Source organism: Triticum urartu, chromosome 2A, assembly GCF_056163025.1.
Source record: "Triticum urartu cultivar PI428250 chromosome 2A, HENAU_Tu73, whole genome shotgun sequence".
NCBI classification, from domain to species: domain Eukaryota; kingdom Viridiplantae; phylum Streptophyta; class Magnoliopsida; order Poales; family Poaceae; genus Triticum; species Triticum urartu.
The window spans coordinates 688,044,319-688,188,497 of record NC_141874.1 but is presented as its reverse complement, the minus strand read 5'-3'; the positions used below and the strand labels follow the sequence as shown (position 1 = coordinate 688,188,497).

At 45.3% G+C, this 144,179-nt stretch overlaps 3 protein-coding genes, 1 long non-coding RNA gene and 1 pseudogene across 9 annotated transcripts; 3 read left to right on the top strand and 2 right to left on the bottom strand.

Moving 5' to 3' along the window:
- Positions 1–14,730: 14,730 nt before the first annotated feature.
- On the top strand, positions 14,731–17,515 carry LOC147986747 (uncharacterized). Its single transcript, XM_087544943.1, has 8 exons — positions 14,731–14,965; positions 15,068–15,124; positions 15,217–15,292; positions 15,383–15,462; positions 15,553–15,602; positions 15,700–15,784; positions 15,920–16,018; positions 16,668–17,515. The coding sequence occupies exons 1-8, from the start codon at positions 14,807–14,809 to the stop codon at positions 16,917–16,919; spliced, it is 858 nt and encodes a 285-aa protein (XP_087401069.1). The 5' UTR covers positions 14,731–14,806; the 3' UTR covers positions 16,920–17,515.
- A 1,542-nt stretch (positions 17,516–19,057) lies between these two features.
- On the top strand, positions 19,058–20,185 carry LOC147986746 (uncharacterized). Its single transcript, XM_087544942.1, has 2 exons — positions 19,058–19,244; positions 19,387–20,185. The coding sequence occupies exons 1-2, from the start codon at positions 19,151–19,153 to the stop codon at positions 19,860–19,862; spliced, it is 570 nt and encodes a 189-aa protein (XP_087401068.1). The 5' UTR covers positions 19,058–19,150; the 3' UTR covers positions 19,863–20,185.
- A 9,909-nt stretch (positions 20,186–30,094) lies between these two features.
- On the bottom strand, positions 30,095–76,861 carry LOC125537889 (uncharacterized; annotated as a pseudogene). Its single transcript, XR_015617404.1, has 5 exons — positions 76,412–76,861; positions 74,979–75,334; positions 71,824–74,415; positions 70,940–71,743; positions 30,095–31,330 (listed from the first exon to the last, which is right to left on the bottom strand). The product of XR_015617404.1 is annotated as an uncharacterized LOC125537889 (transcript).
- A 98-nt stretch (positions 76,862–76,959) lies between these two features.
- Positions 76,960–86,141, bottom strand: LOC125539745 (uncharacterized). Of its 3 annotated transcripts, none has more exons than XM_048703249.2 (8): positions 85,780–86,141; positions 84,367–84,714; positions 81,224–83,810; positions 79,158–81,144; positions 78,813–79,075; positions 78,074–78,259; positions 77,473–77,786; positions 76,960–77,363 (listed from the first exon to the last, which is right to left on the bottom strand). In XM_048703249.2, exons 1-4 carry the CDS (start codon positions 85,973–85,975, stop codon positions 79,179–79,181), a joined length of 5,097 nt encoding a protein of 1,698 aa, XP_048559206.1. In that variant the 5' UTR covers positions 85,976–86,141; the 3' UTR covers positions 76,960–77,363; positions 77,473–77,786; positions 78,074–78,259; positions 78,813–79,075; positions 79,158–79,178. The 3 variants fall into 3 exon arrangements, with proteins under 3 accessions (XP_048559206.1, XP_048559207.1, XP_048559208.1); XM_048703250.2 differs by having other exon boundaries at positions 78,110–78,259; XM_048703251.2 differs by lacking the exon at positions 85,780–86,141 and adding an exon at positions 84,895–85,026.
- Positions 86,142–94,869: 8,728 nt separating this feature from the next.
- On the top strand, positions 94,870–97,717 carry LOC125539744 (uncharacterized). Of its 3 annotated transcripts, none has more exons than XR_015617407.1 (5): positions 94,874–95,150; positions 95,284–95,457; positions 96,444–96,541; positions 96,638–96,997; positions 97,343–97,695. It is a non-coding gene; the product is annotated as an uncharacterized LOC125539744 (long non-coding RNA). The 3 variants fall into 3 exon arrangements; XR_007297006.2 differs by having other exon boundaries at positions 94,875–95,150; positions 96,456–96,541; positions 97,343–97,694; XR_007297005.2 differs by having other exon boundaries at positions 94,870–95,150; positions 95,284–96,541; positions 97,343–97,717.
- Positions 97,718–144,179: the final 46,462 nt, after the last annotated feature.

Genomic DNA, 144,179 nt, shown 5'->3' with positions numbered 1-144,179 from the left:
ATTATCCTGAAACTATTACATTGCCTTCTCCTTCTTTGTTTAATTTTGTAGGACCCTACCTCGTTACGTGGGCTGCCGTGCAAGCTTACAAGAATCCTGCACCAGCCTCGGAACAGGAACCACAAGATGAGCCTCCACGACAATCTGTTTATTCTTGGGATCCAGAGATGACTGTCAGCCAGTGGCAGTCAGAGTCTTCTTCTTCATCAAAGTATGATCCCAACTATTCTTCGTCGCAGTACGACCCCAGCTACACCTATGGGTATCCGCCAGGCTATCCCTGGCAATAGACCAACTTAGGCCAAAAGCCTAAGCTTGGGGGAGTATGTATTCCTCACCGACATTACATTTATGTTCACACACACTCGTTGCTAGATGTCGGTGCTCATACTCTTTCACTGTAATATCCATGCTAGTTTATTTTCTTTTTCCTGCTTTCTTCTTGTGTGTTTGTTAAACCTTAAGAACCAAAAAATTAGTTGTAGCTTTTAATTAATTTACTTTCCATGCTTGTATTAGTAATTAAAAAAAAGAAAACCCAACAATATTTCCCGTTCTTCTTTTGCTTGTTGGGAGCTTTCCCATGTAAATAGTTTTATTTCTTTTCTTTTCTTTGGGGTCACTAGGAGAAGACCATAACTAAATTGTTGAAGTGGCTCTCATAAGCATTATTGTTGATTTAACCAAGAGCCCATATTGCCTTGTCTGATCCTATTTATTGAATGCTCGCAGATTCCAGCTTAGTCCAATGCACGTACACTCTTATTATTATTCACACCGTTCGGTCGTGCAAGTGAAAGGCAATTATGATGATATATGATGGACTGACTGAGATGAGAAAAGCTGGTATGAACTTGACCTCTTTTGTTTTTGTAAATATGATGAGCCCCTCGTTCTTGATTCAGCTTATTATGAATAAACATGTTTGCAATGACAATTAGAGATCATAGTTGCGTGTGCCATGCTTGATTAGCTATGAGTTATAATGATTTACCTTGTGTGCCAACATGCTATTGCGATGATTATGATGTGGTATGATGGGGTGGTATCCTCCTTTAAATGATTTAAGTGACTTGACTTGGCACATGTTCACGCATGTAGTTGAAACAAAATCAACATAGCCTTCACGATATTTATGTTCATGGTGGATTATATCCTACTCATGCTTGCATCCAATGTTTATTAATTTTAATGCATGTACATGCCTGTTGTCGCTCTCTAGTTGGTCGCTTCCCAGTCTTTTGCTAGCCTTCACCTGTACTAAGCGAGAATACTACTTGTGCATCCAATCCCTTAAACCCTAAAGTTATTCCAGATGAGTCCACCATACCTTCCTATATGCGGTATCTACCTGCCATTCCAAGTAAATTTGTATGTGAAAAACTCTAAACCTTCAAATAAACATTCTGTTTTGTATGCTCGAATAGCTAATGTATCAACCAAGGTTGTCCTTATCTTCCGTGTTAGGCGGGTTATTCTCAAGAGGAGTGGACTCCGCTCCTCACTCATGAGAAAATGGCTGGTCACCGGGATGCCCAGTCCCATGCTTTATGCAAACTAAATCAAAATTAATTGCAAACAAAACTCCCCCTGGGACCTGATGTATGTTGGAGACACTCGTTGTTTCGAGCAAGTCATGGATTGATGCTTGTTGGTGGAGGGGGAGTATAAACTTTACCATTCTGTTTGGGAACCGCCTATAATGTGTTTAGCATGGAAGATATCGCCATCTCTTAGTTGCTACGTTGACAATGAAAGTATACCGCTCAAAATACAATTTATCTCTATTTCAAAACGGAGCTCTGGCACCTCTACAAATCCCTGCTTCCCTCTGCGAAGGGCCTATCCATTTACTTTTATGTTGAGTCATCGCCCTCTTATTAAAAAGCACTAGCTGGAGAGCACAGCTATCATTTGCATTCATCACTATTAATTTATATTGGGTGTGACTATGATTGGATCTCTTTTACCATGAATTACAATGTCTAGTCAGTCCTTGATCTTTAAAGGTGCTCTGCATTTATGTTTTGCGGTCTCAGAAAGGGCTAGCAAGATACCATCTTGTTATATCATATTATGATTGTTTTGAGAAAGTGTTGTCATCCGGGATTTATTATTATGACTTGCTAGTTGATTATGCTATTGATATGAGTAATTATGAGACCTGAGAATTATTGCAAATGTGATTAGTTATGATCTATGCTGAAAACTTGAATGCTGGCTTGACATAGTTACAACAACAAGAGCAAACAGAGTTTGTAACAGTTTTTCTTTCTTTCAGTTTGCCAACTAAATTGCTTGAGGACAAGCAAGGGTTTAAGCTTGGGGGAGTTGATACGTCTCCGTCGTATCTACTTTTCCAAACAATTTTGCCCTTATTTTGGACTCTAACTTGTATGATTTGAATGGAACTAACCCGGAATGACGCTGTTTTCAGCAGAATTACCATGGTGTTGTTTTATGTGTAGAAAACAAATATTCTCGGAATGACCTGAAACTCCACGGAACATCTTAGAAAAAACAATAAAAAATCCTCACCAAAGATGAAGACCAGGGGGCCCAAACCCTGTCCACGAGGGTGCCCCCCCTCTAGGGCGCGCCCCCCTACCTCGTGGGCCCCCTGGATGCCCTCCAACGCCAACTCCAACTCTATATATTTGCTTTCGGAGAGAGAAAAATAAGAGAGAAGAAATCATCGCGTTTTACGATACGGAGCCGCCGCCAAGCCCTAAAACATCTTGGGAGGGCTGATCTGGAGTCCGTTCAGGGCTCCGGAGAGGGGGATTCGTCGCCGTCGTCATCATCAACCATCCTCCATCACCAATTTCATGATGCTCACCGCCGTGCGTGAGTAATTCCATCGTAGGCTTGCTGGACGGTGATGGGTTGGATGAGATTTATCATGTAATTGAGTTAGTTTTGTTAGGGTTTGATCCCTAGTATCCATTATGTTCTGAGATTGATGTTGCTATGACTTTGCTATGCTTAATGCTTGTCACTAGGGCCCGAGTGTCATGATTTCAGATCTGAACCTACTATGTTTTCATGAAAATATATGCGAGTTCTTGATCCTATCTTGCAAGTCTATAGTCACCTACTATGTGTTATGATCCGGCAACCCCGAAATGACAATAATCGGGACCACTCCCGGTGATGACCATAGTTTGAGGAGTTCATGTATTCACTATGTGCTAATGCTTTGTTCTGGTTCTCTATTAAAAGGAGGCCTTAATATCCCTTAGTTTCCAATAGGACCCCGCTGCCACGGGAGGGTAGGACAAAAGATGTCATGCAAGTTCTTTTCCATAAGCACGTATGACTATATACGGAATACATGCCTACATTATATTGATGAATTGGAGCTAGTTCTGTGTCACCCTATGTTATGACTGATACATGATGAACCACATCCGGCATAATTATCCATCACTGATCCGGTGCCTACGAGTTTTCCATATACTAGTTTATGCTTATTTACTTTCTCGCTGCTACTGTTACAATCACTACAAAATACCAAAAACATTACTTTTGCTGCCTTTACTTTTGTTGCTGCTACCACCACTATCATATTACTGTGCTACTAAACACTTTGCTGCAGATACTAAGTTTCCATGTGTGGTTGAATTGACAATTCAACTGCTAATACTTGAGAATATTCCTTGGCTCCCCTTGTGTCAAATCAATAAATTTGGGTTGAATACTCTACCCTTGAAAGCTGTTGCGTTCCCCTATACTTGTGGGTTATTAGCTTCCAGATCCTCCCAACAGCTAATGGACTCTGCTGGCAAGCTATTGAGCCAATGTCAAGCTGGTCCTTTGAGCTTGAGTGGGAGGTATTTAATGGTGTGTAGATCATCACCGCGGGCCATGTGGATATGCAGGAAGAAATCCTCTATCCATACCGCAGGATCTGTTGTGCCGTCGTATGATTCTATATTTACGGGTTTGAAACCCTCTGGGATTTGATGTTCCATTACTTCGTCTGTGGAGCATAGGGGGTGTGCGGCGCCTCTGTACTGGGCTATGTCGCGATGCAGCTCGAATGAGTCTTGCCCGCTGTGTTCAGCCCGGCCGGACTTACTTTTATTGTATCCGGCGTGACGATTATCGTCTCGCATAGTGGCGCGCCCTCGTGATCCGTAGATCGATCTTGCATGTTTTGCTTTGTCCTCCAATACGTCTCGCAGGTCTGGCGTATTTCCCCATGCCTTTTTATTTGAATGGCGTCGGGGTGCGGGCTGAGCTTTTGGCTGGAATGCCTCTCTGTCGCGGCCACGAGGTGGCCGATCAGCCTCGTCATACGCCGGGGATGTAGGTTTCGGTGCTTCCTCCTCCAGTCGGGGTAGCAACCTGCACTTTGGGTAACTCTTGGAGGGGTGTTCGAGTTTATATTCCTCGGCTGCTAGGACTTCAGTCCATCTGCCAGCTAGCAAATCTTGATCAGCTTAAAGCTGCTGCTACTTTTTCTTAAGGCTATTTGTCGTGGCTATAAGCCGGCGCTTGAAGCGCTCTTGTTCGAGGGGATCCTCTGGCACGACGAATTCGTCATCGTCGAGGCTTGCCTCGTCTTCGGAGGGAGGCATGTAATTATCATCCTCCACCTCTCCATCTGCCGCTCTCTCAGGAGGGTTGGCTCCTCCATCCTTCTGCTCTAAATCTTGCTGGAGGGGATTGTTGTTGTCTTCGGCAGTGTCCGGAGTGCTATTATCTCCAGTGCCGGTATCACCACTTTTGCCTTGGCGGGACTTAGAGCGGCGCCGCTGACGCTGGCGCTTGGGTTGCTTTTTGGAGGGGTCATCCTCCGTTGTCTCGTCGCCATTGCCTTCTTTGGGTGTGTTCATCATGTATATATCATATGATGAGGTGGCTGTCCAGTGCCCTGTGGGCAGTGGTTCCTCTTTGTCTCCTGCATCGTCGTCCATACCGTTGATGTCTTCGGAGTCGAAGTCGAGCATGTCGGTTAAGTCGTCGATAGTGGCTACTAAGTGGGTGGTGGGTGGGCGGCGAATTTCTTCGTCATCCACATCCCAATCCTGCCGGACGTAGTTCGGCCAGGACTCTCCTGACAAGGAGAGAGACCTTAATGAGTTCAGTATGTCGCCAAAGGGCGAGTGCTGAAAAATATCCGCAGAGGTAAACTCCATGATCGGAGCCCAATCGGATTCGACAGGAACGGGCGCAGGTGGTTCGGAGTCCGTGGCCGGAGAAGGATCTGGCAGTTTGGCAACACGGCTCTCATGAAGGGTAAGGTCGATATTCGGCTCGATCGCCGCTGAGGATACGGCCTCCGTGACGGGGTCTATCCACCCGTCCATGGATGGCGCAACTGGCTCCGAATTGAGGCTCGGAGCGGCTGCCGGTGTGATCTCCTGAATACGGTCCGATGGTAGAGCTAAATCGTACTCATCGTGACCGCGTGGCGCACAAGGCAGGGGTTCGAATCCATCGAAGATCAAGTCTCCGCGGATATCGGGCGTGTAGTTTAAGCTTCCAAACCTGACCTGGTGGCCAGGGCGTAACTTTTGATCTGCTCCAGATGGCCAAGCGAGTTGGCCCGCAGTGCGAAGCCGCCGAACACAAAGATCTGTCCGGGGAGAAAAGTCTCACCCTGGACTGCATCGCTATCGATGATCGTAGGAGCCATCAAGCCTAACGGCGACGACACAAAGGAACTCTCAATGAAAGCACCAATGTCGGTGTCAAAACCGGCGGATCTCGGGTAGGGGGTCCCGAACTGTGCGTCTAAGGTAGATGGTAACAGGAGGCAGGGAACACGATGTTTTACCCAGGTTCGGGCCCTCTTGATGGAGGTAAAACCCTACGTCCTTCTTGATTTATTCTTGATGATATGAGTATTACAAGAGTTGATCTACCACGAGATCGGAGAGGCTAAATCCTAGAAGCTAGCCTATGGTATGATTGTATGTTGTCCTACGGACTAAAACCCTCCGGTTTATATAGACACCGGAGGGGGTTAGGGTTACACAAGGTCGGTTACAAAGGAGGAGATATCCATATCCGTACTGCCTAGCTTGCCTTCCACGCCAAGTAGAGTCCCATCCGGAAACGAGACGAAGTCTTCAATCTTGTATCTTCATAGTCCAACAGTCCGGCCAAAGGATATAGTCCGACTGTCCGGAGACCCCCTAATCCAGGACTCCCTCAGGCAATATGCAGCGCTAGGGGTGCTCTAACGTAGTACTACGCGATACCGGCGAAGGGGGAAAACATTCGGGAAAGTTTTACCGAGTCCGGCATTTTCGGACAGATAAAACAGAGGGGAAAAGTTACAGGTTCGTTATGCTAGGGGCGTGTGGCAGACGATCGGACCGTGTATTCTCGTCTCGTCGTTTTGAGCAACTTTCATGTACAAAGTATTTTCATCCGAGTTACGGTTTATTTTATATGATTACTCAAAGACTTAAGTAATTTCTAAAATTAATAGAAAAATCTAAAAGGAGATATTGCATTAACATGACGTCATCATGACATGAACAGTCAACTGTGCAGTTGACTTGGTCAAACTGACAACCAAAGCCCGCCCGTCATTGCCTCACTGTCCTATCTCATTTTTAACAGGATATCTAAGGGGAGGGACCCACTGTCATAGCCATTTTAATGTAATCCTAGTGGTTAATTAAGTTATTTAATTAAATTACTAATTAATTAATTATTTTTACAACTCTTTATTTTTTTTCTTTTACGTTTCTCCAGGGGCGGGACCCACTCGTCATGGACCCATGGGAGGGCACACATGTCTGGCCTCATAGAGGAGGCCGACGACGTTCACGGCGGTTCGGGGTCACAGCAAAAAAAGGGCGGCGTCGAAGCGGTGCCGCGGCGAGGAGAGTGGCAGCGCCTAGCAGCGAGGCAGCAGCAGCATCATGCAGCGGTGGAGCGCGATGGAAGGAGGCAGCGGCAACGTCAATCAGCGGCAGCAGCAGGCAAGGCACGCGCGCGGGGTGTGAGCAGGCGCGCTGCGAGCACGCGGCACGTCCGGGTACGGCACAGCGGACGACATCTACGATAGGGGGGATTAGAAGGCGAGGCGAGGGTTGCTCACCCCCGTTGCAGTGGATTGAGGGCCGGCGAGGCTTGTGGGAGTCCGGCAAAGGAGAGTCGGGGACGGGGCAGTCCGGCGATGATGGGCGGCGCCGGCGACGGCAAACGACGTCGAGCGACGGGGGCACCGGCTGCTATCGGGGCAGAGGCGAGGGCCGTCGCGGCGGTGTCGTGGAGGCGGGGTCAGGGCGACGTGGATAGCCCAGATCCAGCAGGGAGAGGGGGGAGTGGAGGAAGGCGAGGCGTCCGGCAAGGGGAGGGGGATTCTTTGGGCGGCGAGCGGCGTTCGACGGGGCTGGGGCAACTACCCCGATCCAAATCCTAGACGGGATCGGGTGAGGGAGGGGGAGTGGGGAACGAGGAGGAGTGGAGGGTCGTGCGGGGGGTTAGGGTTACGGGGAGGGAGTGGCCTAATAGGCCAGGGGAGCGAGAGAGTGGGTCGGCCTGTGGGGTGGCCGACTGGGCCGACGGGGTCGAGGCCCAGTGGGGAAAATGGGGGGGTTCCTTTTCTCTATTTTTATTTCTTTTATTATTATTTTTAAAAGGATAGGTTACTATTTTGCAACTATTCCGAGCACCATATGACTCTTGTAAAATGTGCCACATGCCACAATAAATACTTTGCAATATTGTGAAGTTGCACAAAATTGTTTTGAGCATTTGGAAATGTTTAAGAACTTTTAGAAATTGAAAAGGCCAATTTAATTGTTGTTGGACCACTCAAATAATTTCTAGGAGCATTTTTGGAATCCAACAGAGGTAGGTTTCATCATGAAAAATACTTAGAGAATATTTGCCATAGTGTGAACTATTTTTCTGGCTCATTTGAAGATGCAAATAATTGGCTTGCAATTTGAATTGAATTGGACTTGATTTTTGGACAAGTGGCATTTTGGCTTAGGAAAGCATGATAACAAGGCATTATTAGGGGGGATTAGTGTAGCATGATACTAGGGGTGTTACAAGTAACATGACTTCTTGAATAGGATTACCGTACCACTCTGGTGCGGATCTCACTCTGGTTGACCTACGAGGTTCGGTAGTAACTTAATCAGAAGTTTCATGATCATCATCATTAGCTTCCTCACTTACTGATGTAGGAATCACTGGAACTGATTGCAGTGATGAACTACTTTCCAATAAGGGAGCGGGTACAATTACCTCATCAAGTTCTACTTTCCTCCCACTCACTTTTTTCGAGAGAAACTCCTTCTCTAGAAAGGATCCATTCTTAGCAACAGATATCTTGCCTTCGGATATGTGATAGGTGTACCCAACAATCTCCTTTGGGTATCCTATGAAGACACATTTCTTCGATTTGGGTTCGAGCTTATCAGTTTGAAGCTTTTTCACATAAGCATCGCAGCCCCAAACTTTAAGAAACGACAACTTGGGTTTCTTGCCAAACCACAGTTCATAAGGTGTCATCTCAACGGATTAAGATGGTGCCCTATTTAACATGAATGCAGTCGTCTCTAAAGCGTAACCCCAAAACGATAGCGGTAAATCAGTAAGAGACATCATAGATCGCACCATATCTAGTAAAGTATGTTTACGACGTTCGGACGCACCATTACGCTGTGGTGTTCCGGGTGGCGTGAGTTGCGAAACTATTCCGCATTGTTTCAAATGAAAACCAAACTCGTAAATCAAATATTCTCCTCCACGATCAGATCGTAGAAACTTTATTTTGTTGTTACGATGATTTTCCACTTCACTCTGAAATTCTTTGAACTTTTCAAATGTTGCAGACCTATGTTTCATTAAGTAGATATACCCATATCTGCTCAAATCATCTGTGAAGGTGAGAAAATAACGATATCCGCCGCGAGCCTCAATGTTCATTGGCCCACATACATCAGTATGTATGATTTCCAATAACTCTGTTGCTCACTCCATTGTTCCGGAGAACGGAGTTTTAGTCATCTTGCCCATGAGGCATGGTTCACAAGTACCAAGTGATTCATAATCAAGTGATTCCAGAAGTCCATCAGAATGGAGTTTCTTCATGCGCTTTATACCAATATGACCCAAACGGCAGTGCCACAAATAAGTTGCACTATCATTATCAACTCTGCATGTTTTGGCTTCAATACTATGAACATGTGTATCACTACTATCAAGATTTAGTAAAAATAGACCACTCATCAAGGGTGCATGACCATAAAAGATATTACTCATATAAATAGAACAATCATTATTCTCCGATTTAAATGAATAACCATCTCGCATCAAACAAGATCCAGATATAGTGTTCATGCTCAATGCTGGCACCAAATAACGATTATTTAGGTCTAAAACTAATCCCGGAGGTAGATGTAGAGGTAGCGTGTCGACGGCGATCACATCGACTTTGGAACCATTTCACACGCGCATCGTCACCTCGTCCTTAGCCAATCTTCGCTTAATCTGTAGCCCCTATTTCGAGTTGCAAATATTAGCAACAGAACCAGTATCAAATACCCAGGCGCTACTGCGAGCATTAATAAGGTACACATCAATAACATGTATATCAAATATACCTTTCACTTTGCCATCCTTCTTCTCCGCCAAATACTTAGGGCAGTTCTGCTTCTAGTGACCAGTCCCTTTGCAGTAGAAGCACTCAGTCTCAGGCTTAGGTCCAAACTTGGGTTTCTTCACTTGAGCAGCAACTGGCTTGTTGTTCTTCTTGAAGTTCCCCTTCTTCCCTTTACCCTTTTTCTTGAAACTGGTGGTCTTGTTGACCATCAACACTTGATGCTCCTTCTTGATTTCTACCTCCGCAGCCTTTAGCATTGCGAAGAGCTCAGGAATTGTCTTATCCATCCCTTGCATATTATAGTTCATCACGAAGCTCTTGTAGCTTGGTGGCAGTGATTGAAGAACTCTGTCAATGACACTATCATCAGGAAGATTAACTCCCAGCTGAGTCAAGTGGTTGTGGTACCCAGATATTCTGAGTATATGTTCACTGACAGAACTATTCTACTCCATCTTGCAACTGTAGAACTTATTGGAGACTTCATATCTCTCAGTCCAGACATTTGCTTGAAATATAAACTTCAACTCCTGGAACATCTCATATGCTCCATGACGTTCAAAACGTCGTTGAAGTCCCGGTTCTAAGCCGTAAAGCATGGCACACTGAACTATCGAGTAGTCATCAGCTTTGCTCTGCCAGGTGTTCACAACATCTGGCGTTGCTCCTACAGCGGGTTTGTCACCTAGCGGTGCTTCCAGAACGTAATTCTTCTATGCAGCAATGAGGATAATCCTCAAGTTACGGACCCAGTCCGTGTAATTTCTACCATCATCTTTCAACTTAGCTTTCTCTAGGAACGCATTAAAATTCAATGGAACAACAACACGGGCCATCTATCTACAACAACATAGACATGCAAAATACTATCAGGTACTAAGTTCATGATAAATTAAAGTTCAATTGATCAAATTACTTAAGAACTCCCACTTAGATAGACATCCCTCTAATCATCTAAGTGATCACGTGATCCATATAACCTAAACCATGTCCGATCATCACGTGAGATGGAGTAGTTTTCAATGGTGAACATCACTATGTTGATCATATCTACTATATGATTCACGCTCGACCTTTCGGTCTCAGTGTTCCGAGGCCATATCTGCATATGATAGGCTTGTCAAGTTTAACCCGAGTATTCTGCGTGTGCAAAACTAGCTTGCACTCGTTGTATGTGAATGTAGAGCTTATCACATCTGATCATCACGTGGTGTCTCGGCACGACGAACTTTAGCAACGGTGCATACTCAGGGAGAACACTTATACCCTGAAATTTAGTGAGAGATCGTCTTGTAATGCTACCGCCGAACTAAGCAAAATAAGATGCATAACGGATAAATATCACATGCAATCAATATAAGTGATATGATATGGCCATCATCATGTTGTGCCTTTGATATCCATCTCCAAAGCACCATCATGATCACCATCGTAACCGGCTTGACACCTTGATCTCCATCGAAGCATCGTTGTCGTCTCGCCAACTATTGCTTCTATGACTATCGCTACCGCTTAGAGATAAAGTAAAGCAATTACATGGCGGTTGCATTTCATACAATAAAGCGACAACCATATGGCTCCTGCCAGTTGTCGATAACTATGTTACAAAACATGATAATCTCATACAATAAAATTTAGCATCATGTCTTGACCATATCACATCACAACATGCCCTGCAAAAACAAGTTAGACGTCCTCTACTTTGTTGTTGCAAGTTTTACGTGGCTGCTACAGGCTGAGCAAGAACCATTCTTACCTACGCATCAAAACTACAATGCGGTATAGTGATTGCTTTTTTATCTTTAGAAAGAACCCCGTTCATTGAATCCGATTCAACTAAAGTTGGAGAAACTGACACCCACCAGCCACCTGTGTGCGAAGCACGTCGGTAGAACCACTCTCACGTAAGCGTACGCGTAATGTCGGTCTGGGCCGCTTCATCCAACAATACCGCCGAATCAAGAATCCACTAGTGACGACAAGCAATATGTATATACCCACGCCCACAACTCCTTTGTGTTCTACTCGTGCATATAACATCTACGCATAGACCTGGCTCGGATGCCACTGGTGGTGAACGCAGTAATTTCAAAATTTTCCTACGCACACGCAAGATCTATCATGGTGATGCATAGCTACGAGAGGGAAGAGTGTTGTCCACGTACCCTCATAGACCGTAAGCGGAAGCGTTATGACAAGGCGGTTGATGTAGTCGTACGTCTTCACGATCCGATCGATCCTAGTACCGAAAGTACGGCACCTCCACGATCTGCACACGTTCAGCTCGGTGACGTCCCACAAACTCTTGATCCAGCTGAGTGTCGAGGGAGAGCTTCGTCAACACGACGGCGTGATGACGATGATGATGAAGCTACCGGTGCAGGGCTTCGCCTAAGCACTACGACGATATGACCAAGGTGGATTATGGTGGAGGGGGGCACCGCACATGGCTAAGACAATGATCAACTTATGTGTCTATGGGGTGCCCCCTCCCCCCTATATAAAGGAGTGGGGGGGAGGGCCGGCCCTTTATGGCGCGCCCTAGGGGAGTCCTACTCCCACCGGGAGTAGGATTCCTCCCTTCCAAGTAGTAGGAGTAGGAGAGAAGGAAGGGGAGGAGAGGGGGGAGGAAAGGGGGCGGCCCCCACCCAATTCAGATTGGGCTAGGGGGCGCGCCTCCCACCTTTTCCCTTCCTCTCCTCTATTCCACTAAGGCCCAATAAGGCCCATATACTCCCCGGAGGGTTCCGGTAACCTCCCGGTACTCCGAAAAATGCCCGAACTCATACGGAACCATTTCGATGTCCAAACATAGGCTTCCAATATATCGATCTTTACGTCTCGACCATTTCGAGACTCCTCGTCATGTCCGTGATCATATCCGGGCTCCGAACTACCTTCGGTACATCAAAACACATAAACTCATAATACCGATTGTCACCGAACGTTAAGCGTGCGGACCCTACGGGTTTGAGAACTATGTAGACATGACCGAGACTCATCTCCGGTCAATAACCAATAACGGAACATGGATGCTCTTATTGGTTCCTACATATTCTACGAAGATCTTCATCGGTAAAACCGCACAACAATATACGTTGTTCCCTTTGTCATCGGTATGTTACTTGCCCGAGATTCGATCGTCGGTATCTCAATACCTAGTTCAATCTCGTTACCGGCAAGTCTCTTTACCCGTTCTATAATGCATCACCCCGCAACTAACTCATTAGTCACATTGCTTGCAAGGCTTATAGTGATGTGCATTACCGAGAGGGCGCAGAGATACCTCTCCGATACTCGGAGTGACAAATCCTAATCTCGATCTATGCCAACTCAACAAACACCATCGGAGACACCTATAGAGCATCTTTATAGTCACCCAGTTACGTTGTGACGTTTGATAGCACACTAAGTGTTCCTCCGGTATTCGGGAGTTGCATGATCTCATAGTCATAGGAACATGTATAAGTTATGGAGAAAGCAATAGCAACAAACTAAACGATCATCGTGCTAAGCTAACAGATGGGTCAAGTCAATCACATCATTCTCTAATGATGTGATCCTGTTAATCAAATGACAACTCATGTCTATGGTCAGGAAACATAACCATCATTGATTCAACGAGCTAGTCAAGTAGGGGCATACTAGTGACACTTTGTTTGTTTATGTGTTCACACATGTACTAAGTTTTTGGTTAATACAATTCTAGCATGAATAACAAACATTTATCATGATATAAGGAAATATAAATAACAACTTTATTATTGCCTTTAGGGCATATTTCCTTCACTATCATCTGTGTGTGTGTGTGAACTTATGTTGAACTTTGTGCCTGTGGTGGTTTGCTTTATATATAAAGTGGGGTGAAAGCCTTTTTCGGTATGGCACAAGAATGACATCAAATCCCCTATTGGTCCAAAGTCCTTTTTTCATGACTTTCTCTCATTTCCTTAGGCAAGACAATTGCATTTGGGTCTGTCCAGGACACATGTAAGCTGATGTCCACTCTGTTTGTGGTTTTTTTTTGTCCTAGTTTTTTTTTCTTGTTGCTGCATTATATATTTGTGGGAGCTTAGATGTGTTATCCTTAAAAAACATGTAGATGTGAATTAGACAAACCGATTGCATTTTGTATAGATTTTCATCCAATGACCTGAGTTGGAGTGAGATCCCATGCCAATCACATGTTTTTATATAATCATAATTTACTATACTCTTCATCTGTGTTTACTCGTGCAATAGCTAGCCAACGAGTTGCTTCTGTCGGTGATGGTTCTTCCGACTCGAAAACGACATCATCAAGGTCCTCATCAGCCAAGCCAAGCACCTGCATCATCGCTTACAAACGTCATGATCTTTCATACCGAATTCAATGGTTATGTCGCCATGATCCCTATCCTCAGAACAAAATACGGGGAAACCCTAACCCACACGAGCCCTAAACCAAGGCTGGGCAGCACTACAAGAGTGCCCCTTGTTCACCCCGAGTGAAGGGACAACCGTGGGATTGGAGGAGGGAGACTCAACGCGGCGTCGATGAAGGGCACCGAGAGGATAGGGGTCCTAGCGAGAGGAGAAACTAGAATAGCAGAATTGTTATTAGCAGCTTCGAGAGTTGTGTTGTGAGGAAGATTGATAGCATACCAAAGATTCAAAGGATTATGGTTTTTTCTAGGGTAATAAATTCTAAGTTCTAAAATTCAAGCGAAGATTTTTTTTCAAAAGATTAGATTCATAGTATAGTATAGAAAAGGATATGCAAAACAAAGGGGATTGGGATTCCATTGGATGAATTTTTAAAGAAGATGCGGCACAGAGGAAACAAAAGGCTAAACTAAGCGCTTTTGTTTGAAAAAAAAAAGCAATGGAGGGCACACGTTTTGGGAGCTCACGCCAGAAAACTTGAAGATTCTTTCCTTTTGGCAGGTGCGCCGACTAGTATTTTTCATGTACACCATTTGTATTGAAATATAAGACGTTTCGTTAGATTTAAATATTTTGGTTCGGAGGTAGTAGTTGACAAAAAATGTCCTTCTAGTGTGAGTAGTAACAATAGCTCTTATACGCGATAAAAAAAAAGCTCCCTGTTTTCCCTAAAACGAATTTCCTCGAACATTTCCACCCCTTGATAACCCCTTCGCCAACTAAAAAAAAAAAAGATAACCCCTTTGGTGTCGAACAGGCAGCGCCGCCGCTGAAGCACCAGCTGGAGCCGACGCCAGAATGGCTTGGACGGCCGCGGCCTCCCTGTGCTGCCGCCTCGTCCGCGCGGCCCCCGTCCGTCGCCGCGCTCGGCGCCGGACCTTGTGCTCCGCCGCGCGGAGCACCGACGCGGTGGACAGGGAGTACGCGGACCTCAATCTCCGCCCCCTCTACCCCAATGTCCGCCCCAACCCCATCTATCCTCCCCGTCTTCAACCTCCGTCTCTTTTTCGAAATAGCGTACCAGCCTGACCGCCCACCAATCTGTTTTGGTGTATGCAGCGGGGCCATCACCTTCGCATCCGGCAGCACGTGAATCCGCTCAGCGCCTTGTTCGTCGTAAGCCTGTACCACAATCTTCAAGATCCCGACGGCGAACGCCGGCGCGGCCTCCTCCCCTTCCGTCGATTCTTACTCTGTTCTGCCTGCAGGAACCCACGGAGCCGCCTGAATGGACGGAGGTGTTCGAGGACCCCCTGCTGCCCCTCATGGTCGACATCGGCTGCGGTGGGCATACGTCTCCTTCCATTGCATCCCCATTGTGCTGATAGATTTCCTTGAGCCTCAGTTATTAGGGGATTTTTTTTTCATGTGCAGGGAGTGGGAGATTCTTGGTTTGGTTAGCAAAGAACTCCGGTGAAAGGCGGAATTACCTCGGACTGGAAATCCGGCAGAAGGTTCTTGTGCTTCTATGGTTTGTTTAATCATGGTTCTCAATGTGTGATTTTTGGTGTGGTCATAATGCTCTGCTTGTTTTGCTTGTCTAGTTGGTCGAGCGGACACAGTTCTGGGTAACAGAATTGGGGCTTAGAAATGTGTAAGCTACACCTCAGATCTTTCTCACATATGGACATTTGAGGGCTTCGTGCTATCAGAACAATTTAATAGTGTTTGAAATTGCTCCCTTGGCACAGTTACTTTATGTTTGCAAATGCAACGGTGTCTTTCGAGCAAATTGTGTTATCATACCCTGGTCCCCTATCGCTTGTTTCAATACTGGTGAGTGTAGCTGAGCACAGTTCCACAAATGTTCTAAGTTGTATACGATATGTCCTTGTGCTTATGCTGGCTTAGTTTTTTGTTTTAGTTGATGTTATGGAATTGACAGCTGAGGTGCAATCATCTTTTCTGCAGTGTCCTGATCCTCACTTTAAGAAAAGGCATCACAAGAGAAGAGTTCTACAGACACCATTGGTGGATTCGATCACAAAGAACCTTTGTCTGGGTGGGCGGGTATGACAATTCTCTACCATTTTCATGCAAAGTATTCTCTGTTAAACTAACAATCTGCATGGGGTCAGGGTCCTTCTGTATGCATCAGATTTGTCCAATGACTGTTTAGCTTTGGCCAGTCACTGTTTTGTTAGTTCTAGCTGTATGATGGTATGATGGATGTTTTATTGACTGAACCCTGAAAAAGTGTCCTAGAAAAAAGTGGTAAAGCATGTTGCAGGCTTGAAACATCTATCATTTAAAAATAGTCCTAATTACAGAATAATGTTCTTGAGGGATCCTAAAGTACATCAATTGAGGATATATTAACCATATATATCTGGCTTAATTTCAACATCTCTATGAGATGCCATGTATTATCCACTCGATTTGTATGTTTAAAGCTTACTCTTGCCTTCATGTTGTCAGTTGGACCACATATATTCTTAGTTATTATTGCTTCTCTGATAATAATTTCCCAGCCTCTATGCATTATATAGGTCATAGAGTGATACAAGTTAATATGCTCCAGTGCAAAATTACTATTCAGACATTCCCTTTTCTTTATCTTCGACAAAGGCTAGTGTTGATTATGTAGGGAGTTTAACATTCAAAGGCAGGTCAAGTACTCTTTGGCAAGTTGACATCTCACTTTATTTCATTGATATAGGTGCTTGTACAATCAGATGTGCTTGATGTAGCTACAGACATGAGAGAAAGGTTTGATGGATACGCGGATGTGTTTGAGCATGCTGATCGTATTGATAAAGATCTTCAGTGTGACGACGAAGGTTGGCTTCTGGACAACCCTATGGGAATACGGACAGAGAGGGAAATCCATGCTGAGCTGGAAGGAGCGACCATATACAGGAGGATGTACCAAAAGACGAGATGTTTCTCACCAGATTACTCCATCAGTTAAGTGGATGCCTGCGTGGCCAGGTAGTGCTGGGCTAATGGCTGGTTTCTCTCTGCTTGATTCGCTAACCTTGAGCACCAACTTTCACATTCCCTGGCATGTCCCAAAGCAAATTCTTAGTGAATGAATTGGGCCTTGTGCTTGTGAGGGGTTAAACTGGTCAAGGCTTGGCATCTCTCCAGTGGTTGATATTTTTCAATATGAGATCATCGTTCTGCTTGAGGAAGAAAGATCACAGTGCAGTTGATTTCAGTGTTAACCATACACGAGGATGTTTGACATCTGCAATTTGTATCCAGGGCTGCGTTGGCCATCTTAGTTATGATGAAAGGCAAGCAAGTTATGTTGTTGGCAATTAAGAGCATTGTCTTTTGCCCTTCTAAAAAAAAGAGCATTGCTGTTTGATCTATGACTAGATGTAACGAAACTTTGCTCTCAGTGGCCAGAAACGATGGATGGGCGATTTCATTTCGCACTGGTTCTTGTAAGAGATTGATACTTCTCTGCGCGCGAAAAATGTTTACATCTGCAAATTCATATCAACCTAATATGAAAATATACTCCATGATTGATCTAGTGATATTGATTTGGTTGATATTGCACCACAGCCTCCTCTCCCTGGTGTACCATCTGGAGACACCTAACTGACTTCACCTTCTGTCTTTTTTACTGAAACCTTTGCTGAACTAAACATGTGTGTAGACTGTTACGCCAGTAGTACTTCCTGTCCTGTTTCCATGCCTGCTTTTTTTTAGGGCTAAAGCAGCTCTATTAAATCTCAACAGATAAAGGGATACAAACTATGTCAGGTCTTTCCGTTAGCCAAAGATGGCGTCCCGGGGCGAAGGAAGTTGCAGCTTTAGCAAGAGAATGAGCTTCCTTATTACAGCCATGAGTTTCATGAATTAAGTCTGAAGAATTGAACGTCAAGAGCTTGGACTTGATCTCCTCCACCACCACCATACTAGCGCCCAGGTAGTGCTCCTTAATGTGTTTGACAGTAGCCAGGCAGTCCGTTGATATCAGCACCTTTTGAAAATTGAGGTCAAGAGCTAAAGAGAGCCCCAGAGATTCTTGAGGCAATGGCAAGCAACGTTTCCGTGCCTGCTGAGGTCTTCGTTCCGAACGGGGCTCACTTTGCTGTCAATTTGGGCCATTTTTGGGCATTGCTTCAGTTTCGGCCTTCAGCTCGCTCTTGTAGTCATTGCTAGGTGGTACATGAGCATGTTTGTATTTTTTTTTATTACCTCGGGTATTCTCTATGCTGCCATGATTGATTATGAATAGACCAAAAGCATTTCCCATAAAAAAAGTGCTCCAACAGATTCCGTAAACATGTTTTTACGGGATTTCGTATAATCTGTCCAATTTCTTGTACATTTAGGGGAAGAGGCCCTTCCCGTAAAAGTGTCATGTCAGCGCGTCATCTCCATACCCATTGAGCCGCCGCTGCCGCCGACCACCACCGGCGCCCGTTGTCCGGCGCCACTGTTGCAAAAATATCACTTTAATTTAGGGGGAATATGTATTGAGAAATCACCTCATTTCCCTAAGTTATGGGCATCTCGTAAAACCATTTTTACTGGGAGTTTTGTTGGAGATGCTCTAAGCGAAGATAGCTTACGTGGGAACGTTCAGCAATGCTCCACGTCCGGTTTTCCAGATGAAGAACACGCTATCCGATCCAGAATCCGCTCGGCCGATTTGGATACACATGCGCCCGTGTGTAACTTCTACCGGGACTGATTAATGAGATTGGTGCGTGTGGATGCAAACTTTATCTTGGCGTCGCGCGAGCAGCACCCACCCTGCATCCGCAGTGCGCACTGCACATGCAGAAGAAGACATCCGATCCAGAATATGCTCGGCGTCAGAGGGGAGGCTGGCGCCATTGGTGCTCCCGCGGACGACGCCATTGGAGCTTAGCTACTTCCATGCTACATTGCTGGGATCGATCATTAATGCGTGCCGTCCTTCTCCCACCCACCACCTCTCCACGGGCCGATGACGACGCCATGGCCATGGGGACCCAACCTCAGCTCGCCCACAGTCACAGGCTCACAGCTCCTCGTGATCCCGAGCTATCGTATCGTATCCAAGCCCTCCATGGGCCTCTCCCTCCTATAAATTCGCCTGCTCTGCATGCTAATCTCTATCTCATTCTCATCCATCACACTGGCCAGCCAGTAGCCACTACGACCACTGAAGAAGAGGCAGTGAGGCACGGATCACGGATGCCAGGCATGGCATCCAGCAAGGGTCTTCTTGTGTTCGCTCTCCTGCTTGCAGCTGCTGCTATCCTCGTCGCCTCGACTGATGAACACACTGGTGAGCTAATGCACTAACTCCTCGGACTAGTTTTGAACTGGCAGGAGTTAAATTAATTGCTCTCGTCATTAGGCTAGGAAAAAACTTGCTTTGCTGCGTTCTGCTGCTAATTTCCATGCACCTTCTTTTTCTGTTCGTGCAGAGGCCAAGAAGGAAGAGAATGGAGCGGGCGTAGAGAACTTCTTCCACTTTGGCGGAGGCCACCACGGGCACGGAGGCGGCGGGGGAGGCTATGGCGGAGGCGGAGGAGGTTACGGCGGAGGCGGAGGCTACGGAGGAGGCGGCGGCGGAGGCTACGGCGGCGGTGGCGGCTACCCTGGCCACGGTGGGAAAGGCGGTGGAGGTTACGGCGGCGGTGGCGGCTACCCTGGCCACGGTGGGGAAGGCGGTGGAGGTTACGGCGGCGGCGGCGGCTACCCAGGCGGCGGAGGAGGCTACGGCGGCGGTGGCGGCTACCCTGGACACGGTGGAAAAGGCGGCGGAGGCTACGGCGGCGGCGGATGTCACTGGGGCTGCTGCGGCCACGGGCTGTTCCATCACCATGGCTGCCGCTGCTGTGCGCGCGCGGACGAGGTTCCGGAGCCCATGTACCGGGCGCCGGCGGAGGTCCACAACTGAGCACACGATCGAGACGAAATGTAGCCATGCACACGTGCGTACGGTAGGCAGTACTGCTGCCCAGTGCCTACCCTGCGTCGAACTCTACGTGCATGCCGTTGCTCTGCACGCCTGCGTGCATATATAGTAATTAAATTGCTCGTAAATAAACATGGTCCCTGCATGGTGAGCAAAAGGAAGGTGCATATATGCGCGTACGTACGTATACGTGCGCGTTGCACAGTGACCTTGTAGTTGTAGAACACATGCATCCGGCCCTCTGTGTTCTCGCAAGTTTGTGTGTCCCGTATCGATCAATATATAACCCCCCGCTTTATCTGTTAGCACCGTGGAATAAATTCACTCTGGAATACTGTAATATGTATAGCCTGGTTCTACTCGGTGCACATAATTCCTTCTGTGATCATCAGTGCTGTACGTGTATTTCAATGTTGCAAAAAGGGGTCACTGAGTTTGCAACTTTGCTCTACACAGTCACGGTCACGGGTCGCTCCTCCATCGTGCAAAAACGGGTCACTCGGGATCGACTGTCGCTCAAAATGGTAACGGGAAAAGTCTGATCGGGTGACGCCTACGAAGCACAAGCTTGTGTGTCTGTCGTGGGTGGCAGGGGAATCTTTCATTTGATAATATAGCAGTGAAAATGTAAGGGCATATAGTCAACTCAAGTACGTAGGGGTTGGAAGCCAAACGAAAATGAACGAAACTGAGTTGTTTCCGTCTTTTTTTAGTGGAAACTGATACCACTGGAAATTCATGAAGCAAATATGGGAGTGGATATAGCCAAAAACGAATATAAAGTATATTATATGTTGCTAACATGAAATACAAAAATGGAAGTTTGCTAGAACTCAAAAACCTCTAGAGCATATAGAAAAATGTAACCTAACCAACAGAAGGTCGCTAGTGAGCATGCCTGGAGGATAGGAGTGGAAGGATTGTACTAGTTCGGAGGGCCGAGGATCAAAACAGTACCATGGATTAGGTTTCAGTGGATAGGGTTACGGAGTGTGGTTTTGTGTAGCTTGAGCTAGTTTGGACTAAGAGTGTAGTGCGCTAAGCTGGGTAGGCTACATACAAATGACACATGGGAATTTTCGTTGGTGCCTTCAAACTTTTCATTTCTCTGCATAACTAACATTCGAAAATGTCGTTCTGTTTTTGTTCAGAAAGATTTCTGTTTCTTTTTCTATTACTTCTGTTTTGTTTAGCCAGTGCCAACTTTTAGCTTCAGAATAGATATGGTCTAATCTTAGATTGAAACCATACAGAACGACATCTTTTGGGATCAGACAAGCCATCAAGCTCACCACCAAGTTTTATGGGCCCTGCAAAATTTAAGAGAGAATTGGCAGTTGGGCTTATAAATTTTGATGCCTCTGAATGTGGTCATTCACACTGTGTTGTGTGCTCCATGTCAGTCAGCTGTAGAAGCACTTAGGCACACACGCAGTACCATGATCAGATCTACCTTTGGTGAGTGAAGATGGCAGAATCATGACTGAGCCTCTAGCAATTCTGGAAATAAGATCTCTCTGAAGTAATAATGAAGTTCTAGTTACTCAGTGGCTAGTGGAGTGGGAGAACCTCAAACCAGAAGAAGCCACTTGGGAAGATGCAAACTTCATGAAACGGGTGTTCCCCAACTTCTTTGCAAGCACCATCAAAGCATGGTTCCCACAGCGTTATACTTGAAGTCGAGTATGTTCTTCAGGGGGAGGCATTTTCAGCTGAATCCTGTTCTGCAAGTGTCATGTTATTCAGTTAACTGACGCGTACCAGTTCCGCTACAGTTAAGAAGATCCTACGGTGGAGGTTGACGATGACGAGATGAACGGCAGATCGGAGCCGAAGACTTTTATTTTTAACTAAACTACTGTTACTTTTGCCGTGCTTAATCATTGTTTACTTTCATTAGTTATTTACCGCTGTTGTAACTCGTACAAGTGCCTGCGTGCGAGTGAGTGGGTATATATCGAATGTACTGAACTATCAAACCCCTAGATATATCCTTAGCTACTGTAGCAAATTCCCCAATTACTCAAAGGGTCTCCACATCAGGAGCTTATCTCCGTACTAGATTTGTGATTTCTTCGATTTCCAAGTCTGGTCCTCAGTAGGATGTGACACAGGTGATTGTCAGCGACCCTGCCCAGGCTGATGTTGCACTTCAGCCTAAAATTCTCGTCGGACATCGTCACCGACTGATTGCTGTACCGTCCTCACCTTTTCTTGGACATGGCCCGATTGTCACCACACCTTACACCATCACAATGATTCGTCGGTCAGCAAATTCATCCTACTTAGATTAGATGCATGTTTCATGCTTCAGAAATTTTAAAATATGTATGATCTTTCACTACGATAGAATTTGGTCTGAAGCTAGAAAAAAACATCCACCATATACGATACATGAATGTAGGATAAGGTACGCAAAATGAATCAGGAACTGTGCACTGGCATTGTGGTGAGGGTGATGATAAACAAAGCAATGAACAGAGCGTACCTGAAGTGGTAGCGCCTGCCATCAAGCAAGCAAAATGTGTGGTCATCTCATCAGTCATCACTAATCAGTTAGCCCTGGTCGACCGAAGATTCCAAGTGCCGTGACATAACATGATGACTTTAACCATCCAAGTGCCCTGTGTTTAATTCAAAAAACTGATGAACAAAAAATGCAAACGAAGTGCATAAGAATCAAAGAGTAATAGTGTGAGAGGATTTAGCATGGTGACATGATGTTTATGCACAGGCCACAACACTTCATCGCCCGCTGCAGCCCGACGCACCTAGCAATAGCATCGCCCTCCCACCCGCAAGGGTACGTAGCATTCCAGTAGCTAGGTGTTCTTCAGCAGTACTCCTAGAAGAGTACGTCCCTTCAAACAGTATATGTGAGGACTGCACATGCCTGCAGTTTCAGCTCAGCGACGTCGACGGTCCTCACCTCACGATCAACCGAGCCCGGCCTGCTTTCATGCATCCAGGCCTCCCTTGATCGAGCTTTGTTCGGTGAGGAGGCTCTCGACGATCGATTTGCTGCTGATAAGTGAGGAGACAGCAGAGGAGGGTCGTGAGCCGTTCAGGTGATGGAGGAAGCGAAACGAGACGTTGTTTGCAGGGGCAGCGCTAGGGGTATTCTTGGGTCTTCACGTGAATACCCATAATTTTTATAAAAGAGTGAATTCCACTTTTTACCTTGTAGTTGTACATTTATGACATATATTACCCCATTTAGTGGAAATTCCACTTTTTACAGTGGGGTAAAAAGTGGAATTCACTCTTTATAAAACAGTGTTGATTTTGACAAAACAGTGACAATTTGCAAAAAACAACAATGATTTTGGCAAAATAAATACACATGGATACCCGGTTGCAAATTCCTGGAGCCACCACTAGTTGTTTGCAAATTAATGATGGCATGCCAAACTGCCAATACAATACTTTGATAGTTCACTTTTCTAAAAAAAAAACTTCAATAGTTCATTATCCCCACGCAAAAAAAAAGATAGTTCTTTGGCGTCTGTTTGAAAACTCGGCAAAGCCGTTGATGATCGGCTTCCTATGTGTGGCTCTGCATTCACCACAAGCGAAAGCGGCACCCGGCAGCAGCCTTCACGGTGCCTCCGTGAAGAAATGGTCTCCCGTCTCCATATATGGTTCCATCCATGGGTTTGTGTGTGATCACTCGCGATTGATCTTCATTACTTTGCTCTTGAATCAGTGGTTGATGCCATGAAACTCCATGGAGTTCAGAGTTCGGACATACTCGTATTTGCTAGGCCGCAGTTCGTATAACAGTCCACACCACTCCGACTTCAGCCTCCGGTTTTAGTCACAGATTGTTGTACGAAGCGGAAAACGTCTTGCCTTGTATCGAGAGGACGCTGCATATATTATAGGCAGAGGTGCGAGTCCTGATAACGCATACAGTTAGGATTACAACTTGGGAATCAAGCCAGAAGGAGATAGAATTATGGTTACAAAAGATAAACATCTCTTAGCCTCTAACCGAAGACTCCTGCTAGGATACGCTACAAGTCCGCTGAGTACAGCCCGTTGAATACATACGGTGCATTGAATACATGCAACAGACTTGATTATAACTGAAGTTTAACACCCTCTCTTAATCACAACTTCATCAAGTTGAGATTATGCTTGAAGTCTTCGAAACTTCTTGCAGGCAAAGGCTTTGTAAATCCATCAGCAAGTTGATCTCTAGAATGCACAAAGCGAATGTCAAGTTGCTTCTGAGCAACCCTTTCTCTGATAAAATGAAAATATATCTCAATATGTTTTGTCCTGACATGGAACACTGGATTTGCAGAGAGATACGTGGCACCAAGATTGTCACACCACAGACAAGGAGCCTGCTTGCTTTGGATGCCAAGTTCCTTTAGCATGGACTGAACCCATATTATCTCTGCTGTGGCATTTGCCAATGCTTTGTACTCAGCCTCTGTACTTGACCTGGATACAGTAGCCTGCTTACGTGCACACCATGATATCAAATTTGGTCCATAGAATACTGCAAAGCCACCAGTGGAACGTCTGTCATCCAGACAACCTGCCCAGTCAGAATCAGAAAAAGCACTGACAAGAGTGAATGGAGATTTGCTGAAGTTCAGACCCAGACTCAAGGTATGCTTAACATATCGAACAATACGTTTTGCAGCTGTCAAATGAACACTGGTGGGTGCATGAAGAAACTGGCAGACCTTGTTGACAGCAAGAAATATCAGGCCTGGTAAGTGTGAGATACTGAAGGGTTCCTACCAGACTTCTGTATTTAGTGTTGTCCTCTTTACTCAAAGGCTCACCTTCTGCAAGAGATAATTTTTCTGAGCTAGATAATGGAGTAGGTGAGGGTTTACATCCATGCAATCCAGCTTTCCTAACCAGGTCAGTTGCATATTTTTCTTGAGAAAGGAGAAGTCCATCCTTCTGTTTCTTCACCTCAATCCCAAGAAAGTAGTGCAAGTCACCAAGATCCTTCAAAGCAAAGTCTGCACTCAAATCCTTGAGAAGTCATGTGATTGCTTCATCAGACGAGCTAGTCACAATAATATCATCAACATATATAAGAACAAATATGCATATGTTGGACTTGGTGTAGATGAACAATGACGTGTCGGACTTGGAAGGAACAAAACCTAGTGCTTGCATTTTGTGACAGACGTGCATACCACGCCCTTGGAGCTTGCTTCAACCCATATGGTGCTTTATCAAGTTTACACACATGAGAAGGAGCATTCTTACTCTCAAACCCAGGAGGATGTTTCATATACACTTCCTCTTCCAGAACGCCATGGAGAAACGCATTCTGAACGTCGAGCTGTCTAAGACTCCATCCTCTAGAGACTGCAATAGACAGGAAAAGACGAATAGTGGCTGCTTTTACCACTGGACTGAAGGTGTCCTCATAGTCTATGCCATATCTCTGTTTAAAACCCTTTGCAACTAGTCTAGCCTTATATCGATCAATGGTTCCATCAGCTTTCCTCTTAATCCTGAAAACCCACTTGCAATCAATCAAGTTTTTACCTTGCTGTGGGGGAACCAAGTGCCATGTTTTGTTCCTTTTCAATCCCATATATTCTTCATGCATAGCTTTCTTCCACTTCTCATCACACAGTGCTGCTTCAAGGGTGTTGGGCTCACCTGGTTCACCTGTGAAGCAAACCATGCCATACTTGGTTATATGCTTGTAATTAATAGGCTGAATTACCCCTTGTTGCAGACGTGTACGCCGCCGTTGAGACACAGCCGGATCAGCCACAGAGGATCCATCAGGCTGCTCCTGTGTGGCATCTAATCCCGAGGGCGATTCTGGGGGATTTTCTGCAGCTGTTTGCTGAAGTGGAGCGCCTGGAATGACCACAAAAGATCCCGGTGCGGCATCTGCATGTGCATGCAGCCCATCATTGCGTGATGATGGCGCATCCACCTGGATCGGGGCGCCGGTCGCGCCCTCCCTGGCCCGTCGCGCACCATCGCGCCGTGTGTACGTCACGGGCTCGCGGGGGTACCTCGTACCCCCTGATTGGTGTGGGGCGTCACGCGCCTGAGCAGGTGTGGCCCCGGTGGGACCGGCACGTGGATCTGGAGGGGGCGCGGTGACCACCCGCCCTCGGGATCTGCCCGGCTACAGCGGATCGGATCCGCCTCGGGATCGCCCCCTGATCCCGCGTCAGGTGTAGGCGCATGTGCCTGCCTCGGTAGCAGGGGGCAATCCCGAGGCGCCTGCACCTGACGCGGGATCAGGGGGCGATCCCGAGGCGGATCCGATCCGCTGCAGCCAGGCGGATCCCGAGGGCGGGTTGTCTCCCCTAGTGAAACACATGGGATATGACGCTGTTTTAGCTCCGTTTTCTTCAGTTTCGGCACGGATTTCTTCTGTTTCATCAACACAAAACTCATGCACATCATTAGATGGGTTAGTCAACAATAAATCATCTATATTAGGTCCCGCTTGATCAAAACCAGTGAGATGAGGAGGCAAAAGAAGGATTTCTTTTCGTAGGAGTGCACCAACATTGGGATGAAGATCGGCGAACGGAAATTTAGTTTCATCAAAGACTACATCATGTGAGATGTAGACACGACCAGTGGAGACATCTAAACACTTGACCCCTTTATGTTGTGAACTATACCCTATGAAAACACACTGTTTTGAGCGAAACATGAGTTTGCGATTGTTGTAGGGACGAAGGTTCGGCCAACATGCACATTCAAAGACACGGAGAGACTTATAGTCTGTTTTAGTGTGGAGGAGTCGTTCTATTGGAGTTTCATTGTGAATAACACGACTAGGTAGCATGTTGATGATATGAACGGCTGTGAGAAAAGCTTCGTCCCAAAACTTGAGAGGCATGGATGCGCCTGCCAAAAGGGCAAGACCAACCTCGACAATGTGCATGTGCTTGCGTTCGACGGAACCGTTTTGTTGATGAGCATGCGGGCATGACACGTGATGTGAAATGCCAAGATTTTGGAAGAAGGAATTTAACTTTTCGTATTCCCCTCCCCGGTCTGATTGGACAGCGATGATTTTGCTATCGAACTTTCGTTCAACAAGTGCTTGAAAGTTTTGGAAAACTTGAAACACATCGGATCTCCGTTTGAGGAGATAGATCCAAGAGAATTTACTATAGTCATCAATAAAACTGACGTAATAAGTATGTCTACCAACAGAGGTAGGGGCTGGACCCCAAACATCAGGAAAAATGAGTTGCAATGATTTGGTAGAGACACTAGTGAAAATAGGATACGGCAATTGATGACTTTTAGCACGTTGACATGAATCACAAATAGTTTCAACATGACGCTTACCAACAAACGGGAGCTTATTTTTCCTAAGCAACTTTTCTACTAAAGAGAAAGAGGCATGTCTTAAACGATCATGCCATCGTGTAGACGAAAGCTTGATAGCACCACAAGCTTGTTTATTGAATCTTCTAAACTCCGGAATCAACGGGTAGAGCCCTCGAACACATCTACCTCGATAGAGAATTGTCCTCGTTGCCTGATCCTTGATTAAAAAGAAAAAAGGATGAAACTCGAGAAAGACATTATTATCAAAGGCAATTCTATGGACAGAAAGAAGATTTTTGTGGGCACTAGGAACATGCAAAATTTTCTTAATGTGTAGGTTGCGACTAGGGGTACGAAATATAGAGTGACCAATGTGACTTATACCCATACCTTCTCTACTGGCAGTATGAATTTGATCTTTGCCGCGGTATTTTTCCTTCATGGTGACTTTCTCAAGCTCGTTTGTGATGTGGTTTGTGGCTCCGCTATCGACGTACCAATTGATGTCAATACCGTAGGAACCATCAGCGGCAGCAGCTACCTTGTCATCGTCTTGAGAATCAACATCATCATCGTACCTGTACCAGCAACCTTTGGCGGTGTGGCCGGGCTTCCCGCAAATCTGGCACCTTGGGGTTTCTGGACGCGTTCGGTTTCCACCACCGCACCCGCGGCCTCGGCCGCCCGAGCGCGGAGGAGAGTGGCCGCGGTCATTGCCGCCGCCGCCAGATCGCCCCCCCTTGTAGCGAGGAGGGCCACGCGAGCGGGATCCGCCACCCCGACCGCGCGACGCCATGTTGGCAGATGATTTGAAGCCACCGGATCCTTGGAACTAGGCCATGTGCTGGTCAAAGTTTGACAGCATAGCGAAGAGCTCGTCGAGGGTTGCAGGAGTGACTCGGGCGTCGAGGGCCGACACCAGAGGCTGATAGTCCGCCTCCAGCCCATGGATGATGTACGAGATGAGCTCGTCGTCCTGGATCGGCTTGCCCGCCGCGGCCAGCTCATCGGCATAGCCACGCATGGCGGCGAAGTAGGAGGCCATCGAGAGGTTTCCCTTCTGCACGTTGATGAGGGAGGCGCGGATGTTGTTGATGCGACTCGCCGACTGCGACGAGAACATGGCCGCAAGCGTCGTCCAGAGCGCGCCCGCCGTGGTGACCGTGGTCACCGTGACCAGGACCTCTTTTGTGAGGTTATTCAGCAGGTAGCCAAGGACCTGCTGATCCTCCCGTAACCATATAGGGTGGAGAGGGTTGGGCAATGAAGTTTCCTTGCCATCCTTGGTGGTGACGAGGAGCTTGGCCGGCTCCGGGTTGGTGCCGTCGATGTAGCCAAAGACGCCGGCACCGCGTAGCTGAGGGGTGATCTGCGTGCGCCACAGCACGCAGTTCGTGCCTGATAACTTCTCTGTAACCTGATTGTTGAGGTTAGGCGAGGAGGAGCCGAAGGAAGACATGGCTTGGTTGGATGGGTTCGACAGACGCTCTAGATGGGAAAAGAAAAGGCTCTGACTACCATGTACGAAGCAGAAAACGTCTTGCCTCGTATCAAGGGGACGCTGCGTATATTATAGGCAGGGGTGCGAGTCCTGATAACGCATACAGTTAGGATTACAACTTGGGAATCAAGCCAGAAGGAGATAGAATTATGGTTACAGAAGATAAACATCTCCTAGCCTCTAACCGAAGACTCCTGCTAGGATACGCTACAAGTCCGCCGCCCGTTGAATACATACGGTGCATTGGATACATGCGACAGACTTGATTATAACTGAAGTTTAACAATTGTCACCAACATATCTGATTGCTGTGCTGTCCTCAGTTTTTCTTGGACATGGCTCAACTGCCAATCCACACCAGCACACCTGACACCATGATTAGCGGCTCATCAGTAAATTCATCCTACTTAGATTAGATGCGTGTCGCAGGCACCAGATTAACAAATGTGAAACAAGAATCAAATAAGCTCCTACTTGATTCTGCTTGGAGTGCTGGTACACGTGTGATAATTTTGGTACGATCTGCGTACGGCACTGCATAACAGCCGCCCATTGTGTTCAGTTCACTGTGGACTGGGATAATACGCAGAGCAATTCTATATTCTGCTTATAGATGTACAGGACGCAGGAACAGAAGGGTGAGTGGCGTAAGATTCATCATAAATGCTTATAATTTTATTTCTTTTTAAAACACGCTTTCTTTCTTTTCTTTTTCACTACGATATAACATGTCGAGAGCTGAAACACATGATCAACATTTAAAATCAGGCAAACACACGCGTCTACGATAAGGTAGGACAGATAAATTAGAAAAGGTGCAGTCACGTGTTAGTTACGGCGACGATAAACAAACAATAAACTGGACAAAATAACAATGTGTAGTCATCACTCATTTAACATGATAGCATCCTATGTGAGATTAGGCTCCAGCGGTCCGCTGCCGATTTTACTGAATAACGATGCTTGAGCAACTACCAAAATAACAATGCTTCAGCAAATAATATCACCAATAACTACAGCACTGAGCCACTGACAAATCTAACCAGGATATATAAAACTAAAATCGAAAAACATACCATGGTAAGGCTTGCTACAGCATAGCTCACATCCAGCCAGCCAGCAAAGACACAAGAATGAGCGAAAATTCATAATGCCCCTGATAAACAAAAAGAGTTGACACTTTCAACATGGTTTCCTTGGTCCATCCATCATGCAACTAGAGTGGCTGATGGAAAGCCAAATAGGTATACAGCAGTCGCACAAATGTGCCAGTGACAGCGAGCGCAGCAATATGCACAACATCTCGGCTGCAGTCTGCAGAGAGATGAATTACTTTTAGCAAGAAGAGGGTGAGCGTGTAAACTATTTCTGTAGGAAAAATGCTCCGAAACCGTACCTTAGAAGTAGACACTGGTGATTAATTCACATACTGATAATCAATCCTGACCCGTAGCTTCTCCGTTGCTGCAATTCTGCATTGCATGCTTAGCTCGTCACTGCAACAGGATAACTGAAGGTGCCTGAGCGAAGTTGGGAGGCCCATGTCTGGCAGCATTCTGATGCTCTGACAATGATTGATAGATAACCTATCAAGGGAGGTCAGGCTATATAAGTTTGCAGGAAGTGACATGAGATTCTTATACCATGAGAATCCAAGTTCTTGAAGGGGGGTTAGAAGCTGTAACGCTCTCTCTTGTTCCTCTGTTAGGCTCACCAAGCTCTCTCTCTGTTCACCACCCTGAGAACTGAACTCTAGGTGTGTTAGAGATGTGTGTTGTTTGCAGAAGGGCATGGAAAGGACAGATGCGTCATCAATCTCAAGAGTTTTCAGTCCAGACCAGATCCCAGAGGCCCCTTGTTGGTGTGACACAAGCTCCAAACAGGAAGATAGGCCGGGGGAGTTAAATACTTTCAAGGATGTCAGGTTTCTACAGAACTGGAGGCCCTCGATCGACGCAAGCAAGTCGCAGTCTCCAATTTCCAACTCTTTCAGTGCCGTGCAGTATGCCAACTGTAGAGACGTCAGTTCTGGACTTTGACATATAGCTAATTTGGTGATGGCAGGAAGGCAGGACAGAAGACGGGATTGGACCCTGTCCGTGACAGCTGTGATCTCAAGTTTATCAAGTGACGGAGGAAATAGCTGAATTTGATTCCCACCCTGTTCTTGCTCCTGCAGTTTGAGATCCCTTGCACAAGACAGCTCCGAATTCATCTCCATCTTCAAGCTTCGAAGGGAGCTGGGAAACTGCAAGCCCTCCAGTACAGCCAGCTGGACACACCCCATGAACATGATATCCAGCTCCATTAGGGCCGTACAGGAACGCAGCTCTACAGACTTCAGACTTGGGCCAAAAGATAGACGTAACTTTTTGAGGTAGAGGAGGCCTTGAGGAGTGAATGACTGCAAGTTTCTTGGGAGAGGATCCATCCTAAGGTCTTTAAGTGATGGTGGGAGTAATCCAATCTCCATGGTACCATCATCTTTCGTTTCACACACCAATGTTGAGACCAGCTTGCGGCAACCAATAAGTTTTAGCTTCGTAAGAGAGGTGAATCCGGCAAAGTCTCTGCTACCCCCACGGAACTCCAGATCCACGCTCCAGCAAATCTCTAACTTCTTGAGAGAACATAGGAGTGAAGGAAATATGCCCTAGAGGCAATAATAAAGTTATTATTTATTTCCTTATATCATGATAAATGTTTATTATTCATGTTAGAATTGTATTAACCGGAAACATAATATATGTGTGAATACATAGACAAACAGAGTGTCACTAATATGCCTCTACTTGACTAGCTCGTTAATTAAAGATGGTTATGTTTCCTAACCATGGACAAAGAGTTGTTATTTGATTAACGGGATCACATCATTGGATGAATGATCTGATTGACATGACCCATTCCATTAGCTTAGCACCCGATCGTTTAGTATGTTGCTATTGCTTTCTTCATGACTTATACATGTTCCTATGACTATGAGATTATGCAACTCCCGTTTGCCGGAGGAACGCTTTGTGTGCTACCAAACGTCACAACGTAACTGGGTGATTATAAAGGTGCTCTACAGGTGTCTCCAAAGGTACATGTTGGGTTGGAGTATTTCGAGATTAGGATTTGTCACTCCGTTTGTCGGAGAGGTATCTCTGGGCCCTCTCGGTAATGCACATCACATAAGCCTTGCAAGCATTGCAGCTAATGAATTAGTTGTGAGATGATGTATTACGGAACGAGTAAAGAGACTTGCCGGTAACGAGATTGAACTAGGTATTGAGATACCGACGATCAAATCTCGGGTAAGTAACATACCGATGACAAAGGGAACAACGTATGTTGTTATGCGGTCTGACCGATAAAGATCTTCGTAGAATATGTGGGAGCCAATATGAGCATCCAGGTTCCGCTATTGGTTATTGACCGGAGACGTGTCTCGGTCTCGGTCATGTCTACATTGTTCTCGAACCCGTAGGGTCCGCACGCTTAAGGTTTCGATGACAGTTATATTATGAGTTTATGCATTTTGATGTACCGAAGTTTGTTCGGAGTCCCGGATGTGATCACGGACATGACGAGGAGTCTCGAAATGGTCGAGACATAAAGATTGATATATTGGAAGCCTATATTTGGATATCGGAAGTGTTCCGAGTGAAATCGGGATTTTACCGGAGTACCGGGAGGTTACCGGAACCCCCCGGGAGGTATATGGGCCTTAGTGGGCTTTAGTGGAAGAGAGGAGAGGTGGCCAGGGCTGGGCCGCGCGCCCCTCCCCCCCCTAGTCCGAATAGGACAAGGAGAGGGGGCTGGCGCCCCCCTTCCTTCTCTCTCTCTCCTCTTCCTCCCCTCCCGAATCCTATTCCAACTAGGAAAGGGGGGGAATCCTACTCCCGGAGGGAGTAGGACTCCTCCTGCCGCGCCCTCTCCTGGCCGGCCGCACCCCCCTTTTATCCTTTATATACGGAGGCAGAGGGCACCCCTAGACACACAAGTTGATCCACGTGATCATATTCTTAGCCATGTGCGGTGCCCCCTTCCACCATAGTCCTCGATAATATTGTAGCGGTGCTTAGGCGAAGCCCTGCGACGGTAGTACATCAAGATCGTCACCACGCCGTCGTGCTGACGGAACTCTTCCCCGACACTTTGCTGGATCGGAGTCCGGGGATCGTCATCGAGCTGAACGTGTGCTAAAACTCGGAGGTGTCGTAGTTTCGGTGCTTGATCGGTCGGGCCGTGAAGACGTACGACTACATCAACCGCGTTGTGCTAACGCTTCCGCTGTTGGTCTACAAGGGTACGTAGATCACACTCTCCCCTCTCGTTGCTATGCATCACCATGATCTTGCGTGTGCGTAGGAAATTTTTGAAATTACTACGTTCCCCTACAGTGGCATCCGAGCCTAGGTTTTATGTGTTGATGTTATATGCACGAGTAGAACACAAGTGAGTTGTGGGCGATATAAGTCATACTGCTTACCAGCATGTCATACTTTGGTTCGGCGGTATTGTTGGACGAAGCGGCCCGGACCGACATTACGCGTACGCTTACGTGAGACCGGTTCTCCCGACGTGCTTTGCACAAAGGTGGCTAGCGGGTGACAGTTTCTCCAACTTTAGTTGAACCGAGTGTGGCTACGCCCGGTCCTTGCGAAGGTTAAAACAGCACCAACTTGACAAACTATCGTTGTGGTTTTGATGCGTAGGTAAGATTGATTCTTGCTTAAGCCCGTAGCAGCCACGTAAATCTTGCAACAACAAAGTAGAGGACGTCTAACTTGTTTTTGCAGGGCATGTTGTGATGTGATATGGTCAAGACATGATGCTAAATTTTATTGTATGAGATGATCATGTTTTGTAACCGAGTTATCGGCAACTGGCAGGAGCCATATGGTTGTCGCTTTATTGTATGCAATGCAATCGCGCTGTAATGCTTTACTTTATCACTAAGCGGTAGCGATAGTCGTGGAAGCATAAGATTGGCGAGATGAAAATGATGCTACGATGGAGATCAAGGTGTCGCGCCGGTGACGATGGTGATCACGACGGTGCTTCGAAGATGGAGATCACAAGCACAAGATGATGATGGCCATATCATATCACTTATATTGATTGCATGTGATGTTTATCCTTTATGCATCTTATCTTGCTTTGATTGACGGTAGCATTATAAGATGATCTCTCACTAATTATCAAGAAGTGTTCTCCCTGAGTATGCACCGTTGTGAAAGTTCTTCGTGCTGAGACACCACGTGATGATCGGGTGTGATAGGCTCTACGTTCAAATACAACGGGTGCAAAACAGTTGCACACGCGGAATACTCAGGTTATACTTGACGAGCCAAGCATATACAGATATGGCCTCGGAACACGGAGACCGAAAGGTCGAGCGTGAATCATATAGTAGATATGATCAACATAGTGATGTTCACCAATGAAACTACTCCATCTCACGTGATGATCGGACATGGTTTAGTTGATTTGGATCACGTAATCACTTAGAGGATTAGAGGGATGTCTATCTAAGTGGGAGTTCTTTAAGTAATATGATTAATTGAACCTAAATTTATCATGAACTTAGTACATGATAGTATCTTGCTTATCTATGTTTGATTGTAGATAGATGGCCCGTGCTGTTGTTCCATTGAATTTTAATGCGTTCCTTGAGAAAGCAAAGTTGAAAGATGATGGTAGCAATTACACGGATTGGGTCCGTAACTTGAGGATTATCCTCATTGCTGCACAGAAGAATTACGTCCTGGAAGCACCACTGGGTGCCAGGCCTGCTGCTGGAGCAACACCAGATGTTATGAACGTCTGGCAGAGCAAAGTTGATGACTACTCGATAGTTCAGTGTGCCATGCTTTACGGCTTAGAATCGGGACTTCAACGACGTTTTGAACGTCATGGAGCATATGAGATGTTCCAGGAGTTGAAGTTAATATTTCAAGCAAATGCCCGGATTGAGAGATATGAAGTCTCCAATAAGTTCTATAGCTGCAAGATGGAGGAGAACAGTTCTGTCAGTGAGCATATACTCAAAATGTCTGGGTATAATAATCGCTTGATTCAATTGGGAGTTAATCTTCCAGATGATTGCGTCATTGACAGAATTCTCCAATCACTGCCACCAAGCTACAAGAGCTTCGTGATGAACTATAATATGTAAGGGATGAATAAGACTATTCCCGAGCTCTTCGCAATGCTGAAAGCTGCGGAGGTAGAAATCAAGAAGGAGCATCAAGTGTTGATGGTCAACAAGACCACTAGTTTCAAGAAAAAGGGCAAAGGAAAGAAGAAGGGGAACTTCAAAAAGAATAGCAAGCAAGTTGCTACTCGAGAGAAGAAACCCAAAACTGGACCTAAGCCTGAAACTGAGTGCTTCTACTGCAAGCAGACTGGTCACTGGAAGCGGAACTGCCTCAAGTATTTGGCGGATAAGAAGGATGGCAAGGTGAACAAAGGTATATGTGATATACATGTTATTGATGTGTACCTTACTAATGCTCGCAGTAGCACCTGGGTATTTGATAATGGTTCTGTTGCTAATATTTGCAACTCGAAACAGGGACTACGGATTAAGCGAAGATTGGCTAAGGACGAGGTGACGATGCGCGTGGGAAATGGTTCCAAAGTCGATGTGATCGCAGTCGGCACGCTACCTCTACATCTATCTTCGGGATTAATATTAGACTTAAATAATTGTTATTTGGTGCCAGCGTTAAGCATGAACATTATATCTGGATCTTGTTTGATGCGAGACGGTTATTCATTTAAATCAGAGAATAATGGTTGTTCTATTTACATGAGTAACATCTTTTATGGTCATGCACCCTTGAGGAGTGGTCTATTCTTATTAAATCTCGATAGTAGTGACACACATATTCATAGTGTTGAAACCAAAAGATGCAGAGTTGATAATGATAGTGCAACTTATTCGTGGCACTGCCGTTTGGGTCATATCGGTAAAAAGCGCATGAAGAAACTCCATACTGATGGGCTTTTGGAACCACTTGATTATGAATCACTTGGTACTTGCGAACCGTGCCTTATGGGTAAGATGACAAAAACATCGTTCTTCGGTACTATGGAGAGAGCAACAGATTTGTTAGAAATCATACATACAGATGTATGTGGATCAATGAATGTTGAGGCTCGTGGCGGATATCGTTTATTTCTCACCTTCACAGATGACTTAAGCAGATATGGGTATATCTACTTAATGAAACACAAGTCTGAAACGTTTGAAAAGTTCAAAAAATTTCAGAGTGAAGTTGAAAATCATCGTAACAAGAAAATAAAATTCCTACGATCTGATCATGGAGGAGAATATTTGAGTTACGAGTTTGGTGTACATTTGAAACAGTTTCGCAACTCACGCCACCCGGAACACCACAGCGTAATGGTGTGTCCGAACGTCGTAATCGTACTTTACTAGATATGGTGCGATCTATGATGTCTCTTACTGATTTACCACTATCGTTTTGGGGATACGCTCTAGAGACGGCCGCATTCACGTTAAATAGGGCACCATCAAAATCCGTTGAGACGACGCCTTATGAACTGTGGTTTGGCAAGAAACCAAAGTTGTCGTTTCTGAAAGTTTGGGGCTGCGATGCTTATGTGAAAAAGCTTCAACCTGATAAGCTCGAACCCAAATCGGAGAAATGTGTCTTCATAGGATATCCAAAGGAAACTATTGGATACACCTTCTATCACAGATCCGAAGGCAAGACTTTTGTTGCTAAATTCGGAAACTTTCTGGAGAAGGAGTTTCTCTCGAAAGAAGTGAGTGGGAGGAAAGTAGAACTTGACGAGGTAACTGTACCTACTCCCTTATTGGAAAGTAGTACATCACAGAAACTTGTTTCTGTGACACCTAGACCAATTAGTGAGGAAGCTAATGATAATGATCATGAAACTTCAGAACAAGATACTACTGAACCTCGTAGATCAACCAGAGTGAGATCCGCGCCAGAGTGGTACGGTAATCCTGTTCTGGAAGTCATGCTACTAGATCATGATGAACCTACGAACTATGAAGAAGCGATGGTGAGCCCAGATTCCGCAAAATGGCTTGAAGCCATGAAATCTGAGATAGGATCCATGTATGAGAACAAAGTATGGACTTTGGTTGACTTGCCCAATGATCGGCAAGCAATTGAGAATAAATGGATCTTCAAGAAGAAGACTGACGCTGATGGTAATATTACTGTATACAAAGCTCGACTTGTCGCAAAAGGTTTTTGACAAGTTCAAGGGATTGAGTACGATGAGACCTTCTCACCCGTAGCGATGCTTAATTCTGTCCGAATCATGTTAGCAATTGCCGCATTTTATGATTATGAAATTTGGCAGATGGATGTCAAAACTGCATTCCTGAATGGATTTCTGGAAGAAGAGTTGTATATGATGCAACCAGAAGGTTTTGTCGATCCAAAGGGAGCTAACAAAGTGTGCAAGCTCCAGCGATCCATTTATGGACTGGTGCAAGCCTCTCGGAGTTGGAATAAACGTTTTGATAGTGTGATCAAAGCATTTGGTTTTATACAGACTTTTGGAGAAGTCTGTATTTACAAGAAAGTGAGTGGGAGCTCTGTAGCATTTCTGATATTATATGTGGATGACATATTACTAATTGGAAATGATATAGAATTTCTGGATAGCATAAAGGGATACTTGAATAAGAGTTTTTCAATGAAAGACCTCGGTGAAGCTGCTTACATATTGGGCATTAAGATCTATAGAGATAGATCAAGACGCTTAATTGGACTTTCACAAATCACATACCTTGACAAAGTTTTGAAGAAGTTCAAAATGGATCAAGCAAAGAAAGGGTTCTTGCCTGTGTTACAAGGTGTGAAGTTGAGTAAGACTCAATGTCCGACCACTGCAGAAGATAGAGAGAAAATGAAAGATGTTCCCTATGCTTCAGCCATAGGCTCTATCATTATGCAATGTTGTGTACCAGACCTGATGTGTGCCTTGCTATAAGTCTAGCAGGGAGGTACCTAAGTAATCCAGGAGTGGATCACTGGACAGCGGTCAAGAACATCCTGAAGTACCTGAAAAGGACTAAGGATATGTTTCTCATATATGGAGGTGACAAAGAGCTCATCGTAAACGGTTACGTTGATGCAAGCTTTGACACTGATCCGGACGATTCTAAATCGCAAACCGGATACGTGTTTACATTAAACGGTGGAGCTGTCAGTTGGTGCAGTTCTAAACAAAGCGTCGTGGCGGCATCTACATGTGAAGCGGAGTACATAGTTGCTTCGGAAGCAGCAAATGAAGGAGTCTGGATGAAGGAGTTCATATCCAATCTAGGTGTCATACCTAGTGCATCGGGTCCAATGAAAATCTTTTGTGACAATACTGGTGCAATTGCCTTGGCAAAGGAATCCAGATTTCACAAGAGAACCAAGCACATCAAGAGACGCTTCAATTCCATCCGGGATCAAGTCCAGGTGGGAGACATAGATATTTGCAAGATACATACGGATCTGAATGTAGCAGACCCGTTGACTAAGCCTCTTCCACGAGCAAAACATGATCAGCACCAAGGCTCCATGGGTGTTAGAATCATTACTGTGTAATCTAGATTATTGACTCTAGTGCAAGTGGGAGACTGAAGGAAATATGCCCTAGAGGCAATAATAAAGTTATTATTTATTTCCTTATATCATGATAAATGTTTATTATTCATGCTAGAATTGTATTAACCGGAAACATAATACATGTGTGAATACATAGACAAACAGAGTGTCACTAGTATGCCTCTACTTGACTAGCTCGTTAATCAAAGATGGTTATGTTTCCTAACCATGGACAAAGAGTTGTTATTTGATTAACGGGATCACATCATTGGATGAATGATCTGATTGACATGACCCATTCCATTAGCTTAGCACCCGATCGTTTAGTATGTTGCTATTGCTTTCTTCATGACTTATACATGTTCCTATGTGTAAGTGCATCTAGTGCCACCCCTAGTTAGTTTTCGAGTATTGACGACAAACCTAGTTGAGGGACTAATGTGTTTGTGAGAATTGCAGGATAACACAGGTAGAAGTCCCTCATTGATTCGGTTTTCCTACCAGAGATGACCCCTAAAAATGTATGAAGACATTGAAGTCAAAGGTGGTACATGAAGATATTCACATTGAAGACTATGACAATAGAAGACACCACATGAAGCCTATGGAGCTCGAAGACTTAGATCTTTCATAGTTCTCTTTCTTTTGTGTTGAGTCATAGGAACCACCGTACTGTTAAGTGGGGTCCAAGAGAACCAGTCAGAATGACTGAAGTGATGCCTAACCATAACCTATGTCTTCGAGTGAAGACTATGAGAGCGAATCTTGTCCAGAGTCGGACAAGTCAGCTTTGCTTGTATCCCAAGTAAAGTTGTCGTGTGAGTTTGAAATCTGACCGTTGGAACACGTGTCAGTTCCTTAGTGACCCAGGGTCATTTCGGACAAATCAGGTAGGGTTGCCAAGTGGCTATAAATAGCCCACCCCTACAACCATAAACGGTTGGCTGCTCAGATTGAGAGTACGGCTTTTGTCATTTGAGAGCAACCCACCTCGAAGCCTTTGAGAGAGAATTCCTTGCGAGGATAAAGCCCTAACCACCCAGAGCCAAAGAGAATTAGGCATCACTTAAGTCTTCTTGTCTGTGTGATCTGAAGACTTATTACACTTGAGGACTGTGCATCCTCCAGCCGGTTAGGCGTCGCGTTCTGAGCATCCAAGAGACATTGTGGATTGCCGGTGAACGAAGTCTGTGAAGGTTTGGGAGTCTACCTTGAAGACTTACCAGAGTGATTGGGCGAGGTCTGTGTGACCTTAGCTCAAGGGGAATACGGTGAGGACTGGGTGTCCTGAGCTGCGTGTTCAGGACTGGGTGTCCGGGACTATGTGTCCTAAGGTTTAAATACCTAGCCGCCCCAACCAGACGTACAGTTGTCACAGCAACTGGAACTGGTCCAACAAATCATTGTCTTCAGCGAGTCACTGGTTTCATCTTCCCTTCCCTTTACTTACTGTTACTCCTTGTGAAGTCATTGTATGTTCGCACTATCTTGTGTCTTCATTGAGTGACTGCGTGTTCTGTGTGGCTTCACAATATCTTCCTATCTGATCCTTACTACATTGCTGCTATTAGTCATTGTGCTTTCACTCTATTGAATACTTGACTATGGCTTGCCTAGTGTAGTCTACCTTCCGCTGCAGGGTAATAAGTTTATTTATATCGTTTGTCTTCATAACTTCCACGTTTTGAAGACTTCCATAAAAATCGCCTATTCACCCCCCCTCTAGTCGATATAACGCACTTTCAATTGGTATCAGAGCAAGGTGCTCCCTTGTTCTGTGTGATTCGGTTTAACCACCTAGAGTTTTAGCTATGTCGACTGCATGGATAATTAAAGTCTCCGCTGTGTGCCCCGTCTTCGATGGAACTGAATATCCCTACTAGAAGAATAAGATGCGCATGCATCTTGAAGCCATTGACGTCGACCTATGGTATGTCGTCGAGAACGGCGTTCCCAAGGCTGGAGAAGGTGTCACTGTTGCTGATGTCAAGAAATTCGTTCAACTGGACTCTACTGCCAAGAATATCATCTGTGGTCATCTGACCAAAGGACAGTATGGCCGTGTGAGTGCTTTGAAAACATCTAAGCTGGTCTGGGACTGGCTCTCCAAGGTCAATGAAGGCGTCTCTACCCAGAGAGATCAGAGAATCAGTGTCCTTCGCAACCTCTTCAACCGCTTCAAGCGAAATGACAATGAAAATGTCCAGCTCACATTTGACCGACTCGCTGACATCACAAATGAGCTTCAAGCCCTTGGCGCTACTGAGATCACCAAACATGAAGTTGTCAAGACACTACTAAGATCACTTGATAGTTCATTTGACACCCTAGCCCTGATGATTCAAGAACGTCCTGATTTCAAGACACTCGATCCGTCTGACATACTTGAGAGGCTCAACACACATGAGTTTCAGCTTTCTGAGAAAAGAGATATCTACGGTCCAAACTATGGGCGAACTTGTGCCTTGAAGGCAAAAGCTGTCTCCTCATCTGATGAAGAATCTGACAGCAGTTCTGATGATCCCGAAGACATTGGAAGGGAACTTGCGATGCTTGTGAAGAAGTTCCAAAAATTCACCAAGAAGAAAGGCTTCAGAAAGTCTTCCCGATCAAGCTCAAGAAATGATGAAGCTTCTGCTCATTGACTACAAGAAGAAAACATGTCACAAGTGCAAGAAACTTGGCCACTTCATCTCTGAGTGTCCACAATGGGATAATGAGAACAAAAAGAAGAAGAAGATCAAGGAATATGACTCTGACGACAAGAAGAAGAAGAAACACTCAAAGTCTTCTTCCAAGTCTTTCTCAAAGTCTTCATCACACAAGAAGAGCTCATCTGGCAAGGCACGTGCGTTTGTTGGCAAGGAAATGGATTCAGAGGAGGAGTCTGCTTCTGAGGAGGCGGAGGTGGAGTCTAAGGAGGAGTCCGATTCAGGCGTCGCAAGTCTGGCTACAACATACGTTGCCAAGTCCATCTTCAACACTGAAGACAATGACTTCATCACTGACACCGATGCAAATGACAAGGACTACTCCGCTTCTACCTACTGCTTCATGGCACACGGTGCCAAGGTAAACACACGCACTACTCACTATCAAACATCTAGTGACGATGACTCTGATTGTGGTTCAAAACCCAGCTACAAAACACTTGCTAAAATTGCAACTGAACAACAGAAAGCTATGGAACATATTCAAAAAATGTTAGACAGAAGCGATGATCTGTTAGGTGCTGAAATGACTCGATCTGAATCCTTAATTGAAGACATAAAAAATCTTCATGTTAAGTATCAGGAACTTGAAAGCCGTCATGAAACTCTCTCAACAACTCATGAAAAGCTTTCCTATGATTATCTTCAAAGGAAGCAAGATCTTGAGAAATTGAGAGCGGCTCATGAAGATCTTCAAAAGGAAAGCGAGTCACTTCGCGCCAAACAGATCAGTTCCACTCAGGAAGGATTTGAACCACCATGTCTTAAATGCATTGAGCGTGATAATGCTACTTCTGTTGCTGAATGTTCTACTGCTACTGCTGTTGCAATATCTTCAACTGTTGATGTGGTAACTAACCCCTCTGCTGAGGATACCACCGCTATTGCTGATGAGAATGCTAGGTTGAAGACATTGCTTGAAACAGGGATGTACAAAAGTCTTAAAGGGCATCAGACACTATGTGATGTCCTCAAAAAGCAGATTCTGAACCGAAACCCGAGGAAAGAGGGTGTTGGGTTCGTAAGGAAAATGAATGCTGATGGCTCGTACTGGAAACCTGAGCAGTACCCCAAAACCATGTGGGTTGCTGCAAAGGAACCTTCAGTAGATCCATCCAATCTATCTGGCTTCACTTGTGCTAACCCCATTATCATTGATGAATCCTTTGATGCAAACTATATACTGTTTAAGAATCAGAATGGTGAAGTGTTTGCCAGGTACATTGGTACTAACTGCAGGAATGGACCGCCTATGAAGAAGATCTGGGTTCCGAAAAGGTGTCTGGAGAATCTTCCTGTGAATGTCATCATGACACCTCACGTGAAGAAGACAAACCTCAGACCAAAGGCTTCATACGGTCCAAAGGCTTCATACAGACAGAGGACACCTGAGTTGCACTAACGCAAATGCTTTGCAGGGAAACCACACTCAGGCATATGAATATGAGAGCGGTTCATCAAACCGCCATGTTCATAAGACCAAGAACTATTCTTCTTATTCTTATGAGTACTATTGTCCGCCTGCAAGACTGTTTGCTAGGGCTCCAAAGCCAAAATTCTCAGATGCTGCACTTAGACTTATTGCTTCTAAGCCACCCTTGAAGTTGTGGGTGGCTAAGAAAGCTTAACTCTCTTTTGCAGGGAAAGGTCTCGAGCAGAAAACCAAAATCGGCTGACGCTATTGCTGGGGACCTTAAACATCTTGTAGGGCGCAAGATCAAATGCCCGAATGGTCTTACTATGTACTTCGTTCCTGAATCGCTTGCTACTCTCCCTATTAGTCCTAATCTGGATGTAAGCTTTCATAACCCATTGGTTCGTCAAATGTTTTTGCTTCACAATGCTCTTGGTGAAGCCTATCCCCCTAACTGCACTGTAGGGTACGACACCAGCGTCTTCAGAATGGATTATTGATAGTGGGTGTACAAATCACATGACTGGCAAAAGAAGCCTTCTTATGGACTCAACCTTACGTCCATCCGACAAGAGCCACATCACATTTGCTGACACTGGTAAAAGTAAGGTACTGGGTCTAGGTAGAGTTGCAATCTCAAGGGATCAACACATGGATAAAGTCATGCTTGTTGAATCCCTTGGCTTCAACTTAATGTCTGTCTCAATGCTTTGCGATTTGAACATGATCGTAATATTTGGAAAATATCGTTTCCTTGTACTAATGGAATCTGACAAGTCTCTAGTATTTGAAGGGTATCGAAAAGATGACTTGTACGTGGTAGATTTCTCAGCAGGACCACAGCTTGCCGTATGTCTTCTAGCAAAAGCTTCAGAATGCTGGCTCTGGCATCGGAGGCTAGGGCATGCTGGCATGAGGAACCTCCACACCCTTGCGAAGAAGAAGCATGTCATAGGCATCGAGGGCATCAAGTTCAAGAAAGATCACTTATGCGGTGCCTGTGAAGCAGGGAAGATGACGAGGGCCAAACATCCCTCGAAGACAATCATGACCACTACTCGACCCTTCGAACTGCTTCACATGGATCTTTTCGGTCCCACTCATTACTCAACTCTTACTACTACTGCTTGCCTCTATGGCTTCGTTATTGTTGATGATTATTCTAGATATACTTGGGTGCACATAATCCTTTACAAGACTGAAGTGCGGGATGTCTTCAGACGCTTCGCCAATCGAGCTATGAACAATTATGGCGCCAAGATAAAGCACATCAGAAGTGACAATGGCACTGAATTCAAGAACACTGGCCTTGATACATATCTTGATACCTTGGGCATCACACATGAATTCTCAGCCCCATACACGCCACAGCAGAATGGCGTCGTCGAACGCAAGAACAGAACACTCATTGAGATGGCCAGAACGATGCTAGATGAATACAAGACCCCAAGAAAATTCTGGCCTGAAGCCATTGATACTGCATGCCATACAATCAATCGTGTTTATCTTCACAAGCTTCTAAACAAGACATCTTATGAGCTTCTTACTGGCAAGAAGCCAAATGTCAGTTACTTCAGAGTATTTGGAGCCAGGTGCTGGATCAAGGACCCACATCACACCTCAAAGTTTGCACCAAAAGCACATGAGGGTTTTATGCTTGGATATGGAAAGGATTCGCACTCCTACTGAGTCTTCAATCTCTTTCATTACAAAGTGGTTGAAACAGTGGATGTGCGGTTCGATGAGACCAACGGTTCACAAAGAGAGCAATTGCCAAATGTGCTAGATGAAGTTCCATCCAGTGAATCAATCAAGCTAATGGGAACTGGAGAAATTATACCTTCTGAAGCTCATCCTGAAGAAGAACTTATCATCTCAGCACCTGATCAACATAAAGACAATGCTCAGCCTGAAGACATTCCTTCTAACAACAACAATGATCAGCAAGAGCAAAATCTTCGCCCTGTACATCCTCGCGTTGCCAATGAAGTGCAGATTGAAAGAATAATTGATAGCATCAATGCACCCGGTCCACTCACTCGTTCAAGGGCAACTCAGCTAGCAAATTTCTGTGGGCACTTCGCATTCGTCTCAATAACAGAACCCAAGAAATTTGAAGAAGCCTTCATGGAACCTGAATGGATTCAAGCTATGCAAGAAGAGCTTCAACAGTTTGAGCTGAATAATGTATGGGAACTAGTTAAGCGTCCTAATCCACAGAAGCACAATATAATAGGCACCAAATGGATATACCGCAACAAGCAAGATGAGCATGGTCAAGTTGTCAGAAACAAAGCTCGTCTCGTTTCTCAAGGATATACTCAAGTGGAAGGCATTGACTTCGATGAAACATTTGCTCCTGTGGCTAGACTTGAAGCCATACGCATACTGCTGGCCTATGCAAATCATCATAACATACTTCTATATCAAATGGATGTGAAGAGTGCTTTTCTCAATGGCAAGATTGAAGAAGAAGTGTATGTTGCACAACCGCCTGGCTTTGAAGATCCAAAACATCCTGACATGGTATACAAGCTCAACAAGGCACTGTATGGCCTCAAACAAGCCCCTCGGGCCTGGTATGACACACTCAAATACTTCCTGAAGAGCAAAGGCTTCATACCTGGTTCCCTAGACCCCACTCTCTTCACGAAGACATATGATGGTGAACTGTTTGTGTGCCAAATATATGTGGATGACATTATCTTCGGCTGCACCAATTAGAAGTACAGTGAAGAGTTTGGATATATGATGCAAGAGCAATATCAGATGTCTATGATGGGAGAGCTGAAGTTCTTCCTCGGTCTTCAAATACGACAACAACGCAACAGCATCTTCATATCTCAAGAAAAGTATCTCAAAGATTGCCTAAAGAAGTTTGGTATGCAAGACTGCAAAGGCTTCACGACACCAATGCCAGCCAAACATCATCTGGGTCCCGACGACAATGGTAAAGAGTTCGATCAAAAGGTATATCGCTCCATGATTGGGTCTTTACTTTATCTATGTGCATCTAGGCCAGATATTATGCTTAGTGTTTGCATGTGTGCTCGATTTCAAGCGGCACCAAAGGAGTCGCATCACTTAGCTGTGAAGCGAATTCTTCGATATTTGGCTCACACCCCAACTCTAGGATTATGGTATCCAAAGGGCTTAGAGTTTGATCTGGTTGGATTTTCGGATGCTGATTATGCTGGTGACAAAGTTGATCGCAGGTCTACATCAGGCACATGTCACTTTCTGGGACGATCACTAGTATGTTGGTCTTCAAAGAAGCAGAACTGTGTATCTCTCTCCACTGCTGAATCTGAATACATTGCTGCTGGATCTTGCTGCGCTCAGCTTCTGTGGATGAAGCAAACACTCAAGGACTATGGCATTCATATGAAGCAAGTGCCACTTTACTGCGACAATGAAAGCGCCATCAAGATTGCCAACAACCCAGTTCAGCACTCGAAGACAAAGCACATTGAAATTCGTCATCACTTTCTCAGAGATCATGTTGTGAAGGAAGATATTGATATCATACACGTCAACACTAAAGAGCAATTGGCAGATATCTTCACCAAGCCCTTGGATGAGAAGAGATTTTGCAAGTTACGGTGTGAGCTAAATATCCTGGAATCCTCAAATGTCCTGTGATCAGGCACACATCCTAACCCTTATGCATATTGATGACTTAGATGTGCAACACATGAAGTAAAGTATATCTTCAATCTATGAAGACATACATTCTAAGTGTGAATACATTAATGTGGAATTTTACTTTGGAGCGCCACGGTAATTGTGCGCCGTGTCTGGGTCTAATACTTCCTATACGGTGGGTAACGCCACCACCAAATGTTCTATTTTGAAGTGTTTCACTCATGGCATTATATTTGCTATGTCTTCACATTTGGTTTGGCTTCAATCTCAACATATCTTCATGATTATCTTCACTATGTTGATTATATATATATGCTAGTGTTCTGTCCTCTACAGCATTCACTTATAGCTATGTCTTCTTGTTGAATCTTTTGAACTAAGTGAATGTGATCGGACCCTGACCTCTCTATGCTTTCTATCTCAAATTATATCTCTCCAAATCATATGCATTCTATTGAAACTGTCGAATGTCTTCTGTGCATCCTTGTCAGCAGAAGATATAGAGACAACCATTAATTCCATTTTCAATGCTCATTCCTCCACATGAAACCCGGAGAAGTAGGAACAACCACCCGACAATCCAGGTGTGCGTGGGACGTGGAACAAACCCCAAAAGTCCGCATAATGGCCACGTGTTCCTCAGATGCGAATCGCCAGGGGCACCTGAGTAATAACGCAGTGCCGCCCCTGTGCCTATAAATACACACTTCACAGCGGTCATTATCTCTTCTTCCACTCTCGCACGAACCCTAGCGCCACCGCTAGCCCTCGACGACGCCGGCGACGAAGCGCTTCGCTGCCGCAACCTCTCCGACGCCGTCTTCACGCCGACCGCGGACATCGTCCTCTCCGCCGTCGCCGTAGGTGTCCTCCGTCACCAAGTTAGGGCACGGAAGATCGAACTGCTCGGCCTCATCTTCCACTCCGTCTAGCAGTTCTTAGTGTGGTAAATAAAACTTCCTTTTTACAGCACCGTTGATCCTATGGCTTTGTCACTTTCTACCACAAGCAGTTTCTATTCACACAAGTTAGATCTCTCTCAAACTGCATCTCATAACATGCCTAGTATATTCACTTATGCTTCACAAAGTAGTTAGATTCCTCACTTGTACTGATCTGTGGATTCGTACAAATCTGGAACCAACTCCTTATCTATGAGTGAATGTCTTCGCACGATGAGGTCAATGTCTTCTAAACTGATTTATCTTCAAAATCTTCTAAGAATGCATATGACCTCTTCCCCTTCCCTCACACCTTAATGCTGTCACAGGTACATGTCCGTGGGAGAATCCTTTGGTTCTCATAGTCTGCATTCATTTGCAGAATTCTTACAGCATCACATAAATTCTCCCAAAGACAGTTCCTGTTTGTCCAGCAAGCGAAAACCTTTGAAGGCTTTGAACGTGTTGAAGCCTTTCAGTTTAAAGTTTATGGCTTCAGAGAAATCAGCAAGGAAGGGTGGCAGAAAGCGTCGTGGAGAAACATCCAGAGATCTGCCAGATGACCTCTCAGAACTGTACAAGACAGATCCTGAAGAGGATTACAATCAGCGCAAGACCAAAATCCAATGGATTTGAAGATATTGGGCAGAACAATGGTTCAAATACCGATTTGTAACCCAGGAATATGCTGAGAAAAATGCCATCAAGAGACCGTGGGGAGACATCCTATACAAGAATCTTCTACCCAGGTCCAGAGATGAAGCCATTGCACAAGGCTTCTATCTCTGCATGGTCTGTGGGCCACAGCCTGCTGATGCACACCCATCATCACTACTATGGTGTCGTGACGACAATCTGTTCAAGCACAACTTCCAGTTTGCCCAGAACTCAGCGAAGCAGAACAAGAAGACTTTGGGGTTAGATTTCAACCCTGGTCCCTCTGCTCCCCGTACCGATGGAACTCGCGAAGTAGAACCCAATGTCATCGGTCCTTTCTACAACCTTGAAGGCCTCATCACCCACATCTTGGTTCAAGGGACTGCAGTGAATGAGCCTGCAGCTGACGCTGAATCAGATGAAGCGCCTACAGTGCCGAAGCCAAAGCAGTTGAAGAAGCCTAAAGCTTCAAAGCCTGCCCCTTCACCAAAAATCTCACGGGCAAAGCCACTGGCAACTGCACCTCCTGAAGACAGTGTGCACTCCGAAGACTTATCACGCATCTCCAAGCCCCAGAAGGTCCAAATGCCTCTGCCTCACACCAGCCAAGAGCTAACTGTTGCTGCCATTCTGCGCAATGACGCCATCGATCTGTCAAGTGATGAAGATCTTGCAGATGACGCTCTTGAGCAACTCATCAAGAGCAAAGAAGAAGCAGAAATCTTCAATGATCTGCCTCTCTTTGATGTAACCATCATCCACAACTTTATTGATGAGTGGTTTGACACGCCAAACATCAGCTTCGAAGATCTGCAGCTACCCATTGGCCTCAGTGTCGCCTTCCAAGGCGCCATTGCTTCAGAGCTAGCTGTCGCCCAGCGCATTGTTGAACTGAAGCAAAAGATTGACTATGAAAAGGCTCAGTTCAAGAAGCATATGGACAAGCTCAGATGCAAGAAGTGAAGAACTTCAAAATCATGATGCACGAGCTCAAGGAAGCCTTTGTAAAGAAACGTGCAGAAGCTCAGGGTTCGCGTGAGCGCATGAAGGTACTGGCTGACAGATGTGTGCAAGCCTACAATGAGGCTGAGAAGCGCAAGGCCCTTGGGCGTCCTGGCATCGACCCCAGGATGGCCGCAAAGAAGAAGAAGAAGCCTGCTACGGCTGAACCCGATGCACCAAGGCAGGAAGCAGTTCCTATTGTCTTCCCAACTAGAATGACTGGCTCGAAGCCAAAAAGCCGGTCAACCGCTTCAGAGCTCAAGAAGACGAGGACTGCTGAGGCTGAAGCCAGGAAGAGGAAACATCCTGAAGCCTCTCCCACTGCCCCTCCCAAGAAGAAGAGGAAGACCAAGAAAGATCGGGCTGCTCCCACAGAGCCTTTGATAGTTGAACCCATTTCTATGGTCTATCCTGAAGCTGAACGCCAACAGATAATCCATGAGCCTGCTTCCACAGAGGCTCATGAAGCTGAAGACATTCCAGCAGCTGATCCCATCGCTGCTGAAGACATTGGTCAACATGACCATGTAGAAGATGGTGTAGTCCTTCCTCAGCTCGAGAATAGCGAACTCATCAGCATTGGTCGTCCACTGACGCCAATTGCACAGGATGCTTCATGGGCGGATCGCCCACAAGAGGAAGAAGACTATGAGGCCCAACCAACTCCAACTCCACAGGCGTCGCCTGCGTTGTGCAGGCTTCGCAAAGGTCCAAGGCCTCAAGTCTCTGCTGAAGACAATCCGGCTGCATCAGCCGCAGAAGAAGAAGTCTCACGAGTTCCCACTCCCCTGTCCCACCAAGAAGCAGTTCTCAAGGAGAACGTGCTTGTGACCGACCCTCCAGCTCGTCAAGTGGAGGATGAAAATCTTGCGGCTGCCACCACCACCAATGAAGCTAATGTGGAGCCCTCCCCAACAAAAGCATCAGAAGACAGCGAAGCCACTGATCCCGCCACTTCTGTTCCTGAGTCAGCTGCCGGTCCCCAGTTCGACTATCATGTTGAGCACAGGCCTCAGGTACAGAAGCCAATCCCAAGATTTCCAAGGTTCCCAGGTCCTGCATCAGCACCTGGCTCCTTCAATATCAATGGCTTCAGAGCAGACAACACATTCTTCGATAGCTCCAGGAACCCCTATGTTGGGGAACGTAGAAGAAATTCAAAATTTTCCTACGTGTCACCAAGATCTACCTATGGAGAAACCAGCAACGAGGGGAAGGAGAGTGCATCTACATACCCTTGTAGATCGCTAAGCGGAAGCGTTCAAGTGAACGGGGTTGATGGAGTCGTACTCGTCGTGATCCAAATCACCGATGATCAAGTGCCGAACGCACGGCACCTCCGCGTTCAACACACGTACAGCCCGGTGACGTCTCCCATGCCTTGATCCAGCAAGGAGAGAGGGAGAGGTTGAGGAAGACTCCATCCAGCAGCAGCACAACGGCGTGGTGGTGGTGGAGGAGCGTGGCAATCCTGCAGGGCTTCGCCAAGCACCACGGGAGTGGAGAAGAACTTGGGAGAGAGGGAGGGGCTGCACCAAAGGCATAAGGGGTGTCTCAAGAGGCCCTCCTACCCCCACTATATATAGGGAGCCCAAGGGGGGTGCGCCAGCCCTAGGAGATCCAATCTCCTAGGGGGCGGCGGCCAGGGGAGGTTTCCCTCCCCCCCAAGGCACCTAGGAGGTGCCTTCCCTCCTTGGGACTCTTCCTTAGGGTTCCCCTTTCACCCTAGGCGCATGGGCCCTAGGGGAAGTGGCGCCCCAGCCCACTTTGGGCTGGATCCCTTCTCACTTCAGCCCATGGGACCCTCCGGGATAGGTGGCCCCACCCGGTGGTCCCGGTACAATACCGATGACCCCGAAACTTGTCCCGATGGAAGAAATAGGACTTCCTATATATAAATCTTTACCTCTGGACCATTCCGGAACTCCTCGTGACGTCCGTGATCTCATCCGGGACTCCGAACAACATTCGGTAACCACATACAAGCTTCCTTTATAACCCTAGCGTCATCGAACCTTAAGTGTGTAGACCCTACGGGTTCGGGAGACATGCAGACATGACCGAGACGTTCTCCGGTCAATAACCAACAGCGGGATCTGGATACCCATGTTGGCTCCCACATGTTCCACGATGATCTCATCGGATGAACCACGATGTCAAGGACTTAATCAATCCCGTATACAATTCCCTTTGTCTATCGGTACGACACTTGCCCGAGATTCGATCGTCGGTATCCCGATACCTTGTTCAATCTCGTTACCGGCAAGTCTCTTTACTCGTTCCGTAACACATCATCCCGTGATCAACTCCTTGATCACATTGTGCACATTATGATGATGTCCTACCGAGTGGGCCCAGAGATACCTCTCCGCTTACACGGAGTGACAAATCCCAGTCTCGATTCGTGCCAACCCAACAGACACTTTCGGAGATACCTGTAGTGTACCTTTATAGTCACCCAGTTACGTTGTGACATTTGGTACACCCAAAGCATTCCTACGGTATCCGGGAGTTGCACAATCTCATGGTCTAAGGAAATGATACTTGACATTAGAAAAGCTTTAGCATACGAACTACATGATCTTGTGCTAGGCTTAGGATTGGGTCTTGTCCATCACATCATTCTCCTAATGATGTGATCCCGTTATCAATGACATCCAATGTCCATGGTCAGGAAACCGTAACCATCTATTGATCAACGAGCTAGTCAACTAGAGGCTTACTAGGGACATGGTGTTGTCTATGCATCCACACATGTATCTGAGTTTCCTATCAATACAATTCTAGCATGGATAATAAACGATTATCATGAACAAGGAAATATAATAATAACCAATTTATTATTGCCTCTAGGGCATATTTCCAACAGTCTCCCACTTGCACTAGAGTCAATAATCTAGTTCACATCGCCATGTGATTAACACTCACAGGGCACATCGCGATGTAACCAACATCCAAAGAGTTTACTAGAGTCAATAATCTAGTTCACATCACTATGTGATTAACACTCAATGAGTTCTGGGTTTGATCATGTTGCTTGTGAGAGAGGTTTTAGTCAATGGGTCTGAACCTTTCAGATCCGTATGTACTTCGCAAATTTCTATGTCATCTTGTAGATGCAACTACTACGCTACATATGGAGCTATTCCAAACAACTGTTCTACTATACGAATCCAGTTTACTATTCAGAATAATCTGGATTAGTGTCAAAGTTTGCATCGGCGTAACCCTTTACGACGAACTCTTTTACCACCTCCATAATCGAGAAGATTCCTTAGTCCACTAGTTACTAAGGATAACTTTGACCGCTGTCTTGTGATCCATTCTTGGATCACTCTTGTACCCCTTGACTGACTCATGGCAAGGCACACTTCAGGTGCGGTACACAGCATAGCATACTGTAGAGAGCCTATGATAAAAGCATAGGGGACGACCTTCGTCCTTCCTCTTTCTTCTGCCGTGGTCGAGCTTTAAGTCTTTAACTTCATACCTTACAACTCAGGCAAGAACTCCTTCTTTGACTGATCCATCTTGAACACCTTCAAGATCATGTTAAGGTATGTGCTCATTTGAAAGTACCATTAAGCGTTTTGATCTATCCTTATAGATCTTGATGCTCAATGCTCAAGTAGCTTAATCCAGGCTTTCCATTGAAAAACACTTTCCAAATAACCCTATATGATTTCCAGAAATTCTACGTCATTTCTGATCAAAAATATGTCAACAACATATATTCATCAGAAATTCTATACTCACTTCTTTGGAAATACAAGTTTCTCATAAACTTTGTATAAACCCAAATCTTTGATCATCCCATCAAAGCATACATTCCAACTCCGAGATGCTTACTCCAGTCCTCAGAAGGATTGTTGGGGCTTTGCATATTTATTAGCATCTTTCAGGATTGACAAAACCTTTCGGTTGTATCACATACAACCTTTCCTAAAGAAAACCGTCAAGGAAACAATGTTTTGACATCCTATCTGCAAGATTTCATAAATAATGCAGTAATCGCTAATATAATTCCAACAGACTCTTAGCATCGCTACGAGTGAGAAAGTCTCACCGTAGTCAACTCCTTGAACTTGTCGGAAAACTTCTTAACGACAAGTCGAGCTTTCTTAATGGTGACATTTACCATCATTGTCCGTCTTCCTTTTAAAATCCATCTGTACTCAATAGCATTACAACCATCGAGCCATTCTGCCAAAGTCTACACTTTGTTTTCATACGTGGATCCTCTCTCGGATTTTATGGCCTCGAGCCATTTATCGGAATTCGGGCCCACCATCGCTTCTCCATAGCTCGTAGGTTCATTCTTGTCTAGCAACATGACTTCCAAGACAGGATTACGTACCACTCTGAAGTAGTACGCATCCTTGTCATCCCACGAGGTTTGGTAGTGACTTGATCTGAAGTTTCATGATCACTATCATAAGCTTCCACTTCAATTGGTGTAGGTGCCACAGGAACAACTTCCTGTGCCCTGCCACACACTAGTTGAAGAGACGATTCAATAACCTCATCAAGTCTCCACCATCCTCCCAGTCAATTCTTTCGAGAGAAACTTTTCCTCGAGAAAGGACCCGATTCTAGAAACAATCCCTTATTGCTTTCGAATCTGAGACAGGAGGTATACCCAACTGTTTTGGGTGTCCTATGAAGATGCATTTATCCGCTTTGGGTTCGAGCTTATCAGCCTGAAACTTTTTCACATAAGCGTCGCAGCCCCAAACTTCTAAGAAATGACAGCTTAGGTTTCTTTAAACCATAGTTCATATGGTGTCATCTCATCAGAATTACGTGGTGCCTTATTTAAAGTGAATGTTGTTGTCTTTAATGCCTAACCCATAAACTATCGTGGTAATTCGATAAGAGACATCATGGTATGCATCATATCCAATAGGGTGCAGTTATGATGTTCGGACACACCATCACACTATGGTGTTCCAGGCTGTATTAGTTGTGAAACAATTTCCACAATGTCTTAATTCTGTGCCAAACTCGTAATTCAGATATTCATCTCTATGATCATATCATAGATATTTTATCCTCTTGTCACGACGATCTTTCAACTTCACCCTGAAATTACTTGAACCTTTCAATAATTCAGACTTGTGATTCATCAAGTAAATATACTCAACATCTACTCAAATCATCTGTGAAGTAAGAACATAACGATATCCACTACATGCCTCAGCACTCATTGGATTGCACACATCAAAATGTATTACTTCCAACAAGTTGCTTTCTAGTTCCATTTTACTGAAAATGAGGCTTTCAGTCATCTTGCCCATGTGGTATGATTTGCATGTCTCAAGTGATTCAAAATCAAGTGAGTCCAAACGGTCCATTTGCATGGAGTTTCTTCATACATATACACCAATAGACATGGTTCGCATGTCTCAAACTTTTCAAAAACGAGTGAGTCCAAAGATCCATCAACATGGAGCTTCTTCATGCGTTTTATACCGATATGACTTACGTGGCAGTGCCACAAGTAGGTGGTACTATCATTACTATCTTTTGGCATGAACATGTGTATCACTACGATCGAGATTCAATAAACCATTCATTTCAGGTGTAAGACCATTTGAAGGTATTATTCAAATAAACAGAGTAACCATTATTCTTCTTAAATGAATAATCGTATTGCGATAGACATAATCCAATCATGTCTATGCTCAACGCAAACACCAATCTCGATGGTAGAGGGAGCGTGCGATGCTTGATCATATCAACATTGGAAACACTTCCAACATATATCGTCAGCTCACCTTTAGCTAGTCTCCGTTTATTCCGTAGCTTTTATTTCGGGTTACTAACACTTAGCAACCGAACCGGTATCTGATACCCTGGTGCTACTAGGAGTACTAGTAAAGTACACATCAGCACAATGTATATCCAATATACTTCTATCGACCTTGCCAGCCTTCTAATCTACCAAGTATTTAGGGTAATTCTGCTCCAGTGGCTGTTCCCCTTATTACAGAAGCACTTAGTCTCGGGTTTGGGTTCAACCTTGGGTTTCTTCACTAGAGCGGCAGCTGAATTGCCGTTTCATGAAGTATCCCTTCGTGCCCTTGCCCTTCTTGAAACTAGTGGTTTCACCAACCATCAACAATTGATGCTCCTTCTTGATTTCTACTTTTGTGGTGTCAAACAACACGAATATCTCAAGGATCATCATATATGTCCCTGATATATTATAGTTCATCACGAAGCTCTAGCAGCTTGGTGGTAATGACTTCGGAGAAACATCACTATCTCATTTGGAAGATCAACTCCCACTTGATACAAGCGATTGTTGTACTCAGACAATCTGAGCACAAGCTCAACAATTGAGCTTTTCTCCCTTAGTCTGCAGGCTAAGAAAATCGTCGGAGGTCTTATACCTCTTGACGTGGGCACAAGCCTGAAATCCCAATTTCAGTCCTCGAAACATCTCATATGTTTCGCGACGTTTCAAAACGTCTTCGGTGCATCAACTCTAAACCGTTTAACTGAACTATCACGTAGTTATCAAAAACATGTATATCAGATGTTCGCAACATCCACAGACGACGTTCGAGGTTCAGCGCACTGAGCGGTGCATTAAGGACATAAGCCTTCTATGAAGCAATGAGGACAATCCTCAGTTTACGGACCTAGTCCGCATAATTGCTACTATCAACTTTCAACTAAATTTTGGCCATATCACATCACATAGCATACCCTGCAAAAACAAGTTAGACGTCCTCTAATTGTTGTTTGCATGTTTTACGTGGCTGCTATGGGTTTCTAGCAAGAACGTTTCTTACCTACGCAAAGACCACAACGTGATATGCCAATTGCTATTTACCCTTCATAAGACCCTTTTCATCGAATCCGATCCGACTAAAGTAGGAGAGACAGACACCCGCTAGCCACCTTATGCAACTAGTGCATGTCAGTCGGTGGAACCTGTCTCACGTAAGAGTACGTGTAAGGTCGGTCCGGGCCGCTTCATCCCACGATGCCGCCGAATCAAGATAAGACTAGTAACGGCAAGCATATTGAACAAAATCAATGCCCACAACTACTTTGTGTTCTACTCGTGCATAGAAACTATGCATAGACCTAGCTCATGATGCCACTGTTGGGGAACGTAGCAGAAATTCAAAATTTTCCTACGTGTCACCAAGATCTATCTATGGAGAAACCAGCAACGAGGGGAAGGAGAGTGCATCTACATACCCTTGTAGATCGCTAAGCGGAAGCGTTCAAGTGAACGGGGTTGATGGAGTCGTACTCGTCGTGATCCAAATCACCGATGACCAAGTGCCGAACGGACGGCACCTCCGCGTTCAACACACGTACAGCCCGGTGACGTCTCCCATGCCTTGATCCAGCAAGGAGAGAGGGAGAGGTTGAGGAAGACTCCATCCAGCAGCAGCACAACGGCGTGGTGGTGGTGGAGGAGCGTGGCAATCCTGCAGGGCTTCGCCAAGCACCACGGGAGAGGAGAAGAACTTGGGAGAGAGGGAGGGGCTGCACCAAAGGCATAAGGGGTGTCTCAAGAGGCCCTCCTACCCCCACTATATATAGGGAGCCCAAGGGGGGGTGCGCCAGCCCTAGGAGATCCAATCTCCTAGGGGGCGGCGGCCAGGTGAGGTTTCCCTCCCCCCCAAGGCACCTAGGAGGTGCCTTCCCTCCTTGGGACTCTTCCTTAGGGTTCCCCTTTCACCCTAGGCGCATGGGCCCTAGGAGAAGTGGTGCCCCAGCCCACTTTGGGCTGGATCCCTTCTCACTTCAGCCCATGGAACCCTCCGGGATAGGTGGCCCCACCCGGTGGGCCCCCGGGACCCTTCCGGTGGTCCCGGTACAATACCGATGACCCCGAAACTTGTCCCGATGGCCGAAATAGGACTTCCTATATATAAATCTTTACCTCCAGACCATTCCAGAACTCCTCGTGACGTCCGGGATCTCATCCGGGACTCCGAACAACATTCGGTAACCACATACAAGCTTCCTTTATAACCCTAGCGTCATCGAACCTTAAGTGTGTAGACCCTACGGGTTCGGGAGACATGCAGACATGACCGAGACGTTCTCCGGTCAATAACCAACAGCGGGATCTGGATACCCATGTTGGCTCCCACATGTTCCACGATGATCTCATCGGATGAACCACGATGTCAAGGACTTAATCAATCCCGTATACAATTCCCTTTGTCTATCGGTACGACACTTGCCCGAGATTCGATCGTCGGTATCCCGATACCTTGTTCAATCTCGTTACCGGCAAGTCTCTTTACTCGTTCCGTAACACATCATCCCGTGATCAACTCCTTGATCACATTGTGCACATTATGATGATGTCCTACCGAGTGGGCCCAGAGATACCTCTCCGCTTACACGGAGTGACAAATCCCAGTCTCGATTCGTGCCAACCCAACAGACACTTTCGGAGATACCTGTAGTGTACCTTTATAGTCACCCAGTTACGTTGTGACGTTTGGTACACCCAAAGCATTCCTACGGTATCCGGGAGTTGCACAATCTCATGGTCTAAGGAAATGATACTTGACATTAGAAAAGCTTTAGCATACGAACTACATGATCTTGTGCTAGGCTTAGGATTGGGTCTTGTCCATCACATCATTCTCCTAATGATGTGATCCCGTTATCAATGACATCCAATGTCCATGGTCAGGAAACCGTAACCATCTATTGATCAACGAGCTAGTCAACTAGAGGCTTACTAGGGACATGGTGTTGTCTATGTATCCACACATGTATCTGAGTTTCCTATCAATACAATTCTAGCATGGATAATAAACAATTATCATGAACAAGGAAATATAATAATAACCAATTTATTATTGCCTCTAGGGCATATTTCCAACACCCTACTCAAGGGAAAGGATATCATCTGATCGTTTCTGGAGCTATCCGCAGCGAAGCTATTACTCATGCATTCTTTACAACCAAGGTCGTATCTTCCCACACAAGCGCCTTGACATTGAAGCTATAGCTAGCCTACCCTGTCTGGAAGAAGCTTTGGATTGCTTCAAGGAAGTTGGACTGCTGCCGTTCGTTACTGACCAAGAGCATTGGAATGAAGAGTTGCTGCTTCAATTCTATGCCACACTTCACATCCGCGGGTATAGCAGAGATCCGAAGACTTGGGTCCTGGAGTGGATGACAGGAAACGTTCATCACGAAGCCAAAGCCTTTGACATCATTGAGCTCACTGGTTTTCCCACTCCTGGCGATCTCTACGAGCATGGCTGTCAGCTTCATAGTGAAGCCATTGAGAGCATCTTTCAGAAGACTGAACCTGATATGAGTCAGATGCTCAGTATGATGAAGTCATTGCCCCAAGATGCTGCTTATCCCACAGAGTTCTTCGTTGAAGACCTTGAGTATCTGCCAAGAACCATTTATCACATCATCAGGCGAACTCTCTGGCCCATAAAAGGGCACTCTCCAAATGCCAAGCTTGAGGGTGCAATGAAGACTTTGGTCTTCTATACTCTTCATGGAAAATGCTTCAATGCACAGGACTTCTTCATTCGCCAACTTGCTGCATCAGGCTCTGATCTGTTTGGCTTGAAGTTCTACGCCCCATGGGTAATGCGTCTGATCAAACTTCACTCTGCGATCTCATATCAGCCATCTGCTCGCAATCATCGGATTTTTCTGCCTGATGTGGATATGTCAATTGAAGCCATCTATCCTAAGCCTGCCAAGGAACCTCTAAGTCTTCAGAATGCAGAGCATCAGAGTTTCTCTCAGAACATTGAAGGAGTTGAAGCAGTCACTCGTGTCTATCCTTTGGCTGGCACTACACGTGCACCACATCCTGCTCTCACTGAAGCCACTGATAGTACAACTGCTCCACGACCCAAGAAGCGCACTTGTGCTCTTAATAACCAAGAGCTTCTTGTGGCTCTTCATCAGAAACAGGATAGGCATCATGACTGGCTGAAGCGTCAGATGCAAAGCCTCTTGGTGGATGTTAATCGCATTCGCAATCTTGCCACCAAGAATGCTTTCGTTGCCCATGAAACCTCTCGCCGCACATGGAAAGGGCTAACGCTGATGTGTTCTAAAGATGATCTTCAAGAGGATGGCTTCAATGAGCGTTTCAAGTTTGACTCCACACCTCCTCGAAGGGCAGTGCTGCGACGAACTCCATCCCTTGAAGACTCTGAGTTCTCTTCCTCTGCTGCAACTGTGACTGCCAGAGTTACCGAGGATGAAGACGATGCTACTTCACCGCCACCTCCTTCAGCACGCTTCGACTCTGCTCCAAGCTCTTCAGCACCGCCAAACACCACAACGACCCTCATGGGAACAAGTAGATGCTCTATGTCTTCAAACCTTTTTGGTCCTTACTGACAAAAGGGCGAGAAGCATATGAGGTTGATAGTCTTCAAGCGGGTCCATATGGGCGGGTGCTTTATATTTTGCTTCGTGCTTACAACTCTCGTATGCTTCTTTTGCTACATTTGGTTCTTTGAGTTGTAACACTTAAACTCGATGGTCGTCTGCTACTTATCTGCCACCTTGTTTTGCGATGATAAATTCCGCATGTGCAACAATAACTTCCGCACTTAGATCATTCTGCAGACGTCCATTTTCCATTATGCATGTCGCATGTCATTATCTTCATATACTTTCACATGCATAGTGGATTGTCATCATAAGTTGAAGTGGATCTCCATAAGTACAACCTGCCATGTGCATTTGCATTCCAAAAGCAAATTACTTATATGCACATCTTCAGGGGGAGCCCTTGCAACTTATGAAGACAATTCCTTATCCTTTACAATTTCACAGATTATATTCCCCGGTGAAAACTTCAACTAGTTTGTCACCAATCACCAAAAAGGGGGAGATTGTAAGTGCATCTAGTGCCACCCCTAGTTAGTTTTGGAGTATTGACGACAAACCTAGTTGAGGGACTAATGTGTTTGTGAGAATTGCAGGATAACACAGGTAGAAGTCCCTCATTGATTCAGTTTTCCTACCAGAGATGACCCCTAAAAATGTATGAAGACATTGAAGTCAAAGGTGGTATATGAAGATATTCACATTGAAGACTATGACAAGAGAAGACACCACATGAAGCCTATGGAGCTCGAAGACTTAGATCTTTCGTAGTTCTCTTTCTTTTGTGTTGAGTCATAGGAACCACCGTACTGTTAAGTGGGGTCCAAGAGAACCAGTCAGAATGACTGAAGTGATGCCTAACCATAACCTATGTCTTCGAGTGAAGACTATGAGAGCGAATCTTGTCCAGAGTCAGACAAGTCAGTTTTGCTTGTATCCCAAGTAAAGTTGCCGTGTGAGTTTGAAATCTGACCGTTGGAACACGTGTCAGTTCCTTAGTGACTCAGGGTCATTTCGGACAAATCAGGTAGGGTTGCCAAGTGGCTATAAATAGCCCACCCCCTACAACCATAAACGGTTGGATGCTCAGATTGAGAGTACGGCTTTTGTCGTTTGAGAGCAACCCACCTCGAAGCCTTTGAGAGAGAATTCCTTGCGAGGATAAAGCCCTAACCACCCAGAGCCAAATAGAATTAGGCATCACTTAAGTCTTCTTGTCTGTGTGATCTGAAGACTTATTACACTTGAGGACTGTGCATCCTCCATCCGATTAGGCGTCGCGTTCTGAGCATCCAAGAGACATTGTGGATTGCCGGTGAACGAAGTCTGTGAAGGTTTGGGAGTCTACCTTGAAGACTTACCAGAGTGATTGGGCGAGGTATGTGTGACCTTAGCTCAAGGGGAATACGATGAGGACTGGGTGTCCTGAGCTGCGTGTTCAGGACTGGGTGTCCGGGACTGTGTGTCCTAAGGTTTAAATACCTAGCCGCCCCAACCAGACGTACAGTTGTCACAGCAACTAGAACTGGTCCAACAAATCATTGTCTTCAGCGAGTCACTGGTTTCATCTTCCCTTCCCTTTACTTATTGTTACTCCTTGTGAAGTCATTGTATGTTCGCACTATCTTTTGTCTTCACTGAGTGACTGTGTGTTCTGTGTGGTTTCACAATATCTCCCTATCTGATCCTTACTACATTGCTGCTATTAGTCATTGTGCTTTCACTCTATTGAATACTTGACTATGGCTTGCCTAGTGTAGTCTACCTTCCGCTGCAGGGTAATAAGTTTATTTATATCATTTGTCTTCATAACTTCCACGTTTTGAAGACTTTCATAAAAATCGCCTATTCACCCCCCCTCTAGTCGATATAACACACTTTCACTATGACTATGAGATTATGCAACTCCTGTTTGCCGGAGGAACGCTTTGTGTGCTACCAAGCGTCACAACGTAACTGGGTGATTATAAAGGTTCTCTACAGGTGTCTCCAAAGGTACATGTTGGGTTGGCGTATTTCGAGATTAGGATTTGTCACTCCGATTGTCGGAGAGGTATCTCTGGGCCCTCTCGGTAATGCACATCACATAAGCCTTGCAAGCATTGCAACTAATAAATTAGTTGTGAGATGATGTATTACGGAACGAGTAAAGAGACTTGCCGGTAACGAGATTGAACTAGGTATTGCGATACCGACGATCGAATCTCGGGTAAGTAACATACCGATGACAAAGGGAACAACGTATGTTGTTATGCGGTCTGACCGATAAATATCTTCGTAGAATATGTGGGAGCCAATATGAGCATCCAGGTTCAGCTATTGGTTATTGACCGGAGACGTGTCTCGGTCTCGGTCATGTCTACATTGTTCTCGAACCCGTAGGGTCCGCACGCTTAAGGTTTCGATGACAGTTATATTATGAGTTTATGCATTTTGATGTACCGAAGTTTGTTCGGAGTCCCGGATGTGATCACGGACATGACGAGGAGTCTCAAAATGGTCGAGACATAAAGATTGATATATTGGAAGCCTATATTTGGATATCGGAAGTGTTCCGGGTGAAATCGGGATTTTACCGGAGTACCGGGAGGTTACCGGAACCCCCCGGGAGGTATATGGGCCTTAGTGGGCTTTAGTGGAGGAGAGGAGAGGTGGCCAGGGCTGGGCCGCGCGCCCCTCCCCCCTAGTCCGAATAGGACAAGGAGAGGGGGGCGACGCCCCCCTTCCTTCTCTCTCTCCTCTTTCCCCCCTCCCGAATCCTATTCCAACTAGGAATGGGGGGAATCCTACTCCCGGAGGGAGTAGGACTCCTCCTGGCGCGCCCTCTCCTGGCCGGCCGCACCCCCCCTTTGATCCTTTATATACGGAGGCAGAGGGCACCCCTAGACACACAAGTTGATCCACGTGATTGTTGGAAATATGCCCTAGAGGCAATAATAAATTGGTTATTATTATATTTCCTTGTTCATGATAATCGTTTATTATCCATGCTATAATTGTATTGATAGGAAACTCAGATACATGTGTGGATACATAGACAACACCATGTCCCTAGTAAGCCTCTAGTTGACTAGCTCGTTGATCAATAGATGGTTACGGTTTCCTGACCATGGACATTGGATGTCATTGATAACGGGATCACATCATTAGGAGAATGATGTGATGGACAAGACCCAATCCTAAGCCTAGCACAAGATCATGTAGTTCGTATGCTAAAGCTTTTCTAATGTCAAGTATCATTTCCTTAGACCATGAGATTGTGCAACTCCCGGATACCGTAGGAATGCTTTGGGTGTACCAAACGTCACAACGTAACTGGGTGACTATAAAGGTACACTACAGGTATCTCCGAAAGTGTCTGTTGGGTTGGCACGAATCGAGACTGGGATTTGTCACTCGGTGTAAGCGGAGAGGTATCTCTAGGCCCACTAGGTAGGACATCATCATAATGTGCACAATGTGATCAAGGAGTTTATCACGTGATGATGTGTTACGTAACGAGTAAAGAGACTTGCCGGTAACGAGATTGAACAAGGTATCGGGATACCGACGATCGAATCTCGGGCAAGTGTCGTACCGATAGACAAAGGGAATTGTATACGGGATTGATTAAGTCCTTGACATCGTGGTTCATCCGATGAGATCATCGTGGAACATGTGGGAGCCAACATGGGTATCCAGATCCCGCTGTTGGTTATTGACCGGAGAACGTCTCGGTCATGTCTGCATGTCTCCCGAACCCGTAGGGTCTACACACTTAAGGTTCGATGACGCTAGGGTTATAAAGGAAGCTTGTATGTGGTTACCGAATGTTGTTCGGAGTCCCGGATGAGATCACGGACGTCACGAGGAGTTCCGGAATGGTCCGGAGGTAAAGATTTATATATAGGAAGTCCTATTTCGGCCATCGGGACAAGTTTCGGGGTCATCGGTATTGTACCGGGACCACCGGAAGGGTCCCGGGGGCCCACCGGGTGGGGCCACCTATCCCGGAGGGTCCCATGGGCTGAAGTGAGAAGGGATCCAGCCCAAAGTGGGCTGGGGCGCCACTTCCCCTAGGGCCCATGCGCCTAGGGTGAAAGGGGAACCCTAAGGAAGAGTCCCAAGGAGGGAAGGCACCTCCTAGGTGCCTTGGGGGTAGGGAAACCTCCCCTGGCCGCCGCCCCCTAGGAGATTGGATCTCCTAGGGCTGGCGCACCCCCCCCTTGGGCTCCCTATATATAGTGGGGGTAGGAGGGCCTCTTGAGACACCCCTTATGCCTTTGGTGCAGCCCCTCCCTCTCTCCCAAGTTCTTCTCCTCTCCCGTGGTGCTTGGCGAAGCCCTGCAGGATTGCCACGCTCCTCCACCACCACCACGCCGTTGTGCTGCTGCTGGATGGAGTTTTCCTCAACCTCTCCCTCTCTCCTTGCTGGATCAAGGCATGGGAGACGTTACCGGGCTGTACGTGTGTTGAACGCGGAGGTGCCGTCCGTTCGGCACTTGGTCATCGGTGATTTGGATCACGACGAGTACGACTCCATCAACCCCGTTCACTTGAACGCTTCCGCTTAGCGATCTACAAGGGTATGTAGATGCACTCTCCTTCCCCTCGTTGCTGGTTTCTCCATAGATAGATCTTGGTGACACGTAGGAAAATTTTGAATTTCTGCTACGTTCCCCAACAGTGGCATCATGAGCTAGGTCTATGCGTAGTTTCTATGCACGAGTAGAACACAAAGTAGTTGTGGGCGTTGATTTTGTTCAATATGCTTGCCGTTACTAGTCTTATCTTGATTCGGCGGCATCGTGGGATGAAGCGGCCCGGACCGACCTTACACGTACTCTTACGTGAGACAGGTTCCACCGACTGACATGCACTAGTTGCATAAGGTGGCTAGCGGGTGTCTGTCTCTCCTACTTTAGTCGGATCGGATTCGATGAAAAGGGTCTTATGAAGGGTAAATAGCAATTGGCATATCACGTTGTGGTCTTTGCGTAGGTAAGAAACGTTCTTGCTAGAAACCCATAGCAGCCACGTAAAACATGCAAACAACAATTAGAGGACGTCTAACTTGTTTTTGCAGGGTATGCTATGTGATGTGATATGGCCAAAAGGATGTGATGAATGATATATGTGATGTATGAGATTGATCATGTTCTTGTAATAGGAATCACGACTTGCATGTCGATGAGTATGACAACCGGCAGGAGCCATAGGAGTTGTCTTAATTTATTCATGACCTGCGTGTCAACATAAACGTCATGTAATTACTTTACTTTATTGCTAACCGTTAGCTGTAGTAGTAGAAGTAATAGATGACGTGACAACTTCATGGAGACACGATGATGGAGATCATGATGATGGAGATCATGGTGTCATGCCGGTGACAAGATGATCATGGAGCCCCAAGATGGAGATCAAAGGAGCTATATGATATTGGCCATATCATGTCACTATTATTTGATTGCATATGATGTTTATCATGTTTATACATCTTATTTGCTTAGAACGACGGTAGTAAATAAGATGATCCCTCATTAAAATTTCAAGAAGTGTTCTCCCCTAACTGTGCACCGTTGCTACAGTTCGTCGTTTCGAAGCACCACGTGATGATCGGGTGTGGTAGATCCTTACGTTCACATACAACGGGTGTAAGACAATTTTACACATGCAAAACATTTAGGGTTAACTTGACGAGCCTAGCATGTGTATAGACATGGCCTCGGAACACAGAAGACCGAAAGGTCGAGCATGAGTCGTATAGAAGATACGATCAACATGAAGATGTTCACCGACGTTGGCTAGTCCGTCTCACGTGATGATCGGACACGGCCTAGTTGACTCGGATCATGTAATCACTTAGATGACTAGAGGGATGTCTATCTGAGTGGGAGTTCATAAGATGAACTTAATTATCCTGAACATAGTCAAAAGGTCTTCGCAAATTATGTCGTAGCTCGCGCTTCAGTTCTACTGTTTAGTTATGTTCCTAGAGAAAATTTAGTTGAAAGTTGATAGTAGCAATTATGCGGACTAGGTCCGTAAACTGAGGATTGTCCTCATTGCTTCATAGAAGGCTTATGTCCTTAATGCACCGCTCAGTGTGCTGAACCTCGAACGTCGTCTGTGGATGTTGCAAACATCTGACATACACGTTTTTGATAACTACGTGATAGTTCAGTTAAACGGTTTAGAGTTGAGGCACCGAAGACGTTTTGAAACGTCACGAAACATATGAGATGTTTCGAGGGCTGAAATTGGAATTTCAGGCTCGTGCCCACGTCAAGAGGTATAAGACCTCCGACGATTTTCTTAGCCCGCAGACTAAGGGAGAAAAGCTCAATTGTTGAGCTTGTGCTCAGATTGTCTGAGTACAACAATCGCTTGAATCAAGTGGGAGTTGATCTTCCAGATGAAATAGTGATGGTTCTCCGAAGTCATTACCACCAAGCTGCTTGAGCTTCGTGATGAACTATAATATATCAGGGACATATATGATGATCCTTGAGATATTCGCGATGTTTGACACCACAAAAGTAGAAATCAAGAAGGAGCATCAATTGTTGATGGTTGGTGAAACCACTAGTTTCAAGAAGGGCAAGGGCAAGAAGGGATACTTCATGAAACGGCAATTCAGCTGCTGCTCTAGTGAAGAAACCCAAGGTTGAACCCAAACCCGAGACGAAGTGCTTCTGTAATAAGGGGAACAGCCACTGGAGCAGAATTACCCTAGATACTTGGTAGATAAGAAGGCTGGCAAGGTCGATAGAAGTATATTGGATGTGTACTTTACTAGTACTCCTAGTAGCACCAGGGTATTAGATACCGGTTCGGTTGCTAAGTGTTAGTAACTCGAAATAAAAGCTACGGATAAACGGAGACTAGCTAAAGGTGAGCTGACGATATGTGTTGGAAGTGTTTCCAATGTTGATATGATCAAATACCGTACGCTCCCTCTATCATCGAGATTGGTGTTTGCGTTGAGCATAGACATGATTGGATTATGTCTATCGCAATACGGTTATTCATTTAAGGAGAATAACGGTTACTCTGTTTATTTGAATAATACCTTCAATGGTCTTGCACCTAAAATGAATGGTTCATTGAATCTCGATCGTAGTGATACACATGTTCATGCCAAAAGATATAGGATAGTAATGATAGTACCACCTACTTGTGGCACTGCCACATAAGTCATATTGGTATAAAACACATGAAGAAGCTCCATGTTGATGGATCTTTGGGCTCACTCGTTTTGAAAAGTTTGAGACATGCGAACCATGTCTATTGGTGTATATGCATGAAGAAACTCCATGCAAATGGACCGTTTGGACTCACTTGATTTTGAATCACTTGAGACATGCAAATCATACCACATGGGCAAGATGACTGAAAGCCTCGTTTTCAGTAAAATGGAACTAGAAAGCAACTTGTTGGAAGTAATACATTTTGATGTGTGCAGACCAATGAGTGCTGAGGCATGTAGTGGATATCGTTATGTTCTTACTTCACAGATGATTTGAGTAGATGTTGAGTATATTTACTTGATGAATCACGAGTCTGAATTATTGAAAGGTTCAAGTAATTTCAGGGTGAAGTTGAAAGATCATCGTGACAAGAGGATAAAATATCTATGATATGATCATAGAGATGAATATCTGAATTACGAGTTTGGCGCAGAATTAAGACATTGTGGAAATTGTTTCACAACTAATACAGCCTGGAACACCATAGTGTGATGGTGTGTCCGAACATCATAACTGCACCCTATTGGATATGATGCATACCATGATGTCTCTTATCGAATTACCACGATAGTTTATGGGTTAGGCATGAAAGACAACCACATTCACTTTAAATAAGGCACCACGTAATTCCGATGAGATGACACCATATGAACTATGGTTTAGAGAAACCTAAGCTGTCATTTCTTAGAAGTTTGGGGCTGCGACGCTTATGTGAAAAAGTTTCAGGCTGATAAGCTCGAACCCAAAGCGGATAAATGCATCTTCATAGGACACCCAAAACAGTTGGGTATACCTCCTGTCTCAGATTCGAAAGCAATAAGGGATTGTTTCTAGAATCGGGTCCTTTCTCGAGGAAAAGTTTCTCTCGAAAGAATTGATTGGGAGGATGGTGGAGACTTGATGAGGTTATTGAACCGTCTCTTCAACTAGTGTGTGGCAGGGCACAGGAAGTTGTTCCTGTGGCACCTACACCAATTGAAGTGGAAGCTTATGATATTGATCATGAGACTTCGGATCAAGTCACTCCCAAACCTCGTAGGATGACAAGGATGCGTACTACTTCAGAGTGGTACGTAATCCTGTCTTGGAAGTCATGTTGCTGGACAACAATGAACCTACGAGCTATGGAGAAGCGGTGGTGGGCCCGGATTCCGATAAATGGCTCGAGGCCATAAAATCCGAGAGAGGATCCATGTATGAAAACAAAGTGTAGACTTTGGAAGAACTACTTGATGGTCGTAAGGCTGTTGAGTGCAGATGGATTTTAAAAGGAAGACGGACAATGATGGTAAATGTCACCATTAAGAAAGCTCGACTTGTCGTTAAGATGTTTTCCGACAAGTTCAAGGAGTTGACTACGGTGAGACTTTCTCACTCGTAGCGATGCTAAGAGTCTGTTGGAATTATATTAGCGATTACTGCATTATTTATGAAATCTTGCAGATAGGATGTCAAAACATTGTTTCCTCGACGATTTTCTTTTGAGGAAAGGTTATATGTGATACAACCGGAAGGTTTTGTCAATCCTGAAATATGCTAATAAGTATGCAAAGCTCCAGCAATCCTTCTAAGGACTGGAGTAAGCATCTTGGAGTTGGAATGTATGCTTTGATGAGATGATCAAAGATTTGGGTGTATACAAAGTTTAAGAGAAACTTGTATTTCCAAAGAAGTGAGTGGGAGCACTATAGAATTTCTGATGAATATATGTTGTTGACATATTTTTGATCAGAAATGACGTAGAATTTCTGGAAATCATATAGGGTTATTTGGAAAGTGTTTTTCAATGGAAAGCCTGGATTAAGCTACTTGAACATTGAGCATCAAGATCTATAAGGATAGATCAAAACGCTTAATGGTACTTTCAAATGAGCACATACCTTGACATGATCTTGAAGGTGTTCAAGATGGATCAGTCAAAGAAGGAGTTTTTGCCTGAGTTGTAAGGTATGAAGTTAAGACTTAAAGCTCGACCATGGCAGAATAGAGAGAAAGGACGAAGGTCGTCCCCTATGCTTAAGACATAGGCTCTACAGTATGCTATGCTGTGTACCGCACCTGAAGTGTGCCTTGCCATGAGTCAGTCAAGGGGTACAAGAGTGATCCAAGAATGGATCACAGTACAGCGGTCAAAGTTATCCTTAGTAACTAGTGGACTAAGGAATTTTCTCGGTTATGGAGGTGATAAAGAGTTCGTCGTAAAGGGTTACGCCGATGCAAACTTTGACACTAATCCAGATTATTCTAAGTAGTAAACTGGATTCGTATAGTAGAACAGTTATTTGAAATGGCTCCAAATAGAGCGTGGTAGCTGCAACTAGGAGATGACATAAAGATTTGTAAAGCACACACGGATCTGAAAGGTTCAGACCCGTTGACTAAAACCTCTCTCACAAGCAACATGATCAAACCCAGAACTCATTGAGTGTTAATCACATAGTGATGTGAACTAGATTATTGACTCTAGTAAACTCTTTGGATGTTGGTTACATGGCGATGTGCCCTGTGAGTGTTAATCACATGGCGATGTGAACTAGATTATTGACTCTAGTGCAAGTGGGAGACTGTTGGAAATATGCCCTAGAGGCAATAATAAATTGGTTATTATTATATTTCCTTGTTCATGATAATCGTTTATTATCCATGCTATAATTGTATTGATAGGAAACTCAGATACATGTGTGGATACATAGACAACACCATGTCCCTAGTAAGCCTCTAGTTGACTAGCTCGTTGATCAATAGATGGTTACGGTTTCCTGACCATGGACATTGGATGTCATTGATAACGGGATCACATCATTAGGAGAATGATGTGATGGACAAGACCCAATCCTAAGCCTAGCACAAGATCATGTAGTTCGTATGCTAAAGCTTTTCTAATGTCAAGTATCATTTCCTTAGACCATGAGATTGTGCAACTCCCGGATACCGTAGGAATGCTTTGGGTGTACCAAACGTCACAACGTAACTGGGTGACTATAAAGGTACACTACAGGTATCTCCGAAAGTGTCTGTTGGGTTGGCACGAATCGAGACTGGGATTTGTCACTCCGTGTAAGCGGAGAGGTATCTCTGGGCCCACTCGGTAGGACATCATCATAATGTGCACAATGTGATCAAGGAGTTGATCATGGGATGATGTGTTACGTAACGAGTAAAGAGACTTGCCGGTAACGAGATTGAACAAGGTATCGGGATACCGACGATCGAATCTCGGGCAAGTGTCGTACCGATAGACAAAGGGAATTGTATACGGGATTGATTAAGTCCTTGACATCGTGGTTCATCCGATGAGATCATCGTGGAACATGTGGGAGCCAACATGGGTATCCAGATCCCGCTGTTGGTTATTGACCGGAGAACGTCTCGGTCATGTCTGCATGTCTCCCGAACCCGTAGGGTCTACACACTTAAGGTTCGATGATGCTAGGGTTATAAAGGAAGCTTGTATGTGGTTACCGAATGTTGTTTGGAGTCCCAGATGAGATCCCGGACGTCACGAGGAGTTCCGGAATGGTCCGGAGGTAAAGATTTATATATAGGAAGTCCTATTTCGGCCATCGGGACAAGTTTCGGGGTCATCGGTATTGTACCGGGACCACCGGAAGGGTCCCGGGGGCCCACCGGGTGGGGCCACCTATCCCGGAGGGTCCCATGGGCTGAAGTGAGAAGGGATCCAGCCCAAAGTGGGCTGGGGCGCCACTTCCCCTAGGGCCCATGCGCCTAGGGTGAAAGGGGAACCCTAAGGAAGAGTCCCAAGGAGGGAAGGCACCTCCTAGGTGCCTTGGGGGGGAGGGAAACCTCCCCTGGCCGCCGCCCCCTAGGAGATTGGATCTCCTAGGGCTGGCGCACCCCCCCTTGGGCTCCCTATATATAGTGAGGGTAGGAGGGCCTCTTGAGACACCCCTTATGCCTTTGGTGCAGCCCCTCCCTCTCTCCCAAGTTCTTCTCCTCTCCCGTGGTGCTTGGCGAAGCCCTGCAGGATTGCCACGCTCCTCCACCACCACCACGCCGTTGTGCTGCTGCTGGATGGAGTTTTCCTCAACCTCTCCCTCTCTCCTTGCTGGATCAAGGCATGGGAGACGTCACCGGGCTGTACGTGTGTTGAACGCGGAGGTGCCGTCCGTTCGGCACTTGGTCATCGGTGATTTGGATCACGACGAGTACGACTCCATCAACCCCGTTCACTTGAACGCTTCCGCTTAGCGATCTACAAGGGTATGTAGATGCACTCTCCTTCCCCTCGTTGCTGGTTTCTCCATAGGTAGATCTTGGTGACACGTAGGAAAATTTTGAATTTCTGCTACGTTCCCCAACAGTGATCATATTCTTAGCCTTGTGCGGTGCCCCCTTCCACCATAGTCCTCGATAATATTGTAGCGGTGCTTAGGCGAAGCCCTGCGACGGTAGTACATCAAGATCGTCACCACGCCGTCGTGCTGACGGAACTCTTCCCCGACACTTTGCTGGATCGGAGTCCGGGGATCGTCATCGAGCTGAACGTGTGCTAAAACTCGGAGGTGCCGTAGTTTCGGTGCTTGATTGGTCGGGCCGTGAAGACGTACGACTACATCAACCGCGTTGTGCTAACGCTTCCGCTGTCGGTCTACAAGGGTACGTAGATCACACTCTCCCCTCTCGTTGCTATGCATCACCATGATCTTGCATGTGCGTAGGAAATTTTTGAAATTACTACGTTCCCTACAAGGAGATTATAAGGCAGTTTTAGTTGCTGTTCATCTTGGGCTGAGGTCATCACTGATGAAACCGAACTGCTGGTTCCTTCCGTTTTCTCTAGGCTGACTGGTTGATATAAACTTTATCTGTGGACATTTAATTAATACCAACTCCTCAAGGGACTGTGAATGTGGAAGCATTTGAGTTAGCCAGCTCCCTGTTATGCCGCATGAATTAATCACGAGAGATTCGAGAGATGGGAGGACAAGGCTGCTTGCAGACGTACTGGTTTCTTGGACAACCTCTGATATAAATGTTTGACAAATTAGGGCAGTTCTCTATACGTAAAGATTTGAGCTGGCTGAAAGCTTCACTTGAAAGAGAGATCAGATTTGGACAATTGGCTATTTCCAACAGTTTTATGCCCCTAAGAATATGTAATGATAAGATACTGTCATCCAGCACACTCAATTCATTACATTCGATTTTCAAGAATGTCCGGTTCATCCTCATTGTTTGGAGTGCCGGAACTCCCCTGATGGACAACTGTGAAATTAGAGAAGAAAGCGGAAGAGGATGTGACACTATCAAACGGGGGCAACCATGGATGGTGAGTCTTTGGAGACTGGATGCCAATTCCTCTTGATCACCTTGGGATGGTGTAGACAGCAGAGGTGGAGAAGTCGTTAGACTGCTGCAAAATTCCAGGCTTGGCATTTTAGTCAGCACTAACTTCTGCAGAGAAGGAACCGACACTCTGACAACATGCAGGTCCATCAACTCCAACCCCTTGAGCGCCCCCATTTCTCTTAGTGGAAGGATTGACCAGTTGCTGCAACATTATTTATCAAAGTAAGTGTCCAAGAATTTGCAAATGTGTTGAACAGGAAAAATTAGAGAGAAGAAAAGTACTTTAATATATGAGGACATTGCCCGATGGAGAGTTTCATGAGAGATGGAAACCATGATTTCTGCTCAGCGTCGAAAGAAGAGTAACTCTGGAAAAGCGTGCACTCATTCAGTTGAGGACAGTTCTTGATCATTAATACCCTTAAATGGGATGTCAATTCCATTTTGTAAGAACCGATACATTTTTCCAATTTTGGCATATCAATCAAGATCAACTCTTCCAAGGAAGGAACTCAGATTTCCATTAAATTCAGCATTCTGATCAATGTCAGCTTCCTAAGGAAAGGAAGCATTGCAGGAGTTGGAAGAATTTGCCATTCCCTGCACTTCTCTAGATGAAGTATCTGCAGCAAGGTAACTGAGGAAGTATTAGAAAGCCAGGTTGGGGAGGTAGCACCACCATATCCAGTTATTTTTAGAGTTTTCAGGTCCTGATGTGGTTGAAGACCTTCAAGCACATCCTTTGATGCCTCTGTCTGAAGGCTCGTGCTGTTATCCTGCCATGACAAGGACAATGTTTCTAGATACTCTTTGTCTAATAGCCTGGCCCCACTGGCCTCTTCTTTAGTCTTCACATTTTTCAAGTTGAGAAATTTCAAGTAGTACAAGCTCATTCAGGGACTGAAGTTCTCTTATCTCAAAACTACTGATATTTTGAACCTTGAAACTTAGTTCCTGAAGAGAGGTCATGTTTCCAACACAGGCTATTGCCTGATGATGCACTTTTTCATGAGAAATAAGATGGCGCAAATTAACAAGATTATGCATATCAGTAGGCACAGAAAAATTGCCTGAAATACCCACATTCCATACTTGAAGGTGATAAAATCTTGTCAATGCCTGAGGAAACACAGTGTTGTTGTAGACTCTAGACGATCTGGGTGTAATGACAACAGGAATATATTCAAGATAGCGAAGATGGTATGGATTGGAAAAACTGTGTATAGGGCTCATGTCAGCATCTGTCACATAAATTCTTAGGAACCGTAAACAGTTTGCCTTCTTGCATAATGTGCGCAAGGACCCTAATAAATTTATGCTGCTTCGCCCAAAAAACATCAAAGTCCTCAATTTTTGCGAAGGCCCAACCTTCTCAAGTATTTTATCAAACTTCTCATTAGGAAAACTTTCAGGTTTATCTTCATCAAAAGCAATAGTTATGACTGACAAATGGCGAACACTTGGTCGAATTGCCTCATGTTTCAATCCATGTATAGTAGCACACTCATTTGATGAAACTTTCCCTGCCAATTCATGCATTAGATCATGCATGACATAATGTGAGCCAACCTTTTGGAAGAAGCACAAATCAACTAATCTATCCAAATATCGCTGCCCTGTTTCCTCTAATTTCATTGTAGAGTCTTCACACTGCACAAAATTCTGTGTTATCCAAGCATGAACCAATTCTTTCCCATCAAATTGTTTGTCCTCTGGAAATAAAGAGCAGTACGAGAAACAGTTTTGAAGGTGGACTGGTAGATAATCATAACTGAGCTTCAAGATGGGTAAAATATCATTAGCGCCTTCTTGAAAAGATCTCCATTTGTCCTGAACTGTCCTCCAATGCTTTATCACTGACACTTGTCTTCAAAAGTGCACCAACACTTTGTGCGGCTAGTGGGCAGCCCTTCAGTGCTTTAGCAATCTGTTTGCCAATAGACTGCAAATAAGGATCACCCTCGTAGTTCTCGTTTCCAAATGCACATACCTTGAATAACAGCCAAAATTCCTTTTCATTCAGGCCACTCAATATGACTTCATCCATCGTTCGTACCATTTTTGCAACCGAATTCATTCTAGTTGTTGCTAGTATCATGCAGCCACTTACTTGATTACCTTTCAATGGAGCCAAGAGTTTAATCCATCCACTCCTGTCCTTGTCTTCCCACATGTCATCCAATACGAGCAGAAATCTTTTGTTTCTGATATTCTCCAAAAGGTTCTTCTGCAGTACATTGAAATTGCTTATATTTTCATATTCTTGTCTATTTTCACATACATGCTCTAGGATCTCACGTGTTATCCTCACTTCATTGAAGTCAGTGGATACACAAACCCACATTTGCAGATCAAAATGATCTCTAATTCTTTGGTCCTTGCATACAAATCTAGCAAGACTTGTCTTCCCAACACCACCAATGCCAACCACTGGCAAAACATTCAGATTACTAGATCCCCCCTCTATCAACAGCTCTATTATCTTGTCTCTCTCTGACTCCCTCCCATACATCTTAACTTCAACTGGAACAGAAGTTGTCAGCCGAGCATTATTGGAAATATTCTGACTCTCAAGTGATGTTGCAGTGGGGCGCGAGACCTCAAACTGAAGAACTCTCTGCACGGAACTGCCAATAGTGCATAAACCTTTCACTATTCCGTTGATCCTCTGAGAAATGTCATGTTTAATCTCAGAAGTCAGCATAGTACTTTGAGCTGGCCCCTCCTCTTCACGCTTCCTTTTTCTGCTGCATGAGGCCCAACTAGTCATTTGGCTTGTGGCACTGCATACTAATTCATAAGCAGAAGATGGAGCTGATGAGGACACGTAGCTTCCCTCGGGATTAACACCACTAGGAGCACTACAACCTTTCCCTGCATAACAGAACTCTCAATTATTTTGGGACAAGCAAACAAAAGCCACTTGAGAAAAAGCAGATATTATCATGTAACTTGTAACAAATATGAGAAGTTTCATAAGAGACTCCTTTACCTTTTGCCTAAGAAAAATTGGTATGTATTTGGATATCATCAAAAGGAGATCACATTTAAGCAAGAGACAATCTGAGGATGGTTGCCCTGATAATCAGCTGCTCTTGGTTACATATCATTCTATTGGTCGCAAAATACAAGGCGCACATGTAGTTCAGGTTTGAGCTTGACCAACAGTTAATACTACATAGGTTATGTGACAAAATACATAGGTCATGTGACAAAAAGTATACCATAGGAAAGTGCTCCTGAGTACAAATCTAATGGTATCAGATGTATATAATGCATGTGTCGTTCCTCAAATTGCTGTTCAAACCTATACTTTGCACTGGGTGCCTAACATTTTGGAACGCAGGGAGAAAACTATAGGCCAAGTAGCAATTACAATCACACAAATTCAAAAGCTGAAAGCAACAGAGATGGAACAAGAGAGACGAGTGAAGCACCTTCTTCGATCTGCTGTTGGAGTCGGTAGTAATCGAGCTCGTCCATCACGTCCTCCGAGTCATAAAGCAGCTCTTTGAGATCATCCAGTGAATGTGCCAGAGGCTTGTTTTCAATCCTCCTTCCCTCGGCAGCAGCAAGAACCATCTCCACGTTTCTCATCTCAAATTTGAGCTTCTCCACATCTTCAGCAAGCCCAACTTCACGAGCCCAGGCTTCAATCTGTCCAGTGAAGAAGATCCCAAGGATGGTTTGCACCAGCCATCCTATTGCCGCGTCAACTACCGTGAGAAGCCCCGTCATCTCCACTTCTCCAGGCACACCGGAGGCAGCACAGCAAGCAGGAGCAAAAGTAGGCCTTGCACAGGGGAGAAACCAAAACAGATGGATTTAGAGGAAAGGAGAACGATCGATGATTCATCAAAAGGAAGGAACTGGGCAGGCAGCAAATGAGAGAGAGTTAAACTACGCACCAAAACCAGCTAGCTTTGCCAAGTAACAACTAGGATGATAGGGTCTCCACAGATATGGAACTTACAACGAAGCACATGAGTCAAGTCTTGGCACCACAGTTGCATTAATTAACGGTGTATTTGGTTGTATACTTGTATGACTGTGCAATACACTCCTCTTTACTAGTGAAACAGAACATAGCTGTCAGCCATGTAAAAAAATAGCTCATGATGTTAACATACCAACTATAGAGCACTCTCATGGAAGCTGAGTCTAGAGCTAACTTCACCAAGAAAAAACATGTCAGGCAGCGAATAGGATATGAGTCGAATTATACACCAAAAACAACTAATTTTCCCAACTAACGGTAGAATCCCTTTAACTGACGCACATGCCCCCCATGGCAGTCTGAAGCGGGTCTGCACAGGGGTGAAACTATGGTAGCCGCGACTCAAGTCTTGGCCCCATAGCTGCATCAACTAATGTTGTATTTGGCTGGGCGGCCTCTTTATACTAATCAAACATAACATAGCTGTCAGCCTTGTACAAAATACTAGCTTATGATGTAACATACCAACTGCTGGGCACTTTCATGGTAACTGAACCCAGAGAACAGAAATAACAATAGGTATTGGGCCTATATCAGCCTGGAATCTCTGGACGTGCATGCATACAGGAGAAATGGTACAAGCAGTGCCGGACAAACATCACGAAGGCCATGTTATCGCTTGGCACTGATCATAATTGAGCATTTGAGATGCTTTGGTTTCCGATAACGATAAGTATGTACAACCTTGTAGCTAGCGACAAATTTTGGCATATAGAGTAGGACATTAACTATATGTATGCTCAGGATATACTTCAAAACTCTGAAGGTAGCAGGACTGCAACCAGACAACACATTTACATGGTGTGTATACATGGGTAATCTGGTCAGGGAGGGAGGGAGGCAAGATGTGTGACACAAAATCACCCTCTTTACCTGTGCACCGATCAGCTCGGACCTGGACTGAGCTTGGCACCAGGGCGGGCCCACGACATCAGTCCACGCCAGAGATGGAGGTTGCCGGCGTTGCTGCCTACAGGACGGCCATCCGCGCGCGCACCCTGCGCAGGTTCTCCGGCCGAGCATTCCCTCGAACACGTGAAGGGCGCGGCCGCGCACTGGACGGCCGCGCTGTGACACCGGGGGAAGGACGCGCGCAGAGAGGCGCGCGCCGTGGTAGATTTGCCTCACCGCGTAAGCACTCGCGCCATCGGTGGCGGAATGCCGGACGGGGTGACAGGATCTGCTGCGGCTACGAGCGGCGCGAGAGAAGGTGTTCGAGTGTCACAATTCACAACTGATGGCAACGATGCGAAGACGTAGATGCGGGATAGCGCCACTGTGATGCAGAGACGGGTAATGCGGTGGCGTAGTCGAGTGGGTTAATTTACGCGTGGGCCATGTGTGGCAGTCAGTGTGTGCTGTGGGCTGATAAGCCACTCCTGTACTGTACCGGAGAGAGCTCATATCTGCAGGACAGAAAATAACTCTGAACTCCTCTCTTGTCTCTCAGATATACTACGCGACGGTCTGTACCAGTCAAGTACAAATCTCCAAAGTAGAGAAACCGTCTAGCAGATATACAAAAATGACTTCTGTGAAAAGAAAAAGAAAATAACCCAAATGACAACAACTTCGAGGCAAGAAAAAAAAGAGAGGAGAGATTTCGCATTTCACTAGGCACGGTGGGTTGGCGTTCCCGTGCTTACAGAAAACAAAAGATTCACACGCTCGGCCCTACGACAGAGCCAATTTAAATTCTGGATGTTGAATCCCAACTTGTAGTTTGTGAACGAAATTTCTGAAAATTTTCAGGGAGTTTCCTTTGCTCCCCGATCAGCTCTTCGTCGATGATGAACTCGGGATGCAACTCCTTTGCCTTATGTGCCTGAATTTAAGATGAGAGAGAAGGTGCATATGTCATCATGAAATTAACAAATGAGCTACGATTTAAAATACAAGCATGTAAAGGGACATCATTAATTAGGTGATTGTACCTCGTCATGTTGTATAAGTGGCCTAATATCAAAGATGATGATGGGACGCTGGGGATGGACATTGACTGCGCGCCTCGATGCAGCCACCGCCTCCTTCACATCCGCAAGTGTGACACCATGACGGTCGATTCCCACAGTGACCTGCCGAAGGGACACGAGGTTCTGCAGGCCAAAGTAGAAATCGCCATTGCCATCATCTTTTGCCTTCTGGACACTCAAGTTGAAGAGAACTGTCTCGGCCTTTGGAAAAGTGCCTCGTTGAAACGCTATCTGCCTGGGTGATTCATGGGCATGGCCCAACTGCCAACGTACACCTGAAACAATCAAAACTGCTCATCAGTAAATTCATCCTGCTTAGATCAGATAAGCTTCTAATTCATTCTGCTTATAGGATGATGAAGATGTTAAGAGGAGCCGTGGAGTGATGTCATATTCATAACATCCAATTTTATATGGCATGTTTTTCTTTCATTTTTACGACCAAACTTCCTTTTGAACTTCACTTTCTTTTTTTTCTACAATATAACTTGGCCGAAAGCTGAAACAAATGTCCACCATATAAAAGCAGGCAGATACATGAATGTAAGATAAGGTGTCTCACGTGTTAATGAAGGTGATGATAATCAATCGAATGTACCCGAAACAGTAGAGCCAGGCAACCAGCAAATTAATGTGTAGTCCTGGTTGGCCACAGATTCCAAATGCCATGATGTAACATGGCAACATCAAGCATACCATGTGAGGTTGGTTCCAATGATCTGCTGTGTGGTTTCACTGAATAACAAACCTAGAGCAAAATAACAAGTATACTTCAGCAACAAACCTAGTACTCACTGCCATCCTTTTTTCATAGTGAAACTGCATCATGAGACAGATGGTAGTAACTAGTGACTTTATGTTTCTCCTATATGTTAAAATAATATCTCATATGCTGAACAGTAAAGTACAAATAGAAACTACCAGCCAATTCAATGATTAACAGAGGAAGTGATAGAATAATAAATTGTCTGAGAGCAAAGCAGTGCATTACCATGTTTCTAGTTAACAGCATTTTTTTATCGAACAATACCGGAGAGCCTATTTACAACATTGATTGATATCCCCCACACAAAAAAACAGCGTTGGTTGATATGTGCTGATCAGAATAAGCACGGGGTTGAATTAATGGAACTGGACAAGATGGGATGCGTAATTAAATAGGAGAAAACATACTTGAGCCTTTTCATCAGTTAATCAGAAAGTAACTGAGAAGATATAATATCACCAAATACTACGTCATGGAGCCACTGACAAAGCTAATCGGGATAAAAATAGAAGCAACAAAGAAAAGAAAAACATACCCCATGGTAAGGCTTGCACTCACGGCCAGTTGATATGGCATAGCTCACAGCCAGCCAGCAACTAGAAGACACAAGAATAAGCGAAAGGTCATAATGCCCCTGATAAACAAAAAGAGTTGCCACTCTCAACATGGTTTCCTTGGTCCATCCATCATGCAGCTAGAGTAGCTTGTGGAAAGTCAAAGGGGTGAATGATGCTTGAACAAAAATGTGCTGGTGACAGGGAGCACAGAAATATGTACAACATCTCGGATGGCTGCAATCTACAGAGAGATAAATTACTTTTAGTAGAAAGAGGGTGAGCATGTAAACTAATTATGTAGGCAAAATGCTCCGAAAGTGTACCTTAGAAGTAAACACTGGTGATTAATTCGCATACTGATAATCAATCGTGACCTTTAGCTTCTCTGTTGCTACAATTCTGCCGTGCATGCCTAGCTCCTCACTGCAATAAAATAACACAAGGTCCCTGAGTGATGGTGGGAGGCCCATGTCTGGCAGCCTTGTGATGCTCTGACAATGACATATAGATAACCTCTCAAGGGAGGTCAGGCTGTGCAGGTTTTCAGGAAGTGACAAGAGATTCGGGTAATGCCGAAATCGAAGTTCTTGAAGGGAGGTTAGAAGTTGTAACCCTCTCTCTTGTTCCCCTGTTAGGTTCACAAAGCTCTCTCTCTGTTCAACACTCCGAGAACAAAACTCTAGGTGTGTTAGAGATGTGAGCTGTTTGCATAAGGGCATGGAAAGGACAGATGCGTCATCAATCTCAAGAGTTTCCAGTCTGGACCAGATCTCAGAGGCCCCTTGCTGATGCGACACAAGCTCCAAACAGGAAGCTAGGCCAGGGGGGTTAAATACTTTCAAGGATGTCAGGTTTCTACAGAACTGGAGGCCCTCGATCGACACAAGTGAGTTGTGGTGTCGAATTTCCAACTCTTTCAGTGCCGTGCAACATCCCAGCTGTAGAGACGTCAATTCTGGACTGTGCCGTATTGCTAATTTGGTGATGGCAGGGAGGCAGGTCAAGAGACAGGACTGGACCCTATCTGTGAGAGCACAAATCTCAAGTTCATCAAGTGACGGAGGAAGCAGCTGAATTTGATTGCCACCTTGTTCTTGCTCCTGCAGTTTGAACTCCCATGCAGAAGACAGTTCGGGATTCAACCAGATATCCAAGCTTCGAATGGAGGTCAGGAACTGCAAGCCCTCCAGTACAGCCAGCTTACCACAGCGCCAGATTTGCAGCTCCTGTAGAGCCGTACAAGAATGCAGCTGTACAGACTTCAAACATGGGCTATCTGATAGACTTAGCTTTTTGAGGTGGAGAAGGCCTTGAGGAGTGAAGGACTGCAAGTTTCTTGGGAGAGGAGTGATAGTAAGGTCTTCAAGTGATGGAGGGAGTAATCCAACTTCCACGGTACCATCATCTTTCGTTTCACCCACCAACGATGAGACCAGCTCGGGGCAACCACAAAGGACTAGCTCCCTAAGAGAGGTGAATCTTGTAGAATCTCTATTACCCCCAAAGAACTTCAGATCCAAGCTTTGCTGAATCCATAGCACCTTGAGAGAACATAGGAGATTATATGGAAGTTTCAATTCATGTTCATCTTGGGCCAAGGTCATCACTGCTGAAGCCAAACTGCTGGTTCCTTCCGTTTCTGTAGGTTGACTGATTGATAGAAACTTTATCTGCGGACAGTCCCTTAATTGTAACTCCTCAAGGGGCGGTGAATGTGAAAGCAGTTGAGATAGCCACCTCCCAGTTATGCCACATCTGTCAATGTAGACACGTTTGAGAGATGAGAGGACAACCTCTGGCATAATGTTTGACATAGTCAGATTAGGGCAGTTGCGTATATCCAAGGACTCTAAAGCAATGAGCTGGCTGAAAGCTTTACTTGAAAGAGAGATCAGATTTTGGCAGTTTCTTATTCCAAACGATGTTATGCCCCCAAGGTTACTGAATGCCAGGATACTGTCATCTAGCACACTCAACTCATTAGATTCGATAGAGAACCATCTATGCTTTATACTCATTCTTGCAAGTCTCAGAGCTCCCCTGATGGACAACTCAGAAATCAAAGCAGAAGGCGGAAGAGGGTGTGACACTATCAAACAAGGGCAATCATGGATGGTAAGTCTACGCAGACTAGATGGCAATCCCATTTGATCTCCTTGGGAGGTTAGACTGCTGCAAAATACCAGGCTTGTCATTTTAGTCAACACCAACTTCTCCAGAGAAGAAACTGAGACTCTGACAACATGTAGGTCCATCAACTCCAACTCCTTGAGCACCTCCATTTCTCTTAGTGGAAGGATTGGCCAGTTGCTGCAACATCATTTATAAAAGTAAGTTCCAAAAATTTGCAAATGTATTGAACAGGAAAAATTAGAGAGAAGAAAAGTACTTTAATATATGAGGACACTGCCCGATGGAGAGTTTCCTGAGAGATGGAAACCATGACTTCTGCTCAGTGTTGAAAGAAGAGTAACTCTGGAAAAGAGTGCACTCATTCAGTTGAGGACAGTTCTTGATCATCAACACCCTTAGATGGGAAGTCAATTCCATTCCATAAGAACCAATACATTTGTCCAGTTTTGGCATATCAATCAAGATCAACTCTTCCAAGGAAGGAACTGAGATTTCCGTTAAATTCAACATTCTGATCAATGTCAGCTTCCTAAGGAAAGGAAGCATTGCAGGAGTTGGAAGAATTTTCCATTCACTGCACTTCTCTAGATGAAGTATCTGCAGCAAGGTAACTGAGGAAGTATTAGAAAGCCAGGTTGGGGAGGTAGCACCACCGTATCCAGTTATTTTTAGAGTTTTGAGGTCCTGATGTGCTTGAAGACCTTCCAGCACATCCTTTGCTGCCTCTGTCTGAAGGCTCGTGCTGTTATCTTGCCATGACAAGGATAATGTTTCTAGATACTCTTTGTCTAATAGCCTGGCCCCACTAGCCTCTTCTTTAGTCTTCACATTTTCAAGTTGAGAAATTTCAAGTAGTACAAGTTCATTCAGGGACTGAAGTTCTCTTATCTCAAAACTACCACCATTTCGAACCTTGAAACTTAGTTCCTGAAGAGAGGTCATGTTTCCAACACAGGCTATTGCCTGATGCACTTTTTCATGAGAAATAAGATGGCGCAAATTAACAAGATTATGCATATCAGTAGGCACAGAAAAATTGCCTGAAATACCCACATTCCATACTTGAAGGTGATAAAATCTTGTCAATGCCTGAGGAAACACAGTGTTGTTGTAGACTCTAGACGATCTGGGTGTAATGACAACAGGAATATATTCAAGATAGCGAAGATGGTATGGATTTAACAAACTGTGTATAGAGCTGATGTCAGCATCTGTCACATAAATTCTTAGGAACCGCAAACATTTTGCCTTCTTGCATAAAGTACGCAAGGACCCTAATAAATGTATGCTGCTTCGCCCAAACAACATCAAAGTCCTCAATTTTTGCAAAGGTCCAACCTTCTGAAGTATTTCATCAAACTTCTCAATAGGAAAACTGCCAGCTTTATCTTTATCAAAAGCAGTAGTTATGATTGACAAATGGCGAACACTTGGTCGAATTTCCTCATGTTTCAATCCATGTACAGTTGCACACTCATTTGATGAAACTTTCCCTGCCAATTCATGCATTAGATCATGCATAACATAACGTGAGCCAACCTTTTGGAAGAAGCACAAATCAACTAATCTATCCAAATATCGCCGCCCTGTTTCCTCCAATTTCATCGTAGGGTCTTCACACTGCACAAAATTCTGTGATACCCAAGCACGGACCAATTCTTTCCCATGAAGACGTTTGTCCTCTGGAAATAAAGAGCAGTACGAGAAACAGCGTTGAAGGTAGACTGGAAGATAATCATAACTAAGCTTCAAGACGGGTAAAATATCATTAGCATCTTGTTGAAGAGATCTCCATTTGTCCCGAACTGCCCTCCAATGCTTATCACTAACACTTGTGTTCAAAAGTGCACCAACACTTTGTGCGGCTAGTGGGCAGCCCTTTAGTGCTTTCACAATCTGTTTCCCAATAGACTGCAAACCAGGATCACCCTCGTAGTTCTCGTTACCAAATGCACATGCCTTGAATAACAGCCAAAACTCCTTTTCATTCAGGCCACTCAATTTGACTTCATCCATCGTTTGTATCATTTTTGCAACTGAATTCATTCTAGTTGTTGCTAGTATCATGCAACCACTTGCTTGATTACCTTTCAATGGAGCCAAGAGTTTAATCCATCCATTCCTGTCCTTGTCTTCCCACATGTCATCCAATACGAGCAGAAATCTTTTGTTTCTGATATTCTTCAAAAGGTTCTTCTGCAGTACATTGAAATTGCTTATATTTTCATATTCTTGTCTATTTTCACATACATGCTCTAGGATCTCACGTGTTATCCTCACTTCATTGAAGTCAGTGGATACACAAACCCACATTTGCAGATCAAAATGATCTCTAATTCTTTGGTCCTTGCATACAAATCTAGCAAGAGTTGTCTTCCCAACACCACCAATGCCAACCACCGGCAAAACATTCAGATCACTAGAACCCCCCTCTGTCAACAGCTCTATTATCTTGTCTCGCTCTGACTCCCTCCCATACATCTTAACTTCAACTGGAACAGAAGTTGTCAGCCGAGCATTATTGGAAATATTCTGACTCTCAAGTGATGTTGCAGTGGGGCGCGAGACCTCAAGCTGAAGAACTCTCTGCACGGAACTGCCAATAGTGCATAAACCTTTCACTATTCCGTTGATCCTCTGAGAAATGTCATGTTTAATCTCAGAAGTCAGCATAGTACTTTGAGCTGGCCCCTCCTCTTCACGCTTCCTTTTTCTGCTGCATGAGGCCCAACTAGTCATTTGTCTTGTGGCACTGCATACTAATTCATAAGCAGAAGATGGAGCTGATGAGGACACGTAGCTTCCCTCAGGATTAACACCACTAGGAGCACTACAACCTTTCCCTGCATAACAGAACTCTCAATTATTTTGGGACAAGCAAACAAAAGCCACTTGAGCAAAAGCAGATATTATCATGTAACTTGTAACAAATATGAAAAGTTCCATAAGAGACTCCTTTACCTTTTGCCTAAGAAAAATTGGTATGTATTTGGATATCATCAGAAGGAAATCACATTTAAGCAAGAGACAATCTGAGGGTGGTTGCCCTGATAATCAGCTGCTCTCTATCACTCTATTGGTCGCAAAATACAAGGCGCACATGTAGTTCAGGTTTGAGCTTGGCCAACAGTTAATGCTACATAGGTTATGTGACAAAATACATAGGTCATGTGACAAAAAGTATACCATAGGGAAGTGCTCCTGAGTACAAATCTAATAGTATCAGATGTATATAATGCATGTGTCATTCCTCAAATTGCTGTTCAAACCTATACTTTGCACTGGGTGCCTAACATTTTGGAACGCAGGGAGAAAACTATAGGCCAAGTAGCAATTACAATCACGCAAATTCAAAAGCTGAAAGCAACAGAGATGGAACAAGAGAGACGAGTGAAGCACCTTCTTCGATCTGCTGCTGGAGTCGGTAGTAATCGAGCTCGTCCATCACGTCCTCCGAGTCATAAAGCAGCTCTTTGAGATCATCCAGTGAACGTGCCAGAGGCTTGTTTTCAATCCTCCTTCCCTCGGCAGCAGCAAGAACCATCTCCACGTTTCTCATCTCAAATTTGAGCTTCTCCACATCTTCAGCAAGCCCAATTTCACGAGCCCAGGCTTCAATCTGTTCAGTGAAGAAGCTCCCAAGGATGGTTTGCACCAGCCATCCTATTGCCGCGTCAACTACCATGAGAAGCCCCGTCATCTCAAGGCACACCGGAGGCAGCACAGCAAGCAGGAGCAAAAGTAGGCCTTCCACAGGGGAGAAACCAAAACAGATGGATTTAGAGGAAAGGAGAACGATCGATGATTCATCAAAAGGAAGGAACTGGGCAGGCAGCAAATGAGAGAGAGTTAAACTATGCACCAAAACCAGCTAGCTTTGCCAAGTAACAACTAGGATGATAGGGTTTCCACAGATATGGAACTTACAAGGAAGCACATGAGTCAAGTCTTGGCACCACAGTTGCATTAATTAAAGGTGTTTGGTTGTATACTTGTATGACTGCAATACACTCCTCTTTACTAATGAAACAGAACATAGTTGTCAGCCATGTAAAAAAAGATTAGCTCATGATGTTAACATACCAACTACAGAGCAGTTTCACGGAAACTGAGTCTAGAGCTAACTTAACCAAAAAACATGGCAGGCCGCAAATAAGATATGATTCAAACTATGCACTAAAAACAGCTAAGTTCCCCAACTAACGCTAGAATCCCTTTAACTGACGTACATGGCCCCCATGTCAGCTTGAAGCGGGGTCTGCACAGGGCTGTGGAATTATGGTGGCCGTGAGTCAAGTCTTGAGCCCATAGTTGCGTTAACTAATGGTGTATTTGGCTGGGCGGCCTCTTTATACTAATCAAACATAACATAGCTGTCAGCCTTGTACAAAATACTAGCTTATGACGTAACATCCCAACTACTGAGCACTTTCATGGTAACTGAGGCCAGAGAACAGCAATAACAATAGGTATTGGGCCTATAGCAGCCTGGAATCTCTGGACGCACATGCAGACAGGAGAAATGGTACAAGCAATGCCGGACAAAACATCACGAAGGGCCATGTTATAGCTTGGCACTGATCATAATTGAGATGCTTTAGTTTCCGTTAAGTATGTGCAACCTTTTAGCCAGCGACAAATTTTGGCATATAGAGTAGGATATTAACTACTGTATATGTATGCTCAGGATATACTTCAAAACTCTGAACGTAGAAGGACCGTAACCAGACAACACATTCACTTGGTGTGTATACATGGGTAATCTGGCCAGGGAGGGAGGCAAGATGTGCGACAAACAATCACCCTCTTTACCTGTGCGCCGACCAGCTCGGACCTGAACTGAACGTGGCGCCAAGGCCCACGACATCAGTCCACACCAGAGATGGAGATTGTCGACGTTGCTGCCTGCGCCTGCGCGACGGCCATCCGCGCGTGCACCCTGCGCAGGTTCTCCGGCCGGGCATTCCCTCGAACATGTGAAGGGCGCGAACGCGCACTGGACGGCCATGCTGTGACACCGGGGGAAGGACGCACGCAGAGGGGCACGCGCCGCGGTAGATTTGCCTCACCGCGTAAGCACTCGCGCCATTGGTGGCGAAATGCCGGACGGGATGACGGGATCGGATGCGTCTGCGAGAGGTGTTCGAGTGTCACAGCTGATGGCGACGATGCAAAGACGTAGACTGTCACACCTGATACACCTGATACAAGTGTATCAGTGGACATGTAATAGGTGAGGAGAGGAATTGGGCCATAAGCAATTGGGCTGGAGCCTGTGGATGTAATGGGCCGCGTGTGGCCTAGAGTGGGTACTTAACCCATCGTGTATCAGTGGACTGGTTATGCAATGAGAGAATACTGAACAACTCTTTCTCGTCTTCCTTCGTCTATCTCCCTCTTGCTCTCCTCACCTACTCCTTTTCCCCTCCGTGCGATCGATCCCCTTTCCTAGGGTTCATCGGTCGTCACATAGACACGGGATGGCGCCACCGTGATGCAGAGACGGATAATAAGGTGACACAGTCGAGTGGGTTAACTTATCCGTGGGCCATGTGTGGCAGTGAGTGTGTGCTGTGGGCTTATAAGCCACTCCTGTACTGTACCGGAGAGAACTCATATCTGCAGAAAAGAAAATAACTCTGGACTCCTCTGGCCTCTCTTGTCTCTCCTTGTTGCCTCTTCTCTTCCTTAAGGCAACAAGTAGCGAGGCTAGCTCTCGCGCCGGCAGTCATACCGAGAGTGGGGAGTACTTCTCAGTTCTGACCGATGCGCGCACTTAACCCGTGTAATTACAACACCCAACGACAGATCGAGCAAGTTTGACATACCCAATGTGCAGAGCCAACTAGTCCCGCACATATACTACGCGATGGTCTGTTTCAGTAGATATTTTTTCAAGTACAGTACAAATCTCCAAAGCAGACGAAACCTTCTAAGCAGATATACAAACATGATTTCTGTGAAAAAGAAAAAAAAAGAACCCAAACAACAACAATCTCGGTCGAGGCAAGAAAAAAACGAAGAAACATTTTCGCAGTTCACTAGGCGCAGTGGGTTGGTGTTTCCGTGCTTGCATAAAACAGTAGATTCACGAGCTCAGTCCTATGACAAAGCCAATTTAAATTCTGGATGTTGAATCCCAACTTGTAGTTTGTGCATGAATTTTTCAGAATTTTTCTGGGAGTTTCCTTAATTTGCTCCCCGATCAGCTCTTCGTCAATGATGAACTCAGGATGAATCTCATTTGCCCTATGTGCCTAAATTTAAGAGGGGAGGAGAAGGTGCATATGTCATCATGAAATTAACACGTGAGCTATGATTTAAAATGCAATAAGCATGCAAAGGGAAAGCATTGATTAGGTGACTGTACCTCGTCATGTTGTATAAGTGGCCTAATATCAAAGGTGATGATGGGACGATGGGGATGGACATCGACATTTAATCGATCCTCTCTTGTCTCTCCTGGTTGCCTCTTCTTCCTTACGGCAACAAGTACCCCTCCGTTCCTAACTAAATATAAGTTGTTTTAGAGATTTTATAATATGGACTACATACAGAGTAAAATGAAAATCTACATTCTAAACTGTGTCTATTTACATCTGTATGTAGTACATATTAAAATCTATAAAAAATTATTTAGGAACCGATGGATGGAGTAGTTAGCTCCCATACCAGCAATCACACGGAGAGTGAGGAGTACTTCTCACCGATGCGGGCACTTAACCCTCAACGACAGATCGAGCAAATTTAACATATCCAATGTGCAGAACCAAATTGTTTTGCAGATATACTACGCGATGGTATGCATCAGTAGATATTTTCTTAAGTACAAATCTGCAAAGCGGACCAAACCACCTAGCATATATACAAACATGACTTCTATGAAAAGAAAAGAAAAGAAAACAACCCAAACAACAACAATCTCGGTCGAGGCAAGAAAAAAAACGAAGAAACATTTTCGCAGTTCACTAGGCGCAGTGGGTTGGTGTTTCCGTGCTTGCAGAAAACAGTAGATTCATGAGCTCAGTCCTATGACAAAGCCAATTTAAATTCTGGATATTGAATCCCAACTTGTAGTTTGTGCATGAATTTTTTGGAATTTTTCTGGGAGTTTCCTTAATTTGCTCCCCGATCAGCTCTTCGTCAATGATGAACTCGGGATGAATCTCATTTGCCCTATGTGCCTGAATTTAAGATGGGTGGAGAAGGTGCATATGTCATCACAAAATTAACACGTGAGCTATGATTTAAAATGCAATAAGATGTAAAGGGAAAGCATTAATTAGGTGATTGTACCTCGTCATGTTGTATAAGTGGCCTAATATCAAAGGTGATGATGGGACGATGGGGATGGACATCAACTGCGCGCCTCAGTGCAGCCACCGCCTCCTTCACGCCTGCAAGTGTGACACCATGACGGTCGATTCCCACAGTGACCTGCCGAAGGGACACGAGGTTCTGCAGACCAAAGTAGAAATCGCCATTGCCATCATCTTTTGCCTTCTGGACACTAAAGTTGAAGAGAACCGTATCGACCTTTGGAAAAGCGCCTCGTTGAAACGCTATCTGTTTGGGTGATTCACAGTACAATGTGAAGCTTGTTAGACTATCACTACAAAAAAAAATACACTTCCGTGATTATACGTGTTTGTCACAGTAGGTCGCGTTTTCTGTCATGCATGTACATCCATGACAAATTTATGACAGAATTAAGATAGTCATATCTGTGATGTCGTGGAAGTGTTCCATGGCATTGCCAAAATTATCATCACGGAAGTGTCCACTTCCATGACGATAAATCGCGCGTCACAGAAGTGCTTTCGTCAAGGGTGACCAACACGTAGCATCCACCGTAACGGAACGCCGTTAAGCTATCGGGTCGGATTTTGGATCCGATAACCCGTTAACAGCCACGACCAATGCCGATTTTCCACATGTAAAATTCTCATTGGCTGATGGATCCACGCATCAGCTCCGCGTTGGCACATGTGTCACTCATCCAATGGTCGAGATGGGCCTATGATATGTTGACACGTGGACCGGCCCAAAAGTGGTCCACAAAGTTTAAATGGGCCGGCCCAACCGAAGGCCCATAAGATTTAGCGGATCATAATGGGCCGGCCCAGCTAAAGGCCCACAAAATTTAGCGGACCATAATGGGTTGGCCCAGCTAAAGGCCCACACGATTTTGCAGACCATAATGGGCCGGCCCAGCTAAAGGCCCACAAAATTTTGCGAACCACAATGGGCCGGCCCAGCTAAAGGCCCATAAGATTCTGCCGACCATAATGGGCCGACCCAGCTAAAGGCCCAACATTCTCTGTCAAATCGGCCCGTTAACAGCCTGTCCTAAACTTGTCATCAACGCGGCCCATGGTCACTTCTGGCCCGTTAACAGTCCGCTAAGTAATTGGGCCGAATTATGGCCTAGTGTATTTCCGGCCTGTTAAAGGTCCGGCTTCATTTGGGCCCATTTACAGGCCATCAAAACTTTCGGCCCATAAACGACCGTGAAGGATTTGGGTCATATTTGACCATGTCTGACATTCGGCCTGTTAGAGGCCCACTATAGCTTTGGGCCACTTTCGGCCTGTTGTCATTTTCGGCCTGTTAACGCCGGACGTAAAGCATGGGCCATATGTGGCCTAACGTCATATCGGGCCCATTAACGGCCCATATAAAAATGACGATAATCTAGCCCGACCGAAGTTCCATCCTGTTAAAGGCCCGTGTATTAGGTCGGCGCATTTACGGCCCGTCCAAATTTCGGCCTGTCAGGTCCGCATCGTAAATGGGCCACCATTTCGGCCTGCTAAGTCCAGTGGGTTATTTGGCACAATCAGGGCCCAATCTCACTTTCGGTCTATTAAAGGCCCATGTTTTTTATGGGCTCGAGATATTTACACATGTAAACGGCCTATTTTTACTGAGGGCCCAAATTATGTTTAGGCCTGTTAAAGGCCCACTTTGGGCACAGGCCTACCAAAAAAATATGAAAGCTTATGCTGATTTAGGCCCATATATTTTTAGTGGGCTACATGCCAATTTCGGCCCGTAATCATTTTTAGCCCAATTGGAATGGGCCCGACGAATGTTGGCATGTTGGGCTCCTACGAAGCTTTCGGCCGAATACATTACTAAGATAAACCTACACTATACAAAAATAGCGTCGTGATTACTGCAGCCTGAGGCAGCATCATAAATGTTGTATCACAACAAAATAAATTACAACCATACAACAAAAGGCCTATTGGCATAAAGTTTATAGTCCTTCCAGATAAAAGCACCATCAAATGTATAGAAGCACAGATCATTTGACCTGAGTGCTAATGTTTCAGGCTATAGAATCTGATGGAGCAGCACGATCTCCACCTTTTTCCGCCATTGCTCTTGAACAACGAAGCGAATGTCTGATAGTCTGATTTCAAAACCATTCATATCTTGACGATATTTCTCAACCACTATTCTTGTTTCCGAAACAACGTCCATTAGGGATTGGACTTGTGTCTGGAGCACAGATATATCACTCTGTCTAGCAGGAAGATTTTGTTCAGTAGGCGATTTGGACGAGGTTACCTTGACAACCAACCCAGAATTACGCAGGAAGGTGCTTTTTGCACTGTTAGTGGAGAGACACTGACGCACTGCAGCAAGAGGTGACATTGTGCCTGTAGTATCCTCGTCACCTTCAGGTGGTTGTGGTTGTTCAATCATTTGTTCCATAGCTTCCTGAAAGTTTGAACTTGTAGATTAGTGTACCAGATAAGTTACTAATGAGATAAAAACAAACAAAGTAGGTTAAACGTTTATACATAACTTATTTTGGTGAACTACTGTAATACATTAGCATGTATTGTAGTGACAAATACATAATAAAATCACTTTCGGAACATATGTCCATGTAGCATGCCTACTGTATTGTCTATTTCCTCACATTCATTGACATCTAAGGATAAAGAGACATGGTTTAAAGTAGGATGAACATAGTATGACATCATTCATATCATGGGCAAACAGATATAAAACAAACAGGCTATTTTGTCATTGTGTGCGCACGTGAACATAACAACTAGATTACAGATCAAGACCAAAAGAATATCCTTCATCTCTTTTAAACCATGTAAGGTGAAATGATACGTTAAGACAACTGTGAATAAAAGTGAACAGAGTAACTGACATTGGCTGCAAACCAAGTAGTTAAATGAACACATCACAGTACTAATCAGTTCAAGGCAGGAGGAGTAAGGACTTACAACAGCGGCTTGAACTGGTGTGCTCATGCGCTTCATCTTGCTGGTGTGGCAATCCTTGAAGATTTGCACTGCATTCGGTTCAGGTTCTTTTTGTTCCGCACAGGATTTCCTCTGTATTTGGAACAAGTCAATATAGATACGATAATATGGCACAAAAAAAGAAGGAAGTAGCAGCTATTTACAAGAGCCTCGCAGTGTGCAATATAGCTACGAGATCCTGTTGTCTGTTGGAATTTCACTTTAGAACGGTTGGTTTTGTTCTTCAAACAGTTAGCCTAGAAGAAGATACACTTGTAAGGCACATACATAAATACAAGTTCAATATGTGGTCTGATCAAATACATATAGCCTACCTGATACTTTGGATTAGACCAGTGTTTAATGAGGGCTGTCCAGTCTTCATCTGTAATATATTCCACTGGAGATGTTTGGGCGATTTCATTGTTAGCCTTGCCTTCAAAGTGAGATTTTCTAAGGTGGTACCGATACTGTCACAGAGCAGACTGAAAAACATGAGTGCATGCTTGTCTAGTTGCATCATTTTTTGGATCCAACTTGAACCTCATCTGTTGAAAAAAGAATGTGAGTCTTATTAGGAGGAAGCTAGAAGTATGGGACAGAGCAAGACAATATTACTAATTGCGATGAATAACATTACTTACGGATAAATGGTCAAGGAAGGTGTTAAACTGGGTATTGTATTTCTCATTCCTGTACTGGATCCACGTTGGGAGGATATGTGCATGACACCTAACGGCAACGGCTGCCTCTGATACTAACTTGGTTGACTCTGTAGCATCACGTGGCCTTTTTAAACCTACCTCAAAATGGATCTCCATTCTTCCTCCTTTAGATTTTGTTAATCTGCAAGCATTATCCCTGATGTCTGTTGTCGCTTGCGCTGTGGTGCTAGTTCAACAAAGAATATGGAAAGTGTTAGTGTACATCAAACTGTGAGAGTACATATAAAGGAGCATGCAACTGCAACTTGACTCGGTCAGGTACCGTCTTGGTGTTGATGCTCATGAGGTTCATCTGATCTTGCCAAGTCCTGTTGTGTCAGCAATACTTCGGAAGTAGTGTTAGGTGTGAAGGCAGCTTGGGAACTGGCCAGTTCCGGAGCAAACGAACGAGTAACTGGTTGAGGTGCTGGTACAGTTGAAGCGGATGCTGCAGCTGGTGGAGCAGGTGATACTGTGTTTGTAGATTTAGCCGGTGGACTTGGACCTTCTACTGCACTATAAGTACCAGCAGAATCTCGACGGCATAACCTTTTCCGTTTCACCCGACGAGTAACAGCACTCCCTACTATATTATTTTCCTTGCTCTTTTTTGACTTTGCCATGTCAAGCTGTACCCACAACACAAAAGAATAAAATCACTCTTCAGAACTCATTGATGCATGATACAGACAAGCAATACTTTGATGTAAGACAACCGTATGAGGATGGAATATGTAAGAAAAACAGGACGGCATGACATATTCACAGCTACGATGTGCAAACTAAGCAGAAGGATTTTCAAGAAAATAGAAGTAATGCAAGCTAGACACCATATGAAAGATGCAACCAATATTACTCTGCCAAGTTAAAAGTGTCTTGTCATAAGTGGCATTCAAAAAATTAGAAGCAATACAATGTAGGAATCAATGCAAGATGCAACCACTATCAAACTGCCATGTTAAAAGCGTCCAATCATGAGTGACTGATGCGGGATACACAACAGCGGTACTTTGATATAAGAACATGGTATGATAGATAGATGCAGTGTATTCTAGACATAGAAAGCCATGTCATATGCACATGTATAACGTATAAACTCAGCAGGTGCAATTTAATCAAAATAGAAGAAATACAGGCTAGACTTATCACGCTGTCAACTTAGAGCAAGCACCTGCGATGGTGGAGTACGGGAGATGAACTCATCATGTAGACTTGGGACTTCAACTTCATTAGCAGTAGCAGTGGCAAATCTAGAGAGTCTCTGTTTGCGTCGGTGCGGAGGACCACCAACATCCCCTAACTTACTCTTTTCCTTCCTATTTTCTGATATTGCCTTATGAAGTCAAAACCACAAGAAGATGAATAAAATTAGCTCTGCATAACTGGTTGATGCATGATACAGACGAACACTACTTTGATGTAAGGCAAGCGCAGGATAGGAGGATGGAATATATACAAAAAAAGACAGCGTTTCATATTCACACGTACAATAGGAGGATGGAATATGTATGAAAAACAGTAAGCGGAAGGCATTTCAACAAAATTAGAAGAAATGAAAGCTAGGCACCATATGAGCATGCAACCAATATCACTCTATCAGGTAAAAAGTGTCTCGTCGTAAGTGTCATTTCAAGAAATTAGAAGCAGTACAAGCTAGAAGACAATGCAAGATGCAACCTACATCACAGTCCCAAGTTAAGTGTGTCTTACGGGTAAGTGATCATTGTAGGTATAAGTTGTAAGCTACGCAAATGCAATTCAACATAATCAGAAGCAATACAAACTAGACATCATACGGAAAACGCAATCACGTATAACAGTTCCAAGTAAGAGCAAGCACCTGTGATGGTGGAGTAGGGGAGATGTGCTCATCATGTACATGTATGTTCTAGAAACAGGAACACGGGTCATATTCACATGCATTATGTGTAAAGTAAGCAGATGCAATTCAAGTTAGAAGCAATACAAGCTAGACATCATATGCAACACGCAACCACATATAATAGTGTCAAATTAGAGCAAGCACTTGTGATGGTGGAGTAGGGGAGATGTGCTCATCATCTACACAGCTACGTTGACTGTCCAGCCTTGTGTTGTCTTGCGAATCTTGTTGGGAGGATGGCGGAGTAGAATCTGTAGAGACCCCCTGTTTGAGTTGCTCCGAAGGACCACCATCATCCACTGCTGGACTAATTTCCTTCAGTTGTAATGATTTTGCATTGTGAAGTCAAACCAATAAGAAAAAGGAATAAAATTCACTCTTCAGAACTCATTCATGCATGATACTGACGAACACTACTCGGATAAAAGGCGAACACATGATGCGAGGATGGAATATGTATGAAAAACAGGATGGTGTGACATATTCACACCTATGATGTGGTAACTAAGCAGAAGGCATTTCAACAAATTAGAAGCACTGCAAGCTAAACACCATATGAAAGATGCAACCAATATCACTCTGCCAAGTTCAAACTGTATGGTGTTTCAAAAAATTAGAAGCAGTACATGCTAGAAATCATATGCAAGACACAACCAATATCACAGTGGCGACTTAAAGGTGCCTTATCATAAGATATAGTATGTACCAAAAACAAGAAAGCGTGTCATATTCACATGTATCATGTGTAAGCTAAGCAGATGCAATTTACACTAACTAGGAGCAATACGAGCTAGACACCATATTTAGAGACATTATAACCGAGCACTTTTCCAGCCCTTCCAAGCCATCAGCACTCGTAGCCGTCCGATCATCACTTGGGGAGTTTGTTGGCCATCCGATTGTCCCTCGATCCCACGTTCGCTCGCTTTGACCGCTACCAACGAGAGCGATCACTTTTGCTGGGCCACTGCTCTGGTGATATTTTTGGGCCTCTGGTATTAAATTGGGCCCAATGAGTCAACCGTTCTCTGTACTACAGGGTCTGCTCCGCGTCTTCGTAGCCCCACTAACTTCCCCTCCCCTTCCCTCACCGCACCAGGCCGCGCTCCACACCCCCGACCCGGTGCACCGCCGCTGTCGTCGTTGCCGCAGAGAGAGGAAGAGAGTGATGACAATGGTAACGGCGGGCCAAACGGATCGCCAAGTACATCATGCGGAGTGGTGTCGCTCGGATCGATGCCCTTCTACACCGAACCTCCAAATCTCGCACGAAAAAAGGGGATCTTGGCGATGGCGGCGGCCGGCGTCACTTCCTCCATCCTCTAGGTCTGTGTGCATCTGCTCCTTCTGTGCATCTCCTATTTTCTACGAGGCGCTTGCTCGATCTGGTCTTCGAGATGGTTGAATGGGAGAGGACATGAGAGGCTGAGCAGTATGGGCCGGCGTCGCTGTCGTGCAGGAAGATGTTGTTTCCGAGCCTGCCACCGCTGCCCCCACGCTGGAAGAGGCGTCCTCAGAGGCTTCCAAGTCTGACAGCGGCCACAAGAGAAAGCTCAAGGAGGCCGACGCAGTCGCGGAGGCGAACGGCGCCTGGGAGGACGCCAACCGACCGCATGTGGAAGGCAAACCACAGGTTAATCGGTTAATCTCTACAACACCCCACCCCTCTCTATCCACGTGTGTCTTGTACCTAGGATTTAGTGTCACAAACCAGTAAGACCAAGCCTGTAGGCGGACTTGGTAATGCTGATGACCTTTTTGAACATATGTTCAGGGACAACTTGAACCTCCCATACCAAATAAATAAATGGGCATGTACACTATTATGATTTGTCATGTGCGGAAATTTTCAAGCCTAATTTGTCAAAGAATGGAGATCTCACGTGATCCATAAGGAGCAAACCCCACTCCTTGTTCCAGATTTCTTCAATAATCTTATCTGAATCTTCAGATAGTTTGCCCCCAAATGCTACCATCTTATATATGTAGTCACAACAACACCAACCATCCCTCGAAATTTCTCTTTTTATGTGATGTAAAACGACTGATATGTTCATCTCTTATAGTTGACCAGAGCTTGAACTGGAATGCTCATTGATCAGTAGATACAACATTTGTGACTAAGCATAGATATTCTTCTTAATACGACAAGCTGCAGATACACCGACCAAGGACATACCAGCACCACAATGCCTGACCTTGCTCTGGCTGCAAAATCATGGCAAAAATTGTGCAGAAAAGGAGAAGAAGCAGCAGTTGATACTCTGCAGATACTTTGGAACAATAGATGCAATCCATTTCAGTGTATGCCACTGAGTTCCAAAACTAACAATTAACCAGTGAACTCAGGGATTACATTTTCTAGCTAATGCCAAAAGAAGTGAGACTGTCCCTATATTTTTGCTTAAATTTAACAGATTATTTAGTGACGAATTTGGTAGAAATAAATAAACCCAAAAGAATGCTAATGAACCTGAAAATATCCATTGGACAAAAAGTGCATTCTTCTAGCCACTAGCCTACAAGGTAGAGATCATACTTTTGTTTGCGGAGCAAATGCGCTGAGACAACCTGCAAATGAGCTCAAGTGCAAAAAAATAATAATTACAGAAGATGCAGATCTTATTTCAGATGCCATGACTCGTCCGGTGGAATTGTTTGCAAGTCATGTGAGTATTGACAAGGCTGAGCAGCTTATTAAGAGTGTTATCTCTGAGGTATGCTAAGGGTATCGGTTTGCAGTAGTTCACTTTAGATGCATTTCTATCTGTGAAGTTACATCTCTAAGGTTCCATCAAATACATCTATTGCAGGTTGAGTTAGGTTCCCCTACCTTGATAGCCAAAGGTTTTGGGTCCAGATAGTCAGGTTCAGAACAGTTTGAGAGTGGAGGCTTGCCAGTGTCCAGTTTCTTCTACCTCATCATGCATGTTCTCGGGCTCCCCCAACCTCGACCTTCACGTTGAGCGGTGGTGCCCCTCTAATGGCCAGTTGAAGCGGCAACCCCAGGCACACTGCCGTCAAGATAGCAACCATGGCTCCGCCCTTTAACCACCCCTGGCCGTGACGTCCTCTCTAGGTGCAAGGAGGAGCGAGTAGGAGGACATGAAGTAACACTCATATATTGTGTGTATCTTCCACTTTATGATTCCAAATCAGATAACCCTGCCAAGGTCAGTACTACTTTTTGTTGTTTCTTGTTATCAATATTCTTTGTGTCGCTTCTAAAATGTCAATTACCAACTGTTCTCCATATATGTAGTCTTCCAGTTCTATGATATCCTGTGCTCAGTTAGTACATAAATATTCAGAAATAGTTCAATGCACAATTCAAGATTAAGTTTTGCTTTTGGTTGTTTGGTGAAGTTGAACTAAAAACATAATCAACATTTTTCTTCATGTGCTCATCATCAGCCTTTAATTCGGATGTTGTACTGACATGTAAACTTCTTGCAATAGTTGTGGTGTGTACGGATACTAATATATATCATCTCTCTTTTATTCCTTCCCTTTTACAGGTCAGCTTGGAGGTTAAAGTGATCTGTAAATCAAGCATAGCAAAAATACTGGCCAAGAAAGATGTCTTATCTCCAGTCTTTAATTTAAACGTCACATTTAGACTTCCTGCCATAACTCTGATGTGTAGTGATACTGATATGTATCCTCTCTTTCCTGCCTCCCTTTTTAGTTTTTTTGTGATATGTTTGGAGGCTAAAGTAATTTGTATATCATCGCTAGATCACTAACCCAGGAAGCTACATTGACTGATCAAACATGCTAATTACTGGACGGTCAATGACTGAATAAACATCACCAGTAATCTTAACAAATCTCCAGAATAAAGGGGGACAACTTATTTGTTCATATTCAGATACTGAAATGAATTTTTATGTTTGCAGCGTTGCGAATTACTATGTACTACGCTTGGATGGTAAACCAGCCTCCGGTAACTGGATATATACAAAAAATAGTCAAACTTCACCTCTTCCATTGCCAACAAATATATGCCAGTATATGTAAATTTAACGGATCATGTATCTTGCATATATATATATATATATATATATATATATATATATATATATATATATATATATATATATATATTTATATATATTTACACAAATTCCTATCATTTTATTGTCAAAATAGATGGGCACGGCAACGCGTGCCACCCATGATCTAGTGCAACATGCAACCAGATATCACACTGCCAAGTTAGAGCAAGCACCTTGGATGGTGGAGTAGGGGAGCGGAGACTTGACCTTGTAATGCACTATCAGTACAAGGAGAATCGGTACAGATGCTCCGTTTACGTTGCTGCAGAGGACCACCATCATCGCCTTCCTTACTCTTTTCCTTCCTCTTTCTTGATTTTGCCTTGTCAAGTCAAACCCACAAGAAAAAGGAATAAAATTTGCTCTTCAGAACTCATTATTGCATGATACTGACGAACACTACTTTCATGTAAGGCAGCCACATGATAGGAGGATGGAATATGTATGAAAAACAGGACGGCGTGACATATTGACATGTATGATGTATAAAGTGTAAACTAAGCACAAGGTGCTTGAACTTGTTAGAATCGATGCAAGCTAGAAACCATATGAAAGATGAAACCACTATCACTCTGCCAAATTAAAAGGGTGCCCTAACAAATGTATTTGACCAAATTAGAAGCAATACATGGCAACAGGCTAGAAATAATATGCAATATGCAACGAATAAAGGTGACTCGTCGTAAGTGATTGATGCAGGATACAGAAGAGAGGTAGTTTCATGTAACAACAAGGTTAACACATAGATGTAGTGTGTACCAAAAATAGGAAGGCATGTCATATTCACAGGTATAGTGTGTAAACTAAGCAAATGCAATTTACCCTAATTAGAAGCATTACAAGCTAGACACTGTATGCAACATGCAACCACATATCACACTGCGAAGTTAGAGCAAGCACCTGTGATGGTGGTGTAGGGGAAGTGCGGTCTTCAGGTATAGAGCTACGTTCAATATCTTCATTTAGGCTTGATGTTTCTTGAGAATCATGTGGAGAGGATGAAATGCATTCTTTATAAAAGTATTGCGTCTCATATTAACCAACGCGCGTGACTGTCTCATCATAAGCGATAGACGTAGGATACACAAGAACAGTAGTTTGATGTAAGAACATGGTGTGATAGGCAGATGTAGTATGTACCAAAAACAGGAAGGCGTGTCATATTCACATGTATAATGTGTAAGCTAAGGAGATGCAATTTAACAAATTAGGAGCATTGATGAGGGATACACAAGAAAAGTAGTTTGATGTAAGAACATGGTTAATAGAAAGACGTAGTATGTACCAAAAACAGGAAGGCATGTCATATTCACAGGTATAATGTGTTAACTAAGCAGATGCAATTTACCCTAATTAGAAGCATTACAAGGTAGACACTATATGCAACATGCAACCACATATCACACTGCCAAGTAAGAGCAAGCACCTGCGATGGTGGTGTGGGGGAATTGCGGTGATCAACTAGAGAGCTAGTTGACTATCTTCATTTAGCCTTGCTGTTTCTTGAGAATCATGTGGGGAAGATGACACTGCGCTCTTTAAATGAGTATGGCGTCTCACAGTAACCCACCCGGGTGACTGTCTCATCATGAGTGATTGACGTGGGATACAAAAGAGCATTAGTTTGATGTACGAACATGGTTAATAGACATATGTAGTATGTATCGAAAACAGGAAGGCATGTCATTATCAAAGGTATAATGTGTAAAGTAAGCAGATGCAATTTAACCAAATTGGAAGCAATACAAGCTAGACACCATATGCAACATGCAACCACATTTGACAGCGCGAAGTTAAAGCAAGCACCTGGGATGGTTGTGTGTGGCAATTGAGATCATCAACTACAGAGCTACGTTTACTGTCTCCAACTGCTGACACTGCACCCGTTAGAGCGCTGGAACACTTAGTGCTTATCTTCGAATTACACTGGAGCGACTTCTGTCTTTTCTTTTCTGCATTCATCAACACTGCGTCAGAGTCTGAAATACCCATGCATAAAAAAACAATAGTGTGAGTATGGGTGAAGTGTGTGCACAATTAGTACAGTGTAAAGGTAGCAGATAGCAGGTCGGTGAGAAATAAATGACGAGAGACATATGATAGCTCTACAACATGCATGGCACACTAAATTACTACAGGATTCTATGAAAATAACAGTTGACTGAAAGCAAATAGGTCAGTCCATTTTTTCTGCACCGTCCGATGTACAAAGAACGGGCAGATCGCCTTCATCTACCTCCAGCTAGTCAGTGTTGACGATCTTCCTCGAAACGCCAGCGACCACCGGCCCAGTATTCCTCCCCTGCCTGCGCCCTCCCCTCGACATCGCCGCACCGCCGTGCTTGGCACCGCCCCCCGGCCATCCATTCAAGCCCCGCCGACCTCCAGATCGGGCGCAAGCAGCTCCTGCGCCCCACACCCCGCTTCCCCGGGGAACAGGCGGACTAGGTGCTCCGCGCGCCTAAGCGGGTGCTGCTTCTTTTAATTGCGGTTCGACTGACCCTGAATTGAAATCCAGGCGGGCTACTGACCTCTAGCAAAGGTGAAATAGTAAAAGGGAGGAAACCTTATGCATTTAGTATCACGAAGAAGATGTAGTAAGAAGCGCTCAACTAGTTTCTTTCGTGGGATGAATACGGTGTTAGCGGAGACGTAAGATTTGCACGAATAAGGGAAGAGGAGTACCTCTTTCTGCTGGCAGTGCTGTGTCCTCCTTCTGTTTTTTCGACGATCTTCTTGTTGTTCGCCGGAAACCAGAAGTTGTGGAGGACGATGCAGCCTTGCACGAACCCATGGCCAAGTTGTTGAGTGTGGTGCGGTGGCCGTCTGTCGGCGGCGGGGAAGCAGATCCGAGGCGGCGAATGACGGCATAGCGGGAATAGCTCCGGTGTGGTGGACGATTGTGACAGTGGAGCCGCAGCAGTGAGGCGCAGGACGGCGTGGTCGGAGTGGTTCTGGTACGGCGCACGTCGACGTCGGCATCGTGGAGGCAGCTCTGCCTCGGCTTCAGCTGCTAAGTCCTTGAGGGCGTTGCGGTTGCGGTTGCGGTTGCATTGGATGACGACGTCGGGGTACCGGCTCCGACGTGATGGAGGAGGGCGGCGGTGGATTGGCCGCTATGGGGTGGAGGACGGAGGAGGCTGGGGTTTCGCGGCTGGTGGAGAGGGCGTTTTCGTGCCCACAGAGTATGAATGGGGAAACAGAGGGAGGCGGGGAACTAAGGGGGAACAATGTTTCGGTTTGAGACGCGCTTGTTTGAAATTTGGGAAAAGTTATAAACTTTGCCCTAAAATTTCGGACATATTGCGGGTTGGGGGTAGGACAGTCATGTCAAGTGTCCCAAATGTGGGCGGGATAGATTTCGGCCGAGCGCATGGGTAGGCGCCCACGGCGTATGAATGCTTCTCTGGCGTCTTGGTGAAGTTACAAACCTACCCCGGTTTAGACCTTTGGACATCGGGTCGATAGGCTACACGGGCCAGAGTCAGGACAGTAATTTCCTACCACCAAAACATTAGTCTCGCGCGGTTTTGGGTGACCAGAGGCCTATTTGGCGCTTCGTTCAATATTTGGGAGCAGAAGCCTTAACGTTTTCGGTTCTCTTGAATTGAACTTTCAGGTTTTGTCAAACTTCACAAATCTTTACTCTTGAAAATCCTAAAGCTACGATTATTTTGGAATGGATGGGGTACATTTGAATATACATTGTACATGAGTATATATTAAAAAATATGCAACTTACCTCAGTTCATGCATGGTTCCAGATATAATCTCCTTGGTTGCAAAAAAAAGTTAGATATGCGTATGAATATATATATAGCATGTTCAAACTCACAACAAAGATTGATGCCCGCTTTTACATTTGATTTACAAATGCCATTATCTCGGGTTCAAATAGATGAATGCACTTCCTATGAATTCGAATCTTCGAAACCCCCTTTATGTTGAATTCGACATGTATTCTATTTTGTAGCTAGCAATTTGGAATGTATCCATGCAAGTGACAAATGTATAAAGTACTTCACACTAACAACATGGAGTGCACTAATTAATGTTTATATATGAATTGCAAAAGCATCCATTGCCTGTATTTCAAACCGCTCTCACTCTATGGATCGATAATATGAAATAAACACATGCACATGCTAGAATTCAATTGCAGTTGAAGAAAGAGCCTACTCCTAGTACTGTATATTAGTGATAGGGGTGTGTACAAAGTACACGTGAATACCAGGCATTGTGCGTGTGTGTATACTATCGACGAACTAGCCCCCAAGCTTGTATAACATACTAAGGGCCTAGGGTTACAAATCATATATAGTCGGCTTATCACCAGTGGGGATAGAGTCCTCCGCGACTCTGGTAGCTTCGTGTTGTACGCTGAGTCCTCCACATGGGTCTTCATATAACACGTCTCGGTCCAACCTATATGTGGCGCAGGATGGAACCGACCCATGAGTCTTCATGTTGACCCACCACAACTAGAAATGATGTGCCCACCACACCACACACGCAATCAGCCACTAAGAAAATAAGCATATACAATAGTACAATGGTATCTAGCTCACGATACGTCTCCATATTTTGTTGATGACACTGACGGACTTTGCATTTGATGCGTGCTCCGTATTTTGTTGACGACACTTATAGTCATTGTATTTGAAGCGAAAGCACGATATGGTCACTGGACTTCAGAATAACCTCATCACGGTCACCACATACATTTTTTCGTGCTAACCAACATGTGGTTGGATGGTTAGAAGATAGTGGTTTCTCAAGCCCACCAAGGTTAAAGTCCCGGTGCTCGCATTCATCTTGTGTTAATTTCAGTATTTTCCGGCGATGTACGTTCAGTGGGAGGAGACGTTCCACTCGACTACGAGGCACCTATGGTGACTTCGTAAAATCTCAAGATCATATATGTTGGCCCACTCTCTCGAAGGTGCTCATAGGGGTAGGGTTCGCGTGTGTGCGCTTATAGCGGTGAGTACTTGCGCGTATATATGAGCCCTTGCGTCTATACCATGTTAAAGAAATACATATCATGATTATACGGTCACTGGCTCACCCGTACAACTCCGTATTTTGTTGATGACACAATCAATTGACCAGTCAAATGTTCCACGCGGTGCAACTAGTGTTGCACCATCGAGGCGCATAACCATGGGGCCCACTTGTCAGCCCGTATATGAAAGAAAGAAATGGTAGTTTGAGTCTGTACTATGTTAATAAAATAGGAGTACATTTTAGGGTGACAATACGGTCACTGGCTCACCATACAGCTCCGTAATTTGTTGATAACACGATCAATTGACCAGTCAAACAGTCCACATTCAGCAGCGCACATTACCATAGGGCCCACCCGTCAGCGCGTATATGAAGGACAGAAATGGTAATAAATTAGTGGTCGATGGGTATTCGAAGTCGTGAGACCTCTGGTTGGCAGTCACCGGCAGTTGGGGGCGTTCATTGGGCGGTGGGGTGGGGATCCCCGGAGAAAAAGCTCGGCGGGGGGGGGGGGGGGGGCTAGAGGGATGGCCGGTGCGATGGCAGACCGGCGGTGGGGAGTGGTTTCGGGGAGGGTGGGCCGGCCGCGGGCGGCGGGGGCTGGCGGTTCGGCCGGTGGTGGCCGGCGGCTCAGGGGGTGGAGTTTGATGATAAACTGGAGGCCCTTGATTTCGTATCCAACGGCTGGAAAATCTAATGACCAGAGATGAAAAAGTCAGTCGACTGACGTGTAGCCTCACCCCGCAGGTACACATGCACGCACGCAAGACATGCACGCATGTAGGCGTGCAACACTCACACGTACACACACACGCATGCTGGCGTGCAACACTGACACGTACACATGCACTCACGAACACACGCACGTACGCACCCATGCATGCAACACTGAAACGTACCCTTGCACACACGCAACACTCGCACACCTGCATGCACACAACACACAACGCAAGACACACGCTCAACCTATACATGCATGCACCCTTTGTTAAGGACATGGATTGTTACGGGTATTAATCAATCTTATCTGTGATAAGCAGAACATTGATGTTTGCAGCGGTCTTTATGAATCACAACGTATCGAACAGGCTATCAACATAGTAGGCTTATCTACATTAAAAAAGATGACGTCACACTCAATGAACAATCATCGGTTTATGAAATGCCCGCTTATGACCGCCCTAGCCCACCAAAGGTTCCCCTGCTGTGCGCTGCTTGCGTTGGGTCACTGACATGCAGGCCATGCACCCAAAGAGTCCACACATCGGTGGAAGAACGGCGCGGTGTCCTAGGTCAGAGTCGAGGGTGCCACTCGCGGCACGCCCGGCTGAACACGCCTCCGTGCCGCATTCAAACGCCTCCATGAAACCCGCCCGTGTGGAAGCCGAGAAACCCACTCTAGACACACGTCCGTTCATGACCGGGCCGGCGTTAAATGCAACGCCGGCCGAGCTCCTCCCGTCCGCCGTCTATTTAATCTCCTATTTAAACGAGGCCAAACGCCAGCCAAGAATCACACACCTCCGCCGCTCCCCTATCTCCTCCACCATTTTGTCCACTCTTACAATGGCTTACGAAGAGTAGTTATTCCGCATCCAAGCCGGTTGGGTAGCCCGCCGGATACGAGCTATGCAGCTCACTGACCCACCTCCCTCCCCTCGCCCGACGGAGCCAGTTGCCGCCCCAAGCCGGCGTGCGGTTCAGCAACTCGCCGCTCCAGGCCAGCTCGACGAGGAGCGGCGCACGGGCGTCGTTGCTGTCGTCCACGCCGCCGCCTCGTACCGCGTCTCCCGTTTCTGTGGCCGAGACTCCCATGCCGGCGGCCGCGCCATGCAAGCAGCGACAGAAGCCGGGTGCGGAGAGCGGCGAGTCGGTGGCCAGCGCCTCCGCGTCTGCCGCCATCATCGAGGAGAATTAGAACACGGGAGGCCGCCGCCGCTTGGGTCCCATGAAGGCCACCGCGGAGGCGACGCCAGCGTACACAGCAGGTGTCTTGCCGGATTCTTTTGTTGCAAGGACCTTCGTCGACCCCGCATGGCCTCCACGGAAGAGGGGAATGTTAGGATGAACTCAAGCCGGTGCCGGCCATGGCGAAGTAGTCGCCAATATTTTGGCTACCCCGGGCAAGATCCAAACAGCCCCTCCCAACAGATTCAAATCCCTCGTTCGCCGTGGAATTTTGCCATGTGTTGTTTTCATGGACTAGCAAGATGCTCGTGCATTGCACGGAACATCAAGCTACATTTTTTACAAACTCCCGCATGCATGCAAGGGATAATTAATGTCCTCCTTTGCTAGTACCACGAGGCAAACACCATTAATATTGCATCGATTAGTGTTAGTGGCCTTGTATATCTGCAAATTGTAATTTTGATAGTGGCCCCTTGTATATAAAAATGGAGGGAGAAAGATGAGAGATAAGGTGAGGAGGAGTGGGGCGTGGTGGTGACTGGTGGTCGGACTGGGCGGAGGCATGGGGATGGACGGCGCATTATGTCTAGGTTTGTATCTCTCTCACACACGCCCACGTAGGTGGGGGACGTGCACGAAGAGAAGAGGTGCATGCACGGCGCACGTACTCCCGTCTCTTTCCCAACCACACCCGCGCGGGTACACGGTGGAGCTCATTTCTATACGAAAAAGGCAGCCCACGTGATAATTTGGCACATGTACTGGTTGTCCACTTGGTGGAGGGAGGATCGTCTACCACGGGTGAACAAACAAATTGCGACTTGATGCGTTATGTTAAATTAAAAAAAGAGGCAAACCATGTGGGGCCTACCTTAGAGGCAAGGCTCTATACACTGGAGTACTTTTGATGTGTCCCGTCAACTCGCAGAACGAGGAGAATCTTGCTTAGTACGCCGTCTCCCCCGCCCACGGGCGCGGTGGCTCGTAGGATGAGGTGAAGCTTGCTTACTACGCCTTATGCCCGCTCCCTCGCCCACGAGCGCGGTGGCTCGCAGCACGAGGAGAAAATTTTACTACTCCCTCCGTTTACTCCTCGTCCCTGCTACGTACTTTGGTTAGTACTCCCTCCATTTACTTATACAAGGCCACTATAAAAAAATACATTTTGCATCTATACAAGGCCACAAATAGTAACCGAGACAAAAGTTACTACTCCCTCCTTTCCAGTTTATGGCTCAATTTCAAAATCTCTCCAACCAAGGTAGACGGTGAGTGGTCGAATTAATTTCGTAGTTTGCACAAGTAATTAGTACGCTAGTTTTTCTCAAGAAGTTATGTTTACCAAGGCATTAATTAGAACGAATGCATGAATGACCACTAAATTTCCATGAACTTGTACATGCATTGGTTAGTTTCCTCTTGACACTGCTTGCGTCGGGTGATCTAACGCACCTCGAAATCCAACATGTAATGATACTACTACTAGTATAGTAGAATTGAGACTTATCAAATGGAAAAACGGATGTTTTTTAGATGAGCCCTATAAACCCTAGTGGGTACGTACTCCGTAAAAACAGATTTTTCCAAAACTAAGTCGCTCCCTTTCATGAATTCTGTAGTATACTCCTCCGTCGACACTCCCTTTCATGAATTCTGTACTTCCTGTCGCCGACATGTGGGACATATAGCAACCGGGTCGACGTGTCAAGCACCAAATAACAGTGCAGAACAGCAGGGGGGACGCACCCCACTCGTACCGGCCCAGTAGTAGTAATGAGCAATGAGACGTCAAATCACAATGCCGCACCTTCCCAGACGGACGAAGCAACCATTATTTCACACTTCGGTTCGCCATCATCTCAAACCACGTACTAGTATTGCTTCTGCCTCAAGAGGGACACGCGCATCGCCTTGGTACATCATGACACGTGGGACCGCATGACAGGCCATGCTCCCCTGCCGATCGCTCGGTAAAATCACCTCATTTTTACTATACTTCCTCCATATCGGTTTACTACATGGCATGCACGTTGTTCTAGGTTGAGAATTTAACTGGCTATATATGTGATGAACAGTACTCTAGCCTTTTAAAAAATGTATACTTTTGTACAGTAGTACTATCGATGGATTGCACCATGGAGCAAAATTTGAAATTAAAAAGAAGGTGGTACATATAGAGAGCGCTCGTCGCCAAATTATGCATATAGTACTATTAAAAAAGCTAGTACGTGCTTAATTGGGGTGCTAAATTCTATTAAAGAAATACTAGTAGTATTTACATACTGAAGAGTTAAAGTAACGAGAAGAAACATAACATAGTTCTGCTAGGGGCTCAGCACAACACACCCCTCAAATTAAACTAAGCACACCTGAAATTAAACTATGCAACTAATCTGGTAGACACTGCATTAGAATTTTAGAACCACCATGAGCAACGACACTGCCACCTTACTCAGAGTCCTCGTCCACGTCCTCGACTTCGTCCTTGTCCCTCTTCCTCTTGGCCAATACTTCTTTGCTTGAACCGCACACTTGGTTGTTGCTCTTCATCCAACCCTTGTAGATATTGAAGCAAAGGTAGCCATCCATTGCAGCGTAGTGGATGTGGTCTATATCTAGTACATTCCGCTGCCATGCATGACGATGAAACATGTATGGAGGTTTCTCCAGTTTACCGTACGAAGGATGAACCATGGCTCCTGCCAGGGTCAGCATTGAAGGCTGACGAGAGGGCACCAGCCGATTCTTCTGGAGGTCGAAGGGGTTGCCTACAACGAGGCCGATCCGACCCAGGACTTCTTCGTCGTTCTTAAAGTCTATAGTAACGAATTTCACTGTTTTGTCCTTGAGGAAGTTCTTAAAATCCTGGCACTCAACGTCGGCATGGCATATGTGGTAGACCAAGCAAACGTTATGTACGCAAACCTGGATCACGGCGGGCTTCTTCCTCTCTTCGTCCTTTAGATCCTTCTCTCGTCCCAGGACAGTGGTGTACTCAACATCTAGCCCAGCAACCCACTCATCATCTGAGTTTTTGAAAATGCGTCTGAAGCGAGAAAGGCATCCTTTCACCGTCGCGGAAGAACGGGTGTAGATGACGTCGAACTCATCGTCGGTGATGGTTCTAACCTTGTACTCATCGCCAATCGTGGAGATTTGGGACGCCATGGATTTGGGAGGAGGGTTAGGATTAGTGGAACTACCGTAATGTGAATGGACGGGACGACTAGGAGCGAACCGCCGTAGTATTGAAGGACGTGCGGGGACGAGTAGGAGCGAACTGCCAGCGTGCGAACGGCAGGGTAGTGGCTTTCCATTCTCCCATGATACGGGCTTCCGAGAGCCCTTGGATCTGAGATCGAATGGTTGCATGGCGTGATTCTAGACCTATGGGTGAATATCCTATCCTGGAGAGTTATTCTGCAAATTTTCAGCAACTTAGCATGCGACCGTTTGATCTCAGATCCAAGGGCTGCCAGCAGCCGTATCGTGGTCGCGCCTACCACGACCGTCGCGTCGCTCGTGCGGTCGCGCCCTTGGAGATTTAACACGGTGTGTTAGGCTATCTGATGTTGGCATGTCATACATAGTCATCACTTAGTCACTCATACCACAACAAGGTTTTGGCTATAAGGTTGGCTATAAGTGTATTTATTTTTTTTACTTCTCTCTATCTCTTTCTTCGTACTCCCTCCGTCCCATAATATAAGAACGTTTTTGACACTAGTGTAGTGCCAAAAACTTTCTTATATTATGGGACATAGGGAGTACTAGTATTTATTGCATTTGCCAAGGAGTGACCACTTCCAATGAAATGGTGTTGCTAAGTTTGCTTCATTTAATTAGCTATAGACTCAAAATTGTCTTTTCACCTAGGTACACGCGCTTAGTACCGTTTCTTCCTTGGGTCACCAAACTAGTCTCTCTCTTCTTGTTTAACTTGCCACATCAGACTTTATGCCTATGTGGCAAGCTTAAGCACCTGTAGGAGCAAGTAAAAGTAAGTACAATAGTGCGCTTTACATGGAATTTTTGCATATGTGGAGGAAAGAGAGGCAAGGAAAAAGTGGAGAAGTGGGCTCTCATGCAAGAGCCAGCCTCTACTACATGGTGGAGCATTGGGAGAGGCACCTGTATGGAGGTGGTCATGAATCTGGGAGACTCACGCCGGTCGTAGCACCGCAGTTAAAATTATAATGGCAAGTAAAATCACGGGGCCCCACCTGTCCAGCAGTAACTTGCTGTCAAATCACATAGCCCTACGTTTGCAGCAGCCTACTCCCTCGTCTTCTCGCGTCTCTGTCGAACCGACTAGGCGAAACTGCCCCGCCTACCGCGCAGGAAAAGCCCCGCCCTCGACTTTTGAATACAACTACATCCGCTTAAGAATCCAATGATATACTTTTTGTGACATAGTAACTCATATTTAGTTAGTCAAATGGATGACCTAGAACTACGTGCAGGCCCTATAAACCGAGACGCCTAAAAATAAAAAAACCGAGACGGAAAGGGTAGTTCAGCACGTATCTTTTTAGATCAATATAGTCGGGATTCACCAAGGAGCAAAACCAAGTGGTAGGCTGCTCCTGTCGTGTTGGCGTAGCAACTCAAGCAGGGTCAGTCCGCACACGAAATGGCGACACACTTAACAGGACCCCTTTGGCCGACATGTGGCTCATCCACCGTCTTGTTCCATGTGCGATGCACCAAATTACAGTTCAGAGCAGCGGTTGGAATTGGAGGCACCCCAGTCGTAGCGCCGCAGTAGTAGAAAATGAGCAATGAGGGGTCAAATCACAAAGCCCCACCTTTCCCGCATTAAGCTGGACGGACGAAGCAACCATCATTCCACTCTAGGGCGCAAGAGCATAAATAAAAGAGAAAACAGTGATGTGTGTGGCAGCTACCTAGGGCACCCTAGGGTAGGGGTCTCCACTACAGATCCTTTTTTAAAGCGCCTCCACTACAAATCGGCCTCTCCCTCGTCCTCTTGAAGAAAACCGATGATGAGTGCGGCGGTAGGGTTTGTAGGAGTACTACGGCGTGCGGGGCCATGTCGTAGTAAATGGGTTCGAGTCGACGCCTTAAATATGTGTGGGCCGCTTGGTTTTACGGGAATGAGGCAGCATTTTGGGTTCGGGGACCAGTGGAGATATAGTACGTACAAAACATTGTGGACGTAGGTTCTACCGAAAGGCAATGATGCATGGGCCCTGCATTTTGATATACCCGGGGCCGCGTGAAATTTGCTACTCTACTCAAAACTAGTAAGGTACACATGTATTGAACGCATGAGCTTTCGAAACCAAATTATGAATAAATACACACTATATCATTTAAAGCTTTGAGTCATATATGCATGATGTAGATGTTCGTTTAGTTCTTATAGTTCATCTCATTCAAAATCAATTAGTTTTATAAAAATGTTAAGATTCATGGGGTTGTTCATTGTAAATCATAAAGTAAAAAACAAATAATGGCAATTCATTTAGAAAAAAATAATCAATTATGATACAGAAGATTCTAGAACAAAGGAGAAGTGCTTGTGTTTTGAGGTTTGTGCATTATGCTTAAGTTCAACCATGGAGTCTTCTAAATTGTACATGTGGCAGATCTGGTGGAATGTTGATGATATCCAACGGCCAGTAGTGCTCGGATTTGCCTATCTCTGCACTGTCGGGTTAGCTTCATCCAGTGACAATCTTTCAAAGTTATTGGCACACTATATAGTTCTTGTGCCATAGTTGCATGTTTTGGAAAAAAGCTACTAGTGGGTTGTACTATCTATTTAGGAATAGAAGATGTATACATGGAAGTTGTAGGGAAAGAGATGACATGGAGCATCTCAATTCCTATGAGTAGGGATTGGAAAAGAGATGTCATTTGGTTCACATCATAGGAACTTTTCTATTGAATCTAGAGATGACATGTATGTCAATTCCTATGACGAGGGATTAGAAAAGAGATGTAATTTGGTTCATATCATAGGAACTTTTCTATTGAATATACGCTAATGTTTATTTTCCTTTGAAATTAAGGGAGTATAGGAATCCATTCATATGAACCAAGTGGCTCTAAAGCTATAGAAATGATATCATGTTTATTTCCTTTGAAATGTGGAGTATATGAATCTATTCCTATGAACCAATTGGCTCTAAAGGGAAAAATTCTATAAAAATCATATCATATAGAGTTCCTATGATATTCCTCGACACTAAAGGATGCTTGAAATTGTTGCGGGTGATATGATGGTCTTCCTTTGTAGACTCCTCACCCATATTTATAGTTACCTCTCGAAGGTGAATGAAATGATATATACATGGTATTCTACATGTGCAATTTGGTACACGAAAACTCGGTAAAAGTTTGCGAGGTTCGAATTTTCAATAAAGCTATATGCACTGCATTTCGGAACGGAGGGAGCATACGGCAGTTGCTAACACTCACGTGGAAGATTTGTGTGTAGGAGGAGTGGCTATTCTGTTAAATGACATGGCAAAACTGACACTGTCGGATGCCGATCTACGGTTCTTACGGCGTTCGTCAGGAAAAGGCTTGTGGCGAACGTTTGTCGGATAATGATTTATGGACACATGCATTGCATTGATACGTGCCCCCCTCTCTCTCACGCACACGCACCCTCACGAGTCACGACTCTCCCGAGTCCTCTCGCAGACTCGCACGTCGTACCCACCGTCTATCTGCAGGTAGACGTCACGCACATATGTGCTCTTCACACCCTACCCTCAGAACTTCTAAAAAACAAAAGACGGCGCGCACATTTTATTTTAGCTCACACATCACACACTTATACTATTACTCTTGCGGCGAACGTTCTTTGGGCATAGTATATTGTACTCTCACGAAGAGAAGCAGTGCACGCACGCACTAGTTCTCTCACACCCACTCGCGGGTACACGTAGGAGCGCAATTTTTTGAAGCTGGTACAATGAAATCACTCCACTATATATAAAAGCAGGAGCCTTAGCGCTTGCTTTACTAGGGTTCCTCTCGTTCACTCTCTCATGCTATCCAGATCTAAGCAACACATAGGTGGCCACACTCTCTCTCAGCTCACGGCTGGTCACAAATCTGGCCGGACAACCTCAACCGGGGCAGGGGTGTAGGTGCATCGTTCACACTGTCGTCGGCGGCGAGGGAGGAGACCAACGGCTGCCCGCGCGTCCCGATTGGCGGCCGTGCCGTTCTCTCCGAGAGAGCGCCAGCTCGGGAGGGCCTCCGACCCCTTCTTCCTCACTGCGGTATTGTGGCCAAGATGCGGCCTCCCGACGCCGTCTTTGCCACATGCCGACGACCCTCAGGTATATATTCCTTCGAAACCTGCCTTGCTCTACTGCCCCAGCTCCCTTCGTGTGGATCCTTTTCTACTTCCGTCCGCTGTTCCAAAGCCACCTAGACTTCTACTATTATTAGAAGTAAAGCTAGTTCATACAGTCGACTCAAAGCATTGGTTCAAACAGGGAAGAAAGTGGGAAAGCTGTAGCATGAATCTAGGACTTGGTTCTAAGAGGAAACGGGGGAAAGTAGTAATATCTGTCACTGTTTAAATAACCGTATTTCGTATTTGCGCAAACAGGGATGTCTGTCTCCATATCGTTTCGGGATGTCTGTCTCTGCATCGTTTCTATCAGCGCAATCAAAAGCACACACCTCAGTTTTAGTAGAACTGCACAAAATGAGATGGCTATCCCTCGTTGCCGTCGTCTAACCTCCCGTCTTCAAGGTATCCCTACATTGGTAGTAACTAAGGTAGAATGACCAACGCAATCTAAAAGAAGCTGATTCATACGTTTTACTTCCTGATTGCAGTGCAGGGACGAGCGAAAACAACTGCATCCTAGTCTGGAATGCACTTTCTACCAGTTCATCCATGGACCAAGGACTAGCTGGCACGGCTGCACGACAGTTTTTTGGACAGGTGCGCGGACAAGAGGCATTGTGGTCTGCTTATTTCTACAAATAGCGATTCTTAAATTTAGTGGGATGCACAAGACTTTCAGCTGGTCAGTACACTGCATGGTTCAGTTCAGCATTCCAGCTGAGACCACAATTATAATTGGTTATTCTGGAATGAGAGAACCTAACCCTGAATGGTGGCAACAAGAAAAAACCAGAGTGAACTCCAGGAAATTTGAGCCTGTCGGGAGGCCCTTTGCTTAGAGAGAAGCCTTGCTTGTTTTTTCCTGATTTATAAACCTTCTCACAACTTTGTCTTTTGCTGTGAACTAGTATATGTTTGTTATGTTCTATGAATCATTGAGATGTATAAAATTGCTTAACTTATGCTTTTCAAGTTTTTTATGAAGACGAGTTTAATGTGAGTGTTCCACATGGGCGCTGGACTAGCGTGTGAACGTTTGGAATTTATTACATTGTGGCCTCAATTAACTGCATGAACCATTGTAACAAGATACATAGTTGCTTATATGTCAGACAGCAGATTGTTGCTTGTTAGTTGGTCGATAGCCTAGTGTTGAAGCGAGTTGAGCCAATGTGCTGTGTTTTGCACAACTGCTTACAAGTGGGGTAGCACCAACAGTGTTTACAAGTACTTATGTATACGTCGGCGCACGGTTCTCGAACGAGTGCTCTATTTCATCAAAACACACACTGCTCGTATGATAAACCGTGACAACTTATGTCTTACCATGCCATATTAATGAAAAAAACTAGTGAGGACGCATCTGTTTCGGCAACAATTACGATGGTTCTCACATGATTCACGGGCACACAAAAGTAGCAGCAGTTCCCATAGACGGATTCAAATAGAGTACTAGCCCCAAAGGGGTCGATAACAGGCAAGGTTCGGATAATTAGACACAATCCAAACTACTATTAAACACTATCTGGGGAAACTATTTCATGCCTCGATCTAATTTGGGCTGGACACAAGACGGACCTTGCCATGAACATCATCGAGGATGTCCCGCAGCAGCTCAATCCTGTGAACCTTCATGAAGACAACCTTGTGGCCTTGCCACTGATAAACTTGTTTGTGGAGGCATGTCACGTCATCTTCCTGCGTAAGCTTGACAAGAACAGTATTCCTCACAAACGAAGGAGTAGCTTTGAACTTCTTGTGCTTCAGTACACCCTGGACAACACGCCTGACAACAGTGAGGCTGGAATACAACTCTTCATTGGTATAACCGCAAATGCCTTCCAGGATCCAACAGCCTAAGAACTCTGTTTTCCCAGTGCGTATATTCAGGTCGTCCGCCTCATAGCGAGTGACATGTACAACCACACAATCCTTGTCTGCATCAGGGCTCTAATTGAAACAGAAACAAATTCTGAATTAATTTTCAGTATAAGAAACACAAGTTATTTAAACCACTATGTATAGCATGGCATCGAAGCTAATAAAATTTTGCATTATTAATCACCACATGCTTCCTTTTTCTAAAAAAATCACCACATACTTAGATGAAAAACCACAATCGAGATCGGCAAAGAAGGAAATCACCTTGGGCAGCTCAGCGGGGGGGGGGGGGGGGACACATCCTCGAAGGGGGAAAACTGCTCCTGCAGTGCCACGGGGGCTGTAACCTCAAACGGGGCGTTGACCATCTTAGTATCTGGGGTCGCCTCGGTGGTTGCCTCCATCTTCTTGGAGCTCTCTGTCTCGTGGGGATCAGCCTCCCGTGTCTGCTCCAATATCAGCAGATCTTTGCCTGGTTCTCCTTGGTCCATCATGAAACTAACGAATACTAGGAGACCACTGAAAGGAAAACACAATCGCAATGACAATGAAACAAAAAAGAGAGTGAGGATAGGTTACTGCTTTGCAAAAGTTCTTTTTTTTCTCTGAACGAAAATATACCAATATCACAGATCCGCTTACCTTCCCTTCGTTCGGAGAGAAGAACAGTGGCAGATGCAAGTGTTGCCTTTCTTGAAGACGGTGAGGGAGAAGGGGATTCGACGAAGAGTGAAATGATGGTTGCTTCATCCGTCAAACTTAGACTGCTGGGAGGTGGGGTTTTGTGATGCGACGGCTCGTTATTGCCGCGCTACGACCGGGGTGACTCTCCGCCTGCATACTGCCTTCTAATTTGGTGGATGGCATTTGGGCCCGCGCGCTGCATGGCCCACATGTCGGTGAACAAAAGTATAACGGCATTCAGTAGAGGGAGACATTTCAATGGCCTAGGAGGAGCCAGAAGCGGTAGAGTGTCTCCACTGTACTAGTAGTAATTGTTTCTCGGGGCCCAAGACAAAACAGCCCATCCACACTAGTAAATAGTAAAATCAATTCAAAAGCCCATATATTTACTGAATGAGAGGCGCTACCCAGACCCAGCACACCGCCCCCCCCAAAAAAAACCTGGGTGCTCTTCTTTCTCCTCGCTCCCACCCACCTCACGTCAGCTCGCTCCACTCGTACCCCCAAATTCCTCACCTCACTCCTACAGAAAACTCCAGCTCCCCTTCTTCCTCACTCCTACAGAAAATCCCCAGCTCCCCTTCTTCTTCGCTCGCACTACAACTAGGCTCGTCATTCGTTACTCTGCTCAAATCCGTGAGCGCGACGCGATGCCCTCGAGGAAAATGGAGTCGGCTGACCCCAGCGCCAAGAGGATGAGGCTCCCGCCAGCGGTGACGCATGTTGTAGATCCCGCACCCGGCAGCGCGGGGAGAAGCGGCGACCCCGCCCCCACCGGATCCCAGGAACCCGTAGAATCTTGGGTGGACCGCATCAGCGATCTCCCGGATGCCATCCTTGGGGAGATCATCTCGCTTCTCCCCACCAAGGATTGCTGCCGCACCCAAGTCCTCTCAATTCGGTGGCGCCCTCTATGGCGCGTCGTTCCCCTTAATCTCGACTGTCGTCAGCTATCTCTCTTCAATGATTTTGAAATCCCCAGAGCCATCATCTCCTCCCACCAGGGCTCCGTTCAAAGCATCTGCATCCCGTCATGCTACCTGAGCAAGCATACCATGCCCTGCACGGTGGACGCCTAGCTGGAATCCCCTGAATTCACAGAACTACAGCTGCTTGAGTTCTACTATTCCCCTGGAAATCACATACCACATACCGAACGCCATGAACTTGTGCCCTCAGCACCGATGTCCATCTCGGGGTTTTCGTCCTCTCTCCACACCGCCACCTTTGCGCAGTGCTACCTACCAGACAATCCAGTACTAAACCTTCGACTCCCATTTCTCAAGAAACTTTCACTTGTGCGGGTTCGTATATCGGAGGCCTCATTGCACAGCATCATCCGCTCCAGTTGCCCTGCGCTGGAGTGCTTAGTGCTTGTTTTCACAGTTAGAATTGGTTGTCTCCAAATAAAGTCGCCTAACCTTGTAAGAATTGGAATTTCTTTTGACAAAAGGCAGCTCATCATCCAAGATGCCCCTTCACTTCAAAGGTTGATCCTTGATTCTAGTTATTCACCGTTGCAAATAACCGTCCTCTCTGCGCCTAAACTGGAGACCTTGGGTGTAATACATGATCTCTGTGCTCATTTCAATATGGTGTTTGGCTCTACAGTTCTTCAGGTACTTTATATTATCATCTACACTTGTAACCATAAGCTGCATTTTAAATTTCTGCGCATAATTTATATGTCATCTTGGAGTACACTTTTTTTACTAATATTATGTTCTATGCTCAATGAAGAGTTTCTCCATGGATGGCCTATCAATGGTGCTGGATTCTGTCAAGATCTTATATATCCAAATGAATAGTTTTGATCTGAACAAGATTATTGGCTTGCTGCAATGCTTTCCATGTCTGGAGAAGTTGTATATAAAGGTGATAATTTCACGCACATTGGAAGCCCGCATATAGTGTACTAGAATTAACCGTTCAGCTATTGCTCTTTCGACACTCTTCTTTTAGACCTTAACTGTTTTCAATCTTCATGTCTATTTAGGCAACAGGACGGGGTAAGAAAGTTATAACCACCGGTGGATTCGTAAGCATCGGGATTTTCTTACTTCTCATGAGATTCGATTGAAGACAATAACGCTAGAACAATATGTAGCCAACCGTGCAAACACAAGATTTGTCACATTCTTCCTGCTGAATGCGAGGTTACTATTGTCCATCAGGCTTAAGTTTATTAGCAGCATGGTTTTGACGGATGGGTATGTCGAAGAAAAAAAAGGAGTTTCAGGTGGGAAAAAGAGCTTCTGAACGTGCCGGGCTTCTATTTACAACATATTGTGGTCATAATCCAGTAAATTTTACGACCCAGGATGTTCATTCTATGGACCTGACCGATCCATTTGACTGTGACTGCCGAAAACAGTGCTGGAGTTAGATGTTGTTGCCCTTTTCAATTTGGTTTTTTTTGTAAACCTGATGAACAATTAACCCTCATGCTTTTGTACAGTTTGTAAGCTGGAGTTAGATATTCCTGCCCTTTTCAACTCGGCTGTGACTGTCATATTGTCTTTGAAACAAGGCAAATGGCTTGCCATTTGTTTAATTTAGAGTGAAATATTGTAACAAATCCAAACCGAGGGAAATAACATCACTCCCGCCGGCTGCTTGAGCTCACTGTGCATTACAGAAGCCAAGTGATTAGCCCCCACCAGCACCCACAAACTTATTTCGAACTAGCACATCAAATGGGCTGTAAATTTTCATAGGAAAGGCTGCATGACCGTGACAGATTTGGATTCTGACATTTGGGACCCGCGAGGAAATAGCCTATCCAAGGTGGTGTCGACTTACTAGCCAGTCAACAAACGATTCTGCCTACCAGCCGTTGGATTGACATCCAACATCTGTCGTGTATCTTCTATCTCTTGTCTTCTTCTTCCTCCAGCCGCCCAAACCAAACCACCCCGTCGGCTCCGCCTGCTCACACCTCCCATGGCTGGTTGCACCTCCGCCGCCCTACCGTACATACCCTCCAACGTTGGCCAGTCCCTCCCTCTATTCCCCCACACGTCCTGTTATTCTCCGGCGATGTCAGCCCCAACACGCACCCGCGCTCGAACCAGTCAACCCTCGTACTCCCCTCCGCCTGCGACTGGACCGGCGCATCTTCAATGGCTCCTATTCGTTCCGTCCGAGGCCTCGACATCATCCTCTGCCTTGCGGCCTTGGTCCGCTTGCCGTGCGCGGTGCGCCGCCCTCTTGCATTGTCAAGGTCGTCAACAACCGAGAGGAACAAGGAGATGACTCTACGTGGAGAGGATGACAGTAGGGACCCACCAGCGTCATGGCAGTACGCAAGCAAGTGCCTCTATAGTACAAGCCCAAAAATATGGTTCCTCCTAATGGTTGGACATCTGGGGCTCACGCCATTGTCAACGTAGTCAATAAACGAGAGAATTACACTACGAGCGGCTGACACCAGGGACCCAGCAAGTCGCGTAGTTTTTTTGAGGAACAAGCAGTTGTTATTTATACTAGTTTTAGCGACAGATCAGGGTAACAACGGGGCTGTGCGGGGGCTGTGGCCCGTCTAGCCAGGGTTTTATTTATGTTTACCACATCATGAGCCCAGTTGTGTTTTTTTCTTGCTGAAAATGGCTAGCCCAGTTCTATTTTTTTAAGAAATACCCAAACAAGGCCTACTTGCTTTATCGGCCCTGCTGGGCTGCAAATCTTTCAAGACGAGGAGAGTGTCATTCGGTTTTCCCAGAAATGGGCTATACATTTTTTAAACTCGTCAAACCGGGAATTAGTTTCAATTTTTTTTCATTACAAGATCTTAAATTCCATTGATTTTTATTCACCCTGTGTGTTCAGTTTATTCGGTTTACATGGTTTAGTTTATACGGTTTTTCGGTTTGTACGGTATTATACTTCGGTAAATATGGTATGAAATTAAAATACGGTTCGGTTTCGGTATATACCAAATTATTTCCGTATGGTTTCGGTATATACAATGAAACCAAAGTTGACGCGAATTTGAAAATGACGTAATAATAATTTGCAAATTTATGACTCAAAACACATACTATTTTACACAAATAGTATATGACTATATATATAAGTATATATGCATGCATTAATTCATCTATTGATAGTTATGGACGTGCTTAGCATTTTAAAAAGAGAAAAATGACTATGTTACAAGAAAATTTTACATGCTTATTAGTGAATTGGACTCATGTACAAGAAAATGACAACTTATATGGTTGTTCATCTCAAGAAATATAAATTTATTTTTACTTTAGTTTATTCGGTTAACCGTTCAGTTTTTCAGTATATACCATAAAAACCAAAGTTCAAATCGGTATGAAAAGTTCATACCATACCGAAACCAGAAACCATAAAAACCATAAAATCGGTTTGGTTCGGTTTATTTTCGGTATGGTTTTCAATTCGGTTTTGAAATGCACAGAGTGAATTTTTATGCATGGACAATTATTTGGATTTTATATTTATATAAATTATTTTTCAAAATAGTTTGAATGTGAATCGATAACTCTGGATTAAAAACAGTTGACTGCACCGAAATATGCAAAATTTCGTATACTTTTTAACCGTGGTCACAATATGGGGTGTGATGCTAACAAAAAGAAGATGGGATCCAAAAAAATTCTTAAGAATTAGCAAATGGGTTGTACATTATTATAAATAATGGCAGATGGGCTGTATGCTGTTTTCCACAGATTTGAGGCTGACTTGTGCGCCTACTATAGGTTGATGCGTATGCTTTCATAAAAAAAAGGTTGACGCACACGCAACGCCCTGTCAACTTAGTCAACACACGAGAGCAGTGACTGTTGGATGTCCATCCAACGGCTGCCGTGCTTCTTCAATCTCTTCTCTTCATGCTCAAGCCGCTCAAACGAGCGCCGGCAGGACTGCCTGCTCCCTCCTCCCGCGGCTGGCTATGCTGCCGCGCAGGCCTCACGGCCCCACCGTACTCCCATCGCTGGCCTAGCCATCCCTCTACTCACCCACACATGCTGTTATTCTCCGGCGACGACAGATGAACCAGTAAACCCTCGTACTCCTCCGCGTGGGAAACAACTGCCGAGTATTCCCTGGCTCCGTGTCGTTCCCTTCCTAGGCCTCGCCGTCGTCCACCGCCCTGGTGCTCTCGGCGCGGCCTGGTCAACATGGTCAATGAACGACATCCATCGAAAGTGGACTGTACGTGGAGAGGCTGACAGCTGGGTCCACGGCCGCACGCAAGGAAATACCTCCTTATTATGCACAAAATAATGATTCCTCCACCTGACAGCTAGGACCACAGGAAGGGCCTTTGTATTTCGCGAAAAAATGTTCCCCACGCGGACAGGTCGGACCCACCAGCTATATCTTCGCACACAAGGAAGTGCCTCCTTATTACGCCCAAAAAAATGAATACCCCCTGCTAGCTGGGACCCACCATATTGTTGGGCTGACTTGTGGGCCTACTAAGTTGATGGGGACGGAGAGCTTTGTCAACTTAGTCAATACTCCAGTGACCGTATGATGTCCATCCAACGGCCATAGTGCTTCTTCAACCTCTGGTCTTCTTGCTCCAGCCGCCCAAAGCAGCGCCGGTCGTGCCGCATGCTCCTGCCTCCCGTGGCCGGCTGTGCTACCGCGAAGGCCTCATCGCCCCCATACTACTCCCACCATTGGACAGGCCATCCCTCCACTCACCCACACCCCCTGTTATTCTGTGGCGATGACAGCCTCACACCGCAGCCGAACCAGTGAACGCTCGTACTCCTCTCCGCGTGGGCATCCACTGCCGCGTCTTGCACGGCCTCGTGTCGTCCCCTTCCTAGGCCTCGCCGTCGTCCACCGCCGTGGTGCTCTCGGCGCGGCGTGGTCAATGTGGTCAACGACCGACTTCCATCGGAAGAGTACTGTACGTGGAGAGGCTGACAGCTGGGTCCACGGTAGCCGCAAGGAAGTGCCTCCTTATTACACGAAAAATAATTATTCCTCCACCTGACAGCGGGGACCCATCGGACAGGCCACCAGTATTTTGCGAAAAAAATCATTTCCCCTGACTGCTGGGACCCACCGGACGGGCCACTGTATTTCGTGAAAAAAACGTTCCCCCCGCTGTCAGCTCGGACCCACTGGAAGTGCCTCCTTATTACGCACAAAAAATGAATACTCCCCCAGCTAGCTGGGACCCACCTTGGTGGGAGGCTGACTTGTGGGCCTACTAAGTTGACGGGGACGAAGGGCTTTGTCAACTTAGTCAATATGAACGATTCTAGCTCCAGTGACCGTACGATGTCCATCCAACGGCCGTAGTGCTTCTTCAACATATGGTCTTCTTGCTCCAGCCGCCCAAAACAGCGCCGGTCGTGCCGCATGCTCCTGCCTCCCGTGGTCAGCTGTGCTGCCGCAGAGGCCTCACCACCCCCTACTATTCCCACCGCTGGCCAGGCCCTGCGGCGATGGCAGCCTCACACCGCACCCGAACTAGTGAACCCTCGTAGTCCTCTCCGCGCGGGCTTCCACTGCCGCATCGTCCCCTTCCTAGGCCTTGCCGTCGTCCACCGCCGTGGTGCTCTCCGCGCGGCGTGGTCAACGTGGTCAAGGAACGACTTCCATCGGAAGAGTACTGTACGTGGAGAGGCTGACATCTGGGTCCACGGCCACAACCCAGTTTTTTTGTGATTTGCCAAGTAAGTCGCTTTGTCAAGCCTGTTGGGCTGCAAATCTTTCAAGACGAGGAGAAAATGGCCCATCAGTAATGAGAAACGAGCTGTACATTTTTAAAACACATCAAACCGGCAATTAGTTTCAAATATCTTTTTTTTCATTTCAAGATTTTAAATTACATTAATTTTTATGCGTGGAGAATTTGCTGGATTTTATATTGATATACATTTATTTTTAAAATCAGTTTGAATGTGAGTCGAAATTTCGGGATTAAAAACAGTTCGGACCGCACTGAAATATGCAAAATTTCATATAATTTTTTAACCGTGGCCACAATGTGGGCTGTAATGCTAACAAAAAGAATATGGGCTCCAAAAAAAACCTTAAGAATTAGCAAATGGGCTGTAAATTATTAGAAATAATGGCAGATGGGTTGTATGCTGTTTTCCACAGATTTGAGGCTTTCCTAAAAAAAGGTTGACGCACAAGCACTGACTGTTGGATGTCCATCCAACGGCCATCATGCTTCTTCAATCTCTGCTCTTCCTGCTCCAGCCGCTCAAATAAGCGCCGACCGGACTGCCTGCTCCCTCCTCCCCGCGGCCGGCTGTGCTGCCATGTAGGCCTCACCGCCCGACCGTACTCCCATCGCTGGCCTAGCCATCCCTCTACTCACCCACACCTACTGTTATTCTCTGGCGATGGCAGACGAACCAGTAAACCCTCGTACAATCGTACTCCCCTCCGCGTGGGAAACAACTACCAAGTCTTCCCTGCCTCCGTGTCGTCCCCTTCCTAGGCCTCGCCGTTGTCCACCGCTGTGGTGCTCTCGACGCGGCGTGGTCAATGTGGTCAACGACCGACTTCCATCGGAAGAGCACTGTGCGTGGAGACGCTGACAGCTGGGTCCACGACCGCAGCAAGGAAGTGCCTCCTTATTATGCGCAAAATAATTATTCCTCCACCTGATAGCGGGGACCCACCGGACGGGCCACCGTATTTCACGAAAAAATGTTTCTCCCCTGACTGCTCGGACCCACCAGCTACACATTCGCACGGAAGGAAGTGCGTCCGAGCAAAAACAAAACAAAACGATTCGCCCCCCTGACTGCTGGGACCCACCAGCTACATCTTCGCACGCAAGGAAGTGCCTGACAGTCGGGACCCACCTGGTCGAAGCGTACGTAGCGTTGTCATTCTGGTCGCGAACGTGTACGTACATATATACTGGTGGATGTAGAGGCGCGCATGTGTCATAGTAGAGGCGCGCACGTAGCATGTACACGTACGTATAGCGGCCAGGGTGCAAGAAAGAAAATACGGCCACGTACATACATACGGGCAGGGTCTCGAACGCCTACTCGCGCATACGTACGGCGAGGGCTCATGTACATGGCTGGGTCGGAACGGAGAAACAGCGTTGTCATCGTGTTCATGGGGAGGCAACGGAATGTGTCGTGTTCATGGGGAGGCAACGAAATGCGTCGTGTTCATCGGGAGGCAACGGAATGCGTCGTGTTCATGGGGAGGCAATGGAATGCGTCATGTTCATCGGGAGGCAACAGAACGCATGGGAGCCAACCGGTTGGGTCGGAACGGAATGTGTGGTCGTGTTCATCGGGAGGGCTTGAACGGAACAGGCGATGGAAATGAGGCATGGCGTACCGCAGAACGGAGGAAACGGCCTTGTGTTCGACCGGCCACGCTCGAAACGGGATCCTGTTCATCAGGAGGGGTCTGGCATACCGCAAAACGGAGGAAACGGACCTCCTACGGTCGAAACGGGAGTCCTGTTGATCGGGAGGGGTGTGGCGTACCGCAAAACGGAGAAAACGGACCTCCTACGGTCGAAACGGGGGTCCTGTTGATCGGGAGGGGTGTGGCGTACCGCAAAACGGACGAAACAGACTTGTGTTGGAGCGATACGGTCGAAACGGGGGTCCTGTTCATCGGGAGGGGTGTGGCGTACCGCAAAACAGGACTTCACGGGATACTGTTCATCTCCACCGTCGACCTCCTCCTGCCTCCACGAGCTACTGTTCATCCACCGTCGACCTCCTCCAGCCTCCACCTATGATTGTTCATCCACGGGCTCCTGTTCATCCAGCCTCCACCGCGCGCTACTCCACCGGCTACTGTTCAACCACCCCTCCACCATCTATTGTTCATCCAGCCCTCCACACCACGGGGTCCTGTTAAACCACCCCTCCACAGGCACCCCTCCACCGTCTACTGTTCATCCAGCCCTCCACACCACGGGTTCCTGTTCATCCACCCCTCCACGGGCACCCCTCCACCGTCTACTATTCATCCAGCCCTCCACCACACCATGGGGTCCTGTTCATCCAGAGGCAATGCCACCGCTCACTGTTCATCCAAACGCCTCGCTCAGGTTCAGTTAGAGCCAACGCCTCGCACACATGCGCGTACGTGTACGAGAGAAACGCGCATCGCTCGGCCCCCGACCTCCCACCGTAACCGGGAACTCCCCAAAATTTTCCTCCCCCTTGCTTCTACCACGGTTTTTTACGTCATGGACGGCCCAAAGAATGTCATGCAGGTGCGTCTCCGGCCCGCCCAGCACGAAAAGCCCATTTTTTGTCATGATTTCTTTTCATAGAAGTAGGAGCCCACCACATCTATGATGATACCGGGTTTTGTCACAATTATCGTCATAGAAGTGTCATATGTATGACATCAAAAAATTCGTTCGGCCCAAAATGTCATGGATGTGTCTTTTTTTGTAGTGTATGGAACCCATTTGCACCAATGGGTAGCACCTTTGGAGTTTGCCCGGCGCTCCACATCCAGAGACGACGAAGAGCTGGCAACCTCCCAAGGATCAGTGGATTAGTAGGTCCTCCTCCCGCAGTTCCACAAAGCCGATGACCAATTCAGATACGTTCGAGAGATAGAACGGGTCCCTTTTTATCCACTCTGGTACCCCAGTAAATTCCCCGCACCTGACTGACTCAAATGTGCAAAGTTGTTGTGGTGGCAGCCATGTTTTCCCCAAGAGATCCATGGATGGAAAATACCCATGAATAATTACACTTTCAATTTTCTTCAGGCCACATAGAGATTCAAGAAAAGCTTCCCCATACTCCAAGCTTGCACTATGATCAAACTTAATTTTGAGCTCCCTTAGCATTGATAGCTTGCGCAACTCTTTCACAGTGTTTAGTGTGGCACGGATCTTCTTCAACACTTCCATGGATGTCAAATTCCCCAGACCATTCGGGAGGCTCATGTGATAACCATCAAGACGTAGACACATCAATCTTTTTAGCTTGCAAACAGTGGATGGTAATTCTTTTAGGTCCGGATTGTATCTTACATCCAACACCTGCAAAAAATGCAAATTTCCTATTTCCGTTGGGAGTTGATGGATATTTGTACCGGCAAGACCTAGGTATCTCAAGTGACATAAATCCCCGACATTCTTGAGGTTTAGGTGGTTATTTTTTTGCCACGTGGCATCCATTTAGATCCAAAACACGTAAAACACCGAAGCTCGACAAGGCAAACATTTGATTAATAGCAGGTGGAAAGGTAGTAACGGACCTCACTTGTGATTTACTCATGGAAGCAAGTGGCTTTGTTTGATCATCTTCACTTATATTCTGGATAGATAGTCTGCGAACATTGCTTGGGGAAGATATGCAATAACCCTGAGTATGATTCAATATTGTAACAAAGTTTTCTTCACTTGATAATGAACAGATGAGGCCAAGAACCATATCATGCAAACGGCAACGCGTAACAACGCCTTTAAAATCTATGCAAGGCTGGATCATGCCACTGTTTACCATCTCACTAAAGTAACCACACCCAACCTCAAATAAGCTACCCTCTGGATTTGTATGTGTGATAAAATCTTCGGCTATCCATTTCCATATCGGATCATCTCTATGGATTTCATAGTCTTCTGGATATATACTTAGATACAATAGGCAAGTTCTGAGATGGAAAGATAAGTGATAATAGCTTAGGGATAATATTTTCTTCATGATCTTCAGATGAGGATTATGTTCAAGTCTGGAACCCATATAGGCACACACCTTATCTCATTCCGCTGTGTTTTGGATTTTATTAGGTACACTCAATACTCTAGCATTGGTGATTATAGCTAATGGTATGTGAAAGATCGTGGATGTCGCCTAGAGGGGGGGGGGGGTGAATAGGCGCTTTTAAAATAATTACGGTTTAGGCTTGAACAAATGCAGAATAAACCTAGTGGTTAATTTTTCAAGCACAAAACCTACAACAACTAGGCTCACCTATGTGCACCAACAACTTATGCTAAGCAAGATAAACTACTAGGTGATAGCAAGATATATGACAAGAAACAATATGGCTATCACAAGGTAAAGTGCATAAGTAAAGAGCTCGGGTAAGAGATAACTGAGGCACGCAGAGACGAAGATGTATCCCGAAGTTCACACCCTTGCGGATGCTAATCTCCGTTTGGAGCGGTGTGGAGGCACAATGCTCCCCAAGAAGCCACTAGGGCCACCATAATCTCCTCACACCCTCGCACAATGCAAGATACCGTTATTCCACTAAGGGACCCTTGAGGGCGGTCACCGAACCTGTACAAATGGCAACCCTTGGGGGCGGTCACCGAACCCGTACACTTTGGCAACCCTTGGCGGCGGTCACCGGTACCCGTCAAATTGCTCGGGGCGATCTCCACAACCTAATTGGAGACCCTGACGCTTGCCCGGAGCTTTACACCACAATGATTGAGCTCCGAACACCACCAACCGTCTAGGGCGCCAAGGCACCCAAGAGGAACAAGCTCTAGGGTGCCCAAACACCCAAGAGTAATAAGCTTCTCAAACTTCACTTCCATGTATCACCGTGGAGAACTCAAATCGATGCACCAAATGCAATGGCAAGGGCACACAGAGTGCCCAAGTCCTTCTCTCCCAATCCCACCAAAGCAACTAATGCTAGGGAAGAAAATGAGAGGAAGAACGAAAGAACAACACGAAGAACTCCAAGATCTAGATCCAAGGGGTTCCCCTCACTTAGAGGAGAAAGTGATTGGTGGAAGCGTGGATCTTGATCTCCTCTCTCTTTTCCCTCAAGAACTAGCAAGAATCATTGGAGGGATTGAGAGTTAGCAAGCTCAAAGAAGGTCAACAATGGGGGAAGAACACGAGCTAAAAGGATAAGGTTCAATGTGGTAGAAGACCCCCTTTTATAGGTGGGGAAAAATCCAACCGTTATGCTCACAGCCCGCACCGAGCGGTACTACCGCTAGGGCGGTAGTAGCCCTTTGAAACACAACAGCGAGGAGGCAAAAAAGCCAGAAGAACCGTCGGAGCGGTAGTACCGCTTGACCTCACGGTACTACCGCTAGGGGTAGTGGTACTACTACTAAGGGTAGCGGTACTACTGCTTGAGAGCGGTACTAAAAAATTACATCCGTGCCTACCACCGCTGTACTTGTGACGAGTTTTTGGTCCCGAGCGGAAACAGCCACGGAAGTAGCCGCGGTAGTACTTCTCCAAGCGGTAGTACCGCTCCCAAGAGCGGTAGTAAAAAATTACTTCCGCTCCTACCCGCGGTAGTACCGCTGCAGCCTTTTCAGAACACCAAAACTATCACAACTTCTGCAAACGGACTCCGAATTCGACAAACCAAGTTTGTTGGAAAGCTAGCGACAAGGGCTAACACAATCTTGATAGAAATACCAATAATAAGCAAATGAGAAAAGGACCAAAAGAAAATGGTGAGAATCCTTCCTCGTATAAGACCGGTAAAACCTCCAACACCGAAAACATCATAGAAGACGCATGCAAACTCCGTTTTTGATGAACTCAAGCTTGTCATCAAGATGACCATAAGCTCTAAGACTCACAAAGAGAACCAAACAAGAACCAAGAAACATGATGCAAGGATGCAATGGTTTGAGCTCTCGACGAACGATACGATCAAGCTACTCACTTGAGAGCCCCCCTTGATAGTACGGCTATCGATCCTATAACCCGGTCTCCCAACTACCACCATGAGACCGGTAAAATAGAAAACTTATCAAGGGCAAACCTTTGCCTTGCATATGATCCACTTGAGCTAGATGATGATGATCTTGTCCTCCTCAAGATGGACCACCTTTCTTGATTGCGTTGGGTCGATGGAGACTAGATGATTGCTCCCCCATACTCCACTATGGGTGAGCCACTCTTCGGCACATCTTCACAAGTCCATTGACACCACAATGGATGGCAAGCTTCAAGAACTTGATCTCTTCATGATGCTCCACTTGAACTTGCACACGGCAATCTTGATGAAGATCACCACTTGATGTCATCCTTTCCATGGGTTGTATGATATCTTCCTCTTGACGCAAGCCCATGGACACGTACCTAACCCCACATAGACTCTCACATAGACCATGGGTTAGTACACAAAAGGCAATGGACAATGCTTACCATACCATGGGATCACTTGATCCCTCTCGGTACATCTTCTACATTTTGTAAGTTGATCAACTTGATTCACTCTTGACTTAGTCTTGATCAACCTTGAATCTTTCCAACTCTGTTCGTTTGGATGATGTCTTGAAGGTAAACATGAATGATCACACAATCTTCTTCTTCAAGACATGCTTGCAATAAGCTCAACACTCACATGACCAATCTTTGGATAATTCCTTAATAGCACCTTAGTCAACCCATAAACTCCTTGAAACCAACACATGGACTTCAAGAAATTCCTATGGAAAAATCCTTCAAATATAACTCAATGCAACCATTAGTCCATAGAGAATGTCATCAATTACCAAAACCACACATGGGGGCACCGCATGTCCTTTCAATCTCCCCCATTTTGGTAATTGATGACAATCACTTTCAAGAGAGTTTATATAAGGAATTATGCATCACCATGCAATGCAACAACCAATAATGCATGCGAAGGAGATGCGTATGCTTAGGAACAAACCAAAGCCAGAAGAGACAACTCTCTAAACTTCTCCACAAAACTCTCTGAAACTTCTCCCCCATTGGCATCGATTGCCAAAATGGGCTACAAGCTTAGAAGGCCAATATAAAATGTGTTCCTCTATAAATTGTGTATTTCTCAACAAGAGAGTGGAATGCAATACACACATCCAGTGGTAAATACTTGGAGGAAGACAAACTATATTGAGGCCCAAAGATTGCAAAAGGAAGATATGCCACAAAGACATAACAAAGAGAGAAACAAGCAATCAAGCAATCAAAAGATACCTATTGAAGCAAGCTATCAAAAGATACCAATTGAACCAACTAGGCCAATGATCCTATGAGCCACATGAATAAAGGATATAATGATAAGAGCAGAGCAGTGTTCTAAAGAAACTAGAGAAGCTCCCCATGATTTGTGCACATCAAGAATTTTTGTATCTGGATACAAAGTGCACAAAATAGGATCATAGCTCCCCCAAAATCAATAGAAACTTACAACAAGTGCAAGAGAGCATATAGGAAACTAAGCCTAGTACTTGCAATAAACACATGGTTGAGCAACAAGTAAGAGAAGCAACTTAAGAGTGGGCTCAACCAAAAAGATGTGTGTGAGTCAAGGCAATGCACTTGAGAAGACTAATGTACAGAAGAGCATTAAGCATCAATAAAGTCTTGAAAGAATGAGGCACACGGTGCAAGGCCTATCATTCCCACACACAACTAGCAAATGGGTTCACAAGCTTACTAGTAAGCATATAGAGAACCTATGCTTGTGACAACCCGCGGTGAAGATAGAAGATGAAAGGCTCATCAAGACGAGGGATACCAATTAAGATGGCAAAAACCTCGTAAAGATAAGCATGAGGAAAATAATCTTCACCACACAAGAGTGCATCAAGATGCAATGATAGAAGACACACACTCAAGGCAAAAGCTTTCACGGAGCCACCAAAGAAATAACATAAGAAAGACAAGGTGGACGTGAAAGAAAGGATATCATCTAGATATGCCACTTCTCTCAAGTGTATAAGATTCTAGGTAGACGAAATCATGATGATATATATATCTACAAAGAAGGATGTACACCCGAAATAGTTACAACACAAAGGAACAAGATATCCAAAAGGAAGTCATACATATACCAATAAGATATTTTCTTGGAAGCATAGCACATTGCTAGATATGGTCTTATAGTATATAAATGAATTCCTACCACACACCCATCAAAGACATCACAACTAGCAACATGAGATCATCGTTGAGATGCTTTGAGAAAGGAAACAAGTATCACAAGATGGAATGAAAATCATGCTAAGATGCAACCTACACAAGGTTGAATGCTAGAAAAGAATGCATGAAGAGATAATTGTTACCGAGATATCATTGGAAGGATGTAGTAGATACCAATTAAAGGTAGGTAGTAGTTCATTGATCATCCTAGCTTGACTCCAATTAGCACATGATGACACCACCTTCCTTGTGAGTGAGCCGAGCATCCAATGCATCTCCAATTGTTCCTAGAACAACAACACAAACAAAATGGTACCCATACTCATTGGGACCAAAGAGTTAAGAGAACCAACAATACATAGGACAACCTCCACATAAATATGTGCATATAGATATGAAAATGAATTTCATGCACATCTCATCCAATTTGAGACTTGGTGGAGTTTCCCATATATATTGGGTCCAAGAAAGAAAGCATGCTAAAAATACTACATCAAATTAATATGCATGTTCAAGACTTTCAAGAACCGATACCAAATGACAAAGAAAAACCAAGTGAAGAAAAGATACCAAATGAATAAATCATCACTTGGAGGATATCCATAAAAGATACATCGAGGAATGAGATGTCGGTTGATACACACTAAAAAAAGATATCAAACTCCCAAAAGAGAGGATGGTTCCAAACAAACCAAGCTCTCTACAAAGTTTCATGATGGCACAAAGTACCAAAAAGAAAACGGCTTGCCTTCCACCAAAACACACTTGATAAGGATCACAAGATGGGTGTCTTATAGAAAATAGGATAGCTCCCCCAAGACTAGTGCATTATAGAGAATTTGCATTTGAATACAAAATGCACAAGGTGGGATCACCACTTTCACTATATCTAGAAAACACTAGACAAGATCAAGAAATTAAGAAGATCCACAAGTGGCATGGAAGACAAAGGGAGTTGATACAATCCTAGGCAAGAGATAAGGCAAATAAAAGCAAAGGCAAATGTAGAGATGATCAATATTTTCTACCACACATAAGTGAGTACCAATTGTCAAAAGACAAGAAGTATTTGGAAATGATTCCCGTTGGTAGATAGCAAGGATATCCAACATCATCTTCACACCGAACACAAGCAAAGTGCAACTTGTAGAGCTAACATGCCACCTAAGAACAAGATAATTTACAATATCAATTCTAGGTGACAATATCTCAAATGTACACATTTTCTAGGCTTGTAATATGCACATAGCATATTACTCCCCCATAATGTGATACCAATAAAAACTTAACAAGAGGCAATAAGAGAATCCAACAAGAGCTAATTAATGGACTATTTAGAATTTGTATTTCTTATGAGAAGACATACCACATAGCGACTAGATAATCTTGAAATATCAATACTAGATGGTATTACTCATGTACACACATTTATAGGATAGTGAGGTGCACAAAGCACATCACTCCCCCATAATGGGATATTCCATTAATCTCTCACAAGAGCCAACTAAGATACAAACAAGATGCACAAAGGCTCAACGTACGACACACATGTACATGAAGTGCAAACCAACATACATAAACTTGATTACTCAAGATAAGCAATTTGGAGACACAACACATACAAACACATGCAAGGAACAAAACCAAAACATGCAAAGGGGCAAGTAACTTTCAATGTAAACAATTTAAGTACAAGTTACCGCAAGGAGGCACATTGGATATAAGATAGAAACTTGATAACCCAATTGACTTGGCTTGAGACAATAAGAATGATGAAGTCCCCTTAATTCTTCATAATGTAGCCAAGTCTCCAATGACCTCCATCAACACCTATTGATCAAGTATGAGCTAGTTGGTCCCCAACCAAGTTGGGTCCTAAGAGGTTAGTCACAATAGGCTTGGCTACCCAAATGGTTCTTTTCTTGACACCACTTTGAGTACCAACAAATTTGGCAAACTCATTGCCAACCTTATCCTTGCCAAGAGAATAGATATCATCAATTAGAATAGGGTTGGATAAGGTATCATTTGTGCATGAAGAAGCGACGTGACCTTTTTCACGACATAGGTAGCAACGTCTACTCTTCACTTTCTTCTCACTTGATTTCTCAACTTGAGAAGCATTAGCTTGAGTCTTCTTGGGAAGAGGCCTTTCTTCAACTTGAGGTTGAGCATGAGAATGCACTTGTAGCCGCTTCCCTTGTTGCTTGTCACTAATGGCCTTCTTCTTCAATGGGAAAGATCTAACATGGTGCCCTTCAATTTTGCACTTGAAGCAAATAATCTTGGCCAAATTCTTGATGTGTTCTTGGCCCTTCTTCTTGTTCATCTTGGACTTCTTCTTCTTGTTGGAGTTGAATCCAAGTCCACCTTTGTCATTGGGGGATTTTTGCACACTCAAGATATTGTTGAGTGTTGATTTCCCTTCATAACACTTTTCCAAGTCTTTCTTCAAAGAAGTGACTTGGGCCTTGAGCTCTTTGATTTCCTCTACATGGTTAGTCTCAACACAAGTACTAGAGGAAGTATAAGCTTCATCATTGGAGCAACAAGGCAAGGAAAGAAATTCATCACAAGATGTACCAATGTTATGCATAGACGAATTACGAGGACTAGCACAAGGCAATATAGCATTTTGACTAAAAGTAGTGCTAATGTCCACATGAGGCTCACTAGATGTTACCTTAGCAATCATAGCCTCATGAGCTATTTTTAGCACATTATGGGATACAAGAAGATCATCATGAGAGCTAGAAAGCTTTTCATGACTTTCTTCCAATTTCCCATAATTGCCAGATAGCAACTCAAGTTGAGCCCTTAGCTCAACATTCTCCTTTAAAATGGATGCTTCACAAGAAATAGAGTTAGTAGCACAAGCATCATCATTAACAACAAGAGGAGAAGGCAACTTGGCAAGATCTTTTAAATAAGAAGCTTCAAGTTGAGCATGAGACTCGGTGAGTTTGATGAGCTCACCCTTGATGACCCTTGAGCCATTTTCGAGGTGCTCAAAATCCTCAAGGAGTCTAGCATGAGCAACTTCAAGCTTAGCATTTTTAGTTTCAAAAACATTGGCCACCTCAAGAGCTCTATCATGAGATTCCTTCACTCTAGATAACTCTAGAGCAAAAGTCTCCTCAAGAGATTCCTTGGTGGTTTGTTCAAGTTCAAGAGCTTGAGAGATGTCCGCAATCTCATTAGTGTAATCACGCTCATGACCTTCCATTTTATCAATGGTGACCTCATGCTCCTCAAGACGAGATTCCAACTCATCAATATATTTCTTGCCCTCAATAGCAATAGACATGATTTCCATGAAGTTGGAACGAGCAATTTTATTCTTAAGAAGAGCTTTAAAAATTATTTCCACCTTAACTTTTAAGGAGGCAACATCATCATTCTCTTCATCATAATCGACATCATCATCACTCTTGCCATCATCAATATTATCACAACATGTATTGGGATTCAAAGTGGGAGATACCTTTGAAGCCTTGGCCATAAGGCAAAAAGCAATCGATGATGATCTAGGATCCCTTGAAGCACCGTTCAAGACCACATCTTGTTCCATGGAGTGTTGGGTTTCCTCTACATTGTTAGCACAACAACTCGAGTAAATATATACATTTTTGTCATGGCAACAAGACATAGCAAGCATATCATCATGAGATTTGAGCAAGCAATTTCTACAAGATATGCAAGAACTTTTAACACATGCGTGTGAAACATTTAGAGTGCTCGAAGTATTAAAGTCCAAAGGTGAAGCATTGCAATAATAAAGTGATGAAGGATCATCAATAATAAGCTCACTATAATCATTGCAATGAACACCACTACTCACCATATCATTACCTTGTGGCAAACCACATGTAGGTGAAGTAGAAGAAGTTGAGAATACTATACGACCGGAGGTGGAAGGAGGACAATCATCTCCAAAAATCTCGGACATGCCATATTTGTCTTGAAGCTTTGTCCACAACTCATGAGCATCCCGAAACGGCATGAGTTGAAATATAACTACATTGCTCAAAGCATCAAAAAGCACATTAGAAGCTTGAGCATTGAGATAAGAGTTTTTCTCATCCTCTAAAGATAATCTTTGTGGATCCTTTGGAGGAGAAAAACCCATATCTACAATTCGCTCTAAATTTGGGTCCATGACCCTAAAGAGATTAAGCATGCGAATTACCCAAACATCAAAATTTGTGCCATCTAAACTAAGAGTGTCAGAGAATCCTAAACCCCTAGTCGACATCCTTACTCTCTAGGCGGTTAAACCCTATAAAGAGAGACGAGGCTCTGATACCAACTGAAAGATCGTGGATGTTGCCTAGAGGGGGGGGTGAATAGGCGCTTTTAAAATAATTACAGTTTAGGCTTGAACAAATGCGAAATAAACCTAGCGGTTAATTTGTCAAGCACAAAACCTACAACAACTAGGCTCACCTATGTGCACCAACAACTTATGCTAAGCAAGATAAACTGCTAGGTGATAGCAAGATATATGACAAGAAACAATATGGCTATCACAAGGTAAAGTGCATAAGTAAAGAGCTCGGGTAAGAGATAACCGAGGCACGCGGAGACGACGATGTATCCCAAAGTTCACACCCTTGTGGATGCTAATCTCTGTTTGGAGCGGTGTGGAGGCACAATGCTCCCCAAGAAGCCACTAGGGCCATCGTAATCTCCTCATGCCCTCGCACAATGCAAAATGCCATGATTCCACTAAGGGACCCTTGAGGGCGGTCACCGAACCCGTACAAATGGCAACCCTTGGGGGCGGTCACCGAACCCGTACACTTTGGCAACTGATACGTCTCTGTCGTATCTACTTTTCCAAACACTTTTGCCCTTGTTTTGGACTCTAACTTGTATGATTTGAATGGAACTAACCCGGACTGACGCTATTTTCAGCAGAATTGCCATGATGTTGTTTTATGTGCAGAAAACAAAAGTTCTCGGAATGACCCAAAACTCCACGGGATGTCTTATAAAAAATAATAAAAAATCCTCGCCAAAGATGAAGACCAGGGGGGCCACACCCTGTCCACGAGGGTGGGGGGCGCCCCACCCCAGGGTGCGGCCCCTACCTCGTGGGCCCCCTGGACACCCTCCAACGCCAACTCCAACTCTATATATTTGCTTTCGGAGAGAAAATAATCAGAGAGAAGAAATCATCGCGTTTTATGATACGGAGCCGCCGCCAAGCCCTAAAACCTCTCGGGAGGGCTGATCTGGAGTCCGTTCGGGGCTCTGGAGAGGGGGATTCGTCGCCGTCGTCATCATCAACCATCCTCCATCACCAATTTCATGATGCTCACCGCCGTGCGTGAGTAATTCCATCGTAGGCTTGCTGGACGGTGATGGGTTGGATGAGATTTATCATGTAATCGAGTTAGTTTTGTTAGGGTTTGATCCCTAGTATCCACTATATGTTCTGAGATTGATGTTGCTATGACTTTGCTATGCTTAATGCTTGTCACTAGGGCCCGAGTGCCATGATTTCAGATCTGAACCTATTATGTTTTCATGAATATATGTGTGTTCTTGATCCTATCTTGCAAGTCTATAGTCACCTATTATGTGTTATGATCCGACAACCCTGAAGTGACAATAATCGGGATACTTCTCGGTGATGACCATAGTTTGAGGAGTTCATGTATTCACTATGTGCTAATGCTTTGTTCCGGTTCTCTATTAAAAGGAGGCCTTAATATCCCTTAGTTTCCACTAGGACCCCGCTGCCATGGGAGGGTAGGACAAAAGATGTCATGCAAGTTCTTTTCCATAAGCACGTATGACTATATTCGGAATACATGCCTACATTACATTGATGAATTGGAGCTAGTTCTGTGTCACCCTATGTTATGACTGTTACATGATGAACCGCATCCGGCATAATTATCCATCACTGATCCGGTGCCTACGAGTTTTCCATATACTGGTTCTCGCTTATTTACTTTCCCGTTGCTACTATTACAATCACTACAAAATACCAAAAACATTTACTATTGCTTGCACTACTTTTTTTACCGTTACCACCACTATCATATTACTTTGCTACTAAACACTTTGCTGCAGATACTAAGTTTCCAGGTGTGGTTGAATTGACAACTCAGCTGCTAATACTTGAGAATATTCTTTGGCTCCCCTTGTGTCGAATCAATAAATTTGGGTTGAATACTCTACCCTCGAAAACTGTTGTGATCCCCTATACTTGTGGGTTATCAGCAACCCTTGGGGGCGGTCACCGGTACCCGTCAAATTTCTCGGGGCGATCTCCACAACCTAATTGGAGACCCCGACGCTTGCCCGGAGCTTTACACCACAATGATTGAGCTCCGAACACCACCAACCGTCTAGGGCGCCAAGGCACCCAAGAGGAACAAGCTCTAGGGTACCAAACACCCGAGAGTAATAAGCTTCTCAAACTTCACTTCCATGTATCACCATGGAGAACTCAAACCGATGCACCAAATGCAATGGCAATGGCACACGGAGTGCCCAAGTCCTTCTCTCCCAATCCCACCAAAGCAACTAATGCTAGGGAAGAAAATGAGAGGAAGAACGAAAGAACAACACGAAGAACTCCAAGATCTAGATCCAAGGGGTTCCCCTCACTTAGAGGAGAAAGTGATTGGTGGAAGCGTGGATCTTGATCTCCTCTCTCTTTTCCCTCAAGAACTAGCAAGAATCATTGGAGGGATTGAGAGTTAGCAAGCTCGAAGAAGGTCAACAATGGGGGAAGAACACGAGCTAAAAGGATAAGGTTCAATGGGGAAGAAGACCCCCGTTTATAGGTGGGGAAAAATCCAACCGTTATGCTCACAGCCCGCACCGAGCGGTACTACCGCTCCAAGGAGCGGTACTACCACTAGGGCGGTAGTAGCCCTTTGAAATACAACAGCGAGGAGGCAAAAAAGCCAGAAGAACTGTCAGAGCGGTAGTACCGCTGACCTCACGGTACTACCGCTAGGGGTAGCGGTACTACTGCTAAGGGTAGCGGTACTACTGCTTGCGAGCGGTACTACTGATGGGTGTATTTAGATGATCATCATACATCTTTGCCACTATTTAGTAAAGGCCGGCGTGCGGTTTGGAACCAACCGCGGCGTAATTTAATGGTGTGTCACCTTACCTCTTTGAGACTTCGAGATATGATCGTTCTAAAACCACAAACTGGATTCATCAGTAGTGCCAACTTGATGTGCCCAACTTGATCCAAGCATATGTATTTATTCATGTTGCAATGATGTTTTTCTTCTTTGTCTTGTAGTTCAACGCATTCACTAACTTCCAGGTTAATTGGTTGAAGGGCTGGCCCATTCCTTCATATATTAGCCACACCTTGGCGTGTTAGGTTAACTAGCTAGCTGCTGATGTCGTTGCGTTCAATTATATGCTGCAACTTGTGAAAACATAATGCACTGAACCAGCATGTGAAACAGCTACTTATAAAAATATGTACACCATGACACAGGTACATGATTATATGTGCAGCTCACCACAAGATTTTTTTTCGAGAAACTTTCGATTTATTCATCTTCGATCATGCCAATATAATGAATGCCAGAAATAATAAAAATTAGGGTTTTTCTACGAATCAATCGACTTAGACTTCACAAAGTCTAAGTCGGGTGATGTCAGCGTCCTGCCGATGCCCCGATCGATTTTCTTGTCGTTCGTTTGTTTTTGGGCTTGTTTAACGTGTCCAGGTGGGCTGCTTTTGTCCTTTGCTTTGTTCTCACAAATTGCTTCGTCTCGTGTTGGGCTTTTTTCCTTTGCTTGTACATGGGCAGCCTACTAATGTTTCCTATTGTCTTTCTTTTAGATTGGTTTTTTTCTTTGTTTGTATTTGGGCTGTCAAATATATGGGTGTCTGTGTCAGCTCTTCCAGCCGATTTGCACTTTAGTATGTCTCAAACAAACATAACGCACACAAAACTGTAGTTGTTCTAAAAAAACTGTAGTGTGTTTGTATTTCTTCGAGTACATATTTTTGACACAAAAAGGAAGAAAAATAAATTAAGAAAAATAATGCGGTCCACGTGTGCGCAAAATCGAGTGGCATTATGTTTTAATAAATATAAAAAACATCACTAATGTAGAAAAGAAACAATAACACAAATCCAAAACGCAAAAATAAATAGAAAGAAAAACAGAAACTACAAAATCAAAAATGATAAATTGAAAATAAATTCACATACTGGAGTCTGGAGGGGCGCCCGTGTCGCCGAGCATCTCGTCGCGGTGACTTCCACCGCGGAAAGCTTCGATGTGCCCGCCCCCGTGATGCGGCTTCCTTCCTTACCCGTTCTCTCTCTATCTCTGCTCGTCTCATAGTTCAAACAGTACCGTTGGGGTGGCCTCTAGAAAGATGTTGAGCCTGGGTCCACATTCCAGAGACTTCAAACAGAAAAAACAGCAGCACACCGTCTATAGATACTCCATTCCACCACAACAAACATTTATGTGTCCATGGATCTAGACAAAAGTAACTATTTCAGCTTTAATCTGCTCTTTTTTCACAAAACAAATTAAATTTTTGTTCTGGTTCCTTGGGAAAACAAAATCTTTCAATGCAAAAAATGCATATGATTTTTTTAAATAACAAAAATACCAAAATATCTTGAAAACTGCCCACTCCCGGCTGTGAGAAAATAACAAAGCTAGTTGTGAGATCAGTTGTGTGGCTATAGTTGGACATGCTTCTCTCTTGCCGCCGCTCCCTCCGACAAAACAAAGGCACTTACAAAATGCAACTAGGTTAGAAAACATGAAGTTACGTGCCTAAGTATGCGACAGGCAATTGGCCCCTCACCTCATCCGACAAAAAACAAAAAGGTCATGTTTCAACCAAGTTAGAAGACAAGTAGTTGCAACCATGTTGGAAGACATGCAATTGCATGACTACATTTGAGCATGCAAGTGCCCCTCTATCTCTTATCGTCACCCCCTCCGACAAAACAACGGAAGCCACTTACAGTTGCAACCAAGTTAGAAGACATGCAGTTGCTTGCCTAGCGTGGGACATGCAACTCGCCCCTCGCCTCATCCGACAAAAAAGTTGAGTTGCGACCATGTTGGAAGACACACAGTTGCGACCATGTTGGAAGACATGCAACTGGCCCCTCTCCTTGCGCGACAGAAGAAAAAGTTGAATTGCGATAAAATTTAGAAGACATGCAGTTGCATGATTACATTTGAGCATGCAAGTGCCCCCTCTCTCTCTTGATGTCACCCTTCTGACAAACAAAGGCTCCAATTGCAACCAAGTTAGAAGATATGCAGTTGCATTCCTAGTGTGGGACATGCAAACTGGTCCCTCTCGTCGTCCGACAAAAACAAAAGATGGGTTACAACCAAGTTTGAAGACATGCAGTTGCGACCATGTTGAAAGACATGCAGTTGCATGACTAAAATTGGGGCTCCTCACTATCTTGTTGCGGCCACCTCTTACAAAACAAAGGCACTTACAAAAATGCAACTCGATTAGAAAATACATGCAGTTGCATGCCTATTCTGCGACATGCAACTGGCCCCTCACCTCATCCGACAAAAAACAAAAAGGTCGAGTTGCAGCCAAGTTATAAGACATGCAGTTGTGACCATGCTCAAAGACATGTAGTTGCGTGCCTGGTGTGGGCCATGCATCTGGGCCCTCTCTCTCGACGTCGCCCTCTCTGAGAAAACAATGGTCCCCAGTTGCAACCAAGTTCGAAGACATGCAGTTGCATACCTAGTGTGGGACATGCAACTGGAGCCTCTCCCCGTACAAAAAAAATGGAAGTCGAGGTGCAACCAAGTTATAAGACATGCAGCTGCGACCAAGGTAGAAGACATGCAGTTGCATGCATAGCGTGGGACATGCAACCGGGGCCCATATCTCTCGACGCCACTCCCTCCGACAAAACAAAGGCCTCCCAGTTGCGAATAAGTTAGAAGACATGCAATTGCATGCCTAGTGTGGACATGCAACTGCGCCTATCCCCGTACAAAAAAATGGAAGTCGAGTTGCAAGCAAGTTATAAGACATGCAGTTGTGACCAAGCTACAAGACTTGCAGTTGCGTGCCTAGTGTGGGGCATGCAACTGGCCCCCTCTTCTCTCTTCACCGCCTCCTACGACAAAAAGGTCCCCAGTTGTGACGAAGTTAGAAGACATGCAGTTGTGTGCCTAGTGTGGGACATGCAACTGGCACGTCTCCTTATACAACAAAATTGGAAGTTGAGTTGCAACCAAGTTATAAGACATGCAGTTGCGACCAAGGTAGAAGACATGCAGTTGCATGCCTAGCCTGGGACATGCAACTGGGCCCCATATCTCCGCCCCTTCCAACAAATCAAATGACCCCTTAGTTGTGACAAAGTTAGAAGACATGCAGTCGCGTGCCTAGTGTGGCACATGCAACTAGCGCCTATCCCCGTACAAAAAATGGAAGTCGAGTTGCGACCAAGTTATAAGGCATGCAGTTGCGACCATGCTCGAAGACATGCAGTTGTGTGCCTGGTGTGGGCCATGCAACTGGGCCTCTCTCTCTCTCTCAATGCCGGCCTCTCTGAGAAAACAAAGGTCCCAAGTTAGAAGACATGCAGTTGCATGCATAGTGTGGGACATGCAACTGGCGCCTCTCCTCGCACAACAAACATGGAAGTCGAGTTGCAACCAAGTTATAAGACATGCAGTTGACCAAGATAGAATACATGCAGTTGCATGCCTAGCGTGGGACATGTAACTTGGCCCCATATTTCTCGACGTCGCCCCCTCCCATAAAACAAAGGCCCCCCAGTTGCGACCAAGTTAGAAGACGTGCAGTTGTGTGCCTAGTGTGGGACATGCAACTGGCGCCTATTCCCATATAAACAAAATGGAAGTCAAGTTGCAACCAAAGTTACAAGACATGTAGTTGCGACCAAGCTAGAATACATGCAGTTGCGTGCCTAGTGTGGGCATGCAACTGCCCTCTCTCTCTCTCTCTAGCTCGCCACCACCCCCTTCGATAAAACAAAGGTCTCCAGTTGCGACGAAGTTAGAAGAGATGCAGTTGTGTGCCTAGTGTGGGACATGCAACTGCTCCCCTCTCTCTCGATGCCGCCCCCTCCGATAAAACAAATTCCCCCCAATTGCGACCAAAGTTAGAAGAGATGCAGTTGCGTGCCTAATGTGGGGCATGCAACTAGCCCCATCTCTCGACACCGCCCCCTTTGATAAAAACAAAGGTCACCCAGTTGCGACTAAGTTAGAGAGACGTACAGTTGCGTGTCCTAGTGTGGGTCATGCAACTGCCCTTCTCCCCGTACAACAAAAAATGGAAGTCGACTTGCGACCAAGTTTTAAGACATGCTGGAAAAAGACCTGCATTTGCGTGCGTACAGTTGATCATGCATTTGGGCCGCTCTCTCTCGACACCGCCCCTCTGGCAAAACAAAGCCCCCCTAGTTGTGACAAAGTTAGAAGACATGCAATTGCATGCTTGTTGTGGGACATGCAACTGGGCCCCTCTCTCTCAACGCCGCCACCCCCGACAAAACAAAGGACCCTCAGTTGCTCTTCTCTCCTTTAATATGCTCCCTTTTTTGAGAAAAATGAGCTCCGCTGTCAGAATTAGATACAAAAAAATTGATTTTTTTTTCTTAATCCTCGGGAAAACAAACAAAATTAAATGCAAGAAGAAAAAAGGAAAAAAATATATAATTTTTAAAAAATAAGAAAAAGGAAAAAAATAATGAAACTACAAACTCCTCTAAACAAAATGAACACCACACATATGCATTGCAGACTAAGGCATAGCCTAGTGGTGGGAAGGGGTTGATGCCTTCCCACCCACCCAGGTTCAAGGCATGGTATTTGCAATGGGTTTGTTGCACCAATTATACTGTAGGGGCCTCCCTTACAGTCTTTCTGTCAAAAAACACAAACAATGCGATCGTCATCAGAAGTGTGGTACATGATTTTTCTGAATTTCCCACCATCAACATAAATGCCCGCAACACCCCGCTCCTCAAAAGTAACAACAACAACAACTTTCTTGGGGATTTTCTATGCGCCACAAAAAAGTTTAACAAAAAAAAACAAATTAAAAGCAGTTTCAGATTAAAACTAGCAACAAAAAGTAAAAACATTTCCATATTTAAGAGATTTCAAGAAAGGTTTTGAGTTATAATTAAACTAAGAAAAACAAAAGTAAAAGCAAAATTTCAGAAATAACAGTATAACTAATGCAAAAGATCCCAGTTTCAGGATTAACATAGAACAAAAGTGTTTGCACCTCTTACTTAAAAACTATAGATGCAAAAAAGAAAAAAAAAAGAGACAAAACAGTGAGAAAATGGATACATACCATGCTCCCTAAAGAACATCAGTCCTCATGAGGCAGCTCACAAATGGCAACCCTATGAACCCATTGTTGAGCGGAAGGAGCCCTTCTAGATCTGACTCCTCTTCCTGAGTGAGCTCAAGCCCCCTAGTGCGAATCATGTCGTCATCATCGCTGCTGTTGGCTTCTCCATCTTCATATTCTTCATATGAAACTGTTGGGGAACGTTGCAGAAAACAAAAATTTTCCTACGGTTTCACCAAGATCCATCTATGAGTTCATCTAGCAACGAGTGATCGGATTGCATCTACATACCTTTGTAGATCACGTGTGGAAGCGTTCAAAGAATGGGGATGAGGAAGTCGTACTCGACGTGATCCAAATCACCGGAGATCCTAGCGCCGAACGGACGGCACCTCCGTGTTCAACACACGTACGGTCAGCGTGACGTCTCCTCCTTCTTGATCCAGCAAGGGGGGAGGAGAGGTTGAGGAAGATCCAGCAGCACGACGGCATGGTGATGGATGCAGGGGTCACCGCAGCAAGGCTTCGCCGTTCTACTACGCGAGGAGGAGAGGTGTAGCAAGGGAGAGGGAGGCGCCAAGACTCAAGGGTGCGGCTGCCCCTCCCTCCCCCCCTTTATATAGGCTCCCCTAGGGGGGCGCCGGCCCTAGGAGATGGGATCTCCTAGGGGGAGGGCGCCGGCCAAGGGGTGGAGTGCCCCCCAAGCCAGGTGGGGCGCCCCCCCCCACCTTAGGGTTCCCAACCCTAGGCGCATGGGGTGGGCCAAGGGGGGCGCACCAGCCCACTATGGGCTGGTTCCCCTCCCCACTTTGGCCCATGGGGCCCTCCGGGATGGGTGGCCCCACCCGGTGGACCCCCGGGACCCTTCCGGTGGTCCCGGTACAATACCGGTGACCCCGAAACTCTCCCGATGGCCGAAACTGCACTTCCTATATATAATTCTTCACCTCCGGACCATTCCGGAACTCCCCGTGACGTTCAGGATCTCATCCGGGACTCCGAACAACTTTCGGGTTACTGCATATTCATATCTCTACAACCCTAGCGTCACCGAACCTTAAGTGTGTAGACCCTACGGGTTCGGGAGACATGTAGACATGACTGAGATGGCTCTCCGGTCAATAACCAATAGCAGGATATGGATACCCATGTCGGCTCCCACATGCTCCTCGATGATCTCATCAGATGAACCACGATGTCGAGGATTCAAGCAACCCCGTATACAATTCCCTTTGTCAATCGGTACGTTACTTGCCCGAGATTCGATCATCGGTATCCCAATACCTCGTTCAATCTCGTTACCGGCAAGTCACTTTACTCGTACCATAATGCATGATCCCGTGACCAGACACTTGGTCACTTTGAGCTCATTATGATGATGCATTAACGAGTGGGCCCAGAGATACCTCTCCATTATACGGAGTGACAAATCCCAGTCTTGATCCGTGTCAACCCAACAGACACTTTCGGAGATACCCGTAGTATACCTTTATAGTCACCCAGTTACGTTGTGACGTTTGGTACACCCAAAGCACTCCTACGGCATCCGGGATTTACATGATCTCATGGTCTAAGGAAAAGATACTTGACATTGGAAAAACTCTAGCAAACGAACTATACGATCTTGTACTATGTTTAGGATCGGGTCTTGTCCATCACATCATTCTCCTAATGATGTGATCTCGTTATCAATGACATCCAATGTCCATAGTCAGGAAACCATGACTATCTATTGATCAACGAGCTAGTCAACTAGAGGCTTACTAGGGACATGTTGGTGTCTATGTATTCACACATGTATTACGATTTCCGGATAACACAATTATAGCATGAATAAAAGACAATTATCATGAACAAAGAAATATAATAATAATCCTTTTATTATTGCCTCTAGGGCATATTTCCAACAGTCTCCCACTTGCACTAGAGTCAATAATCTAGTTACATTGTGATGAATCGAACACCCATGGAATTCTGGTGTTGATCATGTTTTGCTCTAGGGAGAGGTTTAGTCAACGGATCTGCTACATTCTGGTCCGTATGTACTTTACAAATATCTATGTCTCCATATTGAACATTTTCATGAATGGGGTTGAAGCGACGCTTGATGTGCCTTGTCTTCTTGTGAAACCTGGGCTCCTTGGCAAGTGCAATAGCTCCAGTGTTGTCACAGAAGAGTTTGATCGGCCCCGACGCATTGGGTATGACTCCTAGGTCGGTGATGAACTCCTTCACCCAAATTGCTTCATGCGCTGCCTCCGAGGCTGCCATGTACTCCGCTTCACATGTAGATCCCGC

Coding starts and splice junctions, on each gene's coding strand:
- LOC125539745 (XM_048703249.2), bottom strand. CDS start 85,975: ATGGCCGTCCAGTGCGCGTTCGCGCCCTTCACATGTTCGAGGGAATGC. Junction 84,715..85,779: donor CCGAGCTGGTCGGCGCACAG/GTAAAGAGGGTG, acceptor CCCCTGTGGAAG/GCCTACTTTTGCTCCTGCTT. Junction 83,811..84,366: donor CCAGCAGCAGATCGAAGAAG/GTGCTTCACTCG, acceptor TCTGTTATGCAG/GGAAAGGTTGTAGTGCTCCT.
- LOC147986747 (XM_087544943.1), top strand. CDS start 14,807: ATGGCTTGGACGGCCGCGGCCTCCCTGTGCTGCCGCCTCGTCCGCGCG. Junction 15,293..15,382: donor CATGGTCGACATCGGCTGCG/GTGGGCATACGT, acceptor TTTCATGTGCAG/GGAGTGGGAGATTCTTGGTT. Junction 15,603..15,699: donor GAATTGGGGCTTAGAAATGT/GTAAGCTACACC, acceptor CCCTTGGCACAG/TTACTTTATGTTTGCAAATG.
- LOC147986746 (XM_087544942.1), top strand. CDS start 19,151: ATGCCAGGCATGGCATCCAGCAAGGGTCTTCTTGTGTTCGCTCTCCTG. Junction 19,245..19,386: donor CTCGACTGATGAACACACTG/GTGAGCTAATGC, acceptor CTGTTCGTGCAG/AGGCCAAGAAGGAAGAGAAT.